The 141102-nt window shown below is 41.2% G+C and overlaps 1 protein-coding gene and 1 pseudogene across 3 annotated transcripts; one reads left to right on the forward strand and one right to left on the reverse strand.

Moving 5' to 3' along the window:
* The first annotated feature begins 223 nt into the window (after positions 1-223).
* Positions 224-116809, forward strand: COL28A1 (collagen type XXVIII alpha 1 chain). Of its 3 annotated transcripts, none has more exons than XM_048838222.2 (36): positions 224-426; positions 1513-1675; positions 2195-2754; positions 5137-5157; positions 6070-6126; positions 8134-8187; positions 8738-8779; positions 9591-9617; positions 13859-13903; positions 19025-19069; positions 23218-23271; positions 45185-45253; positions 46781-46849; positions 51402-51470; positions 53040-53108; positions 55064-55132; positions 56006-56074; positions 58668-58736; positions 60321-60392; positions 62474-62542; positions 63009-63080; positions 63774-63842; positions 66925-66993; positions 83134-83202; positions 84277-84345; positions 94094-94162; positions 95842-95910; positions 99822-99890; positions 100262-100342; positions 100434-100469; positions 101514-101550; positions 103967-104167; positions 110680-110870; positions 114292-114541; positions 115434-115610; positions 116421-116809. In XM_048838222.2, the coding sequence occupies exons 2-35, from the start codon at positions 1549-1551 to the stop codon at positions 115604-115606; spliced, it is 3180 nt and encodes a 1059-aa protein (XP_048694179.2). In that variant the 5' UTR covers positions 224-426; positions 1513-1548; the 3' UTR covers positions 115607-115610; positions 116421-116809. The 3 variants fall into 3 exon arrangements, with proteins under 3 accessions (XP_048694179.2, XP_048694176.2, XP_048694177.2); XM_048838219.2 differs by having other exon boundaries at positions 225-426; positions 103616-104167; XM_048838220.2 differs by having other exon boundaries at positions 236-293; positions 103616-104167.
* Positions 116810-126458: 9649 nt separating this feature from the next.
* Positions 126459-126833, reverse strand: LOC125630849 (small nuclear ribonucleoprotein F pseudogene; annotated as a pseudogene).
* Positions 126834-141102: the final 14269 nt, after the last annotated feature.

The following is a 141102-nucleotide window of genomic DNA, read 5'->3' on the forward strand; positions in this document are numbered from 1 at the left end:
AGAGGAGGGGAGAGACATAGCAGAAAAAGACATACAGTTACAGATACAGATAACTGACCATTATTATTACAGGTAATTGATCATTAGTATTTCTATATAAAACTTCAATTATGGAAAACAAAAAACACTCAAACTGTTCTTCAAATAACTTGTAAGGCATTAACATGTTCATAGGACTGTGTCCCTTTAAACTCCCACTCAGATCTGTAATGCTGGCTGAATGCCTGGCCACTCTGGATTCAGTTTTGACAAACAAAACATGAATAAAGGATCATGAAAGATCCAGATGCAAGGTAACCCTTACTTACAACCGGACAGACTATTTTTTTACAAATTGCCTTATTTTATTAAACAGAAATGTATTTTTCAGTCACATTTATGTACAGTTTTTTTAATACCCGACTTGCTGTTTGCATGATTTATAAGGTAAGTCATAAACAGTTTAGAACACTTTTATCACATTAAAATAAAATCATCTAAGACCTGAACAGAAACTGTGTAAAACTGATTGTGAAGCTTACTTGCTTATTATAATTCTAGTCATTCTGTTATCGTTTTGTTTTGTGCATTTTCCTTTTTATCTTCTCAGAAGAGTACATTAATGATTTTAAATGTGTAGGTACTGAATGGAGTTAAAAACAATATTTAACTAGGACTTTTATTATACAATTATGTACTAGCAAGTAATCTTTAGTGTTAATGATGTTTAACATGAATTGCTCTAAATTGTAGACATTTTTTGTAATTCAGGTTTAATAGCTATCAGTGCACTATGGAAATTAGTTACACTGACTGAAGGAAATTTTTTAATGATATATTCAGTTTACCATCATATATCATAGATACGATCCCATAATGGTATTTTTATAAACAGCTTTATATCCATCCTTTTAGAAAGAAGTGATCAAATATTAAGTTGTAGAATTTCACTAGTAAACTATTGCCTTTATAAAAAAAAAGAGAATTATATAGTGGACTTTTAACATCTTTTTAATATATCTGTGTGTAAAAGTGCAATTTCAAGACATGAAAAAGAAGTTCCTGTGTATTGTTAAGCAAGTGGACTTGTGGATTTGCAGAAGCAAACACATAATCAATGTTTTCTGTAATGTTTCTGTTATTATCATTTAAATAGGATGATAATTATATATTAACTGAGGTCCCTACTACCCATCTCAGTTGGATGTCCAAATGAAAGTTAAAGATAGCAGTGAATATTTTTACAAAGAGTAGGGAACATTTTGTTTGTCCTATCCCACCTGTTTTTTCTCAGTAAAACAGAATATAATGTCCAAAGATGTGTGAGCTATAGCTGACACTGCAGTGGCTGCTGTGTTTTCCTACTTGGGCACAGAATTATTTTGTTTTAACTTCTTCTTTGGTAAATCTTTCTGAGATACTGTACCTAGAAACTGAAAGATGCTTAATACAAAATTTTGTTCTACATATACAATATGTGTCTATCAATTTTATTATTGAAGCATTAATAGATATTTTGTTTTCTATTAATAGGAGTAGTAAGTCATCTGATTTTGGATCACAGTAACTATGTGGAAAAAACATTTTGCCTTTTGCCTTTTATTTTTGGCTGTCACAACAGATCGTGTAGCCTATGGACAAAACAGAAAGAAGGGACAAAAGCCAAATCCTCTTGCAAGAAAAGATGATTTTCAGGGTAAAACCTTTTTCTTAGAAATTGCAATAGGCTGTATAAAATGTTTCCTAGAAGTTTTCCAGGATAATTTCCAAGGAAATGTGTGGGATTATTTTTTGTTTGGTTTTTTTTTTGGTTTGTTTTGCTAATGAGTCCTGGAATATATAGCAGCACATTTCACATCTACATTGTATTGTAATGTGATCTATTGTTTTCATCTAAACATATATCACTTCTGAATTATATACATTATGAGAAATTGAACAACAGTTTTTCATATTGAATTTGCTGTCAGAAAATTTATATTTTAATGTAATATTAATATGACAAAAATAATCTGTGATGTAAGTGTGACCTAAACCTGAAATATTGGGCTAATGAAGTACTATAGAGCAGAATTTGTCCCTACCTCCTAAAAGAAAAAAAAAATGATGGGGGAGATTTGGGAATGTTGCAGTGGCTTCCTTAAGTTAAAACCTTGGAAGCAGGTATATACCCTTAAAATAGAATTATTATTGTAACTTTTTTGTTCCATTACAGATTGTGTGTGCTTCATTGACATGGTCTTTATCTTGGACAGTTCTGAAAGTGCAAAAAATGCATTGTTCAGTGAGCAGAAAGATTTTGTTTACAACTTAAGTGACAAAATTTTCCTAATGAAACCAGTTAAATTCCAGAAGTATGATGTCAAACTGGCAATCATGCAGTTCAGCAGTACAGTCAAAATTGATCATCCCTTTGTAGCCTGGAAAGACCTGAATAACTTTAAGCAAGAAGTCATGAATATGAACTATATTGGGCATGGCACCTACTCCTATTATGCAATTTCCAATGTCACTCAACTGTTTAAAACTGAAGGTCGTAAGGGAAGTGTAAAAGTGGCTTTGTTGATGACTGATGGTATTGACCATCCAAAGAGTCCTGATGTCCAGGGGATATCTGCAGCAGCCAGAGATCTTGGAATATCATTCATTACCATTGGACTGTCTAGTAAAAAGGCCAATAAATCAAACCTACATTTGATATCTGGGAATTCTCCTAGTGAACCTGTTCTAATCCTAAATGATCCTAATCTCTCAGTGAAAATAAAAGAGCAATTGGTAAGTAACTGTGAATGTTTACATTTCTCTTCCCTTTTATTAGTGGCAGAGTTTGTTGTTGATGATGATATAGACACATATTAGACATGATATAGACACATAGACACATAAGGTACAGTCTTATTTTCCTTCTTAAGTTTCTAGCCCTCCTGGTTGCAGAGAAAAGATTGAAGACATGACATGAGCGTACCTGAAAAGTTCAAAAACCAAGCAACAAATAAAAAAGCCAATTTTTTTAATCGAATGATTTTTAAAACAATCTGATGATTTTTTAGGACCTGTCTCATGATGACTTCTGAATATTTAAGAGTAAGCAATGCTGCAGGAATAGGTGGAGTGGTTCAGCTGCGAAAAAGATCTGAGGCAGCATGAATCCAGTTCCATTCACAGGCCCAGCCTTCAGTCAAACTACATTTTGGGCAAGGCAGAATTTTGTGCCATCCCTCAGTATAATTTCGGGTATAGTTACTCATAATTACAGTGTGCCTCCTAGTTTTCAAGGAATTGTGCTGTACTTAGATCACCAAAATCTTACACCATCCTTGCAGATCTATCTGTGCTGCCAAAATAGCCTTGTACTCCAAAATGCTTGCACGCTAAGGCCCCAGTCCTGTAATTTTTATGTTAAGTTACTGGTAATTTTGACATCAGGTTAATCAACATTTTGATTTTGATCTAATTATACAAAGTCACACACAAAAGTATGGAGACTAAGACCCTGATGCTGCAAAGACTTATATACATACATAACTTTATGTATTGTTTGTAATTCTGTTGAAGTGAATGAGATTATTCACAAGCACATGCTAAGGGCCTGATCCATTGCCCATTGAAGACAATGGAAGATTTTTACTGACTTCAGTGGGCACTGGATCACAACTTAAAATAAGTGTAAGTCTCCTACTGTTCTCATTTAGAAAACACACTAAGAAATCCAATGTCGTGCACACATACAGTAAGCAGTATGTCCAAAACTGTTTTCATAGCTGACAGTAAATACCAGCACAGCTATGAAGTTGGTAGGGGCTGAAATCAGTGGCACTGACTTGTGAGCTCTGTGGAATAGTCAAAGAGTTTGGATAGGCTATTGTGGCACTTCTTTTCAAGGCTACTGAAAGTATTTTCTTGTAGGATAAGGGGCTGTACATAATAAGCTAAGATAAGGTGAAAACATGTTTAGAATTAAATTAGCTTTTCAGTAACTACACGAGAAGAAATATTGTAAGGGTTTTCTTAATGTTTACATTTCACTAAGTCACTCTAAAAGCATGTTAAAACTAGTTTGGAAAGTTTTAAAACCAGATATAGTGACTAGGTATCACATATGTGTAAAAGTACATGGATAAGCTATGCAATTAAGGAAACATCTGGAGACTTCTCAGGCACTGATGGCAATTGGTAAAAGACAACTGTAAGAGTTTTACTAATTTATGTCTTGCCATAGATAGATGTCCTTTGCCTCTAAAAAGGAATACATATTTATAGAACAAACATTTTAAAATCAAATCCACTATATTGTATATTTTAATCAATAGGTAATAGGCCAGATTCTTCTCCGAGTTACACTGGTATAAATCTGGAGTAGCTCTCTATAAACTGATGCATTTTTATGATCTCTTCATACATTGTGCAATGAGCCAAGATGTCAGGTTTAACTATTCACATTTTGACTCTTTGTCCTTCTTATCTTTCCTACTTTTCCAAGGTAAAGATTCTGACTAGATGTTACATACTAGCATTGGTGGCCCATTGGTGGTATCTTCCTGACTGGTGCTACATTATACACATTGTTTCAGTACATATTCCTAGGCACCAGTATATGCAGCTGAAAGTTCCAACCCTCTTCCACTCATTCTGTGGGACCTATTCTCCTCCTGCTGGATATGAGTAACTACCTCTAAAGGGTGGCTAGGATCAGAGTCATTGTGATTTAAGGAAATGTAAGCAAAGAAATATGAGATCTTTGATGGCCCCCTAGAAAACATGGTTTTGGGGGCTGGCATAGTACACTAGCTTGTGCAGAGCTAGCGTGTGCCTGTGTATCTGTGCTGTCAAGCGTGCTCTCAGCTGCAATGTCAGACATACCGTAAGAGAAAAGCTACACAGGAAAACATGGTAATTCATCTGCTTTTGGAATTTAAGAAAGTGTCAGGATATATTTCTATGATGCTACATGTCTCTCAGTGAATATGGCATGAGTAGGCCTACTAAGGGTTCACAGGTGTAATAATTGCACACTTAAAGGTTGAAACTTAATTCACTTAATTTACCATTCTTGGAATGGTATTTGGAAACAGTATATTTTATAGGAAACATCTTAGTTAAATTAATAAACTGGTATATTTTACAAGAGAATATATTTTTCTTCTTTTTCCTTCCCAGGTTGCCTTATTTAACAAGCGGGTAAGTGTTACAAGATTTGAGTACTATCAGCATATCAGTGTAACATGTTTTAATCAGCACATCAAGGCTGTGCCATTTCCTTCACTACTGATATCTGAATACAACTGTAGTAGTGCTATGTTTTTATCTCCTCACAGAACAGAAGAAGAATTTTCTTAAAAACCAGAGTGTCAGAAATCAGATGGTTATTGATATTAATTGTTGGGCCAGATTCTTCTACCTTTACTTACACTGAGTAATACTCCTTAAGCAGAATCATTGGGATGGATGGGACTACTTGAGGAGTAAGGTACTATCCAATGTAAATAAGGGTGACAAAATCTGGCCCTATTATTTGTATAGAAATATGGTGACTTTTATATTAACTCTCATCCATTCCTTCCAGGCCTTCTCACCATAAATCCCCAAACACTGCTCATTAGTGGGCGATATTCAGTTTTTCAACTTAAGAAACTTTCCCTTTGAAAGGATATTGGGGCTACTCCAGGTATAAGTTACTTGCCTGTCTCATTAAAATGTGGCAGTCTACTTGGCTCAAAATTGAGATTCATGTCCAAAACTAGTGGGTAACATTACATGCTATGTATCCACTACCTGAAGTGTTGATATTGTATAACAGATTTGGCTATTAAGAAAAACATTTTTCAAAATATTTGTAATACAGTATGTGCAAAACAAAGACTGAGATGGAACAGATTTAAGGGATTATTTTAATGGAGATTGTGCAATGTAGAAATGGTGTATGGTTTGTTACAGGAAGGCACATTTTATAAGATCATTTATTTTCTGACTACTTGACTGTTTTGCTTCAGCTAGCTCATGTCCTAGCCAAAAATACTGGTTTAAAAGTGCTTCTAAAATTTGAAATTCTAAACCTGAATATTTTTCTAAAATATTGTATTAACCCTTTAGTGTGAGCGGAAGTCCTGTGAGTGTCAAAAAGGAGACCAGGGACCACCCGGCCCTTCTGTAAGTATATATATTTTTTGTTAGGAAGCTTCAGAAATATGAATTCTAATCAGAGGTCAAGGCTGAACATTATCGATGTTTGCCAGAACAGTCTTTTAAAATGGTTACAGTATGTATGAAAGCAAGATCTCAGCCTTCCGTATGCTGTAATGTAAATGTTTAATTTTGTTTCTATGGTTTCTGAAATTATGGATTTTATATACCCTAATGAAGACCTGAAACCTCCAAACAGAGAATCTTCTTAGTGATGTTTTTAAAAAAAACATGAACCCATATACTAAGCAGAAATTAGAAGTAAGAAACCCTAATTATGGTTTAATAAACTAGCTTGGTTAAACTGGTACCTGATTTTGAAGCACAAATCAAGAAACCCTAGTTGTGATGGAAGGCTGTTAGGGCCTCTGTGCTATATACACCCACAGCCTATCTCCTTAGAAGGACATCGCAAAGATTCAGCATAGAAATGGGTACAAGCCAAAAGTCTGAATCTGAGCAGGTCAGGCTTTGGGGCAATTTGAATCCAAAGTCAGAGATGAGCGTTGCTGCTCAGGCAAAGATCTCTGTCTCTTATTCCATCTTTCTGTGGTAGCTGGCTTCTCCATGGCTAACAGATGCAGTTGGTGTCTGAGTGACTTGGAAAATCTTAATGTTGTATTCTGAGTGATCGGCTGTAAAGTCACAGCATAATATTATAGCTCTTCTGGCTAATCTTAGCCAGATGCCGTGTCAGTCAGATGATGAGGCACTTAAAGATATATTCAGCCTACAAAAAGATGATGCTTGGGTTTGTCAAGGTATTCTGTACAACTGAGAACCAGTTCAGTTTTCCAAATACAATATTTATGTAGCTTTTAATCATGCATTTTAAGTACTTTATGGAACAGAAGCAAATCTAGAGTTCGAGCAATTCTAGCTTATAGAATCAAATCTAGACCTGGAGCAATTCTAGTTAATAGAATTTGATTTTTGTTTCTAAGCTGACCAGAAAGTACTTTCTAAACTAATTAGTTGGATATTGGGAATGCAGTGACTGTTTAGGCTAACAAAACAGGCAGTAGATGTCTAGCAATATCTATTTCACAGCCTGAAACCTTAAAACCTGTTTGTTTATAATGAATGAGAAAGAATGTTGTCTAGGTCACTTGGGTTTTCATGTCCAACTTGTGAAAAGTGCCGGTTAGCACTGCTTTAACTTATTTCTTTACCTAGACAATCTCATAGTCTACACCATACCTCATCCACTGGACCAACTGGCCAGAGCCTGGTGGAACCAGAATATTGTGGCAGGCCTACCATCCCATACTACTGCTTGGTAACACAAGTCCAGAAATGAGCCTTCCTCCACTTTTTAGTAGTCTCTAATCAGAATTTAATGTCTAAGACATTTAAGTTATTTTGTCCAAAATTATTAGATCACAATACAGTATGTAACAAGAATCCCAGGACCTCTGCTTCCTTTTCCAGCCCACCCCTTTGCACAAACCACATCACACTTGGTCTCATGGACCAGGAAGGTGTTGGGAAGAATTCTTGGCCTTAGAGCTGCAGAATGTTGGCATTAATCTGTTCTTTAAAACAGAGCAGAGACAACTATATGGGCTAAATCAATTCCTATTCTTTATGTGACAATACTAGTCAAAAATGACTGGAATGTCTCCAAAAGGTAGCAGCGAGGAAGTGTGTTATATTTTCTGTTGCACCTTAGTTCATGAGGTTTACTAGGATTCTATTTTGCTAATGTTGAAGATGGAAAACATATTTACACTGGGCATGGGTAAAGAATCCCTGCTAGAGTCATGTTTTCTAATACTGAGCAAGGAACTTTTTCAGACTAATGAAAACAGTCTTATGCCTGTCCAAGCTCCTTCTCTTTCTCTCTCTGCTTCACTGTAGAACTTTTGCCTAAACCTTTGCCATCGCCATTGTTGCCTTCCTTCCTGGTACAGTTTTAAAGAAACCAGAAACATATCATTAGGATGTTCATAATATTTTCCTGTTTTATTTAAGGGAGGACTTGGTAGTAGAGGGGATAAAGGTGAGCAAGGACCAAAAGGAGACAAGGTAAATTGACAGAGTTTTCTCTTTAAAATTAATGCCAATTTCTTCTAGTTTTATTCAAACTATGCAAATGAGGAAAGCAGAGAAAAGGTATAGTACAATATGCCATAAATCAATCTTCAAGCATGGAATTCTGCCCTCAAAGGATCCTGTTGAAATCTATCAGAGCTGCATACAAGGATAGTATTTGAATCTAAATCCTTATCAGACTGAACAAATTAAGAAGCCAGTTCTTCAAGCTCTTCTCTGCAGGCAGACCCCTGCACCTTTGTGGAGCTGTATGAAAGTCAATGAAGCTCTATGTGGCCTCCGGGCTGTTTATTAGGAACAGTTTGCAGGATTGGGGCCTAAGATCCCAGGCATCTAATAACTGTGCTTTAGATTTCTATGTTATCAAAGTTTTGCACTGTATATGCTTTATTGTAGAAGAGAAGTTGGAGCCCTTTAAGTTAAAATTGGTGTTGATTTTCAGTCAGTATATCTTGGTTCTAATTTGGTAATGTTTGGTAAAACAGTGCTGCATATTTTGATTGGGCTCCATTGTTCTTGACAGGGTGAGTCTCAAAAAGGAGAAAGTGGAGAAAAAGGTGAAGAGGTATGTAGATGAATTAGTATTTCCTTATTAAGATCTATTCTTGAGAATACTGTATCATAATTTATAAAGCTAGGGCCAGATCGTTACCTGGTATAAACTGGCATAGCTCCAGTGACTTGAAGAGAGCTATGTTGATTTACACTAGCTGAGAATCTGGTCCTAGATTTCAAATTTTTATGCAGATGTTTCATATTATCATTTATAATACATATCTGAACTAGCTCCTGCTTCAGAAAAGCATCTGTATTCAGGAAAGCACTTTCCTTAAGCACCTGTTTAAGCTAAGCATTTGCTTATTTCCTTTCCTAAGATGTGGCCCTTGTGATAACAGGAACTTTTGAAGTGACAGTGTATTGAAGTGACCAGCATTATACTCATCTGCAAGGGAGAATTGAAGTTCTCATAATAAAGATCTCGTCTGTATAGTTGCCATGAATAGGTCCCTCATCCGGTATTCCCTTAGTTTGAACTCTTGAAGATTCACAGTCAATAAACTTGACAGTAATGCAATAATTCAATCTAATTTGAAAATCAGTCTAGGGTAGAGATTATATTTGCTAGGAATGCAGTAGAATTTTTTTCTGGTAAAGGACATATTTGTCTATCTACTCTTATGGGGGGAAGGGAGTGTATGGAGGGGGACAACACCATTTCTTGAAGTCTACAGAAGATGACAACTTAAATGGACTTTCTTACAACTATATTTAAACTTCATTATACTTGACAATATTATCTATATTTTTCTTGTTCATAATCTAAGTATGTGCTGTATCTTCACTTTATTTTCTTAATCTATTTGTTTTTTAAATAGGGGGATCCTGGCAACAAGGGAGAGAAGGTAAGATCTTTTTGGAGAGGCTAAGGCCGGATAGTCACTTGATGAAAATGCACAGGGGAGTCTCAGCAGAAGGTTCAGTCTTAAGTCCCTACAAACACATATGCACATATAAATGTTACTACCATGAGCAGTTCCACTGAAATCAGTAGGACTATTCATGTCAGTAAAGTTAATCATGTGTGTGTTTGGAGGATTGGGGCCATCACTGGTCTTTGATGTGATCTTTCGGGGGGGTCTCTGCTGCCCTCTGACTGGCTTTCTTTGGTTAGCCCCGGGTTAGGACAGTTCTTGTCTCCTGGCCTTTCATTAAGCCAAGTGGTCTGCTTCAGTCCCTTTTGGCTGTGTTTCTTCACTGTCCCAGGCATTTCTGCCTCCCTTACTTCTCTGAGCTCTCTCCTTTTATAGCAGGCCTGGTTTCCCCATTGGTTACAGCTGTAGGTGCCTGCCTCCATGATTGGCAGTTGTGGCAGCTGTGTGGGGATGTGGTCAGGCTGCTTGCCTGTAGGTAGGAGAGACTCCTCTCCCCCTTTTGCCTCTGCTCAGTATGGGGTTTGTAGACCCTATTACAGGTCCTCCCCTGCAAGGCTGAGGCCCTGCCTTGGATGAAATATGCGCCTTCCCTGAATGGAAAATCAGCATTACAGCGCAACCTTCCCACCCGGTGTTGTATCCAAAAGGCATAAGGCTGTAGTGACAGGTACCACCTCATGATCCTTGGGTTTGTCTGCTTCATCACATGTTGGCAGCACAGACGCATATGGTCCGTAACTAGCGTGAATCTGCTTCCTAGGAGGTAGTACCATAGGCCCGCTATTGCCTATTTGACAGCCAAGCACTCTTTTTCTATCACTGAGTATGCTTTCTCCCAGGGGAAGAGTTTCCAGCTGATATATACTACCGGGCATTCTTCTCCATTGACATATTGAGAAAGGACTGCCCTAGCCCTATCTCTGCTTTTTGGTCATGGGGGTCTTGTATGCCTATAAGACATGAACCTTGTCCACCAAGGGGCAGACATGTCTTCCACTGACTCTATGTTCCAGGCTTCTTCCTTCCTTATAGCACATCTAGTAGGGTTTGCTGTTAATCTGGCTTCTCTCAGTGATCAGAGGACAGTGGCTACCTTGTCCAAATGGGAGTCCCAACCTTTGCTGTAGATAACTATGTCATCCAAGTATGCCACCACATATTGGCTGTGTTGTTGGAGCATTGGTTCATCAAATGTTGAAAGGTGGCCATTGCTCTGTGTAACCTGAAGGGCATGGTCTTAAAATGGAATAGACCTAGCAGTGTAGAAAAGGCTGTTTTCTACAGACACTCTGGTGTTAAGGGGATCTGCCAATACCCCTCTGTCAAATCTAAAGCGGTGATATATTGGGCTTCTCCCAGTTGGTCTAAGAGCATCCACTCAGGGCATGGGATAGCCATCAAATTTAGAAATTGTGTTCACCTTCCTGAAATCTATGCAGAAATGTAGTGAGCTATCGGGCTTTGGAACAAGCAGAATAGGATTGCTTCAGTTACTCTGGAACTCTTCTATCACCCTGAGTTCCAGCATGGTCCTGATCTCTTTCTCAGTGGCCCCCTCAACTTGTTGGGGATCGGTCAGAGCCCTTCTTGTATTACCTTACCAGGTTCTGTATTAATATGGTGTTGTGTTCGGAACATCTTCCCGGGTAGGGCTGAGAATACCTATGGGAAAGCGGCCAGCAGCTGGAGTGCCTTCTCCCTTTGCTTATCATTTAATTTTTTCCCCAAGGATCACTGAACCTTCTTTTAGGCAGTCTTTACCTTGGGGTCCTAGTTTCAGTTTTCAGGGTTTGGTGTGATAAAAATATTTTCCCTGCCTTTCCAGGGCTTCAATACATTTACGTGGTAGATTTGTTGTTCCTTTTTTTTCCTGGTTGTCTGATCAAGTATTCCACAGTTTCCACTTTCTTTATCACCTCATGAGGGTCTTGCCACTAGGCCAATTGCTGTGATTCTGAGCTTGGAAGAAGCAACAGGACTCGGTCGCCCAGTTGAAAGATATGCATCCATGTCCCTTTGTTATACTTTGTGTTGTTCCTGTGCTTCCTTCAGGTTTTTCTAGCATACACCCATATAGCCTCCAATCTCTGACATTTTCAGCTCTCAGTGTTTGTCTTTCTCAGGTTTTCCATACCAGGTTGAATATATGCCCCTCAGTTGTTGTCCATATATCAATTTGCAGGGTGAAAACTCTGTGGAAGCTTGGGGCACCTCTCTGATGGTAAAAAGTAAGGCTGCAAATAATTGCCAGTGCCTGGGGTCCTGGGCAATGAACTTCTTGAGCACCCTCTTAAGTGTCTGGCTGAACCTATCTGTTAGGCCATCTATATGAGGGTGGTACATGGATATCCACAGGGCCTTGTCTTTTAAGAGTTTCCATACTTTCTTCATCAGCTGGGACATGAAATTTGTCCTCTGGCCTGTCAGGACCTCTTTGGGAAACCCGAGCCATGTGAAGATCTTCAGCAGCTCCTTGGTGATAGTCTTAGCATCTGTAGAACATAGTGGTATGGCCTATGGGTACCTGGTGGCATAGTCCACGATGACAAGTATGTGCTGATGCCCTGAGGTGCTCTTTTCTAGGGGACCTATAAGGTCGATTCCCGCTCTTTCAAAGGTGGTCTCCACCAAGCGGAGAGATACTAGTGGGGCTCTCGGGATTCCCTTGGGGACTGTCAGTTGACATTCAGGATAGGAGGTGCAGAAATTCTCAACTTCCTTGAAGACTACTGGCCACAAGTATCAGGCCAGGATCCTAGACTGCGTTTTGTCTTTCCCAAGATGCCCTGCACATGGGGTTGCATGTGCCAGGTGCAGCAACTCACGGTGATGTATCTGAGGTACTAACAGTTGCATCTGTATCTTGTGTCTACTTGTCTTGGTTTACATGGTGTAATAAGTCCTCCTTGAGGGCAAAGTGTGGATACTGCTGGCCTTTAGGGGGTCTACCTCTTTGTCGTCTGCCATGGATACCTGTTTGAAGGCTCAGCTCAAGGTCTCATCGTTCCTTTGCTCCACTTGAAACTCCGAGAATCCAGTTAACTTCTCTGGATCCATTTGCAGCAGCGGTGGTATATTTTGTCTCCTGGATGGTCCTTCTCTGGGGTCATCATCGTCAGTGGTATCAGATCTGGCATCTGTGGTCCCTATTATGGCCATGGAAGGGACCACCTCTGCCTCCTCCCTCCACTCTCTCCCCGCTACCAATTTTTCATTCCAAGATTTTCTTTCCTTGGGTCAGCAGGTAAGAAGGTCAGGGTTCTTAAAGGGGAACAGGATGCCTAATACCTCTTCTGAGGTATCTTCCTTGAGTTCCTGGGCTAAGGGAAGCTTCTACAAGAGCTCAGGGAAATATGACCAGTCTCAGCCTAATATTACGGGGTAGGTTAGGTCTGCAGAGACTCATACCTTCATCTGGTCTTGGAGCCCATCAAAAATCTTATTGTCTTAGTGGGATACCCAATAGAACATTGCCTTGGATACATTTAATAGGGATTTTTCCCTTCTTGGGTTTCCCTGTCACCTCGGCTACCTGTTCTCAGATAAATGTCTGGTCACACCCCAGAGTCTGTTGGCCTTCTACTTCCACTGGGATTGTGAGTTTCTCTGGAGTTTTCCTGTGGGCCCTATTCTTGCCAGTCCAGACCTGCCTGAACTTACACTCCATGTAGGGGCAGTCTTAAAATGAGTGCCCCTGTTGTCCACAGGAGTAAAAGGTTATCACATCTGTCCCTTATTTTATACCATCTGTGTCATCTTCTGTCTGGGTTTCAGTGGGTCCTTGCTCCTGTGCAGTTACGGGCCGAGGAGTCAGTGGGGTGTTTAAGGGAGCAGGTCTGTTGTCACTGGGAAATCTTACCCATGGACCCTGAGATGCACCCCTGTCTCTTATGTTGACAAGTCAGCATGGATTTGTCAAGAAAAAACATGACAAAACCAAACCTTATAGCTTCCTTTGACAGAGTAACATGACTTATGGATAGGGGGGAAGTGGTAGATGTGGTATATCTTGACTTGTTATGTTATGTATAGTCTTAGGAAGAGAAATTTAGATATGCTGAGTAGAACTGACCGTCTGAGTAGAACTGACTGTCCCAGAACTTGATATAATTATAGTGCTTACGTGTCTTCAGAAAATACCAAAACTCATATAATGCATTTTATTTAATCAAAAAATCTTCTTCAATTATAAAATTTTAAAATTTGTATAGGGTGAAAGAGGAGAATGTGGGACACCAGGATTAAAAGGGGACAGAGTAAGTACAACTTTTTAATTAAAATGTTGTCTATGGTGTTAATTGTGGAGCACATATATAAGTACCATCAACCTGTGCACTGAATGAGGCAGGTGGGGATCATGTGATTAAAGAATGTATCATTATGCATATACTCACAGGGCGGCTGAATTGGGGTTGCACGGGCACCCTTAAATCTGGAATTTCCTAACTTTTGACAGCTTGACTTTGAAACCTTAATAATGTTATTTTAAAACAGTATTTTTGTGTGTAATTTCTTAGTTTTTCTAAAAGCAAACTAAAACCCCAGAAATTCCATCATGTGGCATCATTTTGGAACCCGCATGGGTTGCCAGCAGGGCTTGAACCCTTAGATCCACCTCACAAACCTCTGCCACTTGACCTAATGGAGTAAGGTAAAGTGAAGGTGGTAGTAGGTAGTCATCCACTATGTGGACCAGCACTCGAGAGGGATGAGACAGTTTGCCTATGGGTTTTGAAGATATTTGCTGTTGGCAGAGGAATGATGAGAATCTTGGGTTCCATTCCAGGCTCTGGACCCTGCTGGCTGTTCCCCATAAGCTTGACTCTTTCTACCCTATTCCTCCAACTTGTCCCTGTCAGAGTCCCAGCTATGCCTCACCCCAGCTCCTCCTCTTACTCCCAGTCTCCTCACCTAGTGTGTCCCAGTCTCCACTGCTCAGATTTTTCATCCCAGTCCCAGCCTTTTTGTCCACACAGTTCTGTTGCCCACTCCTGGCTCCTTGTCTGATTTCTCTGTCCCTCTTCCCTTCACACACATTCTCCAGTCACACAAGTTCCCAGTCCCAGTCTTCCTTCCCTTGTACAGTCTCACTGCCCATCCCATTCCAGCTCCTAGGCCCAGTCTGTCTGCCTGGAAAGTCCCAGTTCTCCCCCCACCTCCTGGCTCCTTGTTCTCCCAGTTCTTCCCCCACCTCCATTCCTGCTGCCCCATGGTTCCCAGTTCAAGTGTCCTACCCCCATCTTATATTTGATTTCAGTCTCCCCACAGGCTTCCAATGCATCACCCCTACCACTTCCTTCCCAGTCCAGTCTGCCCTCCATCCCAATCGCCAACTTGCTCCCAGCCTCCAGTCCCAATCCCACCCCCACATTTCTTGTCCCAATCTACCTCCGACCACACTTCCATAAGTTGTCTTTTGTCCCCTCTGAATTCAAAGTAAGCAGCTCTTCCTCCATGCTGCCTGAGCCCAGCAAGCAGCACAGGGAGAGAGTCTCTCTGGTTTCAATTCCAGTGCCTGGCCCTGGCACAGGCTACAACGGCCCTAAGTTGCAATTACTGGGAAAGTCCTGCCCAGCCCTGGGCTAGATCATACCCAGTGTGGACAAAATCTTCAGAGATTTTAGCTGCCAAAATCAAAGAAGTCTTTACTAAGCATGTGCGAACCACAATTTTTCAGCGGTTTACAATTTGGCCAAATGATGACTGGATTTTCCTTGAGGTGAGAAAAGACACATCTCTGATACAAATCCCTCCCTCTTGCAAATGTTATATCCCTGCTCCAAACAATGGGAGTGCTAGAACTTTTCAAAGAAAAGGTTACCAGAGCTTTTTAACATGGGCAAAGTAATATATTTTCTCCTAGCCTCATTCTCAGAGAGAGCTGAACTGCTTGAGGCAGATATCCAGCATGAAAAAATTCAGCCCAAACAGTTAGAGTCTGGCAAAATTATAAGGAACTGAAAATTATAATTTCTAGTGTTCAGCAACCATAATACAAACTGCTACCAGCCCTATCTATAAGGCGCTGTCCATAAATTCCATTACACATTTTTTGGTGATTTTCAAGACTCACCTACCCCTTGTAACACTTTGTAACACTGAAACAAACATGCAAAATTAAGGACCCCTGCCATACTTTACCTAATTTATGCACAGCCCTGAATTATACACATACACACACTGTATATATTCTGTCCCTATTTTTGAATATATACTGTAAAGGGAATTACAGATGGATTTAGGGCCTGAGCAAAACCCCACTGAAGACAATAGCAATCATCCTGTTAACTTTATTGATTTTGAATCAGGCCCATGGGAAAGACAATACAGCCTAGCCCTTTCTATATAAACATGCATTATGATTAGGTTGAAATGGATTAGACTTTTATATAAGCAATTTAAAATCAATTGACATAAAAGGAATAGTGGTCACTCTTAAGAGGTATCAATTAGCTTTGTAATGACATCATATTACCAAAATATTTACAATTTTTCTTCGGTATTAGTCTCTGTAATATGTACACCTTATCAGAGGCAAAACTGGGAAGTTTTTTAGTGCCTATAAAGCAGTCATTTGATGTAAGTTAACAAAGCAGATGTTTGTGAAACATTTCCGTTGGCAGCTAGGACATACTTTTAAGTACTGTAGATTCAAAAGTTCAAGACATTATATGTATCCAGGCATGTGAGGGCCTGATCCTGCAGGGATTAACCACTGGGTATAGTGCTTGCTACCATGAGTAGCCACAATGATTTGATGCACATTTGCAAAATTATATGAAGATATAAGCAAAGCCACCACTAGAATGAAACAAATCATGGTGGTAAGTGTGTGTAGAATCAAACCTACACTGAGAATATGGATAAATGGTTAGAAACAGTTCCGATTTCAAATCAAGACAAGTTTTCTGCATTTTGAGCTATTGTCTATATTCTAGTCTAATTTGCATTTAGGGAAACCCAACTTTCAGGCAGTGGGAAACATCAGATGCACTGCTGAAGTCAGTGTAATTAATTAAATTAAAAGAAAGAAAAATAAACCCTCCTCCTGGACAGCCAACAATACTGCCTATTATACTGCAATGTCAATCACTGCAGCTTCTAAATTTGCTTCTGATTATTGGAGTTATGCTCTTGACACTCTTATGTGTGTTCAATTTCTGATGATTTTCCACAGGCACAGATTTTTTTTTTAAATTCTTGAGAGGTGGTTGGCAGATCATCTATTTTTTCAAATGTGCATTGAGCTGGTAATTCTGTGGGTGTCTATAACTCTGGTCTGTTCAGTAACTTTTTAAAATGCTTAATCTATTATAATTTCTTTACAGATCCTTTACAGATGTCAAATGTTTTTTTCATCACTGTCAATTAAATAACAGAGGAACACTCTGCTTAGCTTTCTGTAGTCTTGGCATATGGTTTTTATGTCCGATCTCCTGGGCTGCTTTGTTCATGTTGTTTGCCAGTTTCTGAACAACTTCCTTTTATCTTAATACACATTTCACGTAGCCTCCTACTACTTTGCATGTTGCCCAAACTCGTTTTCTTTTTTCATGTGAGATGTGCAACTCCTCTGTTTCTTCGATGTCATTCTCTTCTGATTCACTTGTCCTTAAAGAGATTTCTGAACCCCTGCTATTTCACATGATCTGGGGGGTCTTTCTTTGAGACAAATCTTATTACTGTATTTCAAGATGAGGAAATAGCTGATGGAATGTAATGCTTTAGATGTCACTGCTTTATTCATCAGGACAATTACAAGATCAAAACAACACATGCTGTGGAAAGGACAGCCAGATCCACTGACTTCTGTATATGTAGAAATATAAAAGAATGAAGAGAGGATGAGGAGGAAAAAAACAGGGGAACATCTGAATTGGTCTAAAATTCTTTTTACTTGGGAAGCAAATTGTAATTGATGGGAGTTAAACACTGTAAGTGTGCATTCTGATAACTAGTGAAACTAGTACAGCAGAAAGACAGATTTATGAATTACACTAGAACTGTACAGTAGCTGTAACTAGTAAATGCTTTTTTATGGAGCATAAATATGTGAGCTAATAAGATAAAGGCACTTTTACTTTTGAAGATAAAGGTTTTTATGATTATTGAAAACTGTAAGTCTGCATCTGCTTCTGCTTCTGTTGCATAGTTTGAAGTAACAAGGTTAAAGTCAATTGAAGTTACGGCAGTGTAAAACTTATTCAAGTGAGATCAGACTCAATCTCTGTATCACAGAGAGAACATGATCACTGTTGGGGTTGTTAAAGATTTTCCATAAGATATATCAATAGAAATTGAGATTCAGGACATGTATCAGATGACAACCAGCTAAGCAACCAATTAACTCTTATCTAGCAACAGGGATTGATTTCTGAGGGTACGTCTGCACTGCAAAATAAACCCAAGATTAGTAGAACTTGAGTTAACAGACCCTGGGCTCATTAACCTAGGCCTTGAGCATCTACATGCATTTGTAACCCCAGGTTAGGAATTGTTGAACCCTGGGGCTCCAGCATCTACACTGCATTATGTGGGTCTGAGTCCAACCACCCATACCCCAGACTTCTTATCTCTCTCCCAAAATGTGGCCACTCTAGCCCTTTGTTCATGGGCAGTGTAGGAAGATTTGACTGTCCAGAGGACAAAGAAAGTTATCTTGTGGGATTGAGGGATACTATTGGCAGACTTAGAGAGCACTTCTCCATTCGAGCTGCATCTACATTGCAAACCAATAGAACTTGAATCCTGGGTCCTTGGTCTGAACCCTGAGTTAGGGTGATTTGTGTGTAGTTGGAAGGAGGGTTAGGCTTAAGCCTGAGTTCATCTATGGGCTTACATTGCACTGTAGACATACCCTAAGCCACCTTGTATATCTTTTATAATAAAGATGTTTGATCAAACATCAAGAGACAATTCAAAGGAAAAACAGAGAATTACTAAAAACAAAACAACAAATTCATACCCCTGAGGAAACAGCTATACCAGCCTAATCCCCGTTGTAGGCAGCGTGAGGTTGATTGAAGAATTTTATCGCCTTTTGGGGAGATGGATTAACTACAGCGACAGGAGAAGTGAAGTGTCTACACTGAAGTTGCTGAAGTGTCTACACTGAAGCACTACAGCAGTGCAGCTGCAGGGGTGCAGCTGTGCTGCTGTAGCATTTTAAGTGTAGACATAGCCACAGTGGAGTGGGAATGAAATCCAGAGGAAATTCATGAATAGAGACATGGTATAAACAAATCTGGTCTTTTTGTATATTATAAAGAACAAAACAATTTTGGCTACATTTCCAGTACTGTGCTTTAGCAATATGTGGTTCTAAATGCAGTTGGTTGATAAAGTGTACATTGCTACCTCCCCCCCCCCCCCCACAGGGATTAGAAGGCCCTCTTGGACCAAAAGGACCACGAGGACCACAGGTGAGTGAGCTGAAAGTTATTACATAATAAAGAGAGCTACTTATGCTGTTGTTTGTAACCTTGTTCTGTATTTATCACACAATCCATTTTATTGCTAAACTCTGCAAAGTTGCACATTTTGAGAAGTAAAGTAAATCATGGCAACTCTATGAATTTCAGAAAAATTTTTACGACCAAATCCTGGCCCCTGCTATGTATCTCACACACAGTCTAGCCAGAGCTGTGTGGCTCAGCTGGACTCCTCAACTGTAGAGTTTTCCACATACTGTGGGAGATGTTTCTCCTGTTAGGTTGACCACATAGCACCTATGTAACTGCCAGATCCCATAGCTAGAGTCTAAGGCTTCACCCCTCAACGACCATATATGGCAGCCTCCCTGATATCCTAGCAAGATGGGCAGAGTACTGCCCAGATGAATGATAGCTGGAGAGATGGAATTGGTTGAGCAGCTCAAATGCCAATATCGTCATCAAATGTGCATAGTCTACTGAGGACCCATTGCATCAGCCAGTGACCACAGTTGATGGGCATCATATTAGACATTGTAGAGTAAAGTTCCCGGATCTGGCTCAGTCCTGCAAATCCACGAATCTCTGAGGCAGCCCCACAGGTGATGCCATGTAGGGTCAAGGCATGCATGCTTTTACACGTTGATGGAGAGTCTGAGAGCATGGTGCGCTGGCGTATTTTTGTCCATCCAGGTGACATGGCCAAAGAGCAAGCAGTGCTGCTTTGAATGTAATGAGCAACTGGAGGAAGGCCAGATCTCTGTGAGATTTTGGCATTTCACACAAAGTCGAACCACTTTAGGCTCAGGATTTGGCACTGACAGTGCCTATGGTGTGTCTCTAGCCGCTCCAGTTCTATCTGTAAGAGGTTTCTGACCCATATAGCAGTGCAGGCAGCACACAGGTTTGATAGATCCTAAACACTAATATGAGAGTTTCAGTAGCAAGAGTGATGAGTCAGAGTAAGGTCCCATCCCATTGATAAGAAGATGCTTCTTGTTGCTTGAAAAGGGATGATGGACAATCCCTTCATGGCTGCCAATCCCCCATTCCAAGCTCCCTCTCTCTCTCTTCCCCTGCAACTTCCACAACTCTCCAGAGAAAGAGTGAGGACAGGGATCTGGAGATATTTGCTTAGTATAGCGGGGACCTCAGCAAGTTGTTTGTGTCTCCCTAGTGGCTCCATATGCTGGTACTGTGGAAAGTGCATAGAGCCACTCCACTTCTGCACCCAGCCCAACTATTTCTAGATTGAAACACCACGAATCAGAGAGATTTAGACCTATCATAAAATGAGACAAATCAAATAGTCACCATTTACCTACAGAAACTAAACTCTCCATGCAATGTGTGTTCAGTTATGCATCCTTTGTAAAATACCCAGCTGCTAACTGTTACAAATTGAGCCATTTCTGAATTCTGGTAAAAAATAACTTAGGAACAATTTAGTAGGAAAACAACCGTTATTTTTAGGTGAAGTCATAATGAACTGAATATTTTTTTCTTTTCAATGTACAGTAGTCAGTGTAGTTTTTAGTTCAGTGTAGTTTTACAGTAGTCAGTGTAGTTTTTAGTTCAGTGTAGTTTTAGTCCTTGTTTCAAAACTAATGTTGGAATTGTTAATATTATAGTATATTATATTAATTATGTTATATTATATTCATATTATAGTATATTATGGTGTACATTCAGTTTGTTTGGAAGACTTCTGATGCAAAAAATTGCTGGAAAATAAAAACAGATCAATGTTATGCTAAAATAGAGGATTAATCCATTATGTTCAGCAATTTACTGTAACTATGAACTATGGCAACTAAATAATTACAAATGAGAATAAAGTCCCTTCAGTGACCAAAAGGAACATGCCAAACAATAAACTGGATAGTGATTTATCTCATTTACAGAAAATTACATTATTAGATTCCCTGCCATCCCTGTTGCACATTTTCTACTGCACAGGCATTTCTTCATCTCACTTCTTAGTAATCTATTTTTCACCAAGACAAATACATCAAAAAGAGTGATGTGATTTCCAAAACTTCTGTTAGGAATTCTTTTCAATGTTTGTGTTCTCATAGGCTTAAAAATTATTTTGTTTTTTTATGTATAAGTCCCTCATTTATTAACAGAATAGAGTAGAATTTGTTTTTATTTAAACACATAAAAATTAGTGGCAAATAATAACCAACTCAGAACAACAAAGCCCAGGAAGTACAGAATAAAGGCATATATTTACATACATACAAACACACATACTGTTACCAGCCTTACCTGAGCAAATCAACTAGTCTCAACTCAGTCAGAAAGGAGACACTCAGACAACATTAGCTATCCCCCTTGTTCCTATGGGAGGATTCTTTGCTAGGTTGTGTGATTTGATAATTTGCCTTCTAGAACTTTAACTGTTTTGTGGTTTTGGTGATGGTTATGATGTTTTTTTTTAATAATTTGTGAACTATATTATTTTGCGATTATTTAGGGGTACTGGTGTGTTGTTGCATGGTTTGTAGAGCAATTGGTATGGTTTATTAAGCAAGGGAGAGGTACAATAAGTTGATATTTTTTCCAAGCCTGCCACAAAGGGTGCAAAATTAAGGCTTTTACAAGTTTTGTAAACAAATTAATTTGGTACGAATACGTCTGATTTAATCTTTGGTGGGACTGCCTTTACTATTCACATAAAATTGTCAGCCACCATTATTAAAATACCTGTCCTCCTTTAAAAGATCGGTTTTGTCAGTTCCTTGGGTGGTCAATAAATATAGGTTTCCCACTCCTGTACTGCAGCTTCAGCACTGGTGTGATTTATAGCTGTGAGAACATGTTTGTACCCTCAGGGAAACTGAGCATTTTGGATTCTTGCCAGTTCTTTTTCTTTTTACCAGCATACATTTTTCTAGTATTTCCCAAAGTTTCTACTGTAATAAAAAGCAGTTTCCATGGTTGAAACCTCTTTACTGCTCATGAATATCTCTGCCCATCCACAGGAAAACTCCATGAGGCCTCATAGGGTATGTCTACACAGCATAGAAAAACCCGCAGCTGGTCTGTCACAGCTGACTCAGGCTCATGGGGCTTGGACTGTGGGGCTGTTTCATAGCTGTGTAGGCTTCCAGGCTTGGGCTGGAGCCCAAGGTCTGGGACCCTCTCACCCCACAGGGTCTTAGAGCCTGGGCTACACACCTAGCCCGGAAGTCTACACCGCAATGAAACAGCCCCACGAGCCCATCAGCTGGCACAGGCCAGCCACAAGTTTTCCTTTGCTGTGTAGACATACCTATAGACAGAGACACAAAGATCTGGTTATCAGCTCTGCTGCTGGGAGCTGCGATGAATTGCACTTCACAACCCCATTATGGGCAACCTGCCAAATGGTCCTGGGACTCCCAGTAGCAGACTATGGAGATAAAGATCTACTTTGGGTGTCAAGAAGAATTTTAAGGGCTGTACGCATAGGATGTATAACAGTTCCACATTTTGGCTGTTTCTCACAGTCACTCATCAATCTGCACCCAGCAGCCTGACCACCCATTTGGGATATGGACACACTCATGCCCCACACCTTTGTGTAAGTGCTGCAGACTGGGTACCTTACATACTGCTCACAGAAGTCAGAGGATTGTTTTCCTTGTGTCTGAGAACACAGCTGTGGTCACAGTAACAACTAGTTCTAAAAGTATCTTGCAGAGTGCAATGTTTTTCAGAAAATCAAAATAAACTACAGCTCAGTAGTAGATAGCTGGCCTCACAGAAGTGGTTTCTTTACAGACTTGAATGGAGAGAGAAGGTGGTGGCTTAGTGAACTTGCTTGGGAAGGGAATTCCAGGCATAGAGGGCAGTATGAAGTATCACAGAGTCCAGAGCTGGAGAAAGAGAGGAACAAGAAGCTCCAAATTAAACACATGCAAATTATATGTAAAAGTAAAATCTACTTTCTGCAAGAGCTGGTTATTATTATTAATGTATATTATGGTAGCACTTCAAGGCCAGGGATCTGTTGTGCTAGGCACTGTACAAATGTATAACAAAGACAGCTCTAGCCCCAAATATATTTTACTGTATTGTGTTCAAGACAACATTCAAAAGAAACTTATGTATCTTTGAAGAAAACTAATTCTATGGTATTTATCTTGGTTTAGGGAATCAGTGGACCTCCAGGCGAGCCAGGTCCAAAAGGTATTCAAGGAAAGAAGGTAAGATATAGAACAGTCTGTGTGGAATATGGAGTGTGTGCAAGATAAGCTCTAGCAGAATGCTAGATTACAGTTTTATCACTGTGATGTCATGAGTTTCTTGACAGTGGTGTGCTCAGCATGAGAATGATGTACTGTAGGGCAGTGTCATCAGGGTAGTAAATCTTAACGTTACTGACAAGGCTCTCTGGTTCTAAATTAGTTCAGGCAGTTTGCTACAAAATTACTTTTTAGGCTGAAATATTTTGCGCTTGAATATTGTTGAAGTAGTTTGATATGTTTCTGTTTTGCTGTTATGAGATATTCAGATGCGAAAGATCTCTTAACGAGTTGAGTATTTATGTGATGCTTTTTTGTGTTCTGAGGACTGAAAAATGGCATTAAAAAAACATTAGATGAGGATTTGGTCCTGAATGAAGACCAAGGTCTTTGACCTATTTAAGATATAATGAGAAATAATGAGTTGTTGTAACCAGACCTAGTTAGAATTCATTGGTCCAAGTATCAGAGGAATGTAGGCATTCGTCCTGTTCACAAGTTATTAGCAAATTGATTTATGCAAATGTATTTGTTTTACTCATAAAATTTCCATTATCTTCAATGAGTGTTGTGCAGTTAAATCCTCAAACATCTCTTTCAAAATATAGGGGCTAAGGTTAACACCTGAAAGTTATCCATTTTACAGCAGAACTATGGGCAGCCTAAAGAATGAAATACCATTTTTAGGTTCCATTGGAATTGGGTGTGCAATTTGGGATATATTCATGTTTTGTTCCTGAGGCAACAAGTCCAGTTGAAGACACAAAGGACCAGCTTTATATGTGGAAAATATTTATGATATAAATGATTATGGAATCTTGGTCTGTTAATTTTTTTCCTTTCCTGACAGATGCTTTTCTTGTTCTTTTTTGTCTATCTTTCATGCCAAACAAAATTAAGGGAGCCCATAGTCGATTATTTCAGCAAGAAAAAAAAAGGGTGATGGTTCTGAAAGAAACTATTCATGCATTGGCAAAATAGCCATGTCTCTACTAATCCTGATTTAAGCTTTGCAAAAGCTAGAAGTCTTGGCTTCTTTCTGTAATTTCACATTGACAGTGCATGGACAGTATTAACAGCTAATCTTATTGTATATTGCATTTACGTCTTCTGAACTGTATTGGTGCTTTCCTCTTAGTTTATATATGTGTATATAACATATATTTGTATGTGCATATGTATAAAATTGCATTTGGTCTTAGGTGCAGACTGTGCAAAATTCAGCCTTGGACCAGCATAGTACTAATTTGAAAAGACACTCAGTAAAAAAGTGGCGTTGAGTGTTCAAAATTAATTGTCTCTCACTGATTCTAGATTAAATTAGTTCAGTGTACACATAAAAATATTTCTCCTAACTGCCAGCTCTGCAAAGTCACCCAGAGTTCTGAGAGACAAAATGGGTTCTTCCTGGTTTATGCAACATCGCTTGTAATAAAGATTCTGCAAGCCAAATTCTGCCCTCATTTACACTTTGTACAATTCTACTGTTTACTATCTAGATTTAAATCTAGTTACAGAATCTAGGTATAGAAAGACAAAGATATAGATATACTTTAATTACCTTGTGCCACAGTTAAGCTTTGCATCTCTACACAATGTAATTTATTTGAGATGAGTAACTTAATTTTTTTTTTTTGCACAAGACAATGAATGGTTGTTCACAGCTTAATAACCACCCATTCAGCTAGTGAAGATCAGGGCCTTTTCCACTTAAACTTCATGATAGTCAGACCCATAACAATCTTCTCAACTTCTGTTATCCTTACAGAAGGATTATTGAGCAACTCTTTTAAAATTAGTTTTCCAGACACTTATTATGATGAATTTGAAAAGTAGGAGTTACTTACAGCCACTCTTTCCAACAGTATGCATAATCAGTCTAGTCTCAGCGTAATAGCAATACAGCTATTCACTTGCCATGTAGAAGCATTTGTTGTCATTTAGTTGAGCTGATGACTGGCTGCATTCTGATTTTGGAAAATTAAGGCTGGCTGTCCAGAACTGGCACAAGTATGGCATAACTCAGAACACTATTACTGTACATTTCTGTTCATGATGAGGTCAAGTTAGCTCGGACATGCCCTGGAAGAGGACTATTCAATTATAGTGAGCACAACAGATTCAGGGTACATGTACAGCAGCTGGGAGCTTGCTTCCCAGTGGAAGCGGACAGACAAACTTTGCAGTGTAGCCAGGGATAGCACAGGTGGTGGCTCAGGCCACCTGACTCAGTTTCCAGGGGTCTGAGTGGATTTATACTCAGGCAGCTAGCCCGAGCTGCCAGCCATGCAACCACTGGCTACATTGTTATTGTTAGTGTGCTAGTTTGAGAAAAACTAGCATGTTTGTCTACTAGTGCTGGGAAGCACACTCCCAGCTGCAGTGTAGACGTACCCTAAATCCGTCATACTCACTAGAATTGAATCATCCTCTTCTAGACATAGGCTTGAGCTCAACCCCAACTTCTGTCTATATAGAAACCTCTCAGACTCAGGCTCAGACTTAGAGTTCTAGGACCCTTTGGTGGAGGGTTCAAGCCCAAGTCAAGCTGGTACCTAGGGGTCGAGCCCGATTGCTTTGCATTGTAGACCCCGCATCCCCTGACTTGGGTTCTGGAAGTACACCAAAAGTATCCCATAATGCTATGAGCCAATTTCCTTTGTCCTCTCTGTCCCAAAAATCTCCAGTCGACTACAGGGAAACAGAAGTGTCCCCCCTTGGTGTAATGCAGCAGTTTGGTGAATCTGTGTTTAACCCTTCTATTGTCTTCTGAACACTGAGCTGCAAACAATATCAGACAGCCTTCTGTGTTTGCAATGGAGATTGAACAGAACAAGTCTGTTGCAATGCTGCTTCATGGTCACGGGAGCACAGCCAGATTTTGGTAAAGTCTGGTGGGAGGCCAGTACAACTATGGACGTTAGTAACAGTACGCGGAGTGATCACACATACCAGTGTAAGCAGAGTCAGAATGAGCTCTACCCTGACATCTGGTGGTGAGCTGTGGAAAAGGACTTCAGGGGCTGATCTCATTTGCATGGGCATACCCACCCTGCCTAGCATGATGGGACTGCTTGCCCAAATGGTCACTTTGGTTGCTGTGGGATCCCCACTCTCTTTGTTATTGGGGCAGGAGTAATAAAGTGTTGTTATCTTGGTTATGTGAATCAAGGGCAGTAGAACTGTACTTGGCATTTTATGACTGAGGGACTTGCCCTCAACTAAGGAGCACTTGCTAGGCAAGGGACATGAGTTCCAAAGCCCAGTGAATTGAGAGAAGCTTGAGATAGGTATGTGTACTTAGCAGCATGGCCCCCCTTCTGAGGGCCTTAAACACTACTTTAATCCATCCTCTCTCCACTGTGTAATAACAGAGCTGATTTTGACTCAATTAGGAGGCTTGTTATATACTGCAGAGCCAAAATCACTGATACCTAGGTCTAAGCCTTAGACCTACATTGGGCTTGTGGTTCTGAGTGTACCAGTATTGAGGCTCCCTTACTAATAGCTGAAATCACTAAAGTGCTGAAACAATGAGGAGTCTTGTGGCACCTTAAAGACTAAAAAATGTATTAGAGTGTAAACTTTTGTGGGCTATGACCCACTTCTTCAGATGTATGGAGTGAAAATTACAAGAGCTGAAATCACTGAGAGCTGTGTTGGGGGGGCTGAAGACATATTGGTGAGCGGCTAGCAGAATGGCTAGCGGAGAGGAGTGGCCAGCAGGACAGCTGGCAGAGAGGCGCAGCCACCAGGGATGGCTGGTGGAGGGGCACTGCTAGTGGTGAGGACTGCCGCAAAACCCCACGGAAAGGCGTGGACATTGGCTGTCGGTCAGAGCAGCAGAGCATGTAAGCTGTCCCCATGCCTCCTCTGTCTTCCACCCAGGCTGGGGGGTAAATGCTGCAGATGAATGTCTGAACTCTGGGGGCTGCACTGACCAAGAACAGAAACTGTGGGTGCGGTGACTTTTGGGTTACTGGACTTAAGACCCTGAGGGAAAAAGGACACTGCCAAACTTACTTGGGGGTGGGTCTTTTGCTCATGGTTTGTGTTATGAATCCTGTTTGTGGTGTTCCCCACATAATGCCACATTGTTTCCCTCCTTTATTAAAAGGCTTTTGCTACCCTCAGACTCTATGCTTGCGAGAGGGGAAGTAGTGCCTCTTAGAGGCACTCAGGGGGTGGCACTCAGGGAGGTGGTACTGGGTGGAGGCTCGAGCTGATTTTGCACTGTGTTCTTGAAAAGGAACCCCTAGATACTGAACCTGGCCCTTGTTGCTGCCAACTCTGATGGGCAGAAGGGTTACACCAGCAAATGACAAAGAAGCTGGCAGCTTTCCAGATTTATTGGACTGGTGAACAGTGCGGGGAGAGGATTACGCGGCTCAAGAGTGAGTACCAGAAAACCAGAGACCAGAACTGTGCCTTGGGCAACTCACTGACATCATGCCCATTTTAGGATGAGTTTGAGTGGTTGTTGGGCACTGTGCCAAACATGGAGCCATTGCACCCTGTTGGCCTCAGAATTGAGCATGGGGACTGATGGAAGCCAACAGCAGGTGCCATGTGAGGACAGAGAAGTGACTTTGTTGCTAAAACTGGTCCCAGAGGAGGCTTTGCAGCAAGCATCCTGGGGCTGTACTCTGAGGAACTGTTTGATGCCCCCTTCAGGAACAGCCCACCGCAAAGCCTGCAACAGACACAGAAGGGACAGAAGACACCCTTGAGACTGGTAAGTTTCTGTCTCCAATTTAATATTTATTAATACAGTAATGGGAGGGATTTCCACACTATGAACCAATGCAAAAGTTATGAGAAGCCATAGCTAGCAGTGCATATCTGCTAATCATGACTGGTGTGGAGAAAGTAACTAAGCAAGTTGTGACAAAGCTCCTGCTCTACCTTGGTGCTCTACCTTGCGCTTACTGGCGGATTTGCTCAACTTGGAGCTTCACGGCAGCCCTCAGCTTATCCGTTTTTCTGAACCCACAGTCCAGGTCGACTCCTCCTGTGTCTGACCAGGAATTGGGAGAATTTGGGGGGAACCCGGGCCCGCCCTGTACTCCGGGTTCCAGCCCGGGGCCCTGTGGAATGCAGCTGTCTAGAGTGCCTCCTGGAACAGCTATGTGACAGCTACAACTCCCTGGGCTACTTCCCCATGGCCTCCTCCTAACACCTTCTTTATCCTCACCATAGGACCTTCCTCCTGGTGTCTGATAATGCTTATACACCTCAGTCCTCCAGCAGTCTGTGTTCTCACTCTCAGCTCCTAGTGCCTCTTGTTCCCAGCTCCTCACACGCACACCACAAACTGAAGTGAGCTCCTTTTTAAAACCCAGGTGCCCTGATTAGCCTGCCTTAATTGATTCTAGCAGCTTCTTGATTGGCTGCAGGTGTTCTAAGCAGCCTGTCTTAATTGTCTCCAGAAGGTTCCTGATTGTTCCAGTACCTTACCCAGGGAAAAGGGACCTACTTAGCCTGGGGCTAATATATCTGCCTTCTATTCCTCTCCTATAGCCATCTGTCCTGACCCTGTCACAAAGTGTTATTTACTCCTTCTCATTACACAAGAACTGGGGTCACCAAATGAAATTAATAGGCAGCAGGTTTAAAACAAACAAAAGGAAGTATTTTTTCACACAGCGCACAGTGAACCTGTGGAACTCTTTCCAGAGGATGTTGTGAAGGCCAAGACCATAACAAAAAAAGAACTAGATAAATTCATGGAGGATAGGTCCATCAATGGCTATTAGCCAGGATGGGCAGGGATGGTGTCCCTAGCCTCTGTTTGCCAGAAGCTGGGAATGGGCGGCAGGGGATGGATCACTTAATGATTACCTGTTCTGTTCATTCCCTCTGAAGCACCTGGCATTGTCCACTGTTGGAAGACAGGCTACTGGGCTAGATGGATCTTTGGTCCAACCAGTATGGCCACTCTTATGTTCTTAATGGTGGATGATATGCCACCATTGACTTGGCTCACTCCACCCCACCCAACCCCATCAGGAAATGCAAACAGTAAACATGCTTTGAAAATGAATTTACACATTTTTGCTAGGGCATTCCTGTTTCTTAAAAATAATAACTTACATAGCCATGGCTGTAAGTGTGCTACTCTGTAATCACTCAACAGTTTAACAACCTACCTGCAAACAGTTAACTATATGAGGGTGAAGGAGGTGGAAATGTGTTCCATTTACTAATTTAGTCCATTTCAGGTAAAGGTAGTCCATGCAGTCCACAGATGACAATGTTATACTTAGAAAATAAAAACCAGCAGGATCTTATTTAGGGGATAAGACAATATGCCACATTTATTGTGAATACAGAAAGAATCAGAGTAAGCAATCAGTTCTAGCTATAACATTCCATTCACTCACACATTCATTCACCCACACACACAAGTTCTGCAAGGTTGTTATAGTTACCAGCCTAGAAGTTGCTTGTGCCAAGTCACTGACCAGGTGGCCTGGACACAAGGATGGAGCCGAGTCTTGTCAGATGCGCAGCTGATGCTCCTGGAAGTTGGTTGCAGAACCAGACTCAAAGTCCTTAGTCTTCAGGGTCTGTCTTTATAGGGATACATCCTCATGCAAGTCTATGGTTCTTGCCTCATCATGCTGTTCTCACGTTTGAAGTGATAGTCAATCACACAGATGGTACAGCAGTGATGGTTTGTTGTTATCTTGTTCTTTGGTTCTTTGGCCCCCCTGTCCTTGGGGCGGTTGGGAGTGGATTCTGGTTTGATACATCTGTGATAGTCTATACCCCTATATTCACCTCTTTTACAGGACTATGATACATTTCATACAAAGTATGCTTTGTGAGGTACAGTGTACTATATTTATAAGAATCACTGATATAAGAATCAACCAATCAAAACCACGGGGACAAAATTATTCCTATACTAACCTATACTCTGCTTGTAAGAATCAATCGCTTATAAGAATCAAATCATCTGAGATGGATCTGATTCTTATAAAAGAAGTGCACTTTATCTGTTGAAAACTCATAATTTGCTGATCATTATTGTCATGGTAAAATATGTGTGGTAACATTGAATGTAAAGTTATAAGATTCTATGGTATGATATTACTAAGACATGTTCCAAATCTGGAGAGCAGTCACAAGCCAGTTCCTCAGAGACAAAAGGCAAACTGACACTTCATCCAGGTGTCAGCTAAATCAAATGGACCATGATCTGGTTCAGTGGCCATTCTTCAGCAGAAAAAAGAGTATGGGTGAAAAATCTACATCTTGACAAAAATAGCTTGGGGTTCTGATCCATGCAAACTGTCTGTTTCCTGAACCTCAGCTGGAGATGATTCTCAAAGAAGAGAAAAAACTATAAGAAGGGAGAGCAAATATTCCTCCCTTTATATCTACCCATGGCATCAACAATACCTGAAGAACAAAGGAAGCAGCATTGACTGGGGGAGGGATCCTGACTGAAAGGAATTCAGCCATAAGACAGCTAGAATATCTGGTGAGAGGGATGTTGCTCTGAATTCATTTAGCTTGTAAGTTAGGCATTAGTTGGATTTTATTTTTATTTTCTTGTAGCCGATTATGACTTTTGTGCCTCATTACCTGTAGACACATGAAATCTATCTTTCTGTAGTGAATAAACCTGTTTTATTTTTTAATCTAAACCAATGTGTTTGGACCGAAGTGTTTGGGAAACTCCATTTGGGATAACAGTCTTTGTGCATATCATTTTCTGTTAATAAAATGACAGACTTTATATGAGCTTGTATTGTCCTGAAGAAAGCTGGGCAGTATAAGATGTACATTGCTGGGGGAAAGTCTGGGACTGGGAATTTGCTGATGTTGCTCTGCAGTGTAATTCAAGAGTGGCTGGCAACAGCACTCATACAGTATAACTGGGAATAATTTACATGTTGGAGGCTATGTGTGAGCAGATCAGGAGTGATAGCTTTCACACTGAAGCACTGTAAAGGGCACCCCAGGTTGGAGAATTGTGAGCACACAGTTGTTCATCAGTCCAGATTGTATCCTTGGTAATATCATAGCATCCCTCTTACAATATATTGAAGTTCAGTTTGAAAAGTAATGTTCTTGAAATTCTGCAAGGATTTTTTTCTGTCTTTCTGCAGTGAGCTATTTGGCTTGCTGTGTTCTTCAAATACTTTCTGGAGCCAAAGGTGAGCAATTTCCCCCTGAATGAACTGATGACAGTGAGGGGCTGCTGAATCAGTACACTCAGCCTGAAACTGCATCTACCACAGCTGGAGCTGGATGAACCCAGGCAACGGAAATCAGGGTTGCTTTTGTGCTCCCACGTTATGGACTTGCATGGCCCCATGAAAGAGGAGGAATAATACTTCTATGAATGTGCTTGTGAGGGAAAGGGGCTAACTGATTGGGAGGGGGGTCAGTGCTTGTGGGGGCTTGATTGCCATGCAACCTATTTCTAAATGACAAGATGACAGGTGAAATGGGGATGGAAGTGGGGATGATCCACAGTATGGAAGTGACTGAAGTGTCAATTGCTGTACCTAACTGTTGTGGCAAGGCACCTCCTCTGTCCTGCCAGGCTTAACACTTCCCCCTCTAACGGTGATGGGGCCTGGACTAAATTAGCCCCACTCTGGACAGTGTTTGTCTTCCCACTCTGGGTTTATCAGTATTTTCAAGGTAGGTCTTTTGGCAGGTCCCAGGAGTGCTCCTCCTCCAAACAAATTCACAAACACAAAATAAACGGGAATATCTTTTGCTACCCCTTGCTGGGGGGGCTGGGAGGGGAGGGGTGTTGTCCTGTTATTCCCCCTGGGCTTCCAGTCCTTTGCTTAAACCCACATTCAGTATGGTTGTTTCCTCTGAAGGGAGGAGAGCAGCCTCTAAGTGGAGAAACCTATCTCTCTGCTGTCACTATCCCTACAGCAGCTTGTCTCCTCCTCCTCTCTTACCAGAGGATGGGTTTTTAAAGGTGTCAGGTAGCCCTTAATTGGACTCAGGTCACCTAAGGACACCTGAGGTATTACCTTTTCAGCTTATAGTGAAAAGGGTCTTTATTATTCTAGGGCTAATATACCTGCCTTCCACCAATCTCTTGCAAGTCTGGAACCCAATAGGACCATTTTCTTGCAAGGTTTGGAGGGCAGGGTGGCTGAGTGGCTGCGGAGATGGACAGGAATGCTCCGGTGCCTTTCTCTGCAGGGAAGGGCACTCACGCTCAACCAACTTGTCCTGTCCATGCTCTGGCACCGACTCAACTCCCTGAGCTGGGCCCCGGGTTTCCTGGCCCACCTCCAGAAGTTGGTTCTGGAGTTCTTTTGGCCAGGACTGCCCTGGGTCTCTGAGGGGTTCTTGAGTCTCCCCCTGGAGAAGGGAGGACAGGGCCTGATTTGCCTTCACACTCAGGTGTCCATGTCTTCTGCCACCAGGCCACGCAGAGACTTCTTTATAGTGCAGGTAGTCCGGCGAGGAGCACATTGGTGCACGCCTTCCTGCGCTGCTTCCAAGGGCTTCACTATGACCAGCAGCTCCTTTATCTCCATCTGAGAGGTCTTCCAACCAGCCATTGAGTTTTCCAAGCTGTTCTGGACTGCAGCACAGGATACTGCAGCGGGGAGACAGGTCATGCTGTGAGTGATGTGGCAGGAGTTGGTAGTCTTGCAGCCATTAATGATATCAGCTGCTCAAAAAGCTATTTCTGTTGAGCTCTGTCCTCTCCCTTAGGTGCTGCTTTTGTTCCAGAAACTGTGAAGCATGTGCCTGTTCCGTTGCTGAAACCGTGTCCTCAAGCTGTGCAGCCAGCCGGAGCCTTTCCTCTTGCCTCTGGGCATGCCTTTTCTTTAGCCATAAGTCCCCGTCTTTAGTACTGGACCTGGTTGTTGTCCCTGCCTGGAACTTCAACGATGACTTCATCACAGAAATGCTCCCTCTTGGAAGGGTCTGTGCAGGCACTTTGGGCAGGCTTGTGTAGCACTGAGAGCTAGCTGTGGAGGTACAAAAGCCAGTAGAGTTCAAGGGGGCCTGGAACAGGGCAATACACCAATGGGTATTTTCTCAAATAACTCAGAGCAGGAACGCAGAAGTCATTCTTGTGGAATTTCAAGGACATAAAATATGTTACTTTACAATATTTTGTGAAAGGGATGCTTTAGTCCACTGAAGCTCCCAGGACACAGCCTGGTTAACCACAGTGAAAAGTGTAGAGATAATGGTAAGTTAACTGAAAACAGCTTTCATAGCGGCTCTGGAAAATATGCCCTTCCCTGAAATCTGACTGCCTCTCTGTAGTCCCTGCTTCAGGAAAAGTTTGCAGCTATTAGTAAGCCTACGTTTTAGTCATGAGTATTTTTAGTAAAAGTCATGGAGAGGTCACGGGCGGTAAACAAAATTCATGGCCCGTGACCTGTCCACGACTTGTACTATATACCCCTGACTAAATCTTGGGGGAGGGGAACCTAGGGGGCACCATGGGTGCTGGGGGGGGGGGGGACAAGGGGTGACCCAGGTGCTGGGGGGAGGGTGGCCCGGGACCCCCGCTGGAGCTGGGAGGGTAAGGTGAGGGGGTTGACAGGGCTGGCAGGCTCCCTAAGCGGCAGCTCCTGGAAGTGGCAACAGGCCCCTGCGGCGCCTGGGAGGAGTCGTGGTCAGATGGCTCCATGTGCTACCACCCCCCCCCCCCGAGCGCCGGTGCAGATGGAGGCAGCGCATGGAGCCACCTAGCAACGCCTCCATGTACGAGCCGAGGGATGTTGCTGCTTCTGGGGAGTCCCCACCATGAGGTAAATGCTACCCAGAGCCCTCACCCCCCTCCTGTGCCCCAACCCCCAGCCCTGAGTCCCCTCCACACCCAAACTCCTGCTGCTGCAGGGGTAAGGGGGCGCAGTGGCCCAAGACTGCTTCAGCAACAGCTGGTGTGGCTGTCCCAGGGGCCACCTGAGCTGATCAGGTGGCCCCTGGGCCCGCCACACCAGCCGCTGTAGAAGTCACGGAGATCCTGGAAAGTCACAGAATCCGTGACTTCCATGACAAACTCACAGACTTAGCTATTAGCACCTGAGATGGGGTCAGAATTTATGAGGGAATCAACAGGATGCTGTGTTAGCTTCCACAGGGCTTACCTGGTTATGGCTGTGTGCAAACATAGGTCCACAGCCTTCCTCCTCCCCAATCCCAGCACATTGAAACAAAAATTCAAACCCACTCATACTTGGCACAAATGACTTTGTCACCTATTGACAGCATGGACTACCTCTAACTGAAGTGGACTAGATTTGTAATTGGAACACATTTCTACCTCCCCCAGCCCTGTTCACTGTTTCCAGGTGGCTTAATAGACTTCTTAGTGGTTACAGAGAGGCATACTTACAAGCATGGCAATGTAAGGTTATTATTTGTAAGGAAGTAAGCAGGAAAGGCTCTAGCAAAAAAATTGTCTTTCAAGGCATTCTTTGCTGTTTCCATTACCCAGTCACCATTTTCAACTCCATGTGGTGGTGGGAATGGGGAGGAGGCAGGAACCAAGGTGCCTTGATACAATCTGCCATTAGTGGATACATGTTGCTAGCCAGGGCTTCTCATGACTTTTGCATTGGTTCACAAAGCAGAAACCCCTCCCATTACTGGATTAACAAACTTTATAATGGATCCAGACATTTACTGGGCTCAGAAGTGACTTCTGTATCTGCTGCAAGCTCTGCAGTGGACTATTCCTCACGAGTGCATCAAACAGGTCCTGCGAGTACAGACCCAGAATTTTCTGCTGCTGCTTCTGTTCCAAAGCCTGCTCTGAGACCAGTTTCAGCACAGTACTTCATGGTCCTCACACAGTGCCAGCTGCTGGCTCCCACCAGTCCCATACTGGATTCTGGGGCCAGCAGGACATCATCCTGGCTGACCTGGTCATCATGCACCACTCTTGGCTCAATGCTGCAGGGACACATAAAACAGGCATGATGTCAGTGAGTTGTCCAAGGTGTGATTCTGGTTCCTGGTTTTCCCGTACTTGTTCTTGAGCCACTGAACCCTCTCCCTGCACTAGTCACCCATCCAGTAAATTTGCAATGCTGCCACCCATCTTGCTATTTGCTGGTATGTGTGGTCATTCCTGGTACTCTTACTAAAGTCCACAGTTGTGCTGGCCTCACAGCAGAGATTCACCAAAATGAGGTTGTGCTCCCGTGACCGTGAAACGGCACGTTTTGCAAAAGGCTTGTTCTGTTTGGTCTCAGTTGCAAACACAGAAGGCTCTCTGCTGGTGTGTTTGCAGCTTGGTCATCAGAACACTTACAGAGCTGTTGCTGTATGCCACAGGGGGTAATTCACAAATGGAAAAGTATGCTTTTTTTTTTTTTAATCAAAAAATAAAACGTACTTCCTGCAGCCAGCAGAGAAAATTGTTCACTGTGAATAGTTTCCCTAACTTTAATGCTGTGCCTCTCTGGTAAATTCCACAGATGTAGCAACATTTTGGATTAAGAGTCAATCCCTACTAATAATAGTAAACACAAAACTTCATTAAGAAATATTTTAGGTTGGAAGTCGATATCAATGATAACTACCTAGCACCAAAAAGTATTAGAATTATGTTATAAAAACTAAATCTCAAATTGTGAAAGCCTGTAAATGAATTGTTAAGAGGTGCTGCTATTTCACTCATACATGTTGTAAATTCCTTCTTTACTTACTTTTGTACAAGGTGTATCTCCCCAGGCGATCTTAATTTTGCCTCCTTGAAATTTAATTAAATATGTGTAAAATTAAGAAGAACATACAACTAGGAGACTGCAATTATACCCCTTTAAAATGAAACTGGGTTTTTTCAAATGTGCTATAATTAGTATTGTAGAGAGTATATTCTACAGTGATGCATGTTACTTATAGTGATTTTAAAAAGTATGTGGAAGATTTACATCAGGAAGTTAAATATCTTTCTTGTAGTGTGCACAAGCTTTAGTATTCTTAAAAAGTAAAGAAACTGTTTATACTGGTACTACATTGAATTTAGTGAGCATAGTTCTCATATTAAATAATGAATTACTTGGAAAAAGCTAAGAGGAGAAACAGAAATTATTGTTGAGAATGTGCCAGACCTAAAACAGTGGAATTTTAATGCCTGGTGATATTAAACCCAGATCAAATGGTATTTTTTGTTGCCATTATCGTATTTAATTTTAAACTCAATTGAAAGAAGATCCCAGCAAGAGAAAAGAAAGGGAACTCAAATGGGTGCATGAAAGAGAGACAATAACTAAAAAGATTTGGGAAATCTTGTTTACACTTCCACAAAAAATTATATAATGTCCAGGCTTTGATAATTTTGGTAATTTGCACACTACCTAAAATCCTAAGAAGATAAATCCATCATAGGTCACACACACACACACACACACAGGTTGTGATAATATTAAACAACAGTTTCTAAAACAGCATTTCCTTGGGGTCAAGTGGTTTAAGTTTCCAACTTATTGCCTATGGTATGGTAGGGTTTAGGGTTTTTCCCCATCAGTTGTGAAACTATAGCCAATATCAACAAACATTTGGCAGAATAGTTTCCATCGTAATCCAAATACTCTTAGATTTCCTGTTCTGTGGAAAAGAAATAGCTATGTCAGTACATACTAACTGTGATAGTAACTGCTGAAAAGCTGGTTAAAATCCAGTAGTCACTTGAAGGAAAAACTATGTTTTACATGATTAAGAAACATCTCTGGGCACTATTTGAGCTCAGTGGGACTCCCATCGGCAGTCAGCACAGCCATCATGCATCCCCACCTATGTAAGCACACACACGGCTAGAACATATGGATATCTGAGAAAGAACAAAGTGCATTGGTTTAGGAAATATTGCACAGGGTTACCATCTTTTGAAAGTTCTATCACAAATTGCTGGAAGTGGATGCAAAACAGGACGTCTCTTTGGAAGGCAGAAAACTACTTTTGTAGAACACTTCCTAACAACAGAGTTAATCTCAGCTGAAAAGTGAGTCAGTGCTGATCAAATAGTGCTTTTCAGACTGAAGTGAGACCCCCACACAGTTGCCCGGCTATAGTCGCTGTCAACATCAAAAAATTCAGCCAGGGAGTTCTGTGATATTTTACTAGATTCTACAATTAACTTATTGTCATTTTATAAATACTAGTACCAGATGAATATAGCAAAACTAAAACCAAATCCCAGTAATGGGTTTCATTATTTTCGCTAAATTTGCTTTATATTCACATGGCTCTTTGCGATCACTCCCTGTGAATATTTTAGCAGAGGAGTTTGCTGGCAGAAACAGTAATAGTACACTTTAAGCAAACATTGCAGAATATTCAAGGAAAGCAAGTGTAGAGGTTCCGATCCTCATTGTCAGGGACCAGGGTGTAGGCAGTCTTGTCTAACAGTCACAGTTGGGCTGATGTCCACAAGTCAAGGACAGCCACAAAGCATCAGTCAGCCAAGCAGGGATTAGAATAATTGCTAAAGCCAGGATCAATAGGTAAATGTCAGGGCAGTCTCTGACCAGGGTTGGAGACCAGAGATCAGAGGTTCTTCATGGCTAGACGAGGAGGCAAGAGGCAGGGTCAGAGATTGGAGATCAGAAAGCAAGGTTAGGTCTGGAGCCACAGCAACCCAGCAGTCTACATAGTTATCCAGACCACTTCCTGGACCACCCTCCAGAGAGTTAAATAGTCAGCATGGGCCAATCAGAAGGCTGTAGGGTGCTGTTGCTCCAGTCCCTTTGGGTAATACGTCCTGCCGTGCCTAATCTCCACAGTGCTCCTTGGCAGCTACTTTACATGATGTCCTGGTGGCAATCTGGGAACATCAGCTGTCCCAGGTGTTGCAGATGTGGGTTCTTGTTGCTTGGATTCTTACACTCAGCTGCACTGAGAGACATAGCACAGCTGCTGTGAGTAAGGCAAGGATGGCTCTATGCCACATTTTTGCCTTCCCCACTCCCGGGGCTGGCTAGAAGCTAAACTAATCCACGATGCAAATTAGGTGCTGATCCAAAGCACACTGAAGTGAAACATTGCCATTGACTTCAATGGGCTTTGGATCAGGCCCACACAGTAGCCACAAAGCTAGTCTAATTTATGCTTGTTGGATTAGTTCTCTTTTTATCAACCAGGGATTGCCAGAGCATGGTGCACTCTGGCTCAGACACTCCCTACTTGGTGGGGAAGAATGAATGGTGTTATTCTGGCTCAGTTGGCTTCTTCCATCAGGAGAATCCTCAGCTTTTGGTTGATGGCAACTTTAAGTCCTCTTTGTCTTGTTGGGGCAACACAAACGATGCTTAGTTTGGCCTGAAGTACTGGCCCAGAATTTGTAATTGCAAATATTCATGCTGGAACTCTGTTTCTGAGGGTTATGGTCCTCCATTCAGTGACTAGAAACATACTCCGAGACCTGTGTGTGCTGTGTTATGTGTGCAATCAAAACAGCTAAAACTCTGAGTATTGAGTACTCACAAGAAGCTATTTACAAACAAGGTCAAGAGCTCTATGGAGAACTTATTTGGTCAATACTTTTGAACAACTAATATTCAAGAAAATGGGCAGCTGTTTGTGGCAATTCATGAACAAGAAAGAGGAAACAGTTCTGTAATAAATTAAATAGATGCATTCAAAGCTGCCAGTTCTGCTTTAGGAGAAGATTTTACAAAGGTGTTTCAGTAACAAGATTTCCCCCTCCAATACACACGCTCTTCCTGTAAGGGCCTGATACTGTAGCTGTTTCATATGGCCCTCATTACTGAACTATCTGAGCACCTCACAATCTTTTTAATGTAGTGTTTCATCTCTGCGAGGTCGGGTGGTAGTATTATCACTGATTGGACAGACGGGAAACTGAGCACTAAAGGCCTTGTCCAAGATCACATAGGAAAGCTGTGTAGGAGCAGCGAACGGAATGTGGGTATCTCAAGTCCCTGGCTAGTACCCTTGGACCCTCCTTCCTCTCAGCCTTATACCAGCGGCAGTCCTAAGCTGTCAGCCAAAGCCACAGGAGATTTTTCCTTTGTAAGGAAACTTTGGGTGGTGCTGAGCCATATTGGCTGTTGTGCCATACCAACATGTCTGGGGTTTCCCTGTGCTCTGGCTGATGGAACAGAATCTTGAGACCACCAGCAGACTAGCTTATAGAAGAGCTATATGGATTGCCCATACATTCCTAGTATCAAAGGACAGCACAAAAAAAGAATAAAAACCGTGTTTGTACCCTGCTTCATGATCTGCACTGAGGGCAGCTTGGGCACAGCTTAGGAATGGGGTGAGAAAATTCAATAAGGTCTTACTTAACACCTATTGAAGTCAGTCAATGGAAAGTCTTGTGTTGCCCTTAATGGGAATTGAGCCAAGTAAGTACACCTGATAGTGAGTGATATACTGCAGTTGGCTTCAATAACTGTACCCCAGATAATTATTACCAAGTTGTCATGCACAACAACATTAATAATATTTTTCCTTGCACATGAAAAGCTTTCCTCCCTCCAGGTCTGGGTGGCGCTCATGCAGCTTCATCTGTCTCAAGTATTAATATTTAGTATTGCTTTATGGTCTTCAAACCATTTGTCCAACCAATCTCCTATAAAAAAATCATAAAGCTTCTTTGCAGAAGGCCAGCACCACATTGGTTCTTAGAGCTTCTATAATTGTTTTATATCCTGGCAGCTCTTGCTTTAGTTATTTCTAGGCAAGACCACCTGTTTGGTGACTTAAAGGCTCAGGGGATTGGTAATAGGCTCTTTTAGTCATGGGTTCAATTCCAGCCCACACAGAAAGTTACCACAATATAAACAACAGGGAGATGCCAGCAAATTCCCCCCATCCCCAGCCTTGCACCCCAGTAATGTACCGTCTTACACTGCTGAAGACCTTCTTGAGCAGTATAAGATCATTAATTAGCTTGCCACTCCATAAAAGGGTCGTGGACATACACCAGCCTCTGTAACCTGAGCAGATTACCTAAGTACTTTAACCAAAAACATGCTGATTAGATAAAACATTAAAATAAATGTATTAACTACAGAAAGATAGATTTTAAGTTATTGTAAGTGATAGGCATAAAGGTCAGAACTGGTTACAAAAGGAAATAAAAAATAAAATCATAGTCTAATTCCTAAACTTTATCAGGCTTTATCAAGATTTGAATCAAAGTTTTTCCTCGCCTTACTGGATGTTGCAGGCAGAATTAAGTTCACAGTTCATATTAACGAGAAAGCACTCTAGCTAGGACCAACCCTTCTCCCCAGTTCAGGGCGGTTTCTCTTTGTCTTCCAAATGATCTTGCTTCCAGGCGTTGAGAGGGGGATGGGAGAGGTGAAGTGTTGATGTCATCGTCCCTCATTTTATACTCTCCTCCAGGTGCTGGAAAGATCCTTGTTGTGTCATGGGGGTTAGCCAGCCCTATTGTGTATGTGCTTGCACAACCGCCTTTCATGTGAATTGCAAATCTCTTGCTTACTCCGCTGCTGGTGAATGCCTGGTGGTGGTCACTTACCATCTGGCTGAATGTTGTTGACCCCTTAGTTGCCACTGAAAAGCTAGTCTGTGGACGTTTTATAGACTTACAACATGTTTCAGTAACAAACATATAGCAGAACTTCATAACTTCATATACAAGGATGATACATACAGTTCTCAGAATAATAAAGTTCAACAGATCATAACTTTTCAAATGATATCTCACAAGGCATACTTCAAACAAAACAATCATATAACAGCGGTGAATGTGGATACAGTAAAATCACAAGCCTTGGGTATAACTATTTTGCTATAATTATACCAGCGCACTTCTGCCAGGAAATTTTCCCATGTAGACAAGCCCTTAGAAGCATAATTACAATGTTCAAAAAAGTGTCTCAGGTCAAGCAGAAAAGTGAAATTCAGCAAACCATGAGGTGGTTCTGTTTAGATGACGTATGGAGTCAAATCTTCTCTCTGCATCAGTCAGAGGTAGAATTTGAATCCACATCTTCTACTTCCCAGGCCAGTGCCTTAACCATCAGGCTATAGAGTGAGAGGGTAAAAATAATTAACCATTGTAAATATTTATCAAGGGTCATGGTGGATTTTCTACTGTCAATTTTTCTAAAAAATATGCTGTAGGAATTATTCTGGGGAAGTTCTATGTTCTGTGTAGTACGGGAAGTCAGACTATATAATCACAATAGTCTCTTCTGGCCTTAGAATCTAGAAGTCATTCTCATTTTCTCTTTGGCCCAATGAGTATTTAAGTATTTACACACCGTGGAACAGCTTCAACAGAAGAGATTGAGGACCTGTTATTCTGGAATAGGCTATAGCTTGGTGGTTAACAGGCTCACCTAGGCAGTAGAAGATGTGAGTTCAAGTTCTGCTCCTGAGTGGGCATTCAAACCACATCCTAAGCTAGTGGGTTAAGTTTATAAGGGGATGCATGTAGGTATGCACACATACATTTTGTGAAGCTGGCCCTGAACATTTGTTCCTAGATAAAATTTACTGGGTCAAATTTGTGAACGGTTTTGGATTGACTGAAACTGCATTTTTGGGCAAATAAACAATTCATCCAAAAATGTTCATCCCCTTTACTCTGAAATGCATAATTCACTTACCTAAGTCACTTTTGAAAATGGCACTTAAGAGCCTAAATTACTTAGATGCTTTTGAAAAATTTACCCTTCATGTATATTTCTGTATTTATACAGATTGTACTAAGGATTATCCCAACTCAGGATAATTATTTCTCATCCAAATGGAACCACCCCATAATACCCTGAATTTCAACTTTTCTGCTCAGCCTACGAAGGGGCAAAAATACATATAGTAGAATGTTTGCCAAGAAAACTAGAAAGCAGACAAGTATTAATTGTGTTTGTATTATTCTTGGCCTTTTTCTAATAATCCTGCTGATGGGAAATATTTAATAGTCAGTGTTTATTTTTGATAAATTGATATTAAAACAAAATGTTATCTTTTTCAGTCCCAAATAACCTTTGAAGTAGAACTGGTAGGATGGAAAATCTGGTTCCTGAGCAATCTTATTTATTTTTAAATATTTTTAATCAAACAAAGGGAGAAAGAAAAACAATGCAGAAAAAGGTCCAAATTCTAATCAGAGTTACACTGGCATAAATTGCACTCAATAGAGTTAATCGGGAGTTATACTGGTTGAGATCAGAGTCTGGTCCAAAGTCTCCATGAAAATGAGCACCATCATGGAAGCTAAATAACATAGACTGCCTGAGAATATAGCAAATGCTATTGCTATGATTGGTATTTTGACAGCAGTGACTGCTAAATATACTGTATATACAGCAACACAAACTAGGTGCTGTTGGAAGCCAGCTGGTGTATTATTCTGAGCTATACTTGTGAGCATTTCTGTTCAGCTGTTGAGAACTGACCTTTAAAAGCTACATTAATTATGAAAGAATGGTTTTTCAAAGTGTCAGAGTTTATATTACAATTTCCTATCAATATATTGTGCTCTAGAGGAGCGAGCATAGGACTGGTAATCAATGTCATGTTTGCATAAGGCTTTACTAAAGATGTAGTGTTACCTGTCTGGTTATAAATTGGTAGGAAAATAGCTACAAGTGTAATCAGGACATTGGGGCAAATTATATACTATTAAACTCCTCTTCTTGCATCTCAGTTTAACTCTTTGCGAGAGGACAGGACAGAGTTCTGGGGGAAACATCCTGGCCCCTTGAAATAAATGGCAAGTACTTAGTATACAAAGAGATAGTAGTGTAGACATAGCCTAAAACTAAGTTAAGTTAAACCGCTGTTGTATATCCACACTATGCTCCTTGGGTCGGCTGAGTGCATCCACAGTAGCGGCTCTTGCATCAACACAGAGAACAGTGCACCCTGGGTAGCTATTCCCCTGTGCAACTGGCTGCAGGGGGTTTTGGGAAGGGTTTGCAATGCCTCATGGGGATGGATTGAGGGTCACATGATGCAGGTGTCTCGATCCCATCATTCTATGGGCATCGTACTAGGTTTCTAGCAGCTTTTCAACTGCCCTGGCAACGTACGAGTCAGTCATCTGTGTCAGAAAGCATGGATCCTGCACTGCTTTTCAGTATTGTGCTGTGCGTTATGAACACAAGGATATAATAGGAGCTCAACAGGGAAGCTATTTACCACCACCCTGACCCCAACCCCCTCCTTGTAGAAGTGGTGTGTCTGCGGCTCCACACTAGAGGCGACTATTTGCCTCTGTTGCCTTCTGCTATGCCTGCTGGAGGTCTTTGACTTTTACACAGCACTGCTGCGTGTGTCCCTATCATAGCCCTTCCCCTGAACAAGTTCTTGTAGCTGGATTCGAGCTGTGCCTGCCCAGCCTCTTCTCCCCATAGACCAAGGAGATCCACCACCTCTGGTGTGCTCCAGATAGGGGCGTGTACGTTGCATGGAGCTGGCATTCTCAGCTGGGCAGTTGCTATGTGAGCGCTCCACACTGAGCAAAGAAGAAGAGCAAATTCAAAACTTCCTGGGGCTTTAACAGGGGAGGGGTGTTCACCTGTGTACCTGGCTACAGGGTAGAAGAGTTCAAAACGATGACCAGAGCGGTCCCAGTGGGCATTGTGGGATACCTCCTGCAGTCCAGTTAGGGAGAGGTAAACAACATAGTGTCAACACTGACATTATGTCCCTCTAACTATGTCGTCCTAAGCTCTACGTCTCTCGCAGAAGTGATTTTATTATGTTGGCATAGCAGGCAAGTTAAAGCATTGGGAGGAGCATTGCAATGTGTACACCTCCAGTTAGGTCAGCATAAGCTGCCTTATGTCAGCAAAACTGTGTAGTGTAGACATGGCCTTATTCAACAAGCTAAGCATTTTAAATATTGTTTGAACTACTTTAAAAATACTTTAAAAACCTTATTAGTTTTACTAATTCGCTAAATCAAATACAATAAAGGGGATTGTTCTTTTTAAAATTTTACTATTCTTAAAAAAGGTCCCTAGATACGATTAAGTACATAGCACTGAAAAACATTAAGGGTCTGGGAAACCAAAAAAGAAAGGAAATGCAAAAGCTGTCCTTATCTCGACACACTGGCCCAAATTAACTACTGGGGTAGGCAGCTGCAGCCACTGAAGTCAATGCACCTTGTTACCACAGTATGTATTGTATCAAACATCAGGTACATTCATATTCAGAGACCCTGGCAATATCAAGGTAATGTTAGAGTAGATTAAAACTCTATTAATGTATATATTGGGTTTATCACCAAGGCAGCTGAACAAAATATTTGTCATAATGTTGAGTTTATTTCGTTTAAATTAAATCCTAATGATGTTTTAAGACAGTGATTTTAGTATTTGTTAGATAACACATCAGAACTAATTGTCTACAGATCTCATTTTTGTTAATGAAACCTACCTTAACTGGATTAGAATCACACTAAGAACACTTGAGAATCAGAGACTGACGAAGATTTACGGAGGAGCTATAATATACAGTCAGCTGTGTGGGGAGATATTAAGCTCAGCAGTTAAGGCATAAATACTTCCTAATTCCCAAAAGAAAGAGCAAAGGACTAAGCAACACACATCAAGTTACCAAATAAGGCCAACAACCAAGGAACTAGCACAAAAAACAACCACAATTTGGAGCTTGTGTTTGCAAAGGAAATCCTGTGGTCTCATTATTCTCAGATTGGTTAGATTTATGCAGTAACATCCTGACCCCAGTGATGTCAATGACAGCTCCCAGTGACTAAAACAGGACTGGGATTTCACCCATGACATCTATTAATTTTGGAACTCATTTCCCTAAATCAGAAATGTTCTTTGTAAGTAAATACATATTTTCCCATCTGTAATGACACTAGGGACACATATTGTGGGGAATATTATCAAAGCACCATAAACACTTTGTTGTCTCCTAACTTCTTTTGGTTCTTTAGGGAGAGCCAGGACCTCGAGGTCCTTATGGTCCCATCGGACTCCCTGGTGTTGGACTTCAAGGACCTAAGGTAATCATCAATAATACAGTACATTTCCTATCATGATGCAGTCTCTATGTGAATCCTTTGTAATATATTTTAATGAAAGTTAGCTTGAGTTTAATGTCATAACAAGTGAGTTATTATTATTTGAAGCTGAAGAGCATATAACCAGGGCTTTGGAGCGGAGCACAGAGCTGGAGCGCGGAGCAGCTCTGGAGCAGTGGAGCTGCAGATTTTTGCTTGGAGCTGGAGCGGAGCCAAAGCACAGCTCCAAAGCCCTGCATATAACTTTAGAAGTTTACACACTTGCATAGGATGGAGGTAGCTGAGGTAGCTTTCAGCCATCCCAAAATCTGATTATAATCTCACCTACAGCAGTAAAAATCAGAAGTAACTCTACTGAAATCTGTATAGACGAGATCAGTTTCATGGCTGAAGTACACATGGTTTGCCTCCAATCCTGCACCATTATGCATATTTATGTAAAGTGTATAAATATACCTTGGCTGCTTTTACACACAATATATATTGCCAAGGACAAGGGAACTAAAAACTTGTTGGAGAATAAATGACTGATTTCTCCCATATTTCTTAGTTGGGAGATGGAGATTCTCTGCTATTTTCTCTCTTATGCACCAATTCGTTCCTGCATCTTGTTTGAACCAAACATTACTTGTGGTGCTAATTCTTCAAAAACTGCTTTAAGTCATGTATCTTCTGTACTGTATGGACAAAGGCCCAACGCCTAGAACAACAAAGCTGTAAGGTTTTATTGCTCTTTTCCCTGCGTCCTTGGAACTCATGGGCGTTTTCCATGCTGTGGAACAGTGTGAGGTGTTGGAATGCATTCAATGTGTGCTACATGAGGGCTACATAATCATTTTGTAATCTGCCCAGATGAAGGAGCAGAGCGTTGTTGTGCCGCCTTTGGAACATCCCAGGAGGGAAATTGTGGCTTAGGGAGTCACAGTGTCCCTCCCAGGCTTCATGATGCTCTATAGAGGAACTACACTGCATCAGGTTTACACCCAGTGTGGCATATGCTGCCCAATGTACTGGAGTACCTATGCCAACTGTCTACTGCCTTATATAGAGTGGGGGATGTAGTGGCTCTGTGGCACCTGATACTCCCTGTGTGCTGGCTCTGATGGTACCATGTACTGGTGCATGACTATAAGCATGTGCCTGTTACCCCCTTACTGTGTTGTCATTAGCATGTAGGGTAGGCTACAATCTAGCCCTAAGGATAAACGAAGATGACTTTTTTATGCTCCTAAATTATATTTCATATTAACTGTTCATTCAAAGATGCTAGTGGTTTCATTTCAGTGCCACCAAGGGACATTATATGGTGCACTATACCTCACCTATGAGTAAAGAGTAAAATTTTCAAAAGTGCCCAAATGAGTTGGAAGCCTAAGTCCCAATGAAATGTAGGCTCCAGAGTGCTAAGTCCCATTTTCAAAAGTCACTTAGTCCCAGTCACTTGGGTACTTTTGAAAGTCACACTCTAAGAAAACAATAAGTAACATCTCTGAACTTCCTTCCCAATAGGGTGATAGAGGCCAGGAAGGAAGAATTGGGCCTCCAGGACCTATTGGAATTGGTGAGCCAGGATTAACTGTAAGTGGACAGGACAGTTCTGTATAATGTGTTAGAAATTAAAAACAATACAAGACATCTAAGTGAACTTGTTTGATAGATGATGGTCATATTGACTGGCACACTCTGTACCTGCTGCTGGGACAATGAAAGTGAGGGGATGTGTTAGTAACTGTTGCAATAACAACTGCACATGGCAGAGCTGAGCCAGGAGCCAGTGCCATCTCTAAAGAATATGAAACTTAAAGAAACATTTGATTGCCTGATCCCAGCTAAATAGCCTCTTAGGGCCTGATTTTCAGTAAGACTCTAGGTGTGAATTTGTATCTGTGCTTCTCTTCTAGATGATGTTAAGGAGAAACACACTTTTTAGAACTGTCTGAAATAAAAAATATATCTTTAAAGAATCAAAAGTTGGGCCATTCCTATGTACCTGTGTGTCACTTAAATACGTCAACAACACTGCTGGTCTGGAAAGGTTATTTAGATGCCACATATCTTTAAATGTTTCTGTGCCACTGTCAGTCTCAGGATCTTAGTTCCTGGTTTCAAACTAGTTCTTATATTTCTTTGGTTATAAAGAAAAAGAAAAGAAACTTGTAGTTGGTTAATTTCCTTGCTAAATATTTCCCCATAGTCTCCGCTTAACCCAGAGGTTCTCAGACGGGGAGTTGGGACCCCTCAGGGGGTCGTGAAGTTATTAAAGGGGGGGTCACAAGCTGTCAGCCTCCACCCAAACCGCGCTTTGCCTCCAGCATTTATAAATATATAAATATATTAAATAAATATATATATATTTATATATATAAATATATAAAAATGTGTTAAATATATAAAAAATGTTTTTAATTTATAAAGTGGGGGGGGTCGCACTCAGAGGCTTGCTGTGTGAAAGAGGTCACCAGTACAAAAAGTTTGAGAACCACTGGCTTAACCACCACAAATCCTCTTCAAGATTCTCTGCTGACCTTATTCTCTATAAAGCCTTTCCAAAACAAAGCATGTGATAAGCAACTGTTCTTGAATGCTTCCAATATCTTCCTGGTAGTCAGTGCTTTTAACTAATTCATGTAGATTTAGGTGGTTCTCTTCACCAAAGAGTTAATGCCCTTTGGCATCTATATCTGGGCACCAAATATATGGGAAGAATTATAAAAGAGGTTACATTTCCGTTGTTAAAAATCACAGAGATAGATTATTCATTTTACAACCACAAAATGACCTGGGTGGCAACAATGGTGAATCACTAAGATTTCATTCTAATACCATTTTCATTTTTAAAATCAGCTTGTAACTGGAACAAGTTGAGTATTTTTTTTCCCCACAGAAATCACAGGACCTTTACACTATGCTGTGGTCATCCTTAAAAACTCATCAATAGCCTTAAATAACTAAGAAAGGCTGAATTCTAGGGAAGTGTAAAGAATGCTGCAAATAGAAAGTTACTTCAGTGTTTATCTAAGGCAAAATTGGCTATTCTTTTTAAGAGCAGCCTCTGAATTTCTATGCTTTGCCATTTCTTTTTTATCATTTTATCATTCCACCATTTCTCCAGTAATCACTCAGAGATGATAATTCCTGTGTTGACCTCAAAAATGATGCTATAACATCACTTGGTTAATGACGCCATGGACACTTCCAAGAATAGCAACTCTCTTCCCCTTTGTCTTCTCACAGAGTAGTTCTTCTGGGGAAAACATAAAAACCTTTCTTTCAGTAACTTGGAATGAAAAATACTGCAGTGGCAATTATGAAATATATGACCAAGAATACAAGCTAAATATTGTGGAAAATGTTTGTAAACTTCTCTTAATCATAGAAATGTAGAGCTGGATGAGAACTTGAGATGTCATTAAAAGTCCAGCCCTCTGCACTGAGGCAGGATCAAGTAAACCTAGACCATCCCTGACAGGTGTTTGTCCAACCTTTTCCTAAAAACCTTGAATGGTGGGGATTCCACATCCTCCCTGGAAGCCTATTCCAGAACTTAACTACCCTTATAGTTAGAAAGGTTTTCCTAATATCTAATCTAAATTGCTCTTGCTCCATATTAAGCCTATTACTTCTTGTCCTTCTGTTGTGTTTTACACTACCTTCAGTAGACATGAAGAACAACTTATTGTCCTCCTCTTTATAAAAACCTTTTATGTACTTGAAGACGGTTATCATGTCCTCCCTCGGGCTCCTCTTCTCCCGAATAAACAAACCCAATTTTTCAATCTTTCATCATAGGTAATGTTTTCTAGACTTTTAATCACTTCTGTTGCTCTCCTGTGGACTTTCTCCAGTATATCCACATCTTTCCTAAAGGGTGGCACCCAGAATTGGGCACAGTCCACTAGCTGAGGCCTCACCAGTGTCGAGTAGAGCAGGCCAGTTACCTCCCCTGTCTTACATACAACACTCATGTTAATACACCCCAGAATGATATTACCTTTTTTGAAACTTCATCATTTTTGACTCATTCAATTTGTGATCCACTATAACTCCCAGATCTTTTTCAGCAGTACTACTAGCCAGTTATTCCCCATTTTATATTTGTAGTTGCGTATTTGATTTTCCCTTCCCAAATGAAGTATTCTGCATTTGTCTATGTTGAATTTGTTGATTTCAGACCAAATCTCTGATTTATCAAGGTTGTTTTGAATTTTAAACCTGTCCTACAAAGTGCTTGCAACCCCTCCCAGTTTGATGATGTCAGCAAATTTTACAAGCTGACTCTCCACTCCTTTGTCTAAGTCATTAATGAAAATATTGACTAGTTCCTGACCCAGGACTGACCTCTGCAAGACCCCACTAGATATGCCTTCCCAGTTTGACAGAGAACCATTGATAACTACTCTTTTTGTACTCTTTGTATACAGTCTTGCAACCAGTTGTGCACCCACCTTATAGTAAGTTAACTTAGTCCACATTTCCCTAGTTTTCTTATGAGAATGTCATATGGGACTGTGTCAGAAGCCTTACTAAAATCAAGATATATCATGTCTATTACTTTGCTGCCATCCACTAGGATGGTAATCATGTCAAATAAGGAAATTAGGTTGGTCTGGCATGATTTGTTTTTGATCAATCCATGCTTGCTATTACTTATAACCCTATTATCCCCTAGGTGCTTACAAATTGATTATTTAATAATTTGTTTCAGTATCTTTCCAGGTATTGAAGTTAGGCTGACTGGACAAAAATTCCCTGGATCCTTTCAGTTCAATATTTTTTAAAGAGAGGCACTATGTTTGCCCTTTTCCAGTCCTCTGGCCCCTTACCTGTCCTCCATGAGTTCTCAAAGATCATCGCTAATGGTTCTGAGATTGTTTCAGCTAGTTCCTTAAGTATTCTAGGATGAATTTCATCAGTCCTTGTGGACTTGAATACATCTAACTTATTTCAATATTCTTTAACTTGTTCTTCCCCTATTTTGGGTTGCATTCCTTCCCCTTGTTGTTAATATTAAACTGTGTTGAGTATATGGTCACCATTAAACTTTTTAGTGAAGAATGACGCAAAATAGGCATTGAACACCTCAGCCTTCTTGATGTCATCAGTTATTAGCTCTCCTTGCTCACTAAGTAGAGGACCTACATTTTTTCATCTTTCTCTTTCTAATGTATTTAAAGAATCTCTTATTACCTTTTATGTCCCTAGATAATTTTAACTCATTTTGCATTATTGTCTTGTGCATTATAATGCCTTTATCAAAACAGTTGAGGGATCAAATTATGCTAAGGGAACTAAAAACATTAATTTTATTATATATGTAGAATTGGGGTTGTATGTGTTAAATAGAAACTAATTTATTCTATGTATAACTTCCACAATTAATTCTTCCATGAATTATTATTCCTTTAGAGTTGATGGTAATAAGCATTCAGTAGTACCTTTAAGACTAAGTTCTTTGGGATCAAAAACTGTCATTTACTATGTTTGTAGAATGCCTAGCCCAGTGAGGCCCTAACCTAGCCAAAGCCTCTAAGGATCACCAGTATACAAACAATGGAGGTAATTACAATAGCTTATACTAGCTCACAGTACAATACACTGATTTTTACAGGCACAGAGCCATCCAAATAAATGATGTGATTCCATTGCTGATTCTTCCCCTTACAGAAGGGGGAAATAGAAAAGATCCTGAAACCTCTGTAGGTCACACTATATATGCAGTAGTACTGTAGCTGTGTTGGTCCTATGATATTAGAGAGACAAGCTGAGTGAGGTAATATCTTTTATTGGACCCCCTTCCATTAGTGAGAGAGGCAAACTTTTGAGCTTCATCAGACCTGAAGAAGAGCTCTGTGTAAGTCTGAAAGCTTGTCTCTCTCACCAACAGAAGTTGGTCCAATAAAATATCTTTTTTTATGTTACTCACACCATTGTTATGTAACTCATCAAAAAGTGGCTGCTCCACCATGTTCTAATTGCTTGCTTTAAGTAGGCTGTTGCAGAATTTCTTGTAGCCCTTGCAGTTCTCAGCTCCATGACAGATGGGATGGTACTGGTGTACTTGAAATAGCATAAATAAGGAAATGTCAATTGCACATGCCATCTGAAGCTGTTCTTTCTTTTTTAACATCAGGGGCCTCGTGGTCCTGAGGGTGTACAAGGTGAAAGAGGGCCTGCAGGAGAAGGCATTCCAGGCCAGAAGGTAAATGTTATACTGAAATTCTTAAATACTGTGACTGTGGTTTTCAAAAAGTGCCTAAGTGATTTAGGAACACAATACTGAAAGTCAGTCAATGGGGCATAAGCTCCATGACATTTTAGGTGCTCCTTGAATATTTCACTTTCTCTTAAAAAGTTTAAGAGTCCTACCAAAAGAAATTTCACCCTTGCCAAATACAGTAATAAATTACTGACCCACTTAGTGCTGAAGACTATGTTAATAAGAAGTCTTATCATGGTAGCACTGGTAGGTTAAAAAAGTATCTTTTGAAAAGCTCTTTATGTAAAATATAACCCGTACAGCTGCTCAGTACTGGAGGGAACCATTCAGAAGGCAGTTTGATCCTTCTTGCCACTCTGGGAAATTCTGACAAGGATTATACAGTTGTGACTTAGGCACCTCTGTATTCACACCCTACACATTATTGCAATAATATTTGTACCAAACGTGCCTTATGAGATATCATATAAAAGCTAATAATGTGCAGGTTATTAATATAATTGTAAAATATGTGCACTTATGTTATATGTGGGGTTATGCATTTCTTCTGTCTGATGTTATTAAAATGTATTTGAACCAGACAAATCTGGGCTGTGGGTAAGCAGTTTTTTCCAGCCAATGGAAAGTCTGGTGTCTTCATCCAGGCACAATCACAGACACTTGGCAATGACAGTAAATTGGCACAACAGGAGCTTCAGGGACAGATCACTTTGAGTTATAGAAAGCACTAGTGGGGAAGAAACTAGCATGGAACCTTCTCCATCAGACTCCATGGCACCTTTCCTCACAGCAGCAGAGCATTTTAAGGCACTCAGGTTTACAGGATAAGCAGTGACAACCTCTCACTGCTCTGAATAACACTCCAGAATGTTACAATGAGTCTGTATGGACATATACCTCATTATAGCCTATCATCAACATCAACGTATTAAAATAAAAAGTATGAGTGTGCTGATTAATAAATATTTTTCTGAAACTAAAACAAACCCCCAAATATTAGTGGTGGAACTTGAACTGAAATCTCACCTCCCAGTCCCATGTAATCCTCTTTCTGCTCTTTTGTACAAGAGCACAAAGTATCATGCAAACAGATATTTTATTGGTTCCACAATTCCCTGGTGCCTTAACTGTTGAACAAAGAGGATTTTCCTCCCTATAAAGGAAAAGATGTCAGACAGTCACATTGTGTGCACTGGTGTTACAACAGTACACTCCAAACTGCAATGTTTAAAAGATGAAACACCCAGAGTGATCTAGTCTCCCTTCTGTTATTGCTTTCCCCTGTCTTACTCTATCTAAACCTGAGAGTTATTTTAAAGCCCTTTCAAGTTACAATAGTTCTATCAGAGTAAATGCAAACATGGGGGTTTATGAACTGTAGCTAAGCTACTTTCCATTGCGACAAATGACTCTTTTGATAGTGTGTCTTGTTTGAAGAAACTGTTTCCGTGCAGACATTGTCCATTGTGATTTTCTGTTGATTTGTGTTAGAAATTTAAATGTATGAAGTCCTAAAGCCAGTTAACTTATACCAATACTATATATTTCCAGGGTGAAAAAGGCATAGAAGGCCCAGCAGGTCCAATTGGAATAGCAGGAGAATCAGTCAAAGGTGATAAGGTGCAGTAAATAAGATTTTTTTTTAAATCATATCTGTATGATTTATAGTTAAAGTAATGATTATTTAATCCTTTATGTGATCTAGAAATAGTATGTAAATATCTTAGAGTTGGATATGGACTGAACTATTATATGCTATTCTAATACTATGACCATGCCCCTGGTTAAGACTATTGATTGATGACACATTGGGCTCAGTCCTCAGCTGCAACCAGGCTGTGCTCTGTGCAGTTGGGAGTGAGGGGGAAGAAGTTGACAAAGGTGACTTTACCCCACATTTAAGCTCCCAAATCCTGGGGCGGGGCAGCTTCTGGTGCTATTCAGGGCACCTTTCCATCGTAGCATGCAAGGGGCATTTCTGTCAGCCAGGGATCGCTGGAGCAGAGTCCCTTGCTTTGACCATGCCCCCAGCCTCTGTGCAAGGACTTAGAATGCAAAGTCTGCATTGCCAGCCCTGTGTCACTTGGGAATCTCCAGGAAACTGGGTAAGATGCTTTACTGTCCCATTGTGATGCAAATGGACCATATTCATGATTTTCCAAAATGTGTGTTGAAAATGAGGTCATCTACCAGCAATCAATGGGTCTCACCCTTTCAAAAACAAGGCCACTTTTTAGGCATCCAAATGTGTATTGAAGATCCTATCTTTAAGCTCTCTATTTGGAAAATGGCCTCAGAATCTGGTGTATGGTATTAATTAGCCTGCAAACACTGAATTCATCTCCATCTGCTAGCAAAATAAATTCAGCCAAAAGCCAGACAATAAATTCTCTTAATTTCTGAGAGATCTCAGTGAGACACACTGAAATCACATTGTGGCTACATTACCACCACATGCCATAGTTTGTCATGGTGCTCTACATAACATACTTTCCCAACACTCAGAATTAACTGTTTTTACATGCTAGATTGTAGAATTTATCAGAAGTTCTGATTAGAAGACAATGTGGAACCACCCTACCTCAGTGGGAGATGAGAAAAGGATTGTGTCTCTGGGAGCCATAATTTCTCCCCAAGCACCCCACTGCTTAGGGGGAGTTTGCAGCAGTCCACATTATCTTTTAGGATATCCCACCTCCTCCCTGCCTCTTCAAGGCAATGTGTTTCCCAAGCATAAGAACTACAATTGTTCCTGGCCTTTGTGCAGGGAAAGTTTCTTGCATCTTTCCTCCCACCTCATGTCCACTCAAATGCCAGGGATAATCTGTTCCTATGTCTGACATTTCCCATGCATAGCACTGAAAGTATTGTAAGGTGCACATATCAGTGAAGTTTTTCTTGTCTGCAAGTTACTGGCATTCAGGGCAGAGTGTTATATTGGAAACTTGGTTCAATAGTAACAAATGCATATAATAGGAACTGCAAAAATAGTTTCAGGTATTTTAAAATATAGTTGAAAGACAATTACTAGCTTGGCTGCTCAAACCACCATCACAGACTTTAGAGGTCTTCTTTCTAGGATGTATACTTCAGTCTGCTGCTTTCTAATTCTAATTCCTTTGTGGGTTGGGTGAATGCAAGTTTCAGAAAACTTCTCACTGTATGCATTGCTATGTGAATTACTCTTATTCTTTATTAGAACAGAATTTTGTTAACTAAACTTTGTTATTTGAGTTGGTGGAAGAGTTATATTTTCATTTGCTTTATTTTCCTTAAAGCTGAAGTCTGTGAATTATTCAGACACATTTTCTTAGTGACTTCATGTTCCAAAGATTGGTGTTACTATATATATTGTTATTAACACTGAATTAGACATAACCAGAACAGCTCTTTGGAAAAATAATGGCAAAGCTAGCCCAAATATTCTGTATCCCATGACCTCTCTTCACGGGTTTTTCTTTTGGATGTTTTGCAAGTTAATCTACATGGTAGAATGTGAGGAAACCATTTCAGACCTAAAAATGATGGTGTTATAAATCACTGTGATTTACATGTTGCAAGGTTTCTCCATGCAGGGGGAACGGGGCCCTGAAGGACCACAAGGACCTATTGGACAACCTGGAATCGGCAGTCAAGGAATCCAGGTAAATCTGACATTAAGTTTAGTTAAGAAATACATTCAGTTGAATGTCTAGTTTTGGCATAATATACTCCATTATTATTAGATGACAGGAGCACAAACTAAAACCCTATTAGCTTTGTTTAAGTAAACGGCTGTGTCACTGATTTCAATAGGAAAAGGGTCAGGCCCAGTCCTAAATTTTGGAGATGTAGCAAAATTTAGATCCAGATCTAGATTTCATACTTGGCCTAATCTCTAATTTTTAATGCCTAGAGATTCAAAAAACACCACTGTGATTTGTACCTTAAAAATACCAGACAGGGCCCAATCCAAAGCTCACTGACATCAATGGAAAGACTTTGATTTCAATTGTCTTGAGATCAAGCCAATAGAAAAGTGAATTATCTGGACCAATCCATGCAATAATTTGCACAGCAGACTTCCTAAGATCTCCACATGGGATGATGCAGTAGGGAAGATTTGTATAGGGTGCGTGCTCAGCGCCTCGTAAATGCTGATTATTTAAGAGGCCTCACAATGGACACTGAAAAATTGATGCATCTAAAGTGATGAGTCCCTTTTGAAAGTGTAGCCCTATCCTCTCAGAGGCCAGAGCATAACTTCCCACTGCACAGGGTTAGGCTGAGGAGACAAAAATCCTCACCCTGGCTTTCCCCACCACTACCCAGGGCAATCCCTGAATTTGGGGTAATTCAATGAAATCCACCTGTGTGGGGCTGAGGGAAAATTGAGTAAGGAACTCCTGATTTGGCCTTAGAACAGCCAGCCAGTTAGGTTTCTTTCCTTCGGAAGATAATAAATTCATTTTATTAACCTGGAAAATGAACCCATGGAAGTGTAGTTTTCATTAACTTCTTCCTTCTTTTTTTTTAAGGGTATCCAAGGTCCTAAAGGTATACCTGGGCCAAAAGGGTCTCGAGGCATGGGTGTGCAGGGTCCAAAGGTAACTTTCAAGAGAATTGCAATTAAAAAAAATTATTGGCCACCTTGAGGGACAAGGAATATATCTGACCAAAGTCAGACATCCTAGTGCTTTTAATATTCCATTGTGGAATCATTGGAAAGAAATCAGAGCTGTGCATTTTTAGACCACAATCCATATTTGGTCTTTGTAGGAAAACTCCCATGATAGTGTGCTCTGTGGGTGGAATAAGAACTGAATGTTTGGAGCTTGCTCTCAAGTACTCAAACAGTTTTCTACTGCGGAAGAACACACCTCATAAAAGGCAACACTGGCTACCAGTGTTTAATAGTATATGAAGTAGAAATGTAGAGATTTCTGACTGATATATTTGAAAGATTCTGAAGAAGAAAGCCACTCCATTTTCACAGCCTCCATTACTGGACCTCACCATCACATTGTTTCAGGCTAGCAGTTCTTTACTGTTTAAACAAATACAGATTTTCTTCATCAACCATGGATTCAAGTCATATTTCTTTCATTTTGATATATTGTGTGTTGGTTTTGTGGTATATAGCCACTGTATGTAAATGTCATACTCTACTGAGAAATTCTAAACTAATGGCTCTCCCACTGTGAACTCTGGTGATTTGCAGAGAATTTGCTGGCCACATGATGCTGGCTTTTATTCTTCTTTCCATCTGATTCTCCAGCCCTCCATCCTCAACATGGGAAAAGAGTTCAGAGGTCTGTAGCTGTCAAGGTTCCTCCCCCACTCTGAACTCTAGGGTACAGATGTGGGGACCTGCATGAAAAACCTCCTAAGCTTATCTTTACCAGCTTAGGTCAAAACTTCCCCAAGGTACAAAATATTACACCCGTTATCCTTGGACTGGCCGCTACCACCACCAAACTAATACTGGTTACTGGGGAAGAGCTGTTTGGACGCGTCCTTCCCCCCAAAATACTTCCCAAAACCTTGCACCCCACTTCCTGGACAAGGTTTGGTAAAAAGCCTCACCAATTTGCCTAGGTGACTACAGACCAAGACCCTTGGATCTTAAGAACAATGAACAATCCTCCCAACACTTGCACCCCCCCTTTCCTGGGAAATGTTGGATAAAAAGCCTCACCAATTTGCATAGGTGACCACAGACCCAAACCCTTGGATCTGAGAACAATGAAAAAGCATTCAGTTTTTTACAAGAAGACTTTTAATAAAAAATAGAAGTAAATAGAAATAAAGAAATCCCCCCTGTAAAATCAGGATGGTAGATATCTTACAGGGTAATTAGATTCAAAAACATAGAGAACCCCTCTAGGCAAAACCTTAAGTTACAAAAAAGATACACAGACAGAAATAGTTATTCTATTCAGCACAATTCTTTTCTCAGCCATTTAAAGAAATCATAATCTAACACATACCTAGCTAGATTACTTACTAAAAGTTCTAAGACTCCATTCCTGGTCTATCCCCGGCCAAGACGACTACAGACAGACACAGACCCTTTGTTTCTCTCCCTCCTCCCAGCTTTTGAAAGTATCTTGTCTCCTCATTGGTCATTTTGGTCAGGTGCCAGCGAGGTTACCTTTAGCTTCTTAACCCTTTACAGGTGAGAGGAGCTTTCCCCTAGCCAGGAGGGATTTCAAAGGGGTTTACCCTTCCCTTTATATTTATGACAGTAGCATTAGATGAAAACACGAAGGGAGAAAAAAAAGTCAGCCTAGCTACATTTACAAGGTGACATTGCTACATAAGTGGAAGAAAAATAGGTGAAACAGGAGCCACCGTCATAACCAGAGCCACTAGCAGGACTGGTACTTCAGGAGAGGAATGTTCAGGGGCAAAGCAGCTAGGCAGGATGGGCAGGGGAGCAAGAGAAATGGCAGGAACAGATGAAATAAAAAGCAAAAGTAGACATTGTGATTAACTTCTTCCGCAAGAGGACAGAATGCTTATTTTATTGAAAGCAGCCTGTTAAATACTTTCTGGACATTATTTTTGCATGTAAGCAATTGCTATAGTTGCCATAGGGATGCTGTGTGGTTGGGCATGGGAGAACAGATGATCAAGAGATATGGTCTCTATTAATACGATGAAAAACTCAGGGCTAGTGCTGGTCAGAAAATGGAATTTCTGATCCTCGGGATAATTCTGCCATTTCAAAATTAGTTTTTGTTCTAAATCAGAATGAAAAGTCAAAATATCAAAATTTCCAGTGGAAAAATTTCTTCCCCCCCCCACCCCATTTGATCTGGAACTATGAAGACATTTTTGTTTCACTATGTCAAAATATTTCATTTCAATGTAAATATTTATATATTAATATAAAAGTCAAAATGAATCAAAAGAATAAAGTCAAAACAAAATGTTTCATCATCAAAATAAAACTAGAAAGTCAAAATGAGTCACTGACTTTTTTCTGTTGAAAACTTCATCGAAATAGACATGTTCCTGCAAAACAGTTCAGCTGACACAATTGCATTTTCTAATGGAAGACTGTTTTGTCAGCAGTTTTCAACCAGCTCTACCTGAGAATCTCTGTTCTAAACCTTCAATAATCTGTGCTGCTATACAAATAAATAAAGTTAAGATCTGTACTCATGCTAAACACAAATAATTTTTCATTACTAGGGAAAAGAAGGTGAATTGGGACAAAAGGGGGATCCAGGACCACCAGGAGTTGGAGTACCCGGACCAAAAGTGAGCCTATTTTTTAAAAAAAATTGTGCCCAGTTTTCTGCAAAAATATCTGATAACTTGTAGTGAGAAGTTGGTTATGTCCATGGACTTCAGTGACAAAGTCTCCACAGAGAAGTGAGTTTCAACGGTTTAAAATTCATACTTTCAGCCATTATTCACCCTTCTAAATAAGTCATGTTTAAGTGATGGCATGATGCTAGCAAACGGGAGAGCAATGATCATGCTAATGAAGACTGAATAATATAGAAGAGTGATGAGCTGGGAGGAGCAAACAGAGCTCTCATAGAAGGTGCTGCCTACGCTACTTTTATATCACTTCTGATACACACCCATCCCTTGGCTGACTTGCCATGCCTTCACTCTCTCTCCTCCTTTATGTCCCTTCTCAAATCCCACTTCAAGAAGGTTTGCAAATTAGTCATATACGTAAACAAAGAAGCAAAACCCTGTGTAACTTTTGTATTACTCACCCAACTAACTGCATGAGTGCTCCCATGTCTGGCTCTCCTCCTAAAGTCCAATCCTCAGTTTTTATATCCTAGTCTCTTTAGGGCTAGCGAAGAAAGTCTCTAGGCCAGCACTAACTGCCCCAGGGTTTACTGAGATAGAGTCATAGCTGTGGGACAAGGAATGCAGTTTGTGTGGGAGAGGAAGTGGTTTCTGGGAGTTAGACCATTGGTGGTGGTCGGGCAGGCAAGGCTGCAATTACATTCAGGGAAGATGAAGACAAGATGTCCGCTCTCTGCAGGGTGTTTGTGTGACACCGACAGACCCTGGTTGTTGGCGGACAGGATCGAACTTGGGATCTCTGGAGCTATGTGCATGAGCCTCTACCACATGAGCTAAAAGCCAACAGCCTGTTAGCTAAGGCTGTAGAGCAGACTCATTTTATCTCTCTCTGTCTAAGTGGTCTCAGTGCCACTAGATGGGACAGAACACCACACTCAGAAGGTGTGTGGGTTACATTTGCAGCAGAACAGAAGTGCACAGGTGTGCCCCCTTCCTGCTGTGCTGAGTCATGGGAGAGCAGGGGGCATTATCCTCCTCCTACTGCACCCAAAGGCCTGGGGAGAATGTGGCATGAACCCTCTCCCCGCACCGCCTGATCCCTGAAGAAGAGTTCTGTGTAAGCTCAAAAGCGTGTCTCTCTTACCATAGAAGTTGGACCAATAAAAGATATTACCTCACCTTGTCTCTCTAAAATACATCCTAGAATACTTAAGGAACTGATTGAAGAGATCTCTGAGCCATTAGCTATGCAATATACCTATAAATAACCACAGAAGCATGCCCTTATGTTACATGCTAGCCATGCCATGTGAATACTAGTTTGTTAAATCTAAAGATACTTAAATTTGACAGAGGTGTGGCATTTTTAAAAAAGAAATGTAAAATGCATGAGTTGGGTTTCTTGATTGGTATAATCAGCAAATCCTATTAAGTATAGTATTAAGTAGGAAGAGACTATTTTTGGACATAAATATTGCCCATTAACCAGTATTGTGCCAGAATGTAACTCCCTCAGTGTATAAAGTGCATGAGCTTACTAAGCTTTTGGGAAATAAATATTTATCACCTTTTAAGGGAGATCCAGGAACACCAGGAATCCCAGGAGAATCAGGAATGAGAGGACTAACTGGAAACAATGGGAAAAAGGTAAACCAGTATTTCTGTTTGCTGGATGTGAAAGCTTTAGGCTATATAGAATGATCAAATTCAGACCTCATTGCAAATTGAATCCCTCTGCTCCCAGGAGGGCAGCTACACAATGGAGAGATGTTCCTCCTGGGGGAAGGTTGGCACCAGTACCTGCCCTTTCCTAAGGGGTCTGCTGAGGTAAGACAGTTTTAAATCTGGATAGGTTTCCATAGAGCCCCACTGGCGAAGAGGCACTGGGCATTGAAACTGCAACTGTTCTAGCTGACCTCGCAAGGATGGCCACCTGTCCAGGTTTTCCCAGGATCATCTCCTTTTTTGTGGTAGCTGTCCCAGGAACTCTGTCAGTACACAATTCCAGCTGTCCAGTCTTATGGGTTCAGAATCATCTCAGATTTCCCACTTTTTTTGTACCTTAGAGGTGGCAACCCTAGACCTGGTCCTGTCCATTTTGTGGATTGTGTTGGTCAGCTCTGGATTTCTGTTCTCACCCCCACTCAATACACACACTCCATCAGAGTGATATAGCAGACATCTTGTGTCATTGAACCCCTCTTCTCCTCAGATTTTCTGCCAGTGGAGGATTAGTGTGGCCTTCAGTATCTAGCTTGCTTTGCAAGATCTAGTTCAGTCTGTCAGTCTGGGTCAGTAAACCAAACAAAACAAAGAGTACAAGTCCACTTTTCACTTCATACAACTTCTTTCTAGTGCCAGGCTAAAGGCTGAGGTATTGAATCTTTCTAGGTGAATGGAAAGCAGGGATGAGGTTTTGCAACTTAAAGTTAAATTATTTCACATTCATAAAAAATTGAAGTCAGTGAAAATCCACTCTCCCCCCAAAATGAAGGTCATTGAGTTTAGTAAAAATTGTAGAAAGCAAAAGTTGCTAGGGGGCTTATTTTAGTGGTGGCCTTTGTGTCTTCAGAAAAAAATGCATTCACAAACAATTATACCTTCTTTATAGTTTCCACATTCTTTGCAAGCACAAATATTAGCAATTGGGCATCTATCACATTCATTATAAGTGCAAGTAGGTGACTAGTCTAACTAGCGTTTGCACCTGCAGTGTATTGTGGACACAAAGAATTACAATTATTTGCAGACACAAGACTGGCTCATACAAATGGAGTCCAGGTTGAGGCCCAACTTAAAGTCATGCCCTATAATTGTACTTAAAATCAAAAGTTCTAATCAGAGGCAGATTTTTCAAGAGCTGGCAGACTATATGCACCAATTTAAGCTATTTAACACTTTTTTCTGTTTGTGAATTACTTACAGTCATGTTTATTTACTAATTTGTTCTTATTCAAAACAATTGGATGAAGGATTTTCCTGAATGCCTTTCAGTCTATAGATTGTTTATTACCTATTTGCCACACCTATTGCTTCAAGTATTTGCTAAATGGCATTGTTTCTGCTTCCAAATTGCATAGCTCACAATCTATCCCACAAAGAGTTTTTGAGACAGCTATGCAAGCACTTCTAGTACTTCCCTTATGACTATATGTGCAGAGAGTATCTTTCTGGTTGAAATTTCCTTTTTGGTAAAGTTCTGACCAGAATTGGTCACATGTAGCATAAAAATGAGTTTGTAGCTTTTATTAGATCATTTTCAGATTCTCTTTTGCAATATTTATCCAATTGTAAATGGATGAATCTCAAAAGCAAATCAGGCCCTGATCCTGCAACTGATTCTGTGTGGGCAGTCATCTATGCCTGCATAGAGCTCTGCTGATTTCAATGGCATTCTGCATAGGAATAAGGGGCTGCCTGCAGAGACTCTCTTGCAGCTTTTGGGACCTAAAAATCTGGATACTAACTCCAAACTGTTTGGTCTTTAAACCAAGCTGAAAAATCTGAAGGTTGGGTTATTTTTTGAGGCTGTCAAGCTGGACTGTTTCAGCTACACTGGATATAATTGAGAGAAAAAACTTTTTTTGGTATGTTGGGAGCTTGACCTTGCCCAACCCAGGAAAAGCATAGTGATCCAAACCAGTTCTCAGAATGTTAATAATTAGGATTTTGATTCTGTAGCATACACATCAATGTGAGAATTAATAAACTGATATAATTTTCATTAGGGGGAACAAGGAGTGCCTGGCTTAAGAGGTCTGGAGGGACCACCTGGGAAAGGAGATGTTGGCCAAAAGGTATGAATTATTAATATCCATCTTTGAGAAACATAACAAGGGTAAATGTTTGTGTTTAAACACAGTTCAATGACTGGTATAATTTTAATTTGTTATGGTCTTCCTTAAGTAATAGCTTCACCAGTTTACATGTTTGCTCTCAATAGAACTTGAGAGTGCTCAGCATGAGTATGTGGCAGAATGAAATACAAGTACTAAAATTAAAGTTCAAAATGATCATTGAAGTCAGTGGGACATAAATGTGCTCAGCTCCTTGGGGTCGGGGGTGGAAATCAGGCTACTTTTTAGTGCCTAAAGATGGCTTTAGGAACCTAGAAGGATATATTTAAAAGGCACTCATGAGAGTTAGATCTCTAAATACTTTTGAATCTTTCTCCCTAACTTTAGGCACCCAGGATTTTTTTTTAACTATCAAGTGTAAAATCTTTGTAGTGATTTATGAACTAAATAATTATATTTGGGTCAGGGTGACCAAGGAGAAAAAGGATCCCAAGGGGATGCTGGTGCTACAGGATTACAAGGGTCTCCAGGACCAAAAGTAGGTTTGTTCCTTCCTATGCTCCTTTTTCTACACTATACAAACACCTCTGGAATTTTTACGATATGAATTTATTGACGACTCTGAAGCTTTGAGTTTTTTATGTTAAGCTGGCAAAACAGAAAAGTATATTTTCATCCTGCGCACTGAATGAGGCAGGGGTTCTGTGGAGAAATAGTAAGTGATTATGTTATTCAACACTGTCATTAAGGGGCCAAATTAATGTTGCAAAGGCACTGTTAATTCAGGCATTTCCTAAGCTTGGGGTGCTTAATTTTGCAACTTGAACATTCTTTTGATGTAGTTTAATGTATTATATATAGAGAGAAATAATATCTATATATATGCCCTTCACACTGAAGCCATCCAGATCACACACACATACTGTAAAATAGCTCTGTTAGCCGAGAAAAGAAACAACCACCACCAAAAGAGTTAGTGTTAATTTTTTTTTCACATAAGTTGTTCAATCGGTGCTCATTTCAGACTTGAAGTTCAGTCTATGATCCTCAAGAGGTTTGTTAGCGTTTGCAAATTTGAGGAAAAATAGATTGATTTATGTTTTTTCACCAAATATTACCCATTTGATCTGAAATATTTTGACTATTTTATACTAAGGGTTGAACAATAAATAAATTAGCACATACACAGGAAGTATTTACTTTATACTTATTTTAAATTGTTTTGTTGTAGGGTGAGCCCGGAAATAAAGGCGTAGTTGGTAACCCTGGACCATCCATTCGTGGATCGCCTGGACCAAAGGTAAATTATCTGAGATTTGTCTGCTGGAGCCAAGATATTGAACATATTGCACTCAGTAACACTTATACCTCTCTATTCAAGTTAATTGAACTAAAGTTGCAATGGTAAAAATAAAGGCAGACCTAGCCCAGTTAGTTTAATACAGATGTATGCCTGTCTTTTGTTGTATTGTGGTTTATTTCATAGAGGAGAATAACTGTTTTGTCATTTCATTGAAGGTAAATTTTGTCAGAATGACCCAGAATGGCCCGTAAAAGCTGAGACTTCATATGTATACTGAAAAAGCTAAAAGATTTATTTTCAGCCTTTTGTAATAGAATGCCACCCACCATCTCAGCAGGGGAGGAGGATGTTTGATTAGCCCAGCAGGGAAAAAAACCTCTGAGATTCTGGGAGGAGGGGTGGAAGGGAGGAATAGGCTTGGCTGCTCAGGGGCCTTACAGACTTTCCCCTTCCTACTCCAAAACTCACACTGAGATGCGCCTGGCCAAAGAGGGGGCAAGAGATTCTCCACCTCTCTCTGCTACCATTGGATAGGCTATGGGACAAGGGAAAAAGGAGAGTAGATTGTCTTAACTCCTCTCTTCCTGTACATTAAGCCCTCAGAGCATGCAGCAGCCATTTTTCTTTCATTGCTGCCCTGGCTGATAATGGAGGTATCATTTGAACTGTGTTTCCAAGATGCTGTAGGTGTGTCCGATTGCCAGTCTGAGATCGGGAAGGAATTTTTCCTTTGGGGCAAGAACAAAGTGTCATGTGGTCTGAGTTTTTGTGCCTTCCTTGCAGCATCCTGGAGGCCGAGTTGTGGGTTATTAGGGAATAAGGGCAGAAACTAAAAGTTAAGTTTACACATAATTTCATTGCCGTTTGGGGGCAGTGGCCAGCTCAGGTGAGAAGCTAAAAGGGGCAGCTCCCAAAGGTAAACATAAGTGACACACCCAGAAGATGGTTGGTGGACCCTATTATCCTGGAAGAAGAAGAGTAGCTCTCTCAGACTCTCTTCTTCATGTACCCTGGCTCCCCTCATGGTGCGGGGGAGGGTAGAGGATTCAGAGGTGGGGTGAATTCTAGTGTCTGGTCTGAAGGGGGCCAACCCTGAATAATTATTTTATATTGAGGCCATTTAATATCACACTGGAACCAAAATATTGACTGGTATTATAATTTTGGGCCATTTAAATCCCATTTTCTTCCATCCTTGAACAACATATACAGTCTCCATTGTGGTTGTGATGCATTGTCTCTTGTTAATTTGCCACTCTTTGACTGGGCCAATGGGGTGTAGTACAAATCCCAGGATTCTGGCCTTGCTGCAGGTGATAGGAATGAAGATATGTCCTTCTAAAGTCCTTTCCTCCCTCCCCCACGTCAAACAGGCACTGCCAGCTATATTTACAGTGAGTGAGGAGAATTCCTGTTACTGTTCCGAGCATGGAAAGGAGAGATATTTTGCTAGGAGGGCAGGCTAGACTATGCAACAGTGAAGCTTTTTGATGGGCAGAGTCAAATCCTGAGGTTCTTACTGAATTTTTCCTCTCAGACAAAACTCCCATTCATCTCAGTTGCATAGTAATATGGCCAGGCTGCTCAGCCTACGGAAGTCATTCTCCTGATTTTACTTGGATCAGGCTCTCCTTTGAGTGATGTGATCTGACAAAACAAATTGCTTATGAACAGCAAGTTATTCTTTCAGGAAGAACTTTCTAGGAAATGGACAAACCTTTTTCTCATTGTCCCTCTATCACTTAGATAAGTTTCTTGTTAGGCCATCCACTATTTCTCCCTGATATATTGGGATGAATGGAAGTCCAGCTTCTCTGAATTTTCTTTGGCAAGCACAATCATTAGTAATTTTGTCCTGGAAGCCTCCCATCATTCCACAGTAGTGAAGTCAGGTGAAGCAGATGAAACACAATGAGTTTGCATACCATTCAACTCTGGGAGCATCCTAGGCCATTGTTGGCAACTGCTGTATATCAGACACCTGGACAGCTTTGGTAGCGTTCATTGGACAGTTATTTTGGAACCAAAAAGGTATGGATATAGTTCTTACTGTCTCTTGGCAAAGAGACAGTCTTCTGCCTGTTGCTGGCTTGGCTATAGTAACTTCAGCTGTACTTTTGAAATGAACAATTAGATAGCTGTCTTGCACTCTATGGAGTATGCTGTGTCCCCATAGTTTTGAAGTTGGTTGCAGCTCAGTGATTGCTTTATGTAAACAACAATATTTTAGGAATGTTACTTGAGCTCCTACTGGTGCATTCCGTTGGTGTTGATAAATTGCAAACTTTCTGCTGAAAATTAAGATCTTTGAGAGATCCCAAAGAAGGGGGAGGGGGGAAATATAATTGTTGGTCTAGGTTAAGCCTCAGTGGTACAAGGAGGTACTGCTATCTTAATTATGTAATAAAAGCTCAAAGCTAAGCTTGGTAGCACTGAGCAAACCAATTATCTATCAAGTCAGCAGTAACTACAGGTTAGAAATTCACCAACTATACTCAGCAATATTCAACTGAGACTCAAGTTTCTTTCTGGAGCTCCACAGAAGCCCCATGTGGGAAGTCTGCAACAGAGGGGAGCTGAATCATTGCAGTTTCTGACTTTATTTGCCACAGCCCCTTCCAGGACCAGCACTTGCCACTTTTGGGGCAATACTGACTCTCCTGTAGGGCATCTGGCAGGAGAGAGGTTTTGCCCACTTTGTACCAACACAACAGCTTTTTGGCAGAAGTTCTGTCCCCTGATTTACACTGGCAGTAGCAGGCATAAAACACAGGTGAATGTGGCCCATTGATTGATTAGCATTATTTTAACCCTTGTTCTTTAATGAAAAGAAGTGTTTGGAATTAGTTCTCAAAGGGAGAACTAGCACTTTTTGACATGTTACATTTTTTTCACAAAATAACATGTCAAGGGAGATCAGTAGTGAGGTAGAAAGAGATTTTCCTAAAATGTTGGTAGCTTACTGTGTAAGACCTTCAGTCACTGTCATTTTGGTGTCAAAAATAAGTGACTACGTGAAGCTGGTTCTTTTCTGCAAAACCTAGAGTGAAGACGATAAATAATAAATTGTTTTGTGTAGGGGGAGCCAGGAGCAACTGGGCCACCAGGAAGTGATGGAAATCCTGGAGATTCAATAATGGGACCAATGGTATGTAGCATGTTTCTTTATTTCATGTTTGGTTGAAAAGAAATGTGAGAAATATTAACCATTTCAAAGAAAAAAATATGGTTGAATGATTTTGAAAAACCCAAACTGGCTGATACCTCAACCCCATCATTCCAAACTGAATGTAGTTATTTAATAAGCTTCTGACCAGTTTGAGAAATGTAAACAGATTAAATTACTCTCTCACACACCCAGCTCTGCAAAATCTCTACAACAGATCCCTCTTCTGGTCAAAGTTAGCTCCTCAAATTTCTCTATTTTTCGTCCTCTCACTTGGTCTTTGTTCCATTCCTGTGAGTTTCACCCTCCACCCCACATTAAGGCCTGTCTGCACTTCGAGCTTGTGACAGATGTCAAACAGTTATAGTTGTGACTGTTAGCCAGGATGGGCAGGGATGGTGTCCCTAGCCTCTGTTTGTCAGAAGCTGGAATGGGCGACAGGGGATGGATCACTTGATGATTACCTGTTCTGTTCATTCCTTCTGGGGCACCTGGCATTGGATACTGTCAGAAGACAGGATTCTGGGCTAGAGGGACTGACCCAGTATGGCCATTCTTATGTTCAAGTGTTGCAACCCCAAGCAATCAAAAAAGTTATGAAAAAAAATTTAAAAAAATTTAAAAAAAACTTTTGGGCTCTTTATTTGCCTACTGGTTTTGGAACCTGAGACATACCAGGGGTACAATCCAGACAAGTGGGGGGCTGTGTCAGTCCTGCTCTACAACCTTGAGTGCCTTACAATGCCATGCTATAGTAGCTTCCATGTAGGCTGCTCACAAGCAGCCTTCCAGCATGCAAGCCACACCCTGAGTGCCTGTGTGTAACTGCAGCCTGCCAGCTATACCTCGGCTCTCACCAGCCTGGGTTATACTGCAGGGTGACCCCAACATCCCCCCAGTACCAGATCTTCCCCCAGAAATGTCCTGTACTGGAAAATCCACACCCAAGTGACACAGTTATACTGGCCGAACTTCCAGTGTAGACACCGTTATGTCAATGGGAGGGCTTCTCTCATTGACATAGCTACCGCCTCTCACGGAGATGGAGCACCTATGCCTAAGCTCTCCCATTGGCATAGATAGCATCTTCACTAAGTGCTACAGGATACAGCGGTAGTGCTGTAAGTGTAGACAAGCCCAAAGACTATGTGAAAGGATATTGCACTTTGTTTTTTTCCTACCTGTTTGAACTTCTTTTGTTTTCCCTTCCAACTCGATGACTCCATTTACTGCTTAAATGCTAATTAAGGCAAGCACACATTCCTTTGTTTAGGACAGACCTGTTTGCCAATTTCTGTTTGGGCAGGGCTGTGGGATTTGAAACATGTGTTGATAAAATCATACAGGGAAACTTTACAACTTCACATACAATGTTGCCACACATTTTACCTGAACAATACTGACCAGCAAATTATGAGTTTTCAAATGATACCTTACAAGGCATACTTTTTGAACAAAGAGTACAACAATAGTGTGTAGGGTGTGAATACAGAGGTATATTCTGTCCCAGAACCTTTACGGGGGCAGTTGGTTCAAATTTTCAAGCTTTTATCTGTATTTATGAGGGCGAGTGCAAAGGAGTCCATTCACCACAAGTGCCCTCCTTACGGCTAGGTCTGGGAATTAGCTCTCATCTCAGCCCCTTGCCATTAGTTGCTTGCACTGTAATCCCTCCCTCATTCCATGACTCGGGATGCTCCCTCTTCATGACTCGGTCCTTTGGCCAGGACACTATATAGTCCACCCCCTCTGGGGTAACAAAGTCCTACTGAACAAACTGTCCAGATGCTGCCTCAGATGGTCTGATGTTCCATCTCTAGGTCCTGTGCCACTTTTTCAGTGGCTGATAGGGTCCTGGACTGTAACCTGGAGTATTGGTGGGCCTGGTTTCCCCTATGACTAGCAATATAGGTCTGCTCAGTCTCAGATCTTGTTGCTGTTTCCCTTGGTTCCTTCCTACCCCACCTCTCCATCTCCTTGTCTATCTCTGGGTTTACCACTGGAGAGTCCTCTGCTCACAGTGGCTACTTCACCCTTCTCAGCTTTTTGTCAGACTCCCCAGTCCAGGGCAGGACCCCAGGCCTTACTCTCCCCCGGATCGCCTCCTTGTCCCTGGCCAACTCCCTTTCCCCCCAGGGAGTGACTGCAGACCTTCTCCCTGCAGTCTTCTTCCCCTTGCGCACCCCCTCTTTGTGGCATAGCAGACACACTCCCTGATTCTATGACTACCATGGACTTGCACTTTTCCTGGTATTCTTAAAGAATCGCAGAAGAGCTTTTTTTTTTAAATGGGCCCTGTTTTCCTTAGATTCTTGATAGATGCTGCAAGGAAAATTGTGTTACTGTAAGGCCTCTTAGTTTTTTATACAAACACTGCCTTCACTGGTAGAGTCTTTACAATTCCAAAGGATATGATCTACCATTTCCTGAACATTACATGTTACGAATAATTCATCTTTGTGCATATTAATTAGAAATAAATTACTATTTAATCCACAATGCCCTGTTAGAATTCTAAATAGAGCCCTTTTGCTCTTCCTCTCAGGATCTTGGATTATAATCTACATTTTCAACTGTTGGGCATACTTCTCGAAATTCCTGCCTCCCCCACCCACCCGCCTTTTGTTTCGTTTCTCCACAGTTTGTGCCATTCCCTCCTTAGCTCATTTTTGATTAGGTGTTTAAATTCCAGTTTGCTTCAGGGGATTCCTAGGTCAACTTGTTTGTGTTTATTAGCACTGTTCCGGTTCATCAATTAATTGATTGCTATCCCTGTATGCCCCAGCATCCAAGCTATTACTATGGTTATATCCAGTTGCACCCAGTTCAGTAGTTAGCAGTAATATTTCATCAAGAATATCATTTCCGCTGTCAGACTTACCACTGTAAATTGCCTGCAGCCCCGATAAGGAGGCAGACAGGATGGCCACAGCAGCACACACATCCAAAGCCCAATTTAGTGCTAACGTAATCTCTGTCAGCTCAGCTGTGAAGATGGTACAAAGTTAGTTTTATGGTTTTCTTGAGTCTGAGTGAGGGCATGCAGAAAGCTGTTCCCACTCGTCTTGTTCCCTCCTCTTTTGAGCCATCTGTATATGTCTGGCAATAGTGTCCCCATTTATCACATATATATTGATTTGCTAAATCTTGGATATTTACCAGTCTTCACCTTTAATTTATTTCATTATATAATTCTATGTCTATCTCAGGGGGAATGGTTTACCAATGACTGAGTATTTTCCCACAGCTATAGATTTTGGTCTCGTTCAATCATTTCTTTTCATTACAATCCTTTATCCACTTCTGTACCCAACTTACATGAGAGATTTTGAATTTTTTGTCCTACTCAGCTTCCACTTAACTCTCAGCAATCATTATATATTGGCTTCATGTTGTCATCTTCGCTGTTTCCTACTACTTTGGCCTAAGAGGCTAACTCTAGGAGTTTCATTCTTAGAAAGGTAGGCATTTAACTAGCTGCTATTTGGAGACTTAGTTGTGAAGGCTCCACATGTGCTCTGCAATGCCTGTGTTTGGATATAGGTCAGTTTTCTCTGTATTTGCTGCTGATCCAAAGGCCTAGCATCCATACTCAGTAATTGGTCTTGTTAGTGCTTTGTACAGCATTTCCACCATTTTTTATCTGCTCCCTAGCATGTTCCAGAGATACTTTTAAGTAAGAAGAAAAGGAGTACTAGTGGCACCTTAGAGACTAACCAATTTATTTGAGCATAAGCTTTCGTGAGCTACAGCTCACTTCATCGGATTCATGCAGTAGAAAATACAGTGGGGAGATTTATATACACACAGAACATGAAAAAATGGGTGTTATCATACACACTGTAAGGATAGTGAATTCTACCTTTGCACTTAGCTTTAATATTTTCAGTATGGTCCATCCAAGTGAGCTTGTTATCAAATATCACACCTAAGAATTTGTAAGTTTTCCACTATATTTATCTGTTGGTCATCTTTTTGGATTTTCCTTGATGTGAGAATCATTTCCTTAGTTTTGCCTATGGATAATTTGAAACTCCCCATTTCCTCATTCTGCACTTCTCTGAAGTGCATCATTGATTCTTTTGGCAGCACTTTCAAGGTTTCCGCTTTAAGTCCATTTGGCAGAGTGATCAGCAAATAATGTGATCTCTATTTACCTCATTAGGGAAGTCATTTATCATGATGTTAAAAAAGGTTAGGCTAATTATGCTCCCTTGTGGAGTTCCATTTGCAACTCAATATATATTAGAATAAGCTTTCCCTATTTGGACTTAAGAACATAAGAATGGCCATACTGGGCCAGACCAGTGGTCCATCTAGCCCAGTATCCTGTGTTCCAACAGTGGTTGGTGCCAGATGCTTCAGAGTGATCTGAGTGATCCATTCCTTGTCATTCGTTCCCAGATTCTGACAGTCAGAGGTTTAGGGATAGTTGGAGTATGGGGTTGCGTTCCTCACCAGCTTGACTAATAGCCATTGATGGATCTAGCCTCCATAAATTTATCTAATTCTTTTTTAAATTATACTTTTGGCTTTCACCCCATCCCCTGCCAGTGAGTTTCACAGGTTGACTGTGTGTTCTGTGAAGAAATACTTCCTTATGTTTGTTTTATTAATTTCATTGGGTGACCCCCAGCTTTGTGTGTTATGTGAAGGGGTAAACAAACACTTCCCTATTCGCTTTCTCCACCCCATTCATAATTTGATAGACCTCTATCACATCCCCCTTCAGTCGTCTCTTTTCTAAGCTGAACAGACCCAGTCTTTTTAATCTCTCTTCATATGGAAGTTGTTCCACACCCCTAACCATTTTTGTTGCCCTTCTCTGTACTTTTCCCAATTCTAATATCTTTTTTGAGATGGGGCCAATAGAACCGTATGGAGTATTCAAGCTGTGTGCATTCCATGGATTTATGTAGTGGCATTATGATATCTTTTGTCTTATTATCTGTCCCTTTCCTAATGGTTTCTAACATTTTTAGCTTTTTTGACTGCTGCTGCATGTTGAGCAGATATTTTCTGAGAACTATCATGATGACATCAAGATCTCTTTCTTGAGTGGTAACAGCTAAGCTAGATCCCATTTTTGGATATATTAGTTAGGATTATATTTTCCAATGTGCATCACTTTGTATTTATACTATAGTTGTATAGTTCTGTTGCTTAAGAAGTCCCTTACCCACCGAAACATTTTTCCCATAACATGCATGGAGGCCACCTTATGCAGTAGTCCCTCTCTCCATTTTAGCCTTTTCCTGTCTCCAGTAAGGTTCTGATCATGAATTATTTGGTTTATCATGCTTTCCTGTACTTCTGTCCCTTCCCTAACAATATGGTCAATCGCACTCCGACCTCTTTGGAACCCACTTTATGTTCCATCTATGAACCTGTTTCTTTCTAGATGTGCTACTAATCTCTGTTACCATTCTGTCCATTGTTTTACCTAAACATGCTGTGAAAGCAATTGGTCTGTATGCCTCAGGTCTTGAGAGCAATTTATCCGGTTTCCTCACTGAGACAATAATCACATGTTTCCAGTTTGCAAGATTTCACCTTTTTGCCATATGTTATTATATAATTTTAAGTATCACCTTGTGACATTGTCTAATTAAAATATAACCATGCAAATTATACAAAAATATAACTCAGGGCCAGAAAGGGTTAAACAGCTTGCAGGCTGGATAACCCAAACCCAACCTTTAAAGTCATGTTTAAAAGGTATGCAAATAGTAATTAGGGCCATTCATGCTAAATAGGCAATATTGGCAAACCTATATTGTTAGAACTGATTCTAGTTGTGTGTATCTTAAATGCTACCTGTCTGTCACTATAGCTAGTAATTCAGAGATCAAAAGGGAATATTAACATTTAGATCAGGGGTCCGCAACTTTCAGCACGTGGCCCATCAGGGTAATCCGCTTGCAGGCCGTGAGACATTTTGTTTATGTTGACCATACGCAGCCACAGCCCCCAACAGCTCCCATTGGCCGGGAAGAGCAAAGCACAGCCAGTGGGAGCTGCAGGAGGCCTTGACTGCGGATGGTCAATGTAAACAAAAATGTCTCGTGGCCGGCCAGCAGATTACCCTGATGGGTTGCATGCCAAAGGCTGCTGACTCTGATTTAGATGAATCTTGGGTGAAGTAATGTCATTGTCTATATATCCCTTTGAAGTTTGTAATAAACTGCCTAGTGGATAAATTGCCCTGTGTTAATTTGTGTAACTAATTACTGGTGGTGTTTAGAAAACAGAAGGACACATCAGAAGCCTATTGTTTACCCAGGACTGTGTGGTCAAGTGGATGCTAGAAAACTGTATAAAAGACCGTTGGGTACTGATTCTGTTGTCTCAGATCTGCTTGAGGCTTCATACAGGGGAAGCTTAAGCTATAAGGACTGAGATCCCAGTCCTAAGCTGGAACATCCTGCAATGATATTGGACACAGGTTATAGTCCAATGAACTATATCTGAAAGAACTCTTTGCAACTATAAAGCTCACTATCTCTGCTATGAATCTGAACCTTAAGAATTGAACTCATGTCTGTGTGTATATTGATCTTTTAACCTTACTCTTTTTTTTTTAATTTAGTTTAGTTAATAAGAATTGGCTGTAGCATGTATTTGGGTAAGATCTGGAATATTCATTAACCTGGAAGGTAATGTGTCCAGTCTTTTGGGATTGTTAGAACCTTTTCTTTTATATGATGAAATAAGATTTTCAAAAATCTGCATCATATTTGACTTCGGTACCTGGATGGAGGCCTGAGGCTGGGTCACTTCAAGGGAATTGTGTTGTTTGGACTTCTGAATAACCAGTAAGGTATAACAGAAGCTGTTAGTGCTGGCTTGGTAAATTTAAGTATTGAATTATCCACCAGCTTTGGGGTTTGTCTGCCCCATTCTTTGCAGTTCACCTTAATTGAGTGATCTCTGCTTGCCCCCACTGGGACCCCAGTCACACACCCTCAAGGTTTCCTTGCTTAAGTGTTTAAGCATTTCAAAACTTCTTTCATTCTTGCCTTGTGCAGTGCTTTTGTGCCTTAGTACTGCTTTTTGGAGTTCGCTGTACCAAAGTTTTCATTTAAAACAACATCCACATCCTCCTCCAGCCTCTTCATCATCTTTAATCATTAACAAAAATTTCTTCCTCTCTCTAATTTCTATCCTCTGATCCTCTCATCACTGACTTTTTGAGACCGGGTGGCCAGAATTTCCGCTTTTTCTTTGTTGGAGCTTATTACTCCGTGTCCTGCAATTGCAATGCTTGTCTGTTGCATCCGATGAAGTGAGCTGTAGCTCACAAAAGCTTATGCTCAAATAAATTGGTTAGTCTCTAAGGTGCCACAAGTACTCCTTTTCTTTTTGCGAATACAGACTAACACGGCTGCTACTCTGAAACCAATGCTTGTCTTGTGCGGCTTACCCTTTATTCCATTCATTTTCCTAATTTGTTTATATACTTCTGCTGTATTGGTATATTTATTTACTACCCACAGTGTATTCTCCATTTTTCTCTTTTTATAGTCCTTTGTGCAACTGCCTTACTTGCTTCATATTTCATTAAGTCCTCGCTATTTAGGGAATTTTTTGCTGTCTTGTATGCCTTATTCTTCTCCCAAATTACTATTTCACATTCCTTGTTCCACCATGGAATGCTTTTTCTATCTTTAGGTAGTGTTGGCATCCTAGGAATAGTTAAACTAGCTGGCTTTATGATTCCCTTAGTAACATTGTTACAGAATTCCTCAATATCTTCTCATTTGCTTTTTTTTTTAAAGAGATTCCAAGTGAGGATATTATCCTCATCTTCTGTATTACCTTTTCCTTGATATTTAATTATGTGAGGAATTGGTCACTAGCCATTCCCTCCTCTGTAAATTTCCCAGCTATGGTTATACTTGCTATTACTAGAAGCTATTCTCAGATCCAGGCATGAGAAGCTTCTGTCAGCTGTACAGAATTTATTCTCTTCAAATAATTGTTCTAAACATTCTATCATTATAATTTTTTACTTCCTCACAATCTGTTCTAACTATTCAGATCACCACAGATAATGAGAAGGTATGTGACATCTGCAATTAATTCTTTCAGGCCATAGCCTCTAGTTTCCTGCATGAGTTATAGGCATTATAAAGTCTTAGAGAGAGAGAATTGTTTTGTATTAGTATGTCAGTAGCATAATACTCAATATTTAGCTTTTTAATCTCTACTTTAGGGTAGTTCAGGTCCTCCTTAATGAAGGTGCAGGTATCCCCACACTTTTCAATTTCTCTATCATGTCAATACATACCATATTCCAGGATTTTATAGTCTAGTTTTTCTATTAGCCAAGTCTCTTGCATGCATATTATAGCAGACTTTGTTTTCATATCAATATTTTTCTTTAATTCCTGCCCATGCGCTATTAGGCGATGGGCATCCAAGCTGAAAATAGTGACCCGAATTTTTTTAACCTTCAATATTTCCTTCATTGAGGTTGCTAACCTGTAGGTACTTTTCAGTCACTTGGATTATAGTTCTCATTTTCTGTATGTTCTTTATTACTTCAGTCAGAAATACAATGAATTTCTTTGTTTGTATAAATAGTATGTCGTCTCCTTTTACCCTGAAGTCACTCATTACTTCCTTCTCATTAATTTGTTGCTTGCTATTCCCTTTCCAATGACAGGTTCTTTGTTTCCCCTCTTTTTTCTTTCAGATATCTTCTAGCAGCTTCTGCATATGAGATGTTATCAATAATTTTGTGGGTTTTTTTAATTTCTCTAGCTTGCTTTGCCTTGGTACATCCTCCATATGGAGAGCTGTGTTTTCCTCCACAGTTGCAACATTTTGTTCTGTCCCTTCCTCACAATTATCAAATGAATGTTCATCTTCACACTTATTGCACTATAGTTTCCCTTTGCAATTATTTGCTACATGTCCAAATCTTTGGCACCTGTAGCATCTCACAGGAGGAAGACTAAAGGGCTTAGTCCAGAATATCTGATACCAGAGTAACCGTAGGGTAGCATCCTTCCCTTAAGAGTGACCAGCACAACTGGTGAGGACTTGCTATCACTGCCTCTTCTGCTAATTAGCCTCTTAGCTGTTATCACCTTATCTTCACCTATTACTCGCTTTATTTCCTCTTCTGACATTTCAGCTAGCACACCATATGCTACCACTCTTGTTTCTGTAAGGAATCTGAGTAGCTGACAGCTTATTTTAATTTTACCTAGCACCTTTGTCTTAAGGAGCTTCCCGACTTTGGTTAGTGGAATGTAAAAACAAAAACAAGTCTCTGCCATCTCCAGCATTTTTTCCTGTTCCACCCTGCAATCTTCAGGGGGCTGATATCTCCTATCATTATTTCCTTACCTAGGGGTTTTACTGTTATGTAATTTTGCCCATTTCCTTTTCCTGCCTTCCTATTTGCTGGTCCTTCTTCTGGTTCCAGAAAAATCTACCGTTTTCTTTGTTTGCATCCAGTCTTCCTCCATGTTTTCCCTATTTTCATTGTCTAGCCTGGTTTCAGTTTCATTCGTTAGCTCTTCCATCTCACTCCGCCTAGCCAAAGCCTCAGCCAGCTAGCAGCCTGCTGAGTCCAGACTCAGCCACTGCAACCCCAGCCCCTTTCTGCTCTCAGCTTGCTGGTTTTATAGTGCTCGCCCAGCCCTTCCCAGCTGGAGTTCCCTCTCAGTTAACCCTGGCCCTCCTTCTCTTAGGTGTATTCTGGATGACCTAATTGGCACTCTATCTGGAGATGTGATACAAGGGACCAGAAAACAGCCCCACGGTCTGAGCAATCCCTCCCCCAATCAATCTTCCTCCTCCCTGACTGGTGGATGATCATCTTGGCTGTACCAAGAGCAGGGGGAGGAAGATTGCTGTGCTGTGCAGAGCCGGGGAGGGAGGTGTGGGCTCAGCCCCATATAGGAGCATGCCCAGATCAGACAACCTTCAGGGACTTCAGTATTAAAACCTAAGGCGTGTCTTCTGAAAATCCACTGTTTGCAAAGGTTTATAACTTGGCCAAATTTTGACAGATTTTCTTGGAGATAGGAAAAGGCATGTCCTTGACACGGAGGCCACTTTCCAGAATTCAGATCGCTGGTCCAAAGCCTGGGGGTGATGGAGCTTTTCAAAGAAGAGGCTGCTAGAATCTTTTAACGTGGGAAAAACAAGCTCTTTCCCTCTAGCCTTGTTCTCAAACACAGCTGAACTTTTTCGGCTGAAATTTCCCCCCAAAAATTCAGCCTGCAACAGATACCCAGCATGAAAAAGATTCTGCCCACATGGTTGGAATGTGGCCAAGTTCTAAACAACTGAAAATAGAATCTTCTAATGGGAAGCATTGGGCAACCTATAATTACAGTAGTTTCCAGAAGCCTCAATCAAACAGGGACCCTATTGTGCTGGGGGCTGTACAATATTATAAATGAGACAGACTCCAGCCTAAAGAACTAAAAATCTAAGATCACGATCCTCCAAATACTTACATATGTGTTTAACTTGAATCATGTATATAAATATCTGTAGGATTGTGGCCTAAATAAGAGATATCTACTTATTCCATGTTAATGACCACTACTTTTACAAATTAGAAATTCATTGGAGGCCATTGCTATGGTTTTGGACTTCAGACATCATTAAAAGACAGTCATTTACAGACCAAAAGATATCATTCCTTCAGTGTAAAAATCTTACTGTGGTGAAACCTCCATTTGGGGGGTTGAGATGGTCACCTCCATTTGGGGGTTGAGATGGGCCAGCTGGTGTAAGTGAGCATAATTGCACTGAAGTCAAATGTGTTACTGTAAACATTTGAGAATGCAGGAGTGGTAATGAGTTAAACATCATCACATGACTATAAATCCAAGTATCTGACAAATGATAAATATCTGACATACATTTCCAATAGATGGCACATTCACCATCACACTGTGTAACAACATCACCTTTGTCTAAGGAGAGTTGAATCTAGCACAGTTCATATTCATTCATATTCTCTGCATAGCACTTGGAGAGAACAGAAACAGCAGTGACTGAGTTAGATCAAGATGAGATTTAGATCAGAGTGTTACTAGACCAAAAAGTCTCAATTTGTCCTAGAAGCCATATATACACATTCAATAGGTGTGAAAAGATGGAATTCTGCAAAATCTTGAATATAAGGCCCGCAAAGAGATCACTGTGAGGGGAAGAAACAAACCCAATGAAAGGCCTCACATTTCTTTAAGTTTAACTAGTTTGAATTTTCAGCCATGTTACAAAATGAATTTCTTTCAGACTAAATTATACGCAATTTCGCTGTAAAGTATCAAAGACATACAGGCAGTTCCAGAGTGGCCTAAACCAAGCCTCTGCATTTATGTCCTTAAGCCGGTTTGCATAATTGGTGCACTTACATTGAGTATTTAGATATAGTAGTGGCTTATCTTCTCTCTGTGGTAATACATGTGGAGAGAGTCTCAGCTTTCCTTTTCATGGTATGGTGGCTTAGCTCTCTGGCCCAATTCCAAAAACCTCCTTCTCTTTTGGGGCAAACAAAATTCCAGAATCTTTTCCCTTTTGTGCAGGGGCTTGCTCTCTACACCCATGGGCTCACAAGCAGCCTTACCACTCAACTTTTCCAACCCTTTCTGGAGAGCTACAGGCAGCTCCTGCTCTCCCTGAGCCTCTAGTTTTCTAGCCCCAAATACTAGCCCCTCCTCAGAGAACTTTCACCAGCCCTTAGACTGTTCCTCTAGGTCTCTTCCCAGGCTCTTTCAACCTTCCTGCCAGCGGTGCTGGAACAATTGTTATAGTGGGGGCGCTGAGAGCCATTGAACCGAACTGTAAACCCTGTCTATAATGGAAACCACTTCAAGCCAGGGGGTGCTGCAGCACCCTCCATGCCCCTTGTTCCAGCACCGATGCTTCCTGCTAAGCTTTTTTGCCCAGAAACATTCAACAAGTCATGTTCCCTTCTTATTGAGACCTGCACAATAAATCTAGTCTCTTCCCTAATCTTCCCTTTATAGCAGAAAGGGAGAACTTTCATAACCCTGCCCCCTTTCCACGCACACACTGGTCTCCAGCCTACAGCACCCAGGGTCCCTCTTACTACATGTCCCAGGATACATTGCTCTTGGGCTCAGTTGGAAACCTTCAACCAGCTTTCCCACTAATAATCTTCCTACCCAGCTCACACACACACATTTAAATTTTTGCTATGCAAAACCTTGAGCATCTGAAATTCCATTTCCAAAAATTTGGACACACAGCTCTGGGAGTACAGACTTAGAAACCACTTCTGAAAAATTGGTCCACAATGATAAAGGCTCTAAACATCATCAGCTCCCTGAGCAGTGAAGCTGAAATATACTAGGGGCCAGATTTTCTGCAAGGTCTACGTCAACATAAGTCTACCAGCTGAACATCTGGCCCTACATGCCTACTGGTGTCAGATTATTTTCCTCTCAAAATTAATAAGGTCTGATTCTCCACTGTCTTGCACCTTGTTTAATCATTTATACCTGAGCAAAATGAAAACAAAATTGGTATAAAATACTTGTAAATCAGAAATCTCAAATCATACCAGTTGTAATGTTTTAACTTACTTTGCACAGGTATGAATGACTAGATAGAGTGCAAGGCAATGGAGATGAATGCCCACTCTGTCCCTGCATTACTGATTTGGGGGATAAATGGAATAAGGTAGACTCCTGTCCACAATGAACCTGTGATGCCAGCATCCATCGCCTGCTTGTTAAATTTTCAAACAAGCATCTTTGTGCTTTCTCCCTCACTTCCCCTCATGCTTGGGAAGAAATCCCTGTAAACATCTCTGAAGTCTCTTCATTGTTCACCTTCACATCCCTTCTCTAAAATTCTTCTTTGTTCTGCTGGCTACAATAAACTTGACAATGGCTAGGCAGTTGGTATGGTGGACCGCTGCCTATCCCGCTGACCAATATTGTCTCACTGTTTCCTCATACTACCCATCTGTCTATACCCATCTATTATCTCTTGTCATGTACTTAGATTGTAAGCCCTTTGGCTCAGGGACCATCTTTTGGTTCTTTGTTTGTACAGCATCTAACTAAATGGATCCCTGGTACATGGTCTCCTAAGCACTATGATACAAATTAATACTAAAAAATAGAAAGGAGAAGTGCATAATACTTAATTAGGTACTCCACAGATACAAGCAGTGGTACTTGGCAGTTAGCCTTGATGGCTATGGAATCTAGAAGATTCATGGAACTGTGGTGGTGAAGCTGTGATAGAGGCTAATTTCTCCTGGATCATATATCTCTTCTAGTTTAGGTGCTGTTATGAAAGATTTGGGATAGAATAAATTGAATACTCTGAAGCATGAGAATATAATTTAACTGCTTTCTTAACAGCAGCAAGCAGTTGTTTGGCAAAATCCCCAGCTCTTATAGAAGAGAACATGTTAACATGTTTGTACTGGTCTGCTAAGGTTAAATGGAAACATCTGTTTGGCAGCTCTTTACAGCACTGGAATTTGAAATAAAAATAGAGAAATGAACTTATGAGTCATGATTTCCTTTTTCTTAAAAAGAATAAGAAATTAATAGGTGACTACATATATTAATGCATCCTTTATTATGTACAAGTATTAAGAGCTAAGTACACATGTTTTCTGAGGAAAAATGAAAGTTTGGACTTTCATCATTATTCCTTTATAGTAGTTGAACCAAAATAATAAATTAGGGTTGTTCTCAAAACCATTATTAGACTTCTGTGGCTGAGAATCATGATCTGTATCTTCCACAGTCTTGTGCAGGCTATTACATTGTGATTTTTGTACTGTACCAAGTGTCTAAAAACCCAGCGATGGTTTATAGCCGATACATGCATATCCTTGGTGTTCTGGACATGTGGTCTTTCAAAAGAGTTATCCAAGAAATGTAGATTTTTTTCTGTATCTGTCAACAAACTGTAAGTCCAAATACTGAAAGAAGAACAATGTTTTAGACATAGTAATGTACAGAATTATTACTAAGAGTACATTCACTTCAGTGCACCTCACTTAAAGATGTCAATCTAAATAGGAACTTCTAAAGATAAATCCTTCCCTTCTCCATCCTCCCTTTTATCCCAAGTTACCAGCTCTTGTTCTGTTTTATCACTGGCTAGCTCAGATCTGTCACTGTGTAAAGTACAACAAAACTCCTTCCTGTATGGCCCTACTCGATCAATTCTGTTTTAGCTGTAACTTTCCCAAACTTTAGCTTTCACTATAACCTCTTTGTGATACCCCAGCTTTGGCTATTGCAAGGCTCTCCTTTACCATAAATCGTATCTAGTGTTGCATGATTCATTTTGAATTTCATCTTCGACAGTGCTCATCTGTTTCTGTCAGTGATCTTCTTCCCAATTTACATAATATTTTCTATTGCTTATGAGAGTTTTATTTATTTATAGAAAGTTTCCACTCTTCATATGATACCTCTCAACCTTAAAACATGCCATTGTGTGACAGAAGAAACTGAAATATGACAGGTTTCAGAGTAGCAGCCGTGTTAGCCTGTATTCGCAAAAAGAAAAGGAGTACTTGTGGCACCATAGAGACTAACCAACTTATCTGAGCATAAGCTTTCCTGAGCTATAGCTCACTTCATCGGATGAAGCTGTAGCTCACGAAAGCTTATGCTCAAATAAATTGGTTAGTCTCTAAGGTGCCACAAGTCCTCCTTTTCTTTTTGAAATATGACAAGTGACCAGAGTGGGGAACAGCTGTGCTTTGTTGCTTATCATGCTATGTTTGACAGTTTACAATATTTTAAAATTCTAGGAATCTTTTCTAAATGTGTTAATTAAATAAGCCAGGTTAGACAGAAAATTGGAAAAACAGAAACTCACTCTTGCAAGGACCCTCCTTAGCCAAGGCTCAGCAGCAGGATTTGAACCTTCAGATTCTCAGCACACACTTCTACCACTTGAGTTAAAGATTAACTGTTATGCTATATATGGCCCAGCCAATACAAGGGGAATTAACACACTTTGCAGCAGGAGTGCTGGAACAATTTTGATAGTGGGGATGCTGAGAGCCATTGAACCAGACTACAAACTCTGTATATAATGGAAATCACTTCAAGCCCGGGGGTTCTAGTTCCAGCACCTATGCATTGCAGGTACTTTGCCCAACTGCTAGACAGCAGTAGAATGTTGGAGGATCATGATCCATCTCTGTCCATGAACAGGACTTGTGGTCTAGTAGTTACAGCCAGGATGGCTAAGTATATTGAATTGCCATTTATTCTGAAAGGAGGTGTGGCTGAATGAAGGAAACTTAGGTTCTTTCTTCAGTTCTGCAAGAAGTGATCGAGTGCAAACTCAATAAATTTACTTGCGAAATGCCAGTGAGGAAGGAGGAAGAGAATTATATTCCTAGCCTGTGGTATTACTCATTAGTAAGGCTTTTGAAATGCACAGAAATATAAGCAGTAGAAGATGTGAGCTAAAAACTCATAGTCTCCTGATTCAGTGCATTTTCCCCCTGAATCAAAGGAGATTGTGCAGGAATTTCTCTTTCTTTCTCTTCCCCACAAAACATTGTCTGGTTCTGGAGTACTGTTGAACCTGAAGGCTGATTTACCTGAAAAAAAAAAATAAATCAAGACCATACCACATAATCCAAGATAAGTTGAGGCTGGCATGTCGTCTTCTCAGTATTGCCAGAACAACATGAGTCAAGTGCTTCTCAGTGCTAGAACATCATGACTCAAGCCCCAAATAGTCATTACATTAATAAAACAATCATGAGGTTTTTTTAAAATAATAATCCTTTTTGTTGGCCTCCTGGTTTCTGAGACTTTACGGTGCACCCACTTCACATTTTCAAGGTCTTCTCTGCAACCACTGTGTCTAGGAACATACTTTAAAAGAAATGAAATCCGAGGTTCTCCTGGAATCTCTCAATTCCAAAAGAGGTTGTAAAAATCAAACCACCACCACCCCCACACACAAGTATTGTGAGACTTGCAATAAAATCACAAGAGTTGGCAACACTGTGATCTATTGTCCCCAATAGTTTCTTCATATAATATATGTTTGTCAGTATATCTTGTGTGTTAGTGTTATTTACAGTCCAGTTGCTGATACAATGCTTGATTTTTTATTTGTATTCAGGGTAACACAGGACTAACTGGAGCACGTGGGCTACCTGGACCAAAAGGAGATGGCTATCCAGGTGCACCAGTATGTGTTGTTCTATGTCATTTCTTAATGGCAATTAGATACTGTACTTGGTGTCCCAAGTAACAGGAATAATTTCATGTATAACAATAGTTATGTGGGTATTAGTTACGGGAGTTTGCTGCTTTGAAGTGTCTAGACCCAGTTAGGTTTCTCTCTCATTTGAAGTAACAGGAACATTTTGTTTACATTTTGGAGTCCTCTAACTTCTCAACTTCCTTGTTTATTTAAATAAACAATCAATCAGCCCCTTTCCTGTCCTAAATACAGGCATAACCCTGCAAATAATTACCACTGGGCATAATGTTTTGGGTTTTTTAGTGACACTATTCCTGCTAGAAAGCAAGTGATCCCACCTCCTCCTGTCTCATGACTTCCCTGCTCACACTCTTTCACCAACCCCGACCTTTCCCCTCTCATATTCATCTGGTGTCTTTCCCCTCACAGTTCAAAGATGCTATAGCTTCCCATATCCAAAAACCCACTCTTGACCCCCCCCCCACATCTCCAGTTACCTCACTCCATCTCCCTTCTCCTGGTCACCACACCATCTATAACCATTCCTTCAAGTTCCTCTCCTTCACCTCCATCCTGGATCCCCCTCATGCCACTGAAATTGCTGTCACCAACATCTCTAACAAACTCGGCTTGTAGGGTTGCCAGTTTTGGTTGGACATATTCCTGGAGATTTCATCACATAACATACTCTTTAATTAAAGATTAATCTTTAATTCCTGAAGATGCCAGGCCAATCCTGGAGGGTTGGCAACCCTATCAGCTTGGCCAAATCTAAGGACCTGTACCCCATCCTCCTGGATTTCTCAGGTGCTTTTGACACTGAGAGTCGTACCCTTGTCCTTCTTTGGATTTTTTGACTGTGTCTCCTACCAACCTGTCTGTTCCTTCAGTGTCCCTCTTGGTATTTAAGGGAAACCACTCTTCAGTACATGTAAATACTGTTAAGATTCTGACAAAAATATCCAATAGCAAAAATGTAGAAATTCAAAGCTAGGGATGAAACTCCATTCTTTCTCATGGTTTGGGAAACTACTCACTATTTCTCTGGTGTTGTGCTAGGGACCTCCAGGACTGCCAGGCTCTCCAGGACCAAGAGGCCCAAAAGGCACAGGAGATCCTGGACAAAAGGTACCAGTGCTATAGTAATGCATACAATTAAAATAGCAGACATCTCCAAAGTATGAGTCCAGCTAACCTGAGATGCATGCCACATATGATGAAATGGTGCAGTCCCCTCTCATGCCTTGTCTCACTGTCAGGTGTTGATTGTAACATCTCTGACAGAGTGAAAGGTCTTCCTTGTTTTATATACCCACAACCCCACAAAGTTGTGTCACAAATCTACAGAATGTCTCATCTGAGTGCTGGAGTTTGCATTTAGAATGCAGAGAGAGCTGCAGAATCTCATGCAGGCAGAGAGCTGCCTAGTGACTATGTCTCTGTGGAGATTCACATGTGTTGCCTGTTCTAGAAAATACACAAAATATCTTGTACTGATGATAAGTGTACTTATGTTTTCTGACAGGAATATGCAAATATTTGAAGAGTAGGAATGAAACTCCCATATTTTGGGAAACCAGGTGCTTTTGGGGGACAACAACATTTATTTTGTTTCCCTCCCTTCCCATCAACTTTCTCCCTCCTGCCTTCTATTTTCTATTTGAAATGTACAAGTCATTAAATACTGCCCTGTGGGATAGTGTAAAGCAGTTTCTCTTCATTCTCTTTCCTCCAGGTTTGTTTTAAAATGTAGCAATTGCAATGCAACTCTGTGGTGCAGCTATCAGATTGCCTAGAACATTAAAATACTTTAGGTGACACTGCAAATATTATGAAAACAATGTGGAAGCATTTCAACTCTACATTTCTAATCACATTTGTCACCTTTAGTTTCCCCCAGGTGCAATGCCTCTCAGCCACTAAGAGTCTTCGGAGTACTTTCCTAATATGTCACTAGTCCACTTATTTTCAGTGTTATAAATTTTTTAAAATCTCATTAATTCTATATTAACTACTCTTTCCTGGGAGTCATAGAAATGGGAGCACGTGGTTTCCCTTCATTTCTAGGTTTGCCTAGGAGAAAAGAGAGCCAACTCATGTTTTTAGGACAGCCTTTTATCTTGAGTTTTCCCAAATCTTTTACATTTTCAAAACTTTGAATCTCATGACATGTGGCTACTGTATATTTAGCCTATCAGGCTACAACAACATTCTGGGGATTGTCTTTCAACTGCAGGTGACCCATTAAAATCTGGCCCAGATGGGTAGATGTTAGAGAGCTTATTCCTTCACTCTCCCACTTCCCTGGTCCTTCTCGCATGAACAGAGAGCAACAATACCCGAAGTCCGAAGGTGCAAACAATTTGATGTTTATTGGGGTGAACTTCCAGCAAGCTTAAATACAAGTTCCTTTTTCCTTATTTTCGAATCCCAATTTACTTCCTGTTTGCCCCTAATTTATATAGTAATATTCTTAGCTATACCTTAACCAATCATTCTACTGAAATTTAACTAACCAATCCTAACATATTGTAACATGATTAGCTAACCAATTATATCCCACCACAATAATTAGATTACACCCAGCAAAATTAATTATACAGCAGACAGAAACAATCACAGAACCAGACAGAGATTATACAGACAAACAATAGCAAAGTGGGAACTATAATGACAAAACAATACAGAAGTGAGGATTTCACATCCCAGCTATTGATAAGTGAGTTCTTGCCAGACAGGATGCTATCAAACTGAGTTTCCTTTTACATTTTCTAGGCACTTCCCTTTCTCTGGAGGTGATAGGAATACAATCCTGTCCTGATAGTGCCTGACAGCCCAATAGCACCTTATTTCAATGTGACTAGTTTGGAATGTGAGGATGTGACTGTTCGCTTCCTAGCTTATGGCTGCCTCTGCTGCTTAGCCAAAGGCCTTAGCCTAAGAACAGGGCCTCAGACTGTCACAGTAAGAGAAGGACCTTACACTGGCAGACAGTGATTTTGATTCTTTCTTTTATACCTCTAACTAGCCAAGTGATAAGAATACACCTAAATTCTTAAAGTACAGGCCTTTACAGACAGGCCTGAATATCTATATCCTAACAGTAGAAACCAAAAATCATCAACTGGAAACAGTTTGATACTTTTTCATAAAGAACTCAATCAGCACTGACTCCAACTAGCAATCACGTCCTAATGGCCAAGGACGGAAGAGGAGATGTAACCATCCCCTCTCATTCCAGGCAGAACTGAAGCACATTTGCAGTATGAAGGAAGCTTGTATGTAATATCTTCTCTGTGAATGACAGCCTGCAATGCTGTCAGCGTGGCATGTTTCATTAACAGTAAACTCATTTTTTAAAAAATAAACCACCTGATATTAAACTGTATTCCATTGTGAGTGCAAGATAAATGTAATTCTTTGGACAGACACAGACATTAAGGAGATTATTTTAATTCTTTTGAACAGCAATGAGATATTGAACATTGTTCTGATTTACTAAATCAATGGTAAAATGCATCAAAAGCACAATGGCTAATTGTAACTAGTTAAAGTAAGATATGGTCATGTAATATTTTATTATGCCAGAAAGTAACATACTGGAACAGCTAATAAAAGATACTGTTATGTCAGCCATGCATTATTTATTCCATTTATGTACAGTGAAGAGTCTTGTAATCATTTGACTTACACTGCATCAAATCAGGCCTGCAAGCAACTTTCCTCTTGTGAGGAGTCCCATTAAAGCCACTAGGACTATTCACATGAGGAAAGTTAAGCACACGCTGTTATGCTGGAGTGGATCATGACCATGGGTGCCTGCCTCTGGCCAGACTGCCAAAATTAGGGAAGACTCCCCAAGTTGGTGGTATGTTCTATAATTAGATACCACCAAGCCAGTACCAAATGTGAACTCCTGGATTACTATAAGATTACTATTACTATAACTACACTAAGGAGTCACATACAGTCCTCTTAGACTCCCCAGTCTGTCTTGCCACCCAAACAAACCGCATTTAATGATAAATAGTCACTTATACAAAAAAAAAAAAATCAAATATTCCTGGTTACTACCAGTCCCAAGAGACCAGTCACTCACCCGAGTTGAATTGCACTGTAGATCTTACAAAGATAACACTGGTGGACAATACTATAGTAAACTAACTATAGGTTTACTAGCTAAGAAAAAGACATGAAAGCTATTGAGAGGTTAAAGCAGGTAAAAATATGTAGACTGTGATGCGCCTGTACATAATTCCAAACAGTAGCAGAGATGAAGTAATTTGCCAGTTTCCCAAAAGTCTCTCAGGGTTACCCAGAATAACTCTGGGGATCTCAGTCTTCTTGTTCAGTTATTCTGCCCTGTTAGAACCCAAACAGCCCAGAGATGCAGGATCTTTCTCTGAATCCACACTTAGAACTTCTTCTCACAGAAAACAAGCAGACAGGATCACCACCCATGTGGGTTCTTTCTTTGATTGGTGGAGAGAGAAGAGCACGCTTAGAGTCTTTGATCTCTGATCACCACAGGCAGTGACCACTTGCCTGCATGAATTAGTACTTTCCTGTTAAAGTTCTTTATTTGCATTACACAAGGCTTCTTTCTTGTTTGATGGGTTATTTAGTTACCAGGTCTATATAATGTAAATGTTTGCCATTATATTATAACAAGATACAGATAAGTGAAAACAATGCATGTAACGTAATTAGTTGTCATGACGTTTAAACACCAAATATATTCTTACACAATTAACAATCACATTGATCTGTACTAACACAGAAATGAATTGGCCTTGGTCTTTGGCCTGAGCTTGCACCTGCTGGCATCACACATGTGTAAATGGTTGCAGGATTGGGGCCTAGAACAGTTCAGAAATTAGAACTAATTCATAGATTTCCACCTAATGCATAGAGATTCTGCAATGTTCACTGAAGGGCATATCTATTTTTTGCACATAGTCACTTATGCCAGGTCATGTCACTTTATCAAAATGTGTGATGAATGGAAAATGTTCTGTGCTAAATTTAAGTGTGACTTTAAACCTGTCAAAACTAAGTATTAAGATATAATCCATATTTTAACAAATCAAGTGTTAATTAATTGGAAATCTCCATAGAATGCTGTTAAATACATATGGGCCTGTGTGAATTAGGTGACAAAAGAATTTGGCGAAGGCAAGTAAATCAGCAACATTCCTCAAACATTTATTGGAAACTTCAGGTGGGATTAGAATCATCATGTAAATTAGATACACCTTCCACATTTTTGTAGACTTATTCCATGTTTTTATATGAAACATTAGAATTGTATAGTTTGGTTCTGAGAATTACACTGATAAAACTGAGTTGCAATAAAGGCTGTCTTTTCAAATTATTAAAAGACCTGGATCTCATACAATACAATCAGAGCCATACTGTGTAGAGGGTTACAGATAAAAGCTTGGAATCTGAGATAAGATCTCTTCAGGCAGGCTTCCACTGAAGTCACAAAGGCTGCTTATGAAGTTCAAGGGTCCACCTATGCTATCTGATTGTGGCCAAAATTTATAATGGAATTGAGTAGGAATGGGATACAGAATGTAGGAGCCTTGGTCCAAGCAAGCTGTATAGCAAAGAACCTTAAAGGAGTAGCTCTCTTTGCATTTCAAGCAATTAATTTAGGGCCAAATCATGGTCACATCAAAGTCAGTAGCAAAACTTTCACCAAGTTCCACAAGAGTATTATCGGTCCTTAACATATCACAGTGTAACACCGACAGACCCCGGTTGTCGGTGGGAGGGATGGAATCTAGGGCCTCTGGAGCTCAGTGCATGAGGCTCTACTGCATGAGCTAAAAGCCAACTGGCTCTTAGTAAGGCTCTAGAGCAGACTCATTAATCTCTAAGTGGTCTCAGTTCCACTAGAGGGGACAGAACGCCACACTCAGGAGGTGTGTGGGTTACAACAGCATGATACTATATGTCCGAACTAGAAATTCAAAAATACGTTTATCTATATGGCCTGGATTAAAAATTTAGAGTTAAGGATATTTTACTAAAAATGTAACTTGTTTACGTTAATTTTTTAAAAAATTGCTTCTGTTTTATGATCCAACTAGATGGATGTATACCTTAAGCCAATCAGAATTAAATATTTAATTAAACTAAGGTTTGTTTCCTAATCAAATGTTGACTCTCGGCAAAGAGAATGGCTGTATGTGTTGCAATGTGGGACCATTGTACCACAAAGGGGTAATATTCTGAGAATACATCTGCAACTTTGGTGCAGTGCATCTATAATAAACTTGACTGGAGAGCAGATAGTCAAAAAAAAAAAGGAAGAAAAAAGGATCTGATCTTTTTTCTCTCCTCTGTATGTATACAGGTGTAGGAATTCTTGTCTTTTCCCACTCTATAACCTACCTAAAGCTATCTGAAATGCCAGAATTCCCCCAAATGAGCCCAGAAACTGGAGACTTGGTAACAATTTTTATAAACAGTCAGATTTGAAATAAAACTTTGGCATGATGGACCTCCCACTCCATCCCCCCACAAAAAAATGAGTACAAACAGTACACGAATCTCTACAATTAAAAAAAGCACACTTGCTTAACAAAAGAGACTCAGTCATAAATTTACATGCTAGTCAATCTGAAATTCCACTGAGTACCATTATATAAGAATGTTCCATACATCTGAATTGCAGCTCTGTTCTCCCTGCTTTTAAAGATGGTTCACATATGTGCACACTACAGAATAGAAATTTTGTATAACAGAGGCCTGATTCATATGAAAACAAAGTTGAAACATATGGAATGCATTCAGCATAGACAGCACCAAATTTTCTATAGCATTGACAGCAAGAGCATGGGAAGCTGGTACTTAATCACAAATGGATTTAAATGCACTACTGCCAACTGAAGGAATGGTTAAAGAAATTCATATCTTAGAAAACACAACATTAGAAAATGGCAAACCACCGCTCTCGCTAAATAACAGCGGAAATGCCAAAACCACCAGTACAGTCCCTAGTGTATGAATGATGAAGCCAGAAGCAGTTGCAGGAAGAATATCATCCAGAACTTGGCCCCTGTGTCTCAGAAATAAATCCAGAAAAGGGGAGACAGAATGTTTCCCCTCCTGTGCACTCTCTGCTTATTTCATTTTCATGACAATACTATTTAATCCACACAACCTCCTTCCTCAACCGGAACTTTGTTTTAAAACAAACAAACACAGGTAAAGTTGTTAAGTGATGTTTTACAACATATTACATATCTTACAATCTTTTACACAACCCAGAGAATCTTACCTGCTGCTCACATAGAAAACAAATGCACTCCACTTATCAAAAGTAAGGAATGGCTTTACAACTCAAACTGGTTCTAGGAAAGATGTTTATTTTTAAAAGGGGTGGGGGAGAAATTTATACACATCATTGTATTACAGCAGGGGTGGGCAAACTACGGCCCTACCCATAGTAAGGGGTAGTTCAGAACCACAAGGTCCTCCAGAACTTCCAGGAGCTCAGAGGCTGTATGTCTGCTCCTACACCCCTTTGTGGGATGCAGCTTACTCCCCGACACCTCAGAGTTACCGGAGGGGGATAGATGCATTGAAAACTTAATCAGCTTGTTTGTCAAATAATCATTTGTTCGGAGTTGAAAAAATGAATTAAAGACATATCTAATAGTGAACAGAGAACTAAAGCTGTTCCAAATTCTAAATGTGAAAACCAGTGAGTGAGTCTTTCCACTGACTTCAACTTGGATCAGGCCCTTAAAGAAAATTGAGGTTCTGTCAGAAAAATGCAGAAAAGCAAGAGAACACCAACAGGATCGTCTGACACCACCTGGAGGGTATGCTGTGCATTAAGAAATCGTAGGGGATATAGAACTGATTTTTTACCATATGTTCAGTTGCAAATGTAAACTATATTGTTGCATATCACATTCACTTATGATGCTTTTTCTCTGGAGCAGTGGTTCCCAAACTTGTTCCGCTGCTTGTGCAGGGAAAGCCCCTGCCAGGCTGGACCGGTTTGTTTACCTGCTGTGTCCGCAGGTTTGGCCAGTCGCAGCTCCCAGTGGCCGCGGTTCATTGCCCCAGGCCAATGGGAGCTGATGGAAGTGGCGGTCAGTACGTCCCTTGGCCTGCGCCGCTTCCAGCAGCTCCCATTGAGCCTGGAGCAGCGAACTGCGGACACTGGGAGCCGTAATCGGCCGAACCTGCAGACACAGCAGGTAAACAAACCAGCACAGCCCAGCAGGGGCTTTCCCTCCACAAGTGGCAGAACAAGTTTGGGAACCACTGCTCTGGAGGGATTGTGGTCATTGTATCTGTTTATATGTTGGGTCATCTTTACCTGTACATTTCCTTCTTTGTATCATTTAAAGCCCATCCTTACCCTCCCCACCCTCCGCAATGAGACTTTAAAGTTTTTCAGTGGAAAATTGGTAGTGTTCATTGTAGAGCTAATCATATTCATGTTAAAAAATGCACGAGGGATTGTGGTGTGCTCAAAGTTATGGCATATATCCCCTACCCACCCAATTGCTTCCAGGAGTTACATATGTTCTGCAGCTCACAGTAGCCCAGAATCCCCCATAGCACTGTACATTAAAAGGACTCCCCGTCACCGCCCTCTTTCCTCCCAGATGGGGCACCTCTGCCAAGATTTGGGTGGGGCCTTCCACATGGCAGCCTGTGGCCTGCACTAGAAAAGTTTTCTTGCAGCCAGCTAAGGGATTTTTGTGGTCTACAGGCTTGGGGGTAGAACAAAGAGGGGTGGGGAGAGAGGAGTGTGCGTGCAGATAGTTTATCCTATAATAACAGGTTTCAGAGTAGCAGCCGTGTTAGTCTGTATTCGCAAAAAGAAAAGGAGGACTTGTGGCACCTTAGAGACCAACAAATTTATTTGAGCATAAGCTTTCGTGAGCTACAGCTGCAGCTCATGAAAGGTTATGCTCAAATAAATTTGTTAGTCTCTAAGGTGCCACAAGTACTCCTTTTCTTTTTATCCTGTAATAGTGTATGGTACCTATTTGGGAACACATGCATAGCTCACTTTTAGTTATGCCACTCACGGGTGATGTGATGAATTTGAACTCAAATTCAGGCCAATAAGACCATCACATCACTTGCACTGAGATTTCAAACATCCCAAAGTCCTTCAGATCTGGGCTTTTGGTTCAGGCCCATTTTAACATTTACAAGCACACATATGTATCTCTGGCACTTGTTAAGGGTACACAAAACACTACCAGGAAACAGGAGATGGAGTATCATGGCTATAGAAAGACAATCCATAATGAAGTAGTTTCCTACTAAAGACTGGATCTGGGGTATTTCAAATAGAACCAGTTGTTGAATTTTGAAGAGAGGAGTTTAATTATGGAAAATCACCAAGGAGACAAAATAAAGCTAGAGAATGAAAACACTATAAATTTGTTTTCCTCCTGTTTTAGCCAACTTGATGTCACACACCCTTCCACCCTTCTGCTGATGACAATATGTGGATTTGCAAGCCTCCACTGTGAATCAGTGTAACATTGTCTTCTGGTTATTCTAATTCAGGTGCTCCCTCTACAGGCCATGTCAACATTTTTTTTTAAGCAAGTACATGTCAACTGAAATGTTCCAACTGGTACCCTATTAACTGAATTTTGCCTGTGAAAGCCATAGGGCTATCACAGGTTCTTAGTTGCCCTAAAAATACACTAGCTTTTCCGGTCTCTGATGTTAATACGTAGAATGATTAGTAGCTTAGCAACACACTGTCTTTTGTTCGCTTGCTTGTGTATGCAAAAACAAATAAGTGCATTCAGGTTATACGTTCTAAAAGAAAGTTTCTTACTAAACTTGGTTCATAATTTTCTGCTTCAGTTATTCACTCCATATGTGCACTCCATATGAACAAAACCTATTCTTTTTTCAAACCAGCATGCATTTTTCAGTGATGATCTGCTCATCTTATAGCTATTTTGTCATTTTTACAATGATGTCTCATGCTGAAAAGACAGCTAAAATAACACTCAGAATTCCTAAATGCTAAACAAAAACTTGCAAACTCCTACCTTTCCTTCTCTTCTGTGAAGCTATTAAGAATTACAAAGCAATATCCTTGCTCTCAGAACAAATGCATCTTTGCGATTAAGAAACAGACCAATGAAGAACATATACGATATCCACCAGTAAAAGGACTCCTTGCCAAAAGAAAAGAGGGTATGCATAATTCACCTTTAACATGTTCAGCAATACTGTTAAAATAAATGGATGGTTCAATCTTCTATCTGAATGAAAACTGCTGATAAATGAATTTATTTCTCACAAAAGGTGTTGATTTGGCAGCCCTGACACCGAAGTCCTTTAATTTCAGAATAGGTACATCACAGACAGTATAACAGTATAAATGTCTACAGCAACCCACCAGTGTGATTCAAGTCTGTCCTGCAGAGTTCCCCAGTAGGAGGTAAAAAGTGACAGACAAAGCAGTAGATAAGTACCAGGTGTAATGGTGGTTTTGGTGGTGTGGCCCTTTGTCAGTTAGGAACTGAACTGAGACCAAGAAATTTTAGTTAAGATATTGAACTGCTGTCACATGATCTGTGTTTTGGCATATATAGCTTCTGACTCAAATCCCTCGTAATTTTTATGTACAATTATTCCCATTTTGGTTTTTTATTTTAAATAGAATTGTTAAGCATACACTTAGATTTATGTATGTTTTAAGATATCATATAAGCGTGATTGACTGTCTCATCCTGGATTTTATCAGGAATGTATAATAAATACAATACAATAATAAAATTCTAAATGAAAGAATGGTCACTACCTCAAGTATATCAGTTCATAAGTTAAGTTACTAGATGATAACTGATTTATGTGTCTCTTTCAGGGAGAGCTTGGAGCAAGAGGACTGCCAGGACCTTCTGGGCCTAGGGGAATAGGAATATCTGGTCCAAAGGTTTGTCAGAGTCCATTTTGTAGATTTGTGATCTTTATGAATGCCTGAAACCTGACACTGATCTCATCTACACTAGTGTAACTTCGTTGACTACTGGACTTGCACTGGTATGACTGAGATCACAATCCTGCCCAAAAGATAAAGGCCCGGATCCTGTACTTACTTATGCTTGTGATGAATCCCATTGAGTTCAATGGGACTACTCATATGATTAAAGTTAAGCACATATGCAAGTGTTTGTGAGATTGTCCCTAAAATTGTATAGATAATCAAACCAATAAAGCTCCTAATTAAATTTAGTAACTCAGACTGTGTTTGCTTCTATTTATTTCAGTGCTGTTTCTTTTTAGGAGTTTCCTTTGAGGTGTTTTTTTTTAAAGTATATATATATATATACCTGCAATTCTTGCCCAATTAAATCTAAACCCAAGTCACCACATTAATGAATAAAAGATATTACCTCTCCTACTTTCTCTCTCTAATATCCTGGGACCAACATGGCTACAACAACATGGCAAACTATATTTAAAAATAGTAATATATGGATTGAGAACAAAAATTGCCAGCAAAAACTAGTGTCAGAAAATATACTACTTACACTAAACTTAATAGGGAGTAACAGAATGAAAAAAATTGTTTTAAATGGAGAGAGGAAAATCATTTTATCTTAAGAATTTTGTGGCCCTGATTGAAGCATGTTCTACCCAGTTCTCAAAATAGTCTTTTCACCGACATGTTATACTTTATACAAACTCAAAAATAAATCTGTGTACAACTCTTGCCACAAACCACAGCAACTACTTTTCAGTGGCCGTTAACAGCTGGAAGATTCATGAGCTAAACAGCTGCATGTGAAGATTCTTAAGACATCTGAGTTATGCAGCACTTCTAAATAGTATCCGCAGAACACTGGCCCTTCACACAACATTGGCGATATACCATTTACTGCATGGGAGAAACAACAAAATAGTAAGATGGATTAAGACAATTTAGTGCTGCGGTCTTTCTTAATCACCCCGTTTCTTATCTGTGTTCAATTAATAGCTTTAATTTCAAAGCTACAAGATTTTACTCTTAACACATCAAATTGTTAGCTAACATAAAAAACACAGCACGTGATGCCCACGGTCTAGAGCCCATTGTAAGGGGTAGTTCAGAGCCACAGGGGCCTCCAGAACTTCCAGGAGCTCAGAGGCTGTATGTCTGCTCCTACACACCTTTGTGGGATGCAGCTTACAGAGTTATAGCCTTGCATCATCCTTGAGGTATTGAGAGACCCCAGGGAAGTAGGGAGAGAACAGCCCCGGTATTTCCTAAAGCACAAGGGCTGCAGTTCTTCCTGGACCTTACATCTTTCTCTCCCACTGTGTAAGGACCAGGCAGAATGTGACTCTGAATCAGCATGCCCAGGCCCCACCCGATGTGTCACAATAGTGACTTTTGGCATACCTGGAGATGTGGCACACAACAGGTTAATGTGCACGAAACGTGCTAAATCAATGCCGCTGCATCGATTGCAGCAGTGCCAATTTAGCATGCTAGTGTAGCAAGCCCTTACAGTTTTAAAATGCTTCTACTCTTATCTTTGCTTGTGGTAAAAGTGTGTTGATTAAGAGTAATGTCAGTAACTGAGAGTCCTCAAACTAATTCTTCTCTCTTTGCTGCACAATTCTTAACAGGGAGCCGTGGGACAGAAGGGTTTGCCAGGTCCACCTGGCCCTCAAGGGGATAGCATACAAGGAAGCAAGGTAACCAAGTTTAACATGATGTATAGCCAAGAGTTCTCTATTTAAAATAGTCTTTTGCAGAGATTCTTTGGGGTTTTTTTGTTGTGCGTAAATTCAGTGTAGAGGGCAGTTTTAATGTAGCCAGTTGAATTAATCTCAGTGAATATTAGTTGTGAATTTAACCTCTAAACTGATGGGTTGTTTATGAATTATTTACTTCAACTATTCACCTTTTGTTATTTGTGGTGTGTGATCGGTCACCTAAATTAATCTGAATTACGTCTGCTGTCTGATTGATACTTTTTAACCATGAAAAGTAAGTCTCAGTTCTACAAGATGCTGGTTATTATTTGGATTTTTACTAGTCTATAATAAGAGGGTGTCCACAGGCCCACTCTGGGGCCCCCCGACCAGGGACAGCCCTGGCCCTGGGGCCCAAAATTTCTGTCGGCAGGTCTGGGTGTCCATTCATTGCTCTGAGCACTCTTTACCATATTTTAAAAATACACTGACAGATCTGTCATTTACCCCCAGATTAAATCAAATAACACAGAGGCAACATAAATATAACAGAAGTTAACCAGCCTCCTGCACAATCCCTCTCTCCAGCCCCAGTATCAAGCCCCAGCCATCACTTATGAGTGAGGGAACAAAGTGAACCTTGTCGTGCACTCTGAGGGTTAACAAACTGGCTGTTATGAACAAAGGTAGAGAAGCGAGTTCTTAATGTCCAGGGCCTTAATGGAGAGCACCCCAAGTGCCAACCTTATCTTCTAAATCAATGGGAATACATACACGCTTACGTGTCTACTTAAATGCTTTGCTGTTTCAAGAATAGCATGTTCAGCATCTTGCAGGATTAAGCCCCTAGTGATGAGGTGCACTGGCATAGCTGTGTTGAGAAATGTGCCTTCTGTACCCCGTTGGCAATGCTATCAGTCCTTGCAGTGTAAGTGGTTCCAGAATGTAGTATGGGGAATGTATTTGACTAAACCTTGTTGTTACAGTGGGTTTAACACTGTAGCAAGGAGGGAAAGCCAAACTAAGTGGAAATGTTTCAATGGTTGAAATGTATCTAAAATGCAGGAAAAATAATCTGCAGAATATACAGTATTTATGCAAATCCTCATTTTTTCAGTTATAGGAGGAAGAATCTGTCCCCTCCTTTGATAGCTAAAAGGTAGCCAAAAAATTCTCTAGAGCAGGAGTGGTCAACCTGAGCCTGAGAAGGAGCCAGAATTTACCCATGTACCTTGCCAAAGAGCCACAGTAATACATCAGCAGCCCCCCATCAGCTCCCCCGCCCCCAGCACCTCCTGCTTACCAGATCAGCCCTCCCTCCGTCCCTGCACCTCCCGATTGTTGTTTTGTGGCATGCAGGAAGCTCGGGGGCGGGGGGAGGGGGAGAAGCGAGGGCATGGCGGGAAGGGGTGGAGTTGGGATAGGGCCTGTGGCAGAGCCAGGGGTTGAGCAGTGAGCACCCCCCTGCACAGTTGGCACCTGTAGCTCCAGCCCCAGAATCAGTGCCTATACAAGGAGCTGCATATTAACTTCTGAAGAGCTGCATGTGGCTCCGGAGCCACAGGTTGGCAACCCCTGCTCTAGAGGAGTAGTCATATATGTACAAAACTTTAAATGTTGCCTCTATCCCATTGTGAGATAAATTCAAAACATGCAGTATTTTTGAGATGTGCAGTAATAGTTTCACTACCGAGGGCTTTTAATGTGATGACCATGATCCACTGAGGGCCGGCTCAGAATTTCCTAGCCAGCACCCTGTCACAGTACCCCTCTTTTCATTGGGCTTGAGTGATGCAGACGGCTTCAGCATATGAATTGAAATAGCTGCATTTCACATAGTCAGCTTTATCTTACACCTGTCATTCTCTTGTCATTAGTCATGCCACAAACTCACCCTTCTGTCCTTTTACTATGTACATTAAATCACTATGTACATTATATCACTTATTCCATTTTACCAACATGTAACTTCGGGTGCCATTTATGTCCTCTCTTAATTGATCCTTCTGTTTAACACACTCACGCTGCAAGTAAATCCCTCTACTATCATTTTAATAATTTTCATAGGTCCTTATTTCCTTCTCTGCTGTCTTTCGCTTCCCTTGTCTGAGGCTACAGAAAGAGAGTCTTATGGAAACAGAGTCTTGCCTCAGATGTTTCCATTTTCAAACCAGTAATACTTTAGCAGGAGCACACACAAACAAAACTCTGAAATGGGGTAAAGTGAAACATAAATAACTTTCCTGCATCTGCTTCAAGCCTTGTGCTTATGTTCTCATGGGAAAATGTCAGACGTATATATGTGATTTTCATTTCATAACATGTTCCATCCACATTTTAGTGTCATTCTAAACCAATCTAATGTTTTAGCTTGCAGTCAGTAAAACTAAAGAGCTGTGACTGCTGTCTACAGTAATTAACACTGATAAAGAATGGCCATTGACTGGGCCACATTGCATCAATATTCCTTTTGCTTTCTTTTTATTACAAACATGACAAAAATGTAAAATATCATATTTCTATTTACTCTAAAGACCTGATCAGATTACCTCCCCTCCAACCCTCCCCCCCCCCCCCCCCCCCCGCAAAAAAAAAATGTTTGATCTACAAAAGAACAGGAACGGAGACCTGGTATGGAATCCTGGTCCCATTGAAGTCAATGGGAGAACTCTCATTGACTTCACTGGGGTTAAGATTACACCTCAGGGGTCACTGCTTCTCCACAGCATTACTCCAGATTTATGCTAGTGCAATGCCATATCTCACCTGGGAATCACAGCCTAGAATGGTCTCAGGCTGTCCCAGCACTTATTTTCCCCCGTCACTTTAAAAAAAAATGACTGCTACAACCCAGAGACTGGGGAAAGGTGGTAGAGAACACTTTGTATGACTTGAGGGCTAGCCTACACTAGAAGCAGTACTGCAAACAGTACAGCCTCTTCACCAGACGCGCTAAGCCAGTGGGAGAGAGCTCTCCCATCCACTTAATTACTCCATCTCCGTGAGAGGCAGTAGCTACGTTGGTGGGAGAGCTTTAACGTAGCCCTATCTACCCCAGTGCTTAGGTTGGTATAACTTACATCACTCAGGGGTGTGGTTTATCCAATGTGCTTCTGCAGCCTGCTCTGAAACACATGCTGCTGTGGCCACACTGCTAATTTTAACCATGCCAGTGTAACACTTCGGATTGCAGCGTAGATATACCCTAACAGACCTGAATCTTCATTAGGCCTTAAAGGTATTGTACGCTATAGTAGCACTCCCAGTGGCTGTGCAAGAAGTGGTTTAAGGTAGACAAATTACTTCCTTTCTGTGGGGCTGCACTACAGAGACATCTGTTTATCATTCCTTTGGGCTTTGGGAATGCACATTCCTGTTATGTAACATTTGCAACTGCTTAAGGCTGCTTAGCTGAGCTGTGGGGTTGTTGGCTGCATTTGGCATGATGTCTCAGTCAAAAAATACTAACATTCCTGTATTAAAAGGAACAGAAAGGTTTGTGAACCTCTATCACTGTAATGGATTTTCTGTACATTCAGGAAATCCACATGTAGCTAAAAATTACTGTTTTTAATGTCCAGTTTCCATGGTGGCAGTTATACTGAATACAGTGCTACCATCACAAAGCATTTTACAAAATTATATACATACAGCAGAGCAACTGGTGCACCGTACACCAACCCCTGTTTTACAAAAAAGTATTGTGGGATCCTTAGTGTACGGACTGAATCGCCAAATCCAAACCCATTAGTTATCACTGGTACTTAAAACAGCACCTTTGAATTGTTAGTGACATCATATAATGCAAAGACTTCGACTTTCTCTATGACATAGAATGTTACTACATGAATGTATCTTTTCCATAACTTAGTATCACTTTTAGTTGAATATACTCTCCATATTGTATTCAGGGAGAACAAGGACTTCCAGGTTTACCAGGACCTAGGGGTTCAGAGGGATATGGCCTCCCTGGCTCAAAGGTAAATTCTAGCCTATGCGTTAATAAAGGATTTTTTTTCTTATTAGATGCGCCTGGTTCTATGCAGATAAACAAAAGATCAACACTACCTTAAAGAGAGCTTGAAGTCTAAGGGCCTGATCCTGCAAACACTTTGTGCACGTCTACACTATAAAACTATGTTAGGTTGACATACAGTCACCGCAGTAATTACTGTAGTGGTTCATGTACAAACTGCCCATTGACCAGTAATCTCAAATGCACAGATAGAGTTCTTCCATGGGTTGGTATGGAGGACATGTGCTAATACAAAGAACACAAAAACTGGGGAAGCACAGTTCCAATTGTGTTTCTCTAGCACTTCACTACTTTTACCCCTCTGTATTCTATTAGGGAGATTATGGGGAGAAAGGTGATCCAGGAAAGAAAGGTGACAAAGGAGATATTGGAGAACCAGGACCTGCGGGACCAATGGTAAAATGCCTTTTTTACGTTATTTAATTTTACAGAATGGAAATGAGACAAACTAGCATTTATTAATTGATCTCATTCTACAAATTCTTAGGGGTTTGTGGGAAGAAAAGGTGAACCTGGTCTTACTGTAAGTATGTACATTTATTGATTCATGACAGTCAAGAGTTTACCCTTTGCAAAAACTGTGCATGTTTTGTTAATTTGAAGAAATTCTGATCCTGCTGCTTCAGAGTTTGACTAAGTTATTGTAAATTGGGCTGACCTGGAATTCAGAGACACACTGACAGTACATTAGCAATACATGTGGAAGAAGAACACAAATTCCACCAGAGATTATCATCTTATTGGTGGAATTTGTGTCATAGGCAGGTTCTGCTGTGTTGTTGTCATTCTTCTTGCTGGCTGGAGCAGTGGAAATACTTTGCTAACTATACCACTTCCTGAAGAATCTACACATGCCAAACATGGAGCGTTCCAAAACCCTTTCATGTGATAGACAGAAGCAGGCAATTTGCTGAGAATGTACAATATGGGTGGATAGAAATGCATACGGGAACAACTGGGATATGTAGTAATGACGTCTAGACCACATAGTTTTCTTTCAAACAGGTCATTTTAGGATAATAAAATAATGGACCATGCGGTCTCTGACATAACCACATAGAGTAAACCATGTCATCTTTGCAAGTTTTTCTTTTTAAATGTGCATTAAAGGACTTAATACCCGAGATGTGAACAACAGGTTACAACTCTTGAGACCTATGATTAGTATCAAGAGCAATTTATTGTAAATACTTTGGGCCACATATTACGTAGATTTTTAAGAACAGCTAACTGACTTCATCTGAAGAAGTGGGATTTTTTACCCATGAAAGCTTATGCCCAAATAAATCTGTTAGTCTTTAGGTGCCACCGGACTCCTTGTTGACTTCAACTAGGAGTACTATTTAGAAGCTGATGGCATGATATAGCCTCCTGTCAGCTGGTGACATTTATGAGTTCCAGCCACTTTATAATCGTCCCTAAGTGCAATATAATTTGCTCTGTAAAAGAGCAAAACTTCAATAGAATGGGACAGCAGGTTTTGGATATGCAGTAGCAGCTCAAACAAAAGAAAAACATGCCCCAGGATTAGAATAAACGTAACACATTAATGAATGCTCTTTTTCAGAAAGAAGAAATTATCAGACTTATCATGGAAATATGTGGTAAGATCTATGTAATGGAAAAGAAATAACAAGTTTTAATAAAACTACCATGGTTGAAAGGATACAAGTAAAACCAGCTACTCCATGTTAGTGTGGAAGGATCTCTGTCATAATGGAACACATGTAAAGTGTCAGCAGTAAAACATCTTTAAATAAGATGTTACAGAAAATAAATGAAGTTGGGTAGAGCCTATGATTTTCAGCTGAAAAGTAAGCACATCATATGGGCTAGCAATAGGAATTCTGCAAATCAAAAGGAAATCCAGCAGAGCTCACAGTGGAAGTATAATCCAGCCAGAAACTGTATCATATGTCCCTAGACACTGTCCCAGCAGTGTAAAAAGGGTTCCAGGGGCAGACACCAGCTGAGGAAGTCCTGGCAGCATAGCCACACTGCCAAAGAAGTGGGGGGAGGGGAGGGGGAAGGAAGAGAAGAAGAAGGAGGGAACACCAGGGGCCAGGCTTTCTGCATATCTCTGGGATCTGCAGGGTTTGTCGGCAAGCCATGCAGAATGTTCCGCAAGTGGCCAAGAAAGAACCTGTTCTCTACACAGAATTACTGGAAGGATAACCTCACTGAGATGTCTTCCCTTAACTCTGTACTGCACACTGTCTGCAGAAGGGGTGACTGGGCCTAGAGTTTGGGCATATTACCTTTACAGACGGTGCAAACCTGGGAAATCTGAGGACATAAACCACATAGTTAATGTCTTTTTTTAAAGGTTTCAGAAATTATAAACTAAACTGTCAGAAAAAATGTTAGGGTTTCAATTACTAGATTGTGGGCTTTAAGGGAGATAGAACTTAAAATTATAAACACAAAATGCAATAAAGAACATTTCTGTTTATTAATTTACTTTGAATATATTAATAGCGCCACTGAAAGTTATTAAATTGGTATAATTATGGATACTTTGTCTCCTATGTAGGTAATAGTGCTTAGTTCTCTGAAAACATCTGCTCAATGTGCAGTGGCAGTCACAAAAGCAAACAGAATGTTAGGAACTATTAGAAAAGGGGATAGATAATAAGACAGAAAACATCATAATGCTAATATATAAATCCATGGTACACCCACATCTTGAATACTCGCATGTGGTTCTGGTCACCCCATCTCAAAAATATATATTAGAATTGGAAAAGGTACAGAGAAGGGCCACAAAAATGATTAGGGGTATGGAACAGCTTCCGTATGAAGAGAGATTAAAAAGACTGGGTCTGTTCAGCTTGGAAAAGAAACAACTAAGGAGGGATATGATAGAGGTCTGTAAGAATCAAGAATGTTGTAGAGAAAGTGAATAGGAAAGTGTTATTTACCCCTGTACAAAACATAAGAACCAGGAGTCACCCAATGAAATTAATGGGCAGCAGTTTTTAAATAAACATAAGGAAGTATTTCTTCACACAACACACAGTCAACCTGTGGAAATCATTGCCAGGGCGTGTCATGAAGGCCCACAGAATAACTGGGTTCAAAAAAGAATTAGATAAATTATTGGAGGATAGGTTTATCAATGGTTATTAGTCAAGATGGTCAGGAACACAAATTCATGCTCTTAGTACCACTAAACCTCTGTTTGGCAGAAGCTGGGAGTGGATGACAGGGGATGGAACACTTGATAATTGCCCTGTTCTGTTCATTGCCTCTGAAGCGTTTGGCATTGGCCACTGTCAGAAGACAGGATCCTGGACTAAGTGGACTATTTGTCTGACCAAGTATAACCATTCTTACATTCTAATAAATATTTAGTAGATGTTGATAAATAAACAAAATGTAAACAAGGAAAAAGAGCACCTTCATTATAAAAATGTAGAGATAGATAAATACTTTAAAATTTGGGAAGTCAGAATCTTCTACCCATTTCTCTCCATTCTGTATCTGGCCTACCATTTGCTATGAAAAAAAATCTTAGTAACAGTAACTGTAGATTACTTTAGTTTTCTATTTTCAGAAAAGTCCCCTTGGCTTGGGTGACTGAGAGTCTGATATATATTTTTCAGTTGCATTCATTGTGTAATCGAAAGGAAATTTCTCATAAAATGTCTAAAATTGTTAATATTTTAGGCTGTAGCGTCAAATGTAAAGAAACTCCACTGGAACTTGTATTTGCAATTGACAGCTCAGAAAGTGTTGGACCAGACAACTTCAGAATTATCAAAGATTTTGTGAATACACTCATTGACAGGGTAACAGCCAACCAAGGTACAGCCCGCATTGGCATTATCAACTTCAGCCACAAAGTAGAGCAGGTATCGACTCTGCAGCAGCACATGAGCAAAGACAGGCTGAAACTTGCTGTTGATAATATGCAGTACCTAGGGGAAGGCACTTACACAGCTGCAGCTATCAACAAAGCCATTGAGATGTTTCAGGTTGCACGACAAGGGGTAAGAAAAGTGGCTGTTGTGATAACAGATGGACAAGCTGATACTCGTGATCAAAGACTGGATGTCGTAGTGAGGAATGCGCATGCCATCAACATTGAGATATTTGTAATTGGGGTAGTTCAGAAGACTGATCCCAACTTTCAGGAGTTTCTGAAAGAATTGCAGCTCATAGCTACAGACCCTGACAGTGAACATGTCTACCAGATAGAGGACTTCAGCACACTCCCAGGTAAGAGAAACTACCTCTTTAACAGGAACCATGAAATTAGTGCATTGAATGGAATTAGGCCTTTGACATAGCAACTGAAGCCAGTCAGTATAGTTCTGTGGCAAAGTAGCTTGCCTTTTACCTTCAGATGCAACTCGTTCCTCAGTTTCCTTCACTCGCTCTGTAATTTAGTCCTCTAGCCAAATCAAATCTTCATGCCTTCCAGGGTAAATGAAAGTCCAATACAAACAACGAGAGTTCCCACAGCCATTCTTTATCCAACTTCTTTTGTTCTGTGGGCTACCAGCCCTCCATTGAAGGCTTCTGTCAGTCTTTTCCCAGGATGCTTCAGTCCTGGATCAAAGTTCCATTGTCTGTGAAGTTTTCTGTCCTTCATGCAGGAGAGAGAAGAGGATTTCTCCTCACCTTTGCATTCTGTCTCTCTCTCTCTGGGCCACTAATCTCCCTCAAGGTCTGTCAATCCTTCCCTCCTTTTCACAGTTTCACATAGTGCTATAAGGGAGCTTATGACATTTCCCAACCTCTCCTCCCCATAGACACCACCACAAAGTATTCCTTCCCAGGCACTCCACCCCAAAGATTCATCAGTTTCAAGGCCAGGAGGAACCACTGTGATCATCTAGTCTGACCTCCTGTATAATACAGGCCATAGAACTTCCCCAAAATAATTCCTAGAACATACCTTTTAGAAAAACATCCAATTTGATTTAAAAATGGCCAGTGATGGAGAATCCACCAGAACCCTGAGTACATTTTTCCAATGATTAACTTATCCATACTGTTAAAAAAATACAACTTATTTCCGGTATAAATTGTTCTAGTTTCTACTTTCTGCCATTGGATTGTACTATACCTTTCTCTTACAGACTGAAGAGTTCATTTATCAAATATTTCTTCCCCATGTAAGTACTTAGAGATAAGGCTACCTTTTAGTCACGGGTATTTTTAGTAAAAGTCATGGACAGGTCATGGGCAGTAAACAAAAATTCACGGCCCGTGACCTGTCCATGACTTTTACTGAAAATACCCGTGACTAAAACTTGGGCAGGGGGCCGCGGATGCTCGGGGTGGGGCAGTCTGGGGGCGCCATGGTGGCTGGGGGGAGTGGCCCGAGACCCCCGCTGCTGCTGGGGGAAGGTGGTGCGCAGCCAGGACTCCTGCTGTTGCTGGTGGGGGGAGGGTTGGCTGGGTTGGCAGGGGCTCCCTACCTGACTCTGCATCCCTGCAGCTCCTAGGTGGTGGAGGGGTTAGGGAGCTTGGTGCGCTGCTCCCGCCACAAGCGTTTCTGAAGCATTTCCAAAGTTCCCAGTAGATCTAAGGCCTCTGGCAGTCTTAGTGCATTCGGATCAAACTGATAAGCATCCTGTCAGACAGGACATCAAGGAAGTGTCTATTTGGCAGGGAAGCCATCTGGCCTGGGGGCTTTCGCAACTTTCATATTCTTAATATTCTCAATTAACTCATCCTCTGTTAGAGGCACATCAAGGTTTCTATGCCAGTCTGCAGTAATTTGCAGTAATGTAATATTTTTGAAAAATTGATCCAAAGCATCTGTGAAGGGGCTTATGTCCAATTGGTACTGATCTTTGCAGAAATTAAAGAACACTTCATTAATCTTCAGGTGATGTCCATTGTTTACCATGTGTATCATGGATGGCCGTGATTCTACATGCAGAGGTCTTTTGTCTTAGGCCACTGGTTTTCAAAGTGCGGGTCGTGACCCAGTACTGGGTTGCAGAATGTAAGGCACTGGATTGTGGCGGTTCTGGTCAGCACCACCAACCGGGCCATTAAAAGTCCTGTCGTTGGTGCTGCCCGGCTGAGGCAGGCTAGTCTCTACCTGTTCTGACACCGCGCTGTGGCCCGGAAGCGGCGGGGGGGGGGGGTGTCACAGGGCTCCACGCACTGCCCCTGCCCTGAACACTGGCTCTGCACTACCATTGGCTGGGAACTGGCCAATGGGAGCTGGGGGGCAGTGCCTGCAGGTGAGAGCCTTGTGGAGCTGCTTGCGTACTTCCGCCTAGGAGCCCAACCTGCTGCTCGACGCCTCCGGGGCACAGCATGATCCATGGTGCCAGAACATGCAGTACACTTTTTTCTTTAAATGGAATATTGAGACCCATTACATCCCAGGAAATAAAATTAAGATTCAGGACCATTTGGCTGTGTTAAGAATTATTTTTGTAGCCTTACAAATGAAGGGGATGGAATGTTTGTATAATTTGCTCTATTACGTCTCGTCTTCCTCCCCATACAGAAACCCACTGGGGTAGGAGTCTATGGATGAAATGTCTCAGACACTCATTCCACAGATTTTGGATTACCTTGCCAGATAGATGCTTGACACTTGCCAGACTTCCAGGGAATAGGTAGGGGAGAAGAGCACAAAAAGACAAGATAAAGCAAAAACGTAACATACATATAACAACTTAACTTTATACCAAGCATAAGCAAGCACAATGAAAAGGCAATAGTTGTCAAATACTTAACATTATATAGACAAAACTAAACCATTCATAAATTCCGGTGGGGTCAGCCAGAGAGACACACTATCCAGGCCGGGAGAGCCACCAATATCCATTATTTAAAGTATTATTATTATTACTATTATTTATTTAAAACAGGCATCCTATTTTCCCTACACCAGAATAGTAACTACATGGTAAGGAGATAGGAAGGGATCATGCACTCCACAAATGTAATACTTCTTAACTAGGTATGTCAAGGTTACGTATATTATCCCCTAATTTGTACTTGTTTCAGTTTGCCAAACCAAACACCAGAATACTGGTAATACAGGTTGGTGCACTGAATAAGACATTGTATGTTGTGGGAATTCCAGAGCCACGTGTCCCTCCCCCTTTTAGTTTACAACCAAACATTCAGTTTCCCTTCTTCATATTAACATATAACTAAGAGGAGAGGAATCTAACTGCTCCCAAAATTGTAAATTATTGCACCAAAAACACAGCAAATAAGTGACTCTTCTATACTAACTTCATACTTCATGTTCATGAACTCCAGGTTTGAGCTTATCAAAGGTATTAGGATGGAGGAAGGAACTGAAGAAGGGGGGGAAGAGGAAGGCAGTGGATGTGGGGAGAGGGGCAAGCAGGGTCAGGGTGAGAGGGAGAAAGTAGAAGGTGACAAGGAGGGTAGAAGTCACTGTTCTTGTAGCTCAGCAACGCATGTTGGTCTTCTCCTCTGCTCTGTTGGACCATAGGGGGTATAACTACATTGCTCAGCTCCTGTGCAGCTTTCCAGGACGTCTTGTAGGGAAGAGAGCCATCTCTCCTATTTCCAACACATCGACTGTCAAGCTGCTGGGCTTTGAGGAGCCCCAGCAGCAAGGCACGGCAACACAGCAGGGTCTCTCACTGGCATCAATTTTAAAAAGTGATATCAGAGCCCTCAAATTTCTACAGAGCATCAGGGAGCTGCACCGCTCCATCTTTGGTGTATGTTGGTGCCCAGCTAATACACAGGCCTTGTAATATTTACAAACAAATGGTTCATGTTGATCTGCCACATGGGGATGTTGTCAAATGTTTCATGAATACCCCAGCACAAATACAGGAGCAAAGAACTTCATATTCATATGCAATTTAAATAAATCCTTTTCACAGTCAGTTCGCTCCCATGAGATCAGTTCAGGATGAGGTGTTCCCTTAACTCCCCTGCTGGGGCGCTTCACAGTTAACAATTTGATGAGAATTTATATATGTGTCCCAAAAATGAATAAAGTATAAGCTTGGAGCTGAAGAAATAACCCAAATAAGTCAGTCAGTCAGTCACAATAATTGGATAGGTTCATAAGTGCAGGTAAGGCAGACATAACAACTGGGAAGTAAACATGGTATAAATCAGAACAGATACTCATTTCACTTCAGGTTATTTAAAAACCTTTTTGCTTCCTGTGGCTTTTGGAACAGATACACTTCCTCACTAATCCTGATATGAAACTGAGCTGGAAACTTTATGAAATATTTAAGTCCTTGCTGCTTAACCAGTTCCCATCCTCTTCTAAAGCCTGATCTCTGTTCAACCATATCTTTTACAATATCTTGAGAAATCATTATTTTATTTTGTGGCATCCCCTCAACGGTTCTCCCCCCACCCATGAGCTAGCCGCAATATTTTTCTTTTGCCGTAAATCTGAGAATTTGACAATCAGTGCACAAGGTTTAGCATTCCAGGCTGTTTAGGAGCCAGGGACCTACATGCTCATTCTAAATCAAATTTAAAATCATCCAGCAAGCTGAGCATTTCTCAAAGGAGCCAAGGAACAAATTCTAGGGAATGATCTTTCTCTGCCCCTTCAGGTAATCTTGATAATTCTCAAATTATTGCAACGAGATCTTCCCTTGAGATCTGCCAGTTCAGATTTAAGAAAAAATAAGTCGGTGCTTCTCTGCAGCTGGGCAGAGAGCCCTTGTACTTGATCTTCCACTGATTATACTATTCCTTCTGCTTCCTTCTCCTATGACATCTTGTCATGTCAGCGCTGGCAGAAAGGAGTTAACTGAGGTAACAGTGTATCGTGTGGCCTTGATATCTACTATGTCTGCCGTAACTCTCTCCAACAGGGCCACCATATACATAGTGCCCTCAGCAGTTGCCAACTTGTTCACAGTGTGTGTGTGTTGGGGGGGTGGGGAGGTGGAACTTTATTCTCAGCATCTCAATTTTGTGCTAACTAGTGCTTATATCTTTCCTTTTCTTATCCCCCACCCTTTTTGGTGTTAGTTTAACCCCCTTATGACTACTCTAGCTAGCCTGTCCCCAAGGAGATTGGTTCCCCTTCTCCTGAGGTGGAGGCCATCTAAACTATACAATCCCCTCTTCCCATAGAAAGTAGACCCATGTTCCACAAAATCAAAACCCTCCACCCTACACCACTTACCTAGCCAGCAGTTTACTTCCAGAATCTTCTGCCTTCTGTCTTCCTTTGCCCTTGGCACAGCCTTTCCAGGTTCTCTCACCTGAGAGAATCATCACCAGTATTGCTCCCTCCCGTGTCTCTTTCTCACTGGGAAAAAGGACCTCCCAGCCGGCCTGGCTCTCAGGTTTGCAGTCGCCATGTCCCATAGGAGCTATAATCTGCAGAAAGCCTTTTTTCTAAACTGAAATTTCTAAAGAACTGTGCTAGGCCTGTATCCTGCCTTAAAGCGTCAGCGTGCCCTGTTACAGACTCATAAGATTAAGATTTTTCTATGGAAAATCAAAACATTATGGCCCAGATCCACCAAGGTAGACTCCTAACTTCCATTGACCTCAATGGAAATTAGAAGACTAAATACCTTCGTGGATCTGGGCCTAAATCTTTTTTTTCAACTCCACTGGCAATATTTACATCAGTGTATAGGACAGATGATACCACCTACTCAGTTAGCCCCTGAACCTGTAATAAAGTCTGCCTGCACAGACATCTTGGCAGAACTGGAACCTCACTGAGTAAATGGTAACATCATTCTTATACTCTGATGCAGATTATGGCCAGCAGTAACTCAGTGGGGCTCCATCTGGGCTCAGGGGCCAGCCCATGAAGAGCTCATGGCAGGATTGGGACCTTAATGACAGATTCAGCAACTTTCTCTAGTCACCTGTCCCTATGCTCTTTAAACTAATAAAGCCCTATATATTAGTCCCATTCAGTCATTAATTGGGAAATATCATTGATATATGAAGCAACAAAAATAAACAGATTTGAGAATACTCATTTTATATTAGTTCTTTTCAGATAATTTTAAGATCTACTTTTCAAGTCATTCTCTTTCTAATACATTTTCCCTGTACTAATTAATTAAGTGTGTTTTAGAGGTAAATACATCTAGGATATGCTATATGACACAGCTTTCAAGACAAACAGGTGACTGCCAAGCAGATCTACAGACACTAGAGCAACGGTTCTCAAACTGGGGTCATGAACAGGTGTCAGGTGTCATAACCACTCTGCTCTTTCTATATTGCTAAATGGGAGAGGGATCCCAGATAGATACTAAGGGGTTTCTTGGGGAAAGCAGTCAAGGGATGGAAAAGGTTGAGAACCACAGCACTGGATTATAGACTTTTTTTTGTTCATGTGTATGATCACTTTAGAGCAACTCTGGCAACTGTTCCACTTTTGCACTGAATTTCCTTTCAGAATCAGAGTAAAATGTGGAAGTGTTTCATCTCTCTCTCTCAAACACTAACATATACAATTTTTTCTTTCCGGACACTGGTCCAACACCAGTAGTTAGAAAAGTTTACTGGTCCTGGAAGCATTAACTGTTTTAACTAAATGTTTCTAACTCTATCAAATGTTGGAATCAAATCATTCTGAAGACTACATTGTTTTATTCCTTCCCACTGCAATTCTGACATGTCCTTAGCGGTCAATACCTCATTAACCATTAGAATTAAAGATTCATGCTTTATACCACAATGCAAGTATGATTAGAATCAGGCTCCAAGTTTATCTTTTCTTTTGTTAGCCTCTACAAACTTCCTGTTTCTGTTAATCTTTGCAGCTCTTGAGAATAATCTCATCCAACAAATCTGTGAGAATGACTCCAGCTCATATATCACCAGAGTCCTCAGTTCATCTTCTACTCTTCACCCTGGATTTGAAACACCCAGTGAACGTAATATTGATCAGTTTGGTAAAACTCAGACTCCAGAACTTTATGTCCCTCCACCTACGCAAGAAACTATCAATTTTGTAAGTAAAGCATAATTACTGATCATCTTTTAAAAGAACTATGGCTGTATTTACATTAAAACATAATTTCTTACATTGTTCATTATCCTACCAAGAGGCAACATGCTCAAATCATGAATTCTTTCAATAGACAGAAGCAAGATTTGGACAAAGGATATTTAAAGTGAGATCTGGAACTTAATTGCTAATTATTAAAAAACTGCTGTTTACCAAAAGAAGTAGATGTTGGAGTCTTAGAATCAAATGGAGATCTGTAAAATATATATTATTCCAAGGATTTTCAAATTTTTCATAGTATGGACACATCTTAAAGTTAGCTTTGTGGGTACCTCTCCTTCCATTCACAATTGTACAAATCACCACCCCTTTGTGAATGCAACTAGAACAATTTCTTACATGGAAAAGTACTATTAGGAAATATAGTTATCTAAGAAAAGAAAATATATGTAGCAAAGTGCACATGTACGCTATGAATGTACAGAACATGAAATTCACTCTTAAAGCAACATTTTAATGGGGCTTCAATCTGGCCTCTACTTTTACCCCTGCAGTTGAGTACGCATGCAGTTTATATGCCTAATTATGCAATAGAAGACATTTTTATGTGGAAAATATGGTAATTGCCTGTGCAAATGTGTTGTGAAGGCACAGTTTTGTGCAGTTAGAATGAAAATGTTGAAAATTAGATTCTGTAATCTCTGAGGAGAAAGTCCAGGATAAACATCTTAACACACTTAAAACCGACTTCTCCGAAAAAGGACACTCCACTGACAAGTGGATTGCATCATGGAACAGCCCACCCAAATACCCCAAGAGAACCTGCTTCAATACAGAAATAACCCCTCCTCTCTGATCACACCTGCTTAGTTTTCACCTACCACCCCACACTGGAACCCATGCAGGGTATCAAACAATCCATACTTGATGGGGACCCCATTCTGAAAGAAAACTTTCCTGAACCCCCACTTCAGACCTTCAAACAACCTTTGCAAGTTCATCATCAGAAGCAAGTTCCCCACAGATCAGGACACATCAATTCAAAGTGGCACCAGACCTGCCAGAGCAACAGATGCAAAACCTGAAGACATATCTCCACTGCTACAATGATCAACATCCCCCACAACACCCTTTCCAGATCTCTGGGTCCTAGACATGCCTATCACAACATGTGGTGCACCTCATCCAGTGCACTAAATGCCCAGCGACACTTAATTTAAGGTTTATTACAATAACCTGTAACCCACTAACCCTGTCTTTTTGCCCTATGACTGCAGAGGTGTTAATGGGCCACTCTACCTTGAATAGTCCCTTACAATATGTGCCAACTACTTATGTTAAACAATCTGTTCCACCTTGCATTTTGCTGTGATGCTGGGATTACCCTTCCCAGGCCTGAAGAAGAGCTCTGTGTGGCTCAAAAGCTTGTCTCTCTCACCAACAGAAATTTGTCCATTAAGCGATATTACCTTACACACCTAGTCTCTATAATATCCTATAGGATATTGTTAGCTGATACCAGATCACTCAATTTTCAAGCGTTGCTGTCTCTTTTCCTTTCTTTCTGCATGTATTATGGACACCCAAGAGGGGGTGCAAGGTTGCTTTTTTTTAAACTATTTTAACAGTTAAAATGTTACAATTCTAGTGATATTTTCCATTCTAAGGAATATCTGTTCAAACCAACTATATGTTACCCAAAAGCAGAAAAGTATTTTTTAGGGCTGTCAAGCAATTAAAACAAATTAATTGCATGATTAATCATATTGTTAAACAATAATACAATACCATTTATTTTAAATATTTTTGGATGTTTTCTACATTTTCAAATATATTGATTTCAATTATAACAGAATACAAAGTGTACAGTTCTCACTGTATGTTTATTTGTTATTACAAATATTTGCACTGTAAAAAACAAAAGAAATAGTATTTTTCAATTCACCTAATACAAGTACTGTAGTGCAATCTCTTTGTCATGAAAGTTGAACTTATAAATGTAGAATTATGTACAAAAATATAACTGCATTCAAAAATAAAACAATGTAAAACTTCAGAGCCTACAAGTCCATTCAGTCCTATTTCTTGTTCAGCAAATTGCTCAGAGAAACAAGTTTGTTTACATTTGCAGGAGATAATGATGCCCACTTCTTGTTTACAATGTCACCTGAAAGTCAGAACAGGTGATCTCATGGCACTGTTGTAGCTGCTGTCGCAAGATATTTACACAATTACAGCTATTGAGTCAAAATGGGCAGGATTTTCCCTGGACTGGCCCTGGATTCTGGTTGCTTGTAAACAAGGGATGCAGAACATAGTGTCCAGTTATAAAAGTGACAAATCAGCTCACCAGTATCCAATATTATTTCACATTAATCTATAACACTACATGCTTTAAATTGCTGTTTGAAATGCTGAAGTCTGTAATATTATTTCTTTTAATTGAGAGTATACATAGTTTCGTAAGTCAAAAGCAATGCATTATTTATTGATCTGGAATTCTGATAATTCAGAGAAAGCTCTCCATTCTGTGATCTATAATTCTTGGAGTCATTTTTAGAATTTGGGGTTAGGTTAATGATCTACAGAGCTTTACAGGTTTTAGGAAGGGGGGTTATTTTGTCCAAAAAATGCTACATATTTCTATTTCCCTAATCGCCAATTCACTATCAATTGTAGATTTCTTTTCAAATTCTGATATTTGATCAATTGTATTCGCTTCTTAATATGATCTGGTTAACCATTCAAAATTCTGACTATCAGCAGTAGGGAGATGAGATGATCCCATGCGACCATGAATGGGAAGAGAAATGTCCACAAAACAATCTGTGTATTAAGATATGGTCTGCATAATTTAAATGTTTATCACCTTCTGCTCTAGTAGTCTCTTAGGCACTACTTTCCTACTTCCTAAGAGTAGGAAAGAGGCAGAATGCATGCATATCCCCCTGCAAATAATGCAGCAAATAGGGTGCCATCCATCTCAGTGCCTAGATTCAGGATCTAAAATGTCACATAATCCCTTGGAACTACATACTAGAAATTATGAAGCATTTCACAGATTCATTTTACCCTTTGGCCCCTCATATCCCTGATTTTCTTTACTTTGCCAACAAAAAGTTTCCTGCGGCGTTGATTAATGAGAATTAGGTTTGACATAGCCTGTTACTGAATTAAGTGGAAAGCACTATACTGCTTTCTCAGTCCGGCAGCACCCAAGAAGTTCTAAAAATATATTCCAAAAATAGCAAGAGAGAGATGTGGAGGTTCACAATTCATTAGAGAGGTATGAAATTGCTGACCAATACAGCTAAATAGCACATGAGAAAATACTCTTAGCCTCCTACATCATCTCAATTTTTCTCTTGGTATGTGAGTCTAAGTAGAATTTTACCATTAATATAAACTTTGAATCCTTTTGTAGCTGAGCCCTCCAGAGACTGACAGAGAGACGGAGCTGTTATCTGTCTCACTGGATTATACTGCTAGCACACCTTTTCAAAGGAACCTTCCTGATAGTCACAGACAACCAGTGACCTCTTCTCTTTATGGCAGACCTGATGACTTGGAAAGTAGAACTCCTAGTCCAGATGTACCTCTGCCATTCAGTATAATCACAGATGTAGAATGGCCTTCAACAGTTTTGCAGCCTCAAGTAATAGCAACTGGAAAAGGTAAGGAGCAAATGCTGCTGCTAGAATTTGGAAAGAACAAAGATCTTGTTCTTGTCTTTTTACCTTTGGTTTTTGTTTTACAGTAGGTGTTGTTCGGGTTTCTTTAAGGACTTCATTTTTTCCTCTTAAATGCTGACTACTTTTCACAACACTTTGAATACAACCTATTTTAATTTTTTTATTATGCCAAATGCAGAGTGAATAAGGAGGCAGAGTGGATTAAGTGAATAAGTCATTTTCATGCTTGGAGAGTTGAGTTCAAATCATTTAGCTTTGACAGAGAAAAAATGTAATAGCTCGATACACAACTGAGAACAATTAGCAAACTGCTCAGGTGAGCCTGGGGCCTGGAAATGTAGCAGATGTTTCTCATCAAGGATGAATGGCATTCACAATATTTCAGGAGGTAGCCTGCTCACTAGAGTTGCCTCCACTATTTTTTAGTCTAGGCAGTGTTAACAAACCTTAATATTTGCTAGACCCTAAATTCACTAGATTATATTGGGAACAAAATAAAAGCATGTATAAACTTGGAGTTAAATATTTGCAAACCACTAATTTTTTTTATCCAACTGGTTGCTGTTGCTTGGCAATGACAATTTCTAGAATAAGAGCACAATTCTGGCACCTCAATACTGATTTAGGTTCCAGAATAGGGATTTAAGCACCCCAATTTGAAAACTGAGCCACTAGTCCATATATCTTTCAATCCATTCACATACCTTCCACTGATATCAATGGGAACTTGATTGAGGGTTGTATATGACCCCAAGAGACCAAGTGGGTGGAACAGAAGATGGTTTTTATTTACTGAAGAAGGTTCTTTTATAAAATTCAATTTAACACAATAAGGAAGAAAATTCCCAGCTAACTTAACTTGATGTGTTTTCAGATCCTAGGTGCTTGGAGCCTATGAAACCAGGAGACTGTCGAGATTATCTGGTAAAGTGGTATTATGACAAGGATGCCAATTCTTGTGCCCGATTTTGGTATGGAGGTTGTCATGGCACCAGAAATAGGTTTGAGACAGAAAAAGAATGTCAGAAAACCTGTATTCATGGATGAACAAGTAAGTCACATCTGTGCTGGAGGCTATCCTCACAAATCCTTTTAAATTGAAAAGATAAGAAAATTAATTGTGCAGCATACTGAACACAGGGACCAGAGGTATTCAACTCTTCAAGTGGTCTCCCAAGTATAACTGTCTAAAGGGATGCAAAACCTGATTTATAGAAGTACTACAGTAATTCAGTTGTCTTGTTGCCATGTAGAATATTTCGCAGATACTGTTTAACATGTGCCTCCACAGACAACGAGATAGAATTCCTAGCCCTTAGGTAGCATTTTTCATCCATAAATCTTAAAGCGCTTTACAATAGGTGGGTAAGCATTAGTATCATCATTTGACTGATGGAACATGGAGGCTCGGTGATGTTACATAATTTACTTGAGGGCACAAGTGGGAATATTGGACTGCCTATAGTCTGAAACTTCCAAAGAAAAACTATTGCATTGTCTCATAGCTATAGCTCTCTCTATAATAGCTACCTCTATATAGATTGATGTTTTAGATATCTCCTTAATGTCCAAGACATTTTTAAAAAATTAAGGTTTTGCTGTAAGTGGCATAAGTGTTTACAGTTAAACAACTAGAACTGTGGGTACATCATATTAATTAGGTGATATAGAATCCAACACAGCAACAGCTGAACCATTATCTCTGGTATCAGAATTAACTTCCTTATTTTTGCTTGTGAGTCTAAGAAAGTTTCTGCTCATCTAAATCACAGAAAATATGATCTTTTTAGTGACTTTAAAGTGCAGCAGTTGCATTCCTCAAAACTCTCTAATAATCAAATTAATTTTTATTGCCTTCTAGAAACTGTCAGTTGGGATTGGTGAAGATGAATGTTTCTGGCGTGAATACAGGAATGAACACTTGAGAAGAATCCAGAATGATGTGTCAATATGAACACTACTAGCATACCTTTTAGTGCTTGTCACAATATGACAGACATTCACATTAACTAGAATGTAGATACACTCATGTATACCATATATATCTAGATCTTCACAGTAATAACTTTATTATGTATACAAAGGAATATACCTTTTCCCTCCAACTTTGTTGTTTTAATATAGTACTGTATATGGCAATTATCATTTCAATTTTAGGATTAAGATGTCAAACATTTTGATACTCAGCATTTAATAATAGAGGCCTCAATCTATTTGAAAAATAAAATATGCTACAGTTTTAAACAGAAATTAATGGTGCTTGAAATTATTTCTCTTGTTACAGCACTTAGAGCAGCGAATGAAAATGTGTCATTTATGAGTATCCCTGGGGGATTTAAATACCATGGATATAACTGAATCAGTGTTTTCTTCTGTTGAAGCAGGTTTGGATTTACCACTAGAATAATTTTGTCAGTTAGAAAGGTAAGCCCTGTCAAGTCCTTTTATTATATAATTATGGTAAAATCTATGAGCGACTTCAACTCTTAGGCTATTTAACATATTTTGATATCTTAGGGCCCCTGCATAATAGAAGTATATACATGACAGTAAAATAAAATAAATTATGTTGCAATTAAAAGGGAAAAGCACTGAAAGGTGTACAGAAATCTTTATTTCTCTTATACTACTTTTTGCTTTCAGACCCAACCCTACCTGAAGGCACTGTATAAGCTAAAACTGAAGAGCTTCTGATTAAATTAGTATAAAGTAGTCTTGCATTGTTATTTGTTTGGAAATACAATACTTATGCTTGCATAGCACTCATGCCAATCTTTACATGATGATCATTATGGTTAGATGGATCACTATGCTTACACAGTTTTAAGTTCCTCTTACTTAACCCTTAAGGACATCATATTTACCTCAGATGTTATTCAAAGCTCACTGAAAGAAATGCTGGAGCATATGATTTTTCCAAAGGACTAGTGATTTTGTGTGCCCAACCGGAGACACCTAAAACAAGGCATACTTTTCAGAGAAAGGGTGCTCACCCATTTCTGAAAATGAGTCTCTGGTAACGTGTCTCAAGTTGGATATCCAAAAAGGAGGCAGCCCAAATCACTAGTCACTTCTTAAAATGTTGGCCTGTATGTACAGAACTAATATTAGCTCATGATCACTACATCCTGAAAAATGGGGGATTTAGTGCAGGGGTTCCCAAACCTGGTTTGCAGCTTGTTCAGGGTAAGCCTCTGGCGGGCCACGGACGCTTTGTTTACCTGAGCGTCTGCAGGTACAGCCGCTCGCAGCTCCCAGTGGCTGTGGTTCACTGTTCCCAGCCAGTGGGAGCTGCGGGAAGCAGTGGCCCAGCCCGCACCACTTCCGCAGCTCCCATTGGCCGGGAATGGCGAACTGCAGCCACTGGGAGCTGTGAGCAGCCATACATGTGGATGCTCAGGTAAACAAAGCATCTCGCAGCCCACCAGGGGCTTACCATGAACAAGTCGTGAATCAAGTTTGGGAACCCCTGATTTAGTGTCTGTTTAGAATGCAAAAGTCAAAAATGAGGAGAGTACCAGGGAAACATTGAGCTTCACAGTGTTGCTTGCTTCAATAGCAGGGGTTCAGAGATTTAGAACAAAATCAAGCTGTTAAAAGCTCAAATACTATTTTCTTTCACAATAAAAAAAAAGGGAAAATTCTCTTCACTTCTTATTTCAAAATACACTGAAATTTATTAACAGGGCCACCAAAAATCTGCTATTCTTTTGATCACAGCAACAGGGGCACTGCAAATGATATGGAAAAACTCTTGTGGGGACTAAGATTTTATTGGCCCACAGGATAAGTGGCCACACTTAGCAGGGCACAATTACACATTCATTCTAATAATTCAAGACAGAACTCTTTATTTTACATGTAATCTCCTCAAATACCACCAGATGGGGTAACTATAAAAAAAATTACAAAGTCCCTCGTAGCAAGAATAAAGACAATGGACAAGAAATTCTCTTTACTGGATGGGAATTCTACAGAGCAAGGCAAAGACTAGCAATTCAGATACAGATCCGGTGGAAGAGATACTAAGGTTGCTTCAGTCACTGCCACAATGGTATGCACACGGAACTCAGCCTGTTCAGTCTATTTCTTTAGAGATTTGTGTGAAAACAAAGCAATGCCCACGAGAGCTCTATTTTAAACAAACAGCCTTTTATTTTTACATTCTGAAAAACACCAAGTGGGTAGCATCTTGTCTGCTTCACATAAAACAGGCTATCCCAGGCTCTTTCACAGATGTTATGGATGTTATTAAAAATAAGTTATATTTTGGTAATTTCAAGTTGACTAGTGTTCATATCACAAAACCAATGAACTGTTACTACTCTGACGTATTAAAAATGTATCCATGACATTTTAAAATCCTGATTCCCATTAAACTGAAACCTAAATACTAATATGTTGTCTACATTATATACTTAGGATAATATTTTATATATTGTTATATAAATCCACATTTATATTTAATAATGGAGTATATTTCAGACAGGAAGAGACCTCTGGCAAAGTATAATTGGAGAAATAGAAATAAATATTTTCTGCTAATGAGGAAGACACTACCTGTCCCCTTCCAAGGAAGTCTTTGTAGAAATACTGCGGGGGGGGGGGGGGGGGAGGGAAGAATAAAGTGCTTCTTACAATTTAGTTTTAAAATATGACTGTTAATTAGCCAACAATTTTAGAGCAAATCTATTTAACATTAATATTTTTGTCAGAAAACAAATGGATACTACGTCTACAGTGAATCATATACATACGTATTCTATCTTGTTGCCAAATACAGAACACTATTTATCATTTGTATCTTACAGTATATTCTACTTTTTGAAGACCAGTTTTTTGCAGTACAGGCAATCAGATTCCATATTACCGCTATTGTTACATATTCTAACTTTTAAGTATCATCATTCAGAAAAATTCCAGAATGATACGTATCAACTATGTTGTTTTACTGGCAAATAAAAGACACCGCTACCCCGATATAACGCAACCCGATATAACACGAATTCGGATATAACTCGGTAAAGCATTATAAACGTAAAGGAGGCGGGGTGGGCAAGTGGGGTTAAGGGTGGGAGGCGGGTGGGCACGTAGGGTGAGGAGGCGAATAGGGAGGTGAGCTGCAGGCAGAAGGAGGGTGAGGAGGCAGGCGGGTGGGAAGATGGTGAGCAGGAGAGCAGTGGTCGGGCGGAGGCGCGCCGGATGGATGGTGAGGAAACTAGCAGGGTGGCGAGCAGTGCAAAAATTAAGTGAAGAGAGAAGAGCAGGAAAGGAGGAGGAAGAGAGAGAACAAAGGGAAGCCAGGCAAGAGGAGGAGACAGTGAAGGAAAATGCCTGGGAAAGCAGAGAGATTGCAACTCTCTGGAGTTGCCTTATCCTGCTCTACATAAGAGGGAAGCTACAACGGCCTATTTTAGGGACCTCGTGAGGCGGTGGGGAGGGAACCCTGAGTCCAGGGAGGCTTTGCTCGCTAATGGGCTGGGGCGGGGGCATAGTGATGGTGCAAGTGAGATTAGGGACCCCCTCTGGAGCCTGTATTCCGGCCTCGTGTTGAGCAGCGCCCTGGCAGCCATTATGGGAGACGCTGGCGCCAAGGGAAACCTCTTTGTGATCGGGATCTTCTGAATGTTCCTTCACAGTGAGCAGCATCCTGGCACAAGGTGTAGGGAAGCTTTTGGTTTCAAGCTGGTTTGTGGGGCTCCCTGCATCCTATAGCTCCAATGGGATTATAGGGAGAGGGGCTTGAGAGTCAGCATCTCCCTGCCCCACCTGCTTCCCCTGCTAGCGACGGACCCTTCTCCCTGGCTCCCCTAGTGAGTCCGCTCCAAGCTCCCCAGCCTGGTGCTGAGCTGCGAGTCACGCGCCTAGCCTCGCCAGGACAGCAACTGCCCCACGCTGTATGGGTCCCAACTCCCATCGGTCCCCTCGGGCTTTCGCTGCATCACTGCACCAAGGTGGCCTGCGCTGCGCCTCTGTGGAGCCCCCCAGCTCCCCACCAGGACCGTCTCCAGAGCTGTGGAACTTCTCATCCCGCTAGCTGCCCCGGTGCCTCCCCCCAGACACTCCTCACCCTGCCGCCGGTCCCAGCACGCCTCCTGCAGTGCCCCTGGCACCCAGAGCTTTCACTTGTGGCACGGGGGTCTGTCCTTCCCCTTCCCGTGCCCGCACAGCCACCAGGAGATACCGACTGCCAATCCCCCCCTCACTCCTCAGTGCTCCACCGGGACTTCCCGGGCCTCCCGGAACTGGACCACCACTGAGCACATACACAGCTCCCTACTCTGTCCCCACTGACCCTTCCAGCCGCCACCACTAGCCTCCCAGCCCTCCTGACTGCTCCATCAGAAACCTCCCTCTGTACCGCATTACTTCACCCCCCGCCTTGTCACCGACCCCCCTGCCCGACATAATGCGGTTTCACCTATAACGCGGTAAGATTTTTTGGCTCCCGAGGACAGTGTTATATTGGGGTAGCGGTGTATACAAATACACACTAAACTGATTTTATTGTCACATACCTTAAAATAGATTGCTTCTTCTAATTTCCGTGTAATATTTTTTGCTTATAAAAGTCACAGACAAATAACACTGACTAGATCCAAGTACAAGGTGGCCAGGTTACATTCTGTCTTTCCCACTTTCTACTAATGAAACTTATTCTTAACCACAACACCTCTGAAACTGCTCTTGGACAGAGACTTTAAATCATGCAGGTTTAGGAGGTAGACCAATGTCAATTCATGACATGAAGCAGAATTTGAATTGGTGTGTTTTACACTTCCAAACACATTCTAAAAGTACAAGTAAACCCTGATTTTCCAAACTCTGACTATTTGAATCTCCATGTTGTCTGCGATTCATATTGTCCAATGTAGTGGGGTATACAAACCCCTTACAGGGCAACAAGGGGTTAAGGAGCTGCTCTGGACTCAGCCAGCCCTGCCCCGCCCTACCTGCAAGAGAAGCATAGACTGGAGGGAAAGTTAAAAGGGAGCAGAACAGCTCACTGGGCAGGCCAAGGAAGAGAAAGGACCCTTACTTTGCAGTTCCAGAGGAAAGGGCTGAGGGAAGCCAGGATCTCTCCCAGGAAACTACCCGAAGGGCCCGCCCTGAGGGAAGGGAGGATCTGCTTCTGTTGTACCTGGAAAGGGAGGTATTTCCCCCTTTTGTACACTAACTCACTTTGCTTGTGTTAATTCCTCTTGTTTTGTTTATGGCTAGCCCAGAAGGGGAGAGACTTGGAACTGACCTGCCAAAGGGCCAAGTCACAGAAGGAGGCAGCCGCTACCCGCGAGAGCTGCCATGCCACACCTGGCCATGAGGAGGTGCCAAGCAGTGAGCTGACCCCTTTCACAGCCTCCTGTGATAGACAATGAACTTTGGACACTACCTGGATGGTAGGAAGTGGCCCAGCGAAGGCAGCTTTAACATGCTTCTGAGTGCCAGACTTCTGGTAGCCCACACAGGGCCCTGGGCCGGAGCCTGGTGGAGTGGGAGAGCCTGGGTCCCCTACCTCCTCTGCGTTTTGAAGAGCCTAACTCCCTGACCACTAGGTGACACTCCTCATGAATGCCAACCATCACAAACCTGGAACAGAAACCAACCAAATACATCTCATATAGGAGCCACTAAAAAAAGAATTTGAAGAACAACTAGTGAAAGACTCAAAAGCAACAGCAAAAAAAGTTTTAAGTACATCAGAAGCAGGAAGCCTGCTAAACAACCAATGGGGCCACTGGACGATTTTGATGCTAAGGGAGTACTCAAGGAAGATAGGGCCATTGCAGAGAAACTAAATTAATTCTTTGCTTCGGTCTTCACAGCTGAGGATCTGAGGGAGATTCCCAAACCTGAGCAATTCTTTTTAGGTGACAAATCTGAGGAACTGTCCCAGATTGAGGTGTCATTAGAGGAGGTTTTTGAACAAATAGATAAATTTAACAGCAATAAGTCACTAGGACCAGATGATATTCACCCAAGAGTTCTGAAGGAACTCAAATGTGAAATTGCAGAACTACTAACTGTGGCATGTAACCTATCATTTAAATCAGCTTCTGTACCAGATGACTGGAGGATAGCTAATGTTATGCCAATTTTTAAAAAAAGGTCCAGAGGTGATCCCTGCAATTACAGGCTGGTAAGCCTAACTTCAGTACCAGGCAAACTGGTTGAAACTATAATAAAGAACAATATTGTCAGACATATAGATGAACATAATTTGTTGAGGAAGAGTCAACATGGTTTTAGTAAAGGAAAATCATGCCTCACCAATCTACTAAAATTCTCTGTGGGGGTCAACAAGCATGTGTACCAAGGGAATCCAGTGGATATAGTGTACTTAGATTTTCAGAAAGCCTTTGACAAGGTCCCTCACGAAAGGCTCTTAAGTAAAGTAAGCTGCCACAGGATAAGGGGGAAGGTCCTCTCATGTATCAGTAACTGGTTAAAAGTAGGGCTGTGAAGCGATTAAAAAAATTATTTGTGATTAATCACACTGTTAAACAATAGAATGCCATTTATTTAAATATTTGTGGATGTTTTCTACATTTTCAAATATATTGATTTCAATTACAACAGAATACAAAGGGTACAGTGCTCACTTTATATTTATTTTTATTACAAATATTTGCACTATAAAAAACAAAAGAAATATATTAGGTGACTTGAAATATATAAGTACTGTAGTGCAATCTCTTAATCATGAAAGTAGAACTTACAAATGTAGAATTATGTACAAAAAATAACTGCATTCAAAACTAAAACAATGTAAAACTTTCGAGCCTACAAGTCCACTCAGTCCTACTTCAGCCAAATGCTGAGACAAACAAGTTTGGAGATAATTCTGGAGATAATTCTGCCCAATTCTTATTTACAAGGTCACTTGAAAGTGAGAACAGGCATTTGCATGGCAGTGTTGTAGCCAGCATCGCAAGATATTTACGAGCCAGGTGCATTAAAAAATCATATGTCCCTTCATACTTCAACCACCATTCCAGGAGACATGCATCTATGCTGATGATGGGTTCTTCTTGATAACAATCCAAAGCAGAGTGGACCGACACATGTTCATGTTCATCATCTGAGTCAGATGCCACCAGCAGAAGATTGATTTTCTTTTTTCGTGGTTTGGGTTCTGTAGTTTCCGCATCAGAGTGTTGTTTATCTAAGTCTTCTAAAAGTATGCTCCACACCTCATCCCTCTCAGATTTTGAAAAGCACTTCAGATTCTCAAACCTTGGGTTGAGTGCTGTAGCTATTTTTAGAAATCTCACATTGGTACCTTCTTTGCGTTTTTTCAAATCTGCTGTGAAAGTGTTCTTAAAACGAACATGTGCTGGGTCATCATCAGAGATTGCTATAACATGAAATATATGGCAGAATGCAGGTAAAACAGAGCAGGAGACATACAATTCTCCCCAAGGAGTTCAGTCACAAATTTAATTAATGCATTATTTTTCTAACGAGCATCATCAGCTTGGAAGCATGTCCTCTGGAATGATGGCCAAAGCATGAAGGGGCATACAAATGTTTAGTATATCTGGCATGTAAATACCTTGCAAAGCCGGCTACAAAAGTACCATGTGAACACCTGTTCTCACTTTCAGGTGACATTGTAAATAAGAAGCTCGCAGCAGTATCTTCCGTAAATGTAAACAAACTTGTTTGTCTTAGTGATTGGCTGAACAAGAAGTAGGACTTAGTGGATTTGTAGGCACTAAAGTTTCACACTGTTTTGTTTTTGAGTGTAGTTATGTAACAAAAAATATGTCTTTTGTTTATCATTTTACAGTGCAAATATTTGTAATAAAAAATAATATAAAGTGAGCACTTACACTTTGTATTCTGTGTTGTAATAGAAGTCAATATATTTGAAAATGTAGAAAAACATCCAAAAATATTTTATAAATTTCAATTGGTAGTCTATTGTTTAACAGTGCGATTAATCATGATTACTTTTTTTAATCGCAGTTAATTTTTTTGAGTTAATTGTGATTAATCGACAGCCCTAGTTAAAAGATAGGAAACAAAGGGTAGGAATAAATGCTCAGTTTTCAGAATGGAGAGAGGTAAAGAGTGGTGTCTCCCAGGGGTCTGTACTGGGGCCAGTACTGTTCAACATATTCTTAAATGATCTGGAAAAAGGTGAGGTGGCAAAATTTGCAGATGATACAGAATTACTCAAGATAGTTAATCCAAAGCAGACTGCAGAGTGTTACTCAGAAAACTGAGTGACTAGGCAATAAAATGGCAGATGAAATTCCATGTTGATAAATCATAGAATCATAGAATATCAGGGTTGGAAGGGACCCCTGAAGGTCATCTAGTCCAACCCCCTGCTCGAAGCAGGACCAATTCCCAGTTAAATCATCCCAGCCAGGGCTTTGTCAAGCCTGACCTTAAAAACCTCTAAGGAAGTAGATTCTACCACCTCCCTAGGTAACGCATTCCAGTGTTTCACCACCCTCTTAGTGAAAAAGTTTTTCCTAATATCCAATCTAAACCTCCCCCAAATGCAAAGTAATGGACATTGGAAAACATAATCCCAACTATACATATAATATAATGGGGTCTAAATGAGCTGTTGCCACTCAAGAAAAGGATCTTGGAGTCACTGATTATAGTTCTCTGAAAACATCTGCTCAATGTGCAGCAGCAGTCAAAAAAGCTAACAGAATGTTGGAATCATTAGGAAAGGGATAGATAATAAGACAGAACATATCATATTGCCTCTATATAAATCTATGGTACGCTCATATCTTGAATACAGCATGCAGATGTGGTTGCATCTCAAAAAAGATACATTGGAATTGGAAAATGTACAGAAAAGGGCAACAAAAGTTATTAGGGGTATGGATCAGCTTCCACGTGAGGAGAGATTAATAAGATTGGGACTTTTCAGTTTGGAGAAGAGGCGAATAAGCAGTGGAGGGTAGGGTAGAGGTCTATGAAATCATGACTGGCATAGAGAAAGTAAATAAGGAAGTGTTGTTTACTTCTTCCCATAACACAAGAACTAAGGGGGGGGGGTCAGCAAGTGAAACTGATAAGCAGCAGATTGAAAACAAACAAAAGGAAATATTTCTTCACACGGTCAACTTGTGGAACTCTTTGCCAGAGGATGTTGTGAAGGCCAAGACTATAACAGGGTTAAAAAAATAAAGAACTAGATAAGTTTATGGAGGATAGGTCCATCTATGGCTATTAGCCAGGATGGGCAGGGATGCTAAGCCATGCTCTGAAGTGTCCCTAGACTCTGTTTGCCAGACACTGGGAATGGCGGGCAACAGGGGATGGATCACTTGATGATTACCTGTTCTGGTCATTCCCCCTGAAGCACCGGGCATTGGCCCCTATTGGAAGACAGGCTACTGGGCTAGATGAACCATTGGTCTGATCTGGTATGACCATTCTCATCTTCTTAACTTCACTATCCATCCATTAGATGGGAACAACTTTTAGTCCCTGTTGAGTTGGACTGGATTCATGCTGATGATCTGTAGGTGAAAGGCTACATAAAACTTATTAGCAATGCCCTGATGCATCCATTCCCCAATACATCCTATTGTTACCTCTTTGAGAACAAGGCTTGCTTTTGTAAAAATGAGTTGTTTAAATCAAGTTCTGACCTTTTTGGAGTTTACTCAGGAGGGGACATTCTCTCTCTGGACACACAGGCAAACTCTCAGATATGTTGCTCTCCCTCTTCTTCAAACAAGCCATATGATAAGTGCTCCACCCTGCTTTTAAACGGACAGCTTCCATTTACCAACCAAACAGTAAAACATACTAACAACATCAAAATAAAATGATTGTTGATAACTGGCATAATTACTCCAGGATCCTTCTGTAACCCAGGTGCCTAATAGGGATATATCTCTTGAAGCGATCTGCAGTTGGGTGGGGGAAAGAGGTAGGAATGAGTTGGGTCTGGGTCCTTGTTTTTTTTGTTTTTGTTTTGTGTGAAAAACTGATCTTTATTTTCCAGAAATATACAAACTTATTCTCTCATTTCTCCATCTTCTTCTTCTTCTTCTACTCCTCTGATGTACAGGTCATTGTTACATCTTATCAAAACTTCACCAAGGCGTCCTGACAATGCACCATCTATGTATTCTTCTGTGTTTGCAAGCTGCATGTTCATGTACCTGTCGACAGACACCAGGTAGCCCTTGTACTCCATCCCCCACTTCAGCTTCACCATCACTGGCTTTCCTGTCAGCCCATTCAGGAAGGGCTTGGGGTTCAGGGGCACGCTCATGGTAACGCAGCCAGGCACAAGGTAGCGGTAAAAACAAAAATTACTCGCAGGGCCGCACGGCAGATTCAGAAATAGCTCTCCATACTCAGAAGTTTCTGGAATTGGGTGTGGTAGCTCAATAGGTTCCTGTTTTCTGGATTCAGACTCCATGAGGATACGTAGTCAGGGCAGCTGCTTTGCAAAAGGAATGTGCACTGTGTGGGTTTGGAGAAGCTGAGTCTCAGTGGTAGAAAGCAGGCTGTTTTCCCTGACTCTGAAGCATTAACTCTTCAACAGGGAAGCTCTGGCAGTGTTAATTATAGAAAGGGGAAATTGGGAGGGAAAACTAATTTCTTTTAATTTTATACTTGGACTGTTATTTGATTTTAGTCAAACTGTTTTAGTTCAATTGTCTCAACCAGTATGCTTTACCAATTCTCCTCTTATTTGAATGTGATGATGGGGAAAGAGTCATTTATATTTTGCTATTCTTAGTTTTGTATTTTTCTTTAATGTTTTTTTTGAAACTCTATATATCTAACTGAATGGTTAGTTAATTAGTTAGCTGACTAGCTAACAGTGATTTCGGCAAAGGATGAGGAAGAGTCTGCATGGATTCCAGCTGAAGTGGAGAGAGGATGTTTCAGTGCTTTTGACTCAGCAAACTGTATAGAATTTGGTGTTCAAAGACTATAACTGAGATACAGGTGAAGTCAACCTAAGCTTTTGGGAACTCTGTGTTTCTTCTCACTGTGTTTCTGTGGGGACTGGCCTGTTTACATTTACATTGTTTTCTTTATTGATGTATAACTCTGAAGATAATGTATGTGAATTATAAAGTAGGATGTTACGTTGTAGAAGTTAAGTTCTTGTTATTATATTTCTTTATCATCAGATTTTATAAAGCTGGTACTTTAAGAATTAAGTTCCTTCCTTTTATTCCTTTTGGGATTTAATTGTGGGGAGGTTGATCCTGTGCAATCCTTACTGAAAATCCTAAGTGACTAAATTCCGGGTGTCCAGGTGCTTTCTGTGGGAGTTGGGGTTTTTAGGCAAAGGAGAAGGGCAATGAAGTGAACTCTAGCCCTCCTATAGGTTACACTTGCACTCACTTTTATACATATATTTCTATATCTTTTTTCACCCCCTGCCCCACCTAGATTAGTAGTAGAGTTTGAACCCCTAACATTCAGCAATAGGAATAACTAACAAAAGAGGAAACAGCATGCATTGCTATTCTCTTTGTGGATCAGCTCACGTAGGAAGGCAGCAGTAGAACACTGGACATCAGGATTCTTGTTTTCTATTCCTGGATCTGGTAGCAAGATTGTGGTCCAGTGGTTACAGACAATGTAATTCAGGGGTCTCAAACTCAGATGACCCCACGAGGGCCACATGAGGACTAGTACATTGGCCTGAGGGCTGCCTCGGCCCTGCCCCCACTCCACCCCTTCCATAAGCCCCCGCCCCTGCCCCACCCCTTCCCTGCCCCCATTCCAACCCCTTCCCCGAAATCCTCACCCCAACTCTGCCCCCTCCCTGCCCCCAGGGGGTGCAGGAGGGGTGCAGGGTGTGGCAGGGGGCTCAAGGCAGGGGCTTGGGGTGCAGGAGGGGTGTGGGGTGCAGCAGGGGGCTCAGGGCAGGGGGTCGGGATGCAGGAGGGGTGTGGGGTGCGGCAGGGAGTTGGGGTGCAGGAGGGGGTGCGGCTGCAGGAGGAGTTCGGGGGGCGGGTCCGGCCCGGTGCGCACCGGGGGCAGGGCAGGCTCCCTGCCTGCCCGCCCTGCCCCTGCGCCGCTCCGGGAAGCGGCCGGAACCTGGGGGAGGGGAGGCACAGGGGTCTGTGTGTTGCCCTGGCCATGCCTCCAGGCTCTGCCCCCTGCAGCTCCCGTTGGCTGGGAACGGGGAACAGCGGCCAATGGGAGCTTCGCGGGGAGGTACCTGGAGGTGCAGCCAGGGCAACACACAGACCCCTGTGCGCCCCCACCCCAGGTCCCAGCTGCTTCCCGGAGCAGCACTGGGGCAAGGCGGGCAGGCGGGGAGCCTGCCCTGCCCCCGGTGCGCCGGGCCGAGCCGGGCCGGAGCCACTCCAGGTAAATGCTTGGGGGGTGGGGAGCTGGCGGGCCTCAGAAAATAACTGGCCTGCGGGCCGCGTGTTTGAGACCCCTGATGTAGTTAAACAATGTCCCTGTTCGGGTTATCTGATGCAATGAACCTGGGACATCTGGATGTAAAACAAGAGACTTTACCACCTGAGCTAAAGAGCCAGAGCTTTTATTGGGGAGGGGGAGGAGAAATAGCAGTCAGAAAGCATTACATGGAGGCTAATCACGAGCAAATGACACAGCTATGCTTCTTAGTATCGGTTACAGAATCATCTGATTTGGCATATCCCTTCCGAAAGACTCTGTGACTCAGTAGATGAGATTTGTCTTTGCTATATTAGAGAAATAATTCCACTCCCAGCTTTTCCTGAAGTTTCCCTGCACAAGTTATCAGTCATCTATGAAATAGGTAAGTGGCATTTGGGACTAAGAAGCAGGCATGGGATTATAGTTCACAATGAAGACCTGAAATGCCAAGAAATCCTACCTACAGGCAGTGGTAGATCTGGCACTAGTAATTTCTGGGCTTGTAGTTTAGCATGATGTCTCCTGCAGTACGGGAGCGGGGAGGAAAGGAAGTCATTCATGCTCATCTTGCTTTCCTCAACTTGTGTGATGACTGGAGCTCTTCACCTCACCACTAGACTGACTGCAATGAGAGCCGAAACTGCATTACTCACAACAAAATAAATAGAACAAACATTGCAAGTGTTGGCAACAGTGTAAACTCTTCAAAAATGCTTCCACATACCACATCAAAGAATGGAAGTAGTCAAAGTAAACCATGTTCACTATTGGCTAATTGCAACTTGTAAGGGTTTGTTTGTAATGAATGTCACTAATAGGCTTTTCTTTTCGTTAATTAATCTCATAACCCCAAAGAACTCCAAAGAATATATACAAATTCTTGCCTTTCAACAATCCATTACTTTTAAACTATTGAGGCCTGAATAATCATATGAAAGTTTTTACAGCCAAATTTTACATAATTAGAATGCAGAAGCTAATTAAACAATTTATTTTAATATGTTGAGGAAATTCATGCATTCCTCAGATTACATGATGAAAATGAAGGGCAGATACAGTTTTGTGTACAAGAATAGTGGCTGAATTCCTGCTGTAAATTTAAGAGATCCCAACTTTAAACTGTTGTTATTCCTGGAGGAATGTGCCACTGAACGCACACAGAAAACATGTTCCCCTGCAGATTTGTTTGCATCCCTGCAGAAAGTGAGGGGGAAGGAAAGACAAGCCATGCCAGGGGGACGAGGGGCTGGGGATGTTCATAGGCCCAGTTTGTGGGGCACTGCCCCTCCCAAACAGAGGTGGGACATGGGGGGCAAATGGGATCATGTGCCACTGTCCTCCCCACAATTCTGCAGGCACCGAGCTGCTTGACTGAAGGAGGGTGCTGTTAGCTGACTCTGCAGCTGGGTGCCGCCTCCTGGGTCCTAGTGCTGGTCGGGCTCCCGTTCTGGGTGCTGGGAGCCATCCTGTTTTCTGTACAATAGTGAGTGCCCATGGTGGGGCAGCACATGGGCGGCATGGGAAATGGGGGAAGGAGGGTGGGGGGGAAGAGACAGTGGAGAAGGAAGGGACTTGGGATGTGGGAGTGAGGGGAAGGGAATAGGGACAGGGGACAGTGGGGAGATGAAGGGGAGGGGGAAAATGGGGAAGGGGGATGGGATGGGAAGAGAAGGGAATAGGGGAATCTGCGGGAGGGGAGAAGAAGTAGGAGCCAGGCCTGCAGCGTACCCTCAGCAGCAGGTGATGCAGCTGCACTGCAATTGATGGTTCGGTCATTTAGCCACAGTCTCTCCCTGCTTTTGAACGGGCTCACGCAGTGCCCATCTTGTGCATCAGTTTGAGATTTCAAACCACCTGAAGTTATTCAGAACTAGATTTTTGATTCAGGCCTCTCTCTAATGTATACAAACACAGACACATGCTTGACAGGTTGTTAGGAGTATACAATACACTGCCAGAAAGCAGAACATATGGGGTATCACAGCTGCACATAGAAAACCCCTGCTGACGTACTTCTCTTTCTGAGACAGTATCGGGGACAGTTCAAATAGAAACAGCCGTTAGATTTTGGAAAACTATGGAGCTCTGCCAGAAGATCATGTAATACCTGAGAGTAAAAACGTTTTGTTCTCCTCTCGTTTTAGTCAGTTTGGTGTCAGTTTCCGCTCTTTCTACTAATGGTACTGCCAAATGCATTTGCAAGGGGGCATCTGTGTAATTCATACTGACATTTCTGTTACAGTTATCCTAATGCAGATGCTCTTGCCACAGACCACAACTACACTTTTAGCAAGTGCCTAAGCCGTACTAACTAGGATCCTGTATAACTCAGTTTAATTTTCAAAGGCCCTGTCCACAGACTTCTGATTCCTTTAGCCACTACAAAAGCTTTGCCACACCCAGTATTTTAATATGGTTAGTAGCTTAACATATTTCTTTCCCAACCACACATCCAACATACATGTACGTACATGGAGGTTGTAAGTTTAAAAAGTGCTTTTCCAAGAGGAAATGTTTCAAAAATGATTCTAAATTATCTGCTTCAGTAATATACTTCATAACCACAAGCAACAAATCTATCCTTTTCTGAAACAAGCACACATTTGTTTAAAGAGCTTCTAGTCTTTTAACTGCTCTACTTCCTCAATTTGACAATGATGCCTGATGCTGAAAATAGAACTAAAATATACCCAAAATTCCTAAATGCTAAGGCTGGTGCTCTCCTATCCTTTGTCTTGTCTCTGAGGCTGATGAGAACTATTTGAGGTAGTGTTTTTGCCATTAGAACAAGTGGATCTTTGAAACACACTTGTGAAAAACATTTACTAACTCCACCACCTTAGAAAAAGAAAAGGAGTTCCCATTGCTTGGTTCACCTTCATCAAATTCAACAATACTGTTAAAACGTATAGATGATTTAATCTTTCAGGTAAATTAAAGCTGTTGGTAAATTACTGTGTTCTTCATGAAAGGTGACAGCCCTGGGAACTGAAGCAGCCAGAGTCCCCAAGGAAGGGAGCCAGTGCGAGAATCCTGCTGGGGAGGACCCAAGATAAGAGAGAGTCTGCAGGGACCAAGAAACAGAGAACTTCAGTGGAGCCTGAGAGGGGCAGAAGAATTATTACTTTAGGTATTTGTTTTGGACTTTCAGTTGGATCTTTTATTATCTGGGAAGGGCTTTGAGCTTTAGGAGACTTGACGGGTGGGCCAGGGCACAGTCCTTCAGAGAGACAGACCCTCACAGCACTGAAATGGCTACCAGGGGCACCAGAGACAAGGACCCCAAGGGGGTGCTATGGGTGGTGAGTATATTATCTGGTTCTCTTCTGCCCGGCACCTTGTGTGGTTCTCTTCCCTTGTGCAAAGTGAGTGCTCAGTGGAAACAAAATGCTATTGAGTCAAAATGGGCAGGTTTTCAACCACTTAGTTCTTGCTTTGCACTAGCAAGAATCACTAGGCAAGGCCATGGAGAACCATTAGTATTAGTATAACTAATTCTTTAAGATAGATTCTCACACTTTGAAAACAATCCCACTTTTATCTTTGCCTCTGGCAAATTTATGTGGACTAAGAATAATGTTAATATTTGGGAAGTATTTGAGATTTCTTAAACTAATCCTCTCTATACTAAAAGAACGAGGAGTACTTGTAGCACCTTAGAAACTAACAAATTTATTTAGCATAAGCTTTCGTGGGCTAAAGCCCACTTCATCGGATGCATGCAGTGGAAAATACAGTAGGAAGATATATATATAGAGAGAGAACATGAAAAAATGGGTGTTGCTTTTAGGTAAGAAGCTCCTTTAGCTTTCTGAGGGAAGATGGGGTAGTAGAGGGCCTGAGTTTAATTCCTACTGATGTTGCACGTACAATGGGTAGAACAGAACTATTACTTGTGGCACCTTAGAGATTAACACATTTATTTGAGCATAAGCTTTCGTGGGCTAAAGCCACTTTATCAGATGCATGCAGTGGAAAATACAGTAGGAAGACATATATATATACAGAGAACATGAAAAAATGGGGGTTGCCATACCAATTCTAATGAGACTAATCAATTAAGGTGGGCTATTATCAGCTGGAGAAAAAAACTTTTAAAGTGATAATCAGGATGGCCCATTTCAAACAGTTGACAAGAAGGTGTGAGTAACAGTATGGGGGAAATTAGCATGGGGAAATAGTTTTTAGTTTGTTTAATGACTCATCCACTCCCAGTCTTTATTCCAGCCTAATTTAATGGTGTCCAGTTTGCAAATTAATTCCAGTTCTGCAGTTTCTCGTTGGAGTCTGTTTTTGAAGTTTTTGTTGTTGAATAATTGCAACTTTTAGGTCTGTAATTGAGTATCCAGGGAGGTTGAAGTGTTTGCTGCGTGGTTTTTGAATGTTATAATTCTTGACTTCTGAAATGTGCCCATTTACTCTTTTGCGTAGAGACTATCCGGTTTGGCCAATGTACATGGCAGAGGGGCATTGCTGGCCCATGTTGGCATATATCACATTGGTAGATGTGCAGGTGAATGAGCCTTTGATAGCGTGGCTGATGTGATTAGGTCCTAAGATGGGGCCATCCTAATTATCACTACAAAACATTTTTTTCTCCTGCTCATAATAGCCCACCTTAATCGACGAGTCTCGTTATAGTGGGTATTGCAACACCCATTTTTTCATGTTCTCTGTATATGTATATATATCTATATATATCTTCCTACTGTATTTTCCACTGCATGCATCTGATGAAGTGGGCTTTAGCCCATGAAAGCTCATGCTCAAATAAATTTGTTAGTCTCTAAGGTGCCAAAAGTACTCCTCATTCTTTTTGGTGATACAGACTAACACGGCTCCCACTCTGAAACCTCTCTGTACTGTGTTGTTCTTTAACAGCGTGATCCAGGAAAAGCCAGGCTTGCCAGGGTCCAATGGCTCTGCGGGGTCCAATGCATAAGGAAGCAAGGTAACAATGCATATCCAAAGAGATCTCCACTTAAAATATCTTTTACAGAGATTCATGGTAGATGGATGTTTTCAAAAGAACCAGTTGAATTAATCACTGAATAATAACAGATGTGAATTTACCCCCTTTTTGTCTATAAGTTGCTCACAGACCAATCCTGATTTCTATAACCATCAGTTACTTATTTGTTAAACTCATTCACTAAACAGAATGTGCAAACAAATTTCACTCAATGTAAATTATTAGCCTTTCATTATTTGTGATTGGTTATGTAAGTCAGATGGTTTAATTTCTGCTCCCTGACTGCAACTTAAAAGGAGTGAGATGCACTGGCAGAATTGTATTGAGAAATATGCCTGCCTGCCCCATGATTGGTTCCAGATACTGCCATTAGTTCTCGTGCTGTAAGTGCTTTCAAAATGTGGCAATTTGAATTTCTGATTGAATTTTGGGGCTTCAGTGGGTTTCATTATGGCAATGAAAACTGCCATACTGATTGAGTGGAAATGTTTCAGCCATTGAAATGTACCTATGTAGAAGTGTTTAAAAAAAAAGCTGCAGTTACGTATACAGTATTTGTGCAAACCTCCAATTTTTTTAAATTAGAGGAGCGTATCACTGTGGTGAATGTGCTCTCCTGAACAATATGGCTCAGAATAGACACATTTAATAACATAACAAAATGATGTGCTGCTTGGTTTTTTATTTTTGTCATCCTGCGGGTGAAGCAGCAACTGTAATGAGGAGCTCTAGGATTTTGGAAAGTTTAGTGAGTGTGTCAGGATGGCTTTTGCACCTACTCATGTTGTCATTTAAAACTACCAAATTCTTTGCTCTCTGTTGAACACCTCCATGCCTGTTTGCTTGGCGCTTTGACATCAATTGTGGTACTTTGATGCCGTTAGCATTTGGCCTTTTTAAGCACTATACATGCTATTTTTATTTTAATTGACCTGAACCTCAATGCTATTTAAAGTAAAAAATGTGCTCTTGGGCCCTGATCCTCAAAAATATTTAGGCTCCTAACTTCGATTGAATGATGTGGGCCTTGGAGCCCAGATCAACACCAATGATTTTCAGGTTCAGTATTCTCACATTTGTAGAAAATTATACAGGAAAGGATAATTGTGTGAATTACAGTACATGGGTCAATTCAGTAAAACCATTGAATATTTTTAAATTAAGAGTGTGATATTTATTGAGGTTCTCTGTAATTTTGCGTGCTTTGCTTGCACAAATAGTCCCACTAAAGTTAATGGAACTAATTGCATGAGTAAGACAAGCAGGATTTGACCCTAGGTCAAACCTTCCCCCTTTATGTATTTTCTGTGGCGAACTAAACTGGGATTGAATTCACCTGCCCAGCCTATAGCTAGGACATAAGGTTGCAATGCAGCCCTTCTATAACTACTGTTCCAGCCTATGAGCTGGAATAGTAACTTACCAGTCTATGATTCATTCATGGGGGTTTGGGGCCACTATGGTTGCATAAGTGATCTCTTAATTTTGTGGCTCAGCTGCAGAGACATCCCCTAACCAAACCAGTTGGAAGCCAGTAAAGGGAGACTGCGGTCGTGCTGGAAGTTGGGTAGGTCAAGCTTTGTAGCTTCACCACCTATATTCCTCCTCAATATGGGACTTCAGTAATTCAGATGGGCATCCGTGCACGAATCCCAGTGAATGGAACCAGCTGAATTTCACAGCCTGCATTATCTTGCTCCTTCCCCTGAGTTGCTTTTCATGTCATAATCTCATCCTTCTGCCCTTTAAATTATGCTAGTTTATATTGGATTATTCTAAATTAACATGTAACCTACAGCAGTGTTTGCATCCCAGGTGAATTTGTCCTGTGTTTTAACATTCTCAGCTCTGTCAGCAAATCTGTTATTTTAATAACTTCCATACATTCTCTTACTCACGGATTAATATCTGTCCTTTCCCTTATCTGAGGGAGAACAGCTTATTTGAGAAAGTCTTATGGAGATTCATGCCAGGACAGAAACTTTATTTAGTAGAAAGAGTGAGTGAAATAATACACAAGTTTTGAAAGCGGCTAAAATTTAGCACATCTAATTTTTCAACATCTGCTTCCAGCCTCAGGCATATGTGCCTAGGAGAAAATACCATACATGTTTAACAAACTATGCCATCATTTTTGTAGCTAAGCTCTGGTCTACACTGGGAGTTGAGGTTGAATTTAGCAGCGTTAAATCCGAATTAACCCTGCACCCGTCCACACAACAAAGCCATTTTGTCGACATAAAGGGCTCTTAAAACCGATTTCTGTACTCCTCCCCAACGAGGGGATTAGCGCGGAAATCGACATCGCTGTTTCAAATTAGGGTTAGTGTGGACACAATTCGAAGGTATTGGCCTCCGGGAGCTATCCCACAGTGCACCATCGTGACCACTCTGGACAGCACTCTGAACTCAGATGCACTGGCCAGGTGTACAGGAAAAGCCCTGGGAACTTTTGAATCTCATTTCCTGTTTGGCCAGGCGAGCTCATCAGCACAGGTGACCATGCAGAGCTCATCAGCACAGGTCACCATGCAGTCCCAGAATCGAAAAAGAGCTCCAGCATGGACCAAACGGGAGGCACTGGATCTGATCGCTGTGTGGGGAGAAGAATCCGTGCTATCAGAACTACGTTCCAAAAGACAAAATGCCAAAACATTTCAAAAAATCTCAGAGGCCATGAGGGACAGAGGCTACATCAGGGATGCATCACAGGGCCAAGTGAAACTTAAGGAGCTCAGACAAGCGTACCAGAAAACCAAAGAATCAAACGGATGCTCTGGAACAGAGCCCCAGACATGCCGCTTCTATGCTGAGCTGCATGCAATTCTAAGGGGGGCCGCCACCACTACCCCACCCCTGTCCGTGGACTCTGATGATAGGGTACTTTCCGCCATGGCTGAGGATTTTGCAGATGGGGAAGATGAGGAGGAGGAGGACGAGCTTGGAGACAGCACACCGTTCTCCCTGACAGCCAGGATCTTTTTATTACCCTGACTGAAATACCCTCCCAACCCAACGAAGCTGAAGAAGGGACCTCTGGTGAGTGTACCTTTTTAAATATAATACATGTTATAAAAGCAAGCGTTTTTTAATGATTAAGTAGCCCGGAGGACTTGGGATGCATTCATGGCCAGTACTGCTACTGGAAAAGTCTGTTAACGTGTCTGGGGATGGAGTGGAAATCCTCCAGGGACATCTCCATGAAGCTCTCCTGGAGGTACTCTAAAAGTCTTTGAGGAAGGTTTCTGGGGAGAGCAGCCTTATTCTGTCCTCCATGGTAGGACACTTTACCACGCCATGCTAGTAGCAAGTAATCTGGTATCATTGCATGACAAAGCCTGGCAGTGTATGGTCCCGGTGTTTGCTGGCATTCAAGCAACAGCCGTTCTTTATCTCTCTGTGTTATCGTCAGGAGAGTGATATTGTTCATGGTAACCTGGTCGAAATAGGGGAACTTAATTAAGGGGACATTCAGAGGTGGCCGTTCGTACTGGGCTGTTTGCCTGTGGCTGAAAAGAAATCCTCCCCGCAGTTGGCGTTGGCGCTGAGCTGTTTGCGTTTGGCTAGCAGGGATCTTCCCTGATACCAGCCACACGGTGAGGGGAGGGGAAAAGTGATCATCCCAGAGAATTGGATGCAGGGAGAGGTTTAGTTTGGTTTCTGCTGCTGCACGTTAACAGGAAAACCGCAGCACTAAATGGCCAACTCAATGGGCTTTGCTTGGTATGGGAGAGGAGGGCACTGCTGTTATGAAGGTTGCAGAAGCCGAAAGACTATGGCTTACCATGGCCGTCTGCAAGCTGAATTCTGTTGCCCCGCACTGCATGTGTGATCTCTAACACCAAAGCCACAGGCACTCAATATGAGATGCAAAATGCGACCTTGTACCAAAATCACATGTGCTATGTAATGTGAATAGTGTTGTTCACCGTGAAAGAGTATAGCCATTGTTCTGTAAAATGTATCTTTTTAAATACTTCACTCCCTTTTTTTCCTCCAGCAGCTGCAAATGTTTCAAACCTCCCTCCTCCGTCCCAAAGGCTATCGATAAGGCGGCGAAAAAAATGCACGCGCAATGACATGTTCTCTGAGCTCATGCAGTTGTCCGACACTGACAGAGCTGTGTGAAGGGACACAACAGCAGAGTACAGGACAGTGGCCGATGAACATGAGGAGAGGTGGTGGCAGGAAGATCAGAGGAGACATGAGGCAATGCTGGGGCTACTGCGGGATCAAACGGACATGCTCCGGTGTCTGGTGGAGGTTCATGAACGGCAGCAGGATCACAGACTGCCGCTGCAGCCCCTGCTTAACCGCCCTTCCTCCTCCCCAAGTTCCATAGCCTCCTCACCCAGACGCCCAAGAACGCGGGGCGGGGGGAAGGCTCTGGGCATCCAACCACTCTACCCCAGTGGACAGCCCAAGCAACAGAAGGCTGTCATTCAAGAAGTTTTAAAGTGGTCTTTTCCTTCCCTCCTACCCTCCTCCCACACCCCACCCGGGCTACCTTGTGAGTTATCTTCCTATTTTTATAATCAATTAATAAAGAATACATGTTTTTTAAACAATAGTGACTTTATTTCCTTTGCAAGCAAGCTGTGATTGAAGGGGGGAGGGTGGGTGGCTTACAGGGAATTTAGAGGCAACCAAGGGCGTGGGTTTTCATCAAGGAGAAACAAACAGAAGTGTCACACAGTACCCTGGCCAGTCATGAAACTGGTTTTCAAAGCTTCTCTGATGCGCAGTGATTCCTGCTGTGCTCTTCTAACTGCCCTGGTGTCTGGCTGTGCATATTCAGCAGCCAGGCAATTTGCATCAACCTCCCACCCCGCCATAAACGTCTGCCCCTTACTCTCACAGAGATTGCGGAGCACACAGCAAGCAGCAATAACAATGGGAATATTGGTTTCGCTGAGGTCTGAGTGAGTCAGTAAACTGCGCCAGAGACCCTTTAAACGTCCAAATGCACATTCTACCACCATTCTGCACTTGCTCAGCCTATAGTTGAACAGCTCCTTACTACTGTCCAGGCTGCCTGTGTACGGCTTCATGAGCCAGGGCATTAAGGGGTAGGTTGGGTCCCCAAGGATAACTATAGGCATTTCAACATCCCCAACACTTATTTTCTTGACTGGGAAGTAAATCCCTTCCTGCAGCCATTTAAACAGACCAGAGTTCCTGAAGACGCGAGCGTCATGAACCTTTCCCGGCCATCCCACGTTGATGTTGGTGAAACGTCCCTTGTGATCCACCAGTGCTTGCAGCACCACTGAAAAGTACCCCTTGCGGTTTATGTACTGGCTGCCCTGGTGGTCTGGTCCCAAGATAGGGATATGCGTTCCTTCTATAGCCCCACCACAGTTAGGGAATCCCATTGCAGCAAAGCCATCTCGTATGACCTGCATGTTTCCCAGAGTCACTACCTTTGATAGCAGCAGCTCAATGGTTGTGTTGGCTACTTGCATCACAGCAACCCCCACAGTAGATTTGCCCACTCCAAATTGATTCCCGACTGACCGGTAGCTGTCTGGTGTTGCAAGCTTCCACAGGGCTATTGCCACTCGCTTGTGAACTGTGAGGGCTGCTCTCATCTTGGTATTCTTGCGCTTCAGGGCAGGGGAAAGCAAGTCACAAAGTTCCATGAAAGTGCCCTTACGCATGCAAAAGTTTCGGAGCCACTGGGAATCATCCCAGACCTGCAACACTGTGCGGTCCCACTGCTTTGTGGTTCTTTCCCGGGCCCAGAATTGGCGTTCCACGGCATGAGCCTGCCCCATTAACACCATGATCTCCAAATTGCGGGGGAACGCGGTTTTAGAGAAAAGTGTGTTCATGTCCTCATCACCACGCTTCCGTCGCCTTCTTGCCTGGTTTTTCAGGTGCTGGTTCTGCATAAACTGCACGATAATGCCTGAGGTGTTTACAATGGTCATAACTGCTGCGGTGAGCTGAACGGGCTCCATGCTTGCTGTGCAACGGCGTCTGCTCCTGCTCAGGCAATCCAGGGAAAAGGGCACGAAACGATTGTTTGCCGTTGCTCTGGCGGAGGGAGGGGCGACTGACAACATGGCTTACAGGATTGGTTTACAGGGAATTAAAATCAACAAAGGGGATGGCTTTGCGAGAAACAGAATGGCCCCCTCAAGGACAGAACTCAAAACTGGGTTTAGCAGGCCGTTGATTTCATGGAAGGCAGGAGGAAGGGAGGAGAAAATGAATACAAAACAAATCTGGTCTATTTCTTGTTTTGATCCACTTCATCTATCTTTATACATCTTGCTGGCAGCAGACTGTGCAGTACGACCACTAGCCATCATCATCTCCTGGGTGCTCGGCAGAAGACGGTGCAGTATGACTGCTGGCCATCGTCTTCTCCTGGCTGCTCATTAAAAGACAGTGCACTAGGACTGCCGGTAGGACTGAATCGCCATGAGACGAAACTTAAAAGGGAAATGACCTTGCTGAGTCATTCCCATGTTTGCCCAGGCGCCCTGACCTCATTGAGGTCGGTTAAAAGAGCACCCTGAACTACATCGACGATGGCTACCAGTCATACTGCACTGTCTGCTGCCAAAAGGCAATAAGCTGCTGCTGTGTAGCAATGTAGTCCCACGTCTGCCAGCACCCAGGAGACATATGGTGACGGTTAGCTGAGAGGGCTCCATGCTTGCCGTGGTATGGCGTCTGCATGGGTAACCCAGGAAAAAAGGCACGAAATGATTGTCTGCCGTTGCTTTCATGGAGGGAGGAAGGGAAGGCGGGCCTAACGATATGTACCCAGAATCACCCGCGACAATGTTTTAGCCCTATCAGGCATTGGGATTTCTACCCAGAATTCAAATGGGCGGCGGAGACTGCGAGAACTGTGGGATAGCTACCCACAGTGCAACGCTCTGGAAGTTGACGGTTGCCTTGGTACTGTGGACGCACTCCGCTGACTACATGCACTTAGAGCATTTGTGTGGGGACACACACAATCGACTGTATAAAAACGCTTTCTACAAAACCAACTTCTATAAATTCAACCTAATTTTGTAGTGTAGACAAGGCCTAACTGTGACGGGATGTACCAGACCCTTTGAGGCCCTCTGGAAGACCCCCAGTCCTGCCACACCCCGTCCCAGAGAGGAGCAGAAGAGAAGTCCTCCAATAAGCCTAGAGTGGTTGTGGGAAAGCAGTCAATGGGGGAGGCCACAGAGAGCAG

Source organism: Caretta caretta, chromosome 2, assembly GCF_965140235.1.
Source record: "Caretta caretta isolate rCarCar2 chromosome 2, rCarCar1.hap1, whole genome shotgun sequence".
In the NCBI taxonomy this organism is placed as follows: Eukaryota; Metazoa; Chordata; order Testudines; family Cheloniidae; genus Caretta; species Caretta caretta.

Bases quoted from the DNA above. Each gene is read 5' to 3' on its own strand.
- COL28A1 (XM_048838219.2), top strand. From the start codon at position 1,549: ATGTGGAAAAAACATTTTGCCTTTTGCCTTTTATTTTTGGCTGTCACA. The intron at 6,127-8,133 runs GTAAGTATATAT...GTTTTATTTAAG, and splicing joins AGGGACCACCCGGCCCTTCT to GGAGGACTTGGTAGTAGAGG. The intron at 101,551-103,615 runs GTAAGATCTATG...TTAATATTTTAG, and splicing joins ACTTATCATGGAAATATGTG to GCTGTAGCGTCAAATGTAAA.